Here is a 114,733-nt window from a genome sequence, read left to right as displayed (position 1 = left end):
CCGTGCCCAAAAAAAATACCAACCTGGAATTCAGACTAAGAGAAATTCTATGTGAGTGTCTCTAAAGCCAGTTGCTGTTCAAAATTCCGTTGATATCTATGCCAATGCATAGATACCATTTTCATGGTCTTAGCAGGATGGCCTTCAACATTCACCACACATACCATCATCCTTTTACCAACTGTCAAGTTCTTGATGAGGATTGATCTGCGGTCAGAGGACATTTTTTGACAGCTGTCCATGTAACTGAAAGCGTCCGGGTCCTGGTTGGTTGATGCCCTTTATTCTTGGCACACACGGTGGTGGCGCTGTGGAGGGTTCAAATGAAGTGGACTCCCCCGTGGGGAAGGACAGATGGAGATGCAAGTCCTTAGCTTCAACTGTCTGTTCAGAATAAAACGGAAGTTCATTCAGACAAGAGAGACAATCATTAGACCACAAGGCAAGGGAAACAAAGATTTTTTTTTCTTTATGCATAAATAAAGGGGTAAACCCATGGTGGATGCCCGCTCCCAAGGGGACTAAATCAAGAAGCTAGTTTTAACATCCTAGTCCTAGCTGCTATGGTTTTCATTTACGTCTCTCTTCCCATGACGGCAGGAGGGTGAATGGGCAGGGACTGGATTCACTGGCAGGAAAGGGCAGATGGAGATTTTGGTTGTTGGATACCGAGGCAGCTAAAGTGTGTGTGTGTGTGTACATTATGACTGGGGTAGTTGACGAAAAGAGGTGGGGCAGCCTCTACGTGGTGTATATCCTTCTCTGTCTTTCTCCACCTGATCTACGGCTCCGGACTTTACATCTAAGCAATAGTCAGAAAAAAAGTAGATGTATGAATGATTAGATGAATGAATGAGTAAAACAAACTCCAATTAAAATTCTATATTTTCCACATTGAAACCTAAAAAAATATATATATATTTTTTGTGATTCCTGAAATTGCCTGGGATTTAAATTAAATTCACACCAACCCTGGCTAATCTCCTTCATGGCACTGGCCTTATCTTGCCATTGACTCTCCACACCCAAACTGTCAATTTTCACCATTCACACGCTCTCTCATGAACACATAAGAAAGCGCAAAAAAGAACAGGGACAGGAAGGCAAGTGCGATAATGGTGGAAATAGCAACTCAGTGCCTTAACAATGAATAACATGATGTCATTGTTAACGCAGGTCAGCAGAGGCATAAGCTTGGCTAGTTGTCCTGGGCCTCAGTTGGAGAAACACTGATTGTGAACTCAATAAATAAATGACTTAAGTGTCATATCAGGATGATAGGGGACAGACTTTCCTGACTGCTGTCTTCTTAGCACTGCTGTAAAAGGGAGCATGAGGACAATGGTGAAGATATGTTTGTGGCGACCTCAGCCGGTAAAATGAGAACACTGAACCTCTGTGCATCATGGAAGTAATAATAAATGGGTCAACAGTGCCCCCTGCTGTATCAAACATACCTGAACAGGAATGAAGAAAGGCATGGTGCAGCAACAACAATTGCATTGTCAACTCAAAGCCTTCCTCACTGACACTGTGCATGAGCCCCAAAAACTGAAAAATGTAGTGCACTATATAGACAATAGGGCTCTACTTGGGATGGAGGCTATGTCCTGGATGTAATTACAATTTGTGGCAAATAGATTCAGTGAAAAGGAAAAAGACGAAGGAGTGGAGACAGGAAAAACTTAATTGCCACCTTCTGTTCCTCTGAAGTATCCCTGCTGCAGGCGTCTGCCCATAACCTTGTCCCAGACAGAGAGGACAGGAGAGAGAGGGCAGAGGTCATCAAAGGGTGCTCCACGCTGCAGCTGGAGGGAGTGGAGTGTCCTGCAAAGACATTGGAAGAGTTCCAGGCAGACGATAATAAAGTGAGTACAAGGTAATTCACCTGTAATGCCGCCAGGATCTTCCTGGCCAATCAAACCTCCTTGTCTGACTCAATGTGGTTCTTTAGGGAAAACAACATGACTTAGATCTGACATCACAAACATCAGGATGAGGAGCCAACTTATGATGGACGGCATCTGTACAGTAGCAAAAGAACAGCCATGCAAACAAACAGTATTGTGCAGGAACTCTTATTCCCAGTTTCCGGTTCCATGCAAATACACTTGCAAAAGTCCAAACACACAGGGGTTTAATTAAGCCGGGTGCCACCGGGTTTGTGACCCAGCACTAATGATCCAAATGAGAGCCAGGTGGAGCTCAGCCTCCACACCTAGAATGATCTAATGACAATGCACAAAATGCAAATGCACACAGACACATGCACACTTCCTACAGAAGTCCCCCCCTCCCCAACACACACACACACACACTTTTAACTTTTAAGACACCAGTATCCCTCTCTCTAATGTGGCTTCAAGCACACTGGTTGTAAAATACAGTATCTAAAATTGTGATTGGCTTACAATGGTCACATGACTCCAGATTGTGGTTCCTATACGCCTGCCAGAGTCATCAAGGTTTCCATATGGTATAGATCAAATGTACCCCACAGAATTCCTCCATGCCTACATTGCCATTGAAAATCAACTCATCAAACGCAGTGTTTGATACAGTATTAGAACCTAGAACCAATGACTTAGGAAAGACCCTCTGCCCGTCTGTCTGTCTTCGATCTGTCTGTGCTTCGGTCTGTCTACTGGTCGGTACCTCAAATGAAAATAATCAAAACACTGCGCATTGAAAGATGTTGTATGTTTTTCAAATGTCTGGCAACATTTGGCAAGATGGCAGTGTGCAAACTGTAAGTATGAATGGCAAGAGTAAAAAATAAACACAGACATATTGGTTGTTTACAATGCTGTTTCTGTTCCGCTGGTTGTCCTTTTCTCCTAGTCTCACAGATCCCCCTCTCTCTGTGTTCTCACAGATCCCCCTCTCTCTGTGTTCTCACAGATCCCCCTATCTCTCTGTTCTCACAGATCCCCCTCTCTCTGTGTTCTCACAGATCCCCCTCTCTCTGTGTTCTCACAGATCCCCCTCTCTCTGTGTTCTCACAGATCCCCCTCTCTCTGTGTTCTCACAGATCCCCCTCTCTCTGTGTTCTCACAGATCCCCCTCTCTCTGTGTTCTCACAGATCCCCCTCTCTCTGTTCTCACAGATCCCCCTCTCTCTCTGTTCTCACAGATCCCTCTCTCTCGCTCTCTCTCTGGCCATTTTTTTAATCAGTAACCATCCTTTTGGACCTAGATATAGTGCATAACAGCCAGACACCACAGGTCTCTATATAAGACATCATTTCAAACCAGACAGCCTGTGTAGAGCTATCACAGCTAACCTCAGGTAGCCACCAAATGTTGTTCTAATAAACAGAGCTGTTTCTGGTTTTGTTCCTACAACTGTGGCTAGAGTGTTTTTAAGGTTTAGGCTGCAAAATATTGTGACCTCATTTCTGAAAGAAAATACTCCTTAACAGGTTCTTGAACCCCCATCAAATTGGTTACAAACTTCAGATTGCTACAGTACCCAACTTGCTGATGAGTGTTGAAATGGGGATATGTGTTGTCCAAAACATGCCTCGCTATACATTTATGCTTCGTTCCACACTGTTGATCGACCAGGGAGTGGATTGAATCAGTTCATGGAAGGAAATATTCTCTTTGAACAATTAACCTCAATGTAACTTGTAGGTGCTTGATCCGCCTTAGGGAGTAGCTATGCTCCGCCCCATAGGACTACTCGCCATTCTAGGGCACAAACAAGGTGCAAACACTGCCTGTTAACTGTCTTAAACCGCTAAACCCCTTGGGAGCCTCCAACAATCCTTTCCTAAACTATAGCCTAAAACATTGCATCATCCATCTTCTCTCTCTTACTTTTAAACATGAAAGGACAATCAATAGACTAGGTGAACTGTAGTCTAAAACGGAACTGAACACAAATCAAATGTGATTCATTTGTAGGCTACTCGTGGAAACATTCAATTTAATCTAAAAGCAACATTTGAATATTTTATTAAATGACCCTTCGGCAGTAAGGTCAACCATAAACAGCTGTGTTAAAGGGCAGTAGTGTATGGTGCGCACTTCACCTTGCCCCCAATTGCTCGTGCACTGATAAGGGGAAATCGCTTTGTTACGGACTGTATCCAGATTTTACGCTGGTTACAGCCTCAAGAAAATCCAATACCCCAACAAAAGTACGTTTTGAAGAAATGTTAAAAAACGTGTACTGTCTCTTTAAGATCCTCCGCTAGTCTGCTTCGTATTGATCAATCCACCATTTTCCAACACACAGCGGCGGCAGTGGTAACACAGCGACGGCTACGGCGAGAGATAGCCCTACCTGGAGACGCCAGGACCTGGGGCAGTCATGGCAGCGAACATGTACCGGGTTGGAGGTAAGAGGGGGACGGACACACATTTTGGGACAATTTTGCATCCTTTATGTCGCCCTCGCTCTGTTTCGTCGTTGCTTTTGCAGCATGGTTTTGTTCTTCCTCATTTATTTCCTAAACCTAAAGTGCCTTGTGCTTCAGTCAGAGAGAGAGTGATGAAGATGATGGTGACTGAGTGAGGAGGAGGATGGTGATGAAGGGGATCTCTTAGAGCTAGGGACCACGGGTTTTTGCCGTTGTTTCTAAACGTATTGCTATTGTTGTTACACAAACCAGTATTCTTGTATTTAAAGTTAATAGTATTTCTTTTTATTAAAATAGTTAAAACAAGATTCGCTTTTAAAAGTAAAGTTTGTCTTGCCAGTCGGCTAGCTTACGTTAGCTAGCTAGCTAGCTATTTGGCTAACAGGCTATTTGGCTCGTTAGTCGAGAGTGTGAGTGACTCAGTCTGAGTGTTATAAGTGAGGTAGAGTATAGCTGCTGCCTGGTCTGTGAAGTCACTATGTCTGTGAAAAAACACGACTATTCGTTCTCTCTTGTCTAATTCAACATTTCTTTATTATTGGACAGAACTATCAGTAAATCTAATAAATCAACAGAATAAACATACATTCAACTTTACAAAACAGTTGTTAGTTTAATCAGGTTTGGGTTCAATTTGGCATTGTTTTTAACTCACCTGGATCATTGAGGTTTGGAGAATTGATTGCTTACTGTTTGTAGATTGATGCCAGTCATGTATTCAGCTTCTGCCACACCACAGAAAAGGTTGTCATCTATTTGGTGACCAAACCCTGCAGGCTTGTGAATGCACGTGCCATTAACTATGCCTAATCGATTGTAAATTGGTGCACAAATGTTTCTGTTTGACCACAACAATGCCGTGTCATCAGGAGCAGCTATGGACTGGATGGGGGGATATCACCAGGTATAGAGGAAACCATAATATATAGCCTAACAATGATAAAACTGCCTAGCAATAACTGCTTTTAAGGAAGAATCTGTCCGACAAGTGAGACAACTGACTGTCAAGTTAATGTTTATAAAATAAAATACACGGTCTGGTTGGTCTACTCCACAAGTGGTTAGAATGGTCTGACTGTCCATCTATTGAGGGACCATGAATTTAGGCCCTGTTAGCTTGGCATGCAGTCTGTACACCGAGACGTTTTTACTGTCAACAGCAGATCATTTCTTTTATTGATATTTGGGAAATTAACTTTATTGAGGGCATATTAAGTACCTCTTCACACTCCTTTTAGAAAAGCTGAACCTACCTGTTTGTGTGTTCAGAGATGAAGAGTTTGTCTCTGAATACCCTAATGAACCTGTACCAAAACAGTAGTAAATTGTCTGGCATAGATGTTAGAGAAATTGTGTTTACATTTTTGGATCCTTAATGCCCTTTTCTGGCCCCAACTCTTTGGCACTACTTTATTGGATGCTTTCACCCAAAGTGACTTAGAGTAATGTATGCATAAAATTTACATGTGGGTGGTACCAGGAATTGAACCCACCAAGGTCCTGGCACTGAAAGTGCCATGCAGTATATACCCACTTAGCTGCAGAAAACAGTGCAATGATAAATTACTGGTGGGTCATCGCAGATAACCCATGAGCACCACCAAGTAAAGTTAACAGAAATGCATCAGATTTGGTGTGAAATGAAGTCATACATAAGGATCATTGATTCAAAAGCCAGAAGTGTGGAATATTACATGAATGTGCAGGGGAGGATGTTGATTCTTATACTTTTTGCATTCAATCACAATGATTACGTATCTAGATGAATGCATACAATTAATACATACGTAGAATCTGATTTTCCGACTCAAAGTTTCATATCATAGCTAAAACCATGTTCATGTGGTAGACATCCTTAAATCGTTATTCACAAAAACTCTGTAATTTTCTGTCCTTGTAATACTGTGCTATTCTTCAAGTTAATGTTTTTAATTTTTATTGTGAGTAGACTTGTGGTTTCTTTTAACTTTTTTGTCATTGTTTTCTGTATGACATGTATTTTATAGTGAAAATCAAAGCGTGAGCTTCATCAATCATGCAAATCATTCTATTTAACAAAGCTTTCATCGCAACATTTAGGTTTACCAATTGGAGTTTGTGTCATAAAACTCAGTGTCAGGGAACCATCGGCAGAAAAAGCACCCACACACTTTGAAGCTCTTTGCAGTGATCCAGGACTAAATAGATGCCTTCCTCGGACTTGTGCCTTGTCCCCTTCAGTCTAGGGCCTTGGCTGGCTGGCGTTAAAAACAAAGCCTGGTTCCTTTTCAAAGATGGCTGACACTTAACAAGACAATCCTGGAGACTGTGGGATCATCCCAGGGAAGGAGTAAGGACTTCTGTGGTCCTGTAACACACCATTCACTTGGCCTTGTCTTTGTTTCCCACAGCAGATCACTCTTCTTGGTTAGAAAGAGGCCCCGTATGACCTTTTTGGGTCCTGAACACTTTACAACCCAATGCGTTTTTACCCCGGTAGAACACTCCACTGTTGAGAGGGCCTTTGTATGGCATTTAGAGTCCCTCACTGCTTTACCCCCACCCCTCAAAAAAAACTAAACATGGAAGTGGCTAAAATTAATAGGCTTTCTTAAATCGTTATTCTTTTTTTACATTTGAATTGCACTGGATTGTTTTGAACAACCACAATAACAACCCGAAACATATATATCGTCTCTGGCAATGATGGACAAGAAGAAGGAGTGGCTTAATTGGCAGCACCAGCCTGGCTTTTTCGTCATTGTCTTGCCTAACTGGCACTTAATGACAACCAAAGTGCCTTCATGGCCACTTGTAGGCATGTTATCTCAGACCCTGGGGTCAAAGATCAGAAGGGGATCCTGCTAGTTAGTGGCTTGGTCATGCTTTATTAAGTAGCCTATTCAGTTGAATTGTCAAACAAAAGCTGTACTGTTGAAAATGCCCCCCATTGCATCTTCACCATTGATTAAATGGAATGAATAATCAGAATAGGCTATTTGTTGAGCAGAGAGCCTGTGATTCAATCTATCACAACATGTCTCACTACAAAACAAGCTCACCACAAAATACTACAACAAACATCACCACAACATGTCTCACCACAACAAATCTCAACCCAAGAGACCCCAACATGGCTCACCACAAAATACACAGATCAGCCATAACATTGACCACCTGCCTATTATTGTGTAGGTCCCCCTTTTGCTGCCAAAACAGCCCTGGTCGGTTGAGGCATGAACTCCACTAGACCTCTGAAGGTATGCTCTGGTATCTGGCACCAAGACGTTAGCAGCAGATCCTGTGGGTCCTTCTTTGTGGCAGGGAGCATTATCCTGCTGAAAGAGGCCAATGCCATCAGGGAACACCGTTGTCATGAAAGGGTGCATATGGTCTGCAACAATGCTTAGGTAGGTGGTACGTGTCAAGGTAACATCCACATGAATGGCAGAACCCAAGGTTTCCCAGCAGAACATTACCCAAAGAATCACACTGCCTCTGCTGGCTTGCCTCCTTCCCATAGTGCATCCTGGTGTCATGTTTTCCAGGTAAGCGACACACACCTGGCCATCCACGTGATGTAAAAAAAAAAAAAAAAAAAAAAAGTGATTCATCAGACCAGGCCACCTTCTTCCATTGCTCCGTGGTCCAGTTCTGATGCGCACATGTCCATTGTAGGCGCTTTCGGCAGTGGACAGGGGTGAGCATGGGGCACCCTGACTGGTCTGTGGCTACCAGCCCCATATGCAAAAAACTGCAATGCAATGCACTATTTGAGCTGCAGTAGCTCATCTGTTGGATCTGACCACATGGGCCAGCCTTCACTCCCCGTGTGCATCAGTGATCCTTGGCTGGCCATGACCCTGTCGCCGGTTCACAGCTTTTCCTTCCTTGGACCACTTGATAGGCACTTACCACAGCAGACCGGGAACACCCCACAAGGGTGGCAGTTTTAGAGCTGCTCTGACCCAGTCGTCAAGCCATCACAATTTGGCCCTTGTCAAAGTCGCTCAGTTCCTTACACTTTTACCATTACCATTTTTCCTGCTTCTAACACATCAACTTTAAGGACAGAATGTTCACATGATTATCAGTGTTATTCGCTTCACCTGTCTGTGGTCATAATGTTATGGCTGATCTGTGTATATCACCACAACAAACCTCACCACAGCATAGCTCACCACAACAAACGTCAACCCAAGATACCCCAACATAGCTCACCACAACATAGCTCACAAAAACAATCCTCAACCCAAGATACTCCAACATAGCTCACCACAACAACCCAACACAGCCTCTCCTTGGTCTTGACTTAAATCACAGGGGTAAATACACTCCATAGGGACACAGCATTTCTGTGGTACTAGAATTGAAACACGCCAGTCTGATAGAAGGCAGTATTAGTGATGGCCAAATGAGGCTTCATTGGCGTTGTTTTAGCAGCAGGGTGTTATGCTGGTAGCACTCAGATTTTCTTTATCATAATAAAAGCCGTCATTGAAGTTTATAAGGCCATATAGTTAACAATGTAGTCTATAAAAAAAGTATAGACAAGAACAACATTGGAACAGGCATGAAAAAAATGACACTATATTGACAGACTAGAGTGTTAACTATATTGCGTTATATATTTCAATGATGGCATTTATTTAGAAAGAATGAATGAGTTAGCGCTGCTAGCATAATATCCTGCTGCTAGAAGAACGGCAATGAAGCCTCATATGGCCACCACTTGGCAATATAATATTAGGCCAGTGAAAAGTCAAAACATATGTATTTTTAGGTAACTCTGGCGTTATGGATCTGGAAGCTTCTGCGCATTTGTCTAGACACTTAAGGAGCTAGGTGCTGCTCGTCCTCCCCAGGCTTAGATACGTTGGCTCATCTGTTGCTGTCCCACTCATTACACAAGTTCTCTCCTTAAAATGGAATGGTGGTGAGGTAATGCCATATTAATGAGAAACAGAAAACCTTGGGGCAGTTTGAATTAACATTCCAAAAGTAAAATAGTTTTTTCTTCTAATATTGGGTGTCCGCTAAACATTTGGTCTGTTTTTGGTTTTATAATATATTTTCATGCATTGGGTGCTGTATTGGACAGGAAAGTGGTGAAAGCTGAGAGTTAACTTCTGAAAGAGCATTTGGCCAAATTCAAATCCATGTTAGCGGTCCATTCATGTGCACCACAGGCAATGGCTTATACCAATGGACTTCCCTAGGTCTGTTCTGACTTTGAAAATACGCTAGTCTACAAAGGTTGCATTCTGACCATTCCTCTAGCTACATTTGTGTATGTTCTAATCCTGCAAGTGATGATATGTAGAACTCTGCCAGCTGTTCAAATGAATGAAGCGGCCGTTCAAATAAATGTGTGTATAATCCAAATCAATAATAAATCACTAAAGTCACTAAAAAGGACTCGTTGCTCTCGAGTCAGTATCAAGTATTTTAAAAAGAACCAATTGTTCACGAACTGCGTGTCAGAAGAGCTGCTGAGATTGCTGGCAGCTGCTCCAGGAATCTGTCTAGGATCTCCAGCACACTATTCCACCGGGCAACCATGTCCATCAGCAGCTTGTTGACAGGCATGTCCAGAAATGTCTGCTTCTCTTTGAGCTCATGGCTGGCCCCAGTGCTTCATTGAAAAAAGGTTGCAAACGCGCCTCACCCAACCAAGCAAGCGTGCGATCGCTGGAAGCTTGGGTGCAGCCCGCATGGCTAACCTTAGTGTGTGCGCGAAACATCCAGCGTGAAGCAGCTCCATCAACGCCACAACACGTATCATGTTATCAGCGTTGTCCATCAAGGTGACTGGTTCTCTCTAACATCCCACTAATTTAACACCTCCAAAGAGATAATGCATTGATTTTTAAAACCAATCTCTGGATTTTTAAGAATCGATTTCAGATTGTCCGAACAAGAATCCCAATTAATCGTAAAATCTATTATTATTTTTTGTATTTATTTTCAGCCCTTGCATTAGCCTACAAGTTCTAACAGACGTGTTGATTGTAGCCTAAAGCTTGTAAGGAGTGTGAGGAATATGAGACAAGCAGCAGCACACTCCTTGTTTCTTTTTGGTATCTTCATTCAAATTCACTATAATTGGTCACCTGATTAGTTACACCTGGTGTCAAATTGGACCCCCTTTTGCCTCCAGAACACTGATTTATCTGCATAATGGATTCAACAAAGTGTTAGAAACATTACTTTGCGATTTTGGTCAATGCTGACTCCGTAGCATAATGCAGATTTTGTGGGCACACATTTGTGTTGCGGACCTCCTGGTGGAACGAGCTTGAGCTGAATTGTGCTGCTGTAGTTTCGTGTTCTCGCTATTAGCTGACAGGAGAGGAACCCAGCGTGGTCTTCTGCTGCTGTGGTCCATTCAATGTAAGGTTCAATTAGTTATATCTGTATGGAGAGATCCTTCTCCACACCACTGTTGTAAAGAGTGGTTATTTGAGTATCTGTGGCCTTTCTGTCTGCTTGACAGAGTCTGTCTGTTTTCCTCTGACCTCTCATTAAGTGTTTTCACTGATAACCTCTGCTCACTGGATGTTTACTGCGCCATTCTCTGTTTAACTTCTGAGACTGTAGTTTGTGAAAATCCAAGGAGATCAGCTGTTTTTAGGATTGCTGAAACCACCATGTCTGACACCATCAATCAAATCACGGTCCCATTCAAAGTTCCCCATTCTTATGTTTGGTTGTATAACAATTAAACATCTTGGCCATGTCTTCATGCTTTATATATTGGTTGGCCGCCACATAAATACTGTTTCATTATTGCAAATTTGCAATCTGTAAGAGGGTGTGGGTCGTGCAGAAGCGCGCGGTGTGGGTCGGGCAGAGGCGCGCGGTGAGGTAGTTGAGGACAACGAAAAGAGGGAGTAGATGAGAGTGAATGGGGGGAAAAGGACGAGTTTGATGGGTTCTGCAAGGGATTGAATTACCCAGCTACCATTGCCATAGTAACCCCCTGTGCCATATCCTGCAGACGGAGACTGACCCTGACATGGCCTGCAGTGTGTGCTCCTCTCCGCAGGAACCAGAGAGTGGATGTATGTGGAAGAATGTTCCCTACCTAACGTGTCATTCTCCTTCTGTCTCTGTCTAGTGCTTCAGAGCTCGAGCGATATGTTATTACAGTTATTTTGCTGAGGGACTGAACTGTGTGTCTGTTGAGATGCTTTTTTGCTGTGGGGAAACTGAGTGGTAACATTTTGTCCCCACTGACTTCAAATGTTGATTTCTTACATTGGGATAGTAGTGAGACATGAGACCAAGCACAATATCAATCTTATTTGACTGAACGTTGGTTGTCGTGGAGGTTTCAGCCCATACTGGTAACCTAGTATACTGGTCGGCTGTGTCACACCGTTCTGTTCTTTCTCCCTGCCTATCATTGTCTTCACTCCTTTCACAGTTTCTCTGGCTGTTTTTAATGCTCTCTGTTATTTGACAGTGGGTCCCTCTCTTTTATTTATTTACATCTGTCTTCTCTGTCCGCTCGTCTTTTTTACCGTCTGTTTTGTCATTCCGTCTGTCTGTCCATCTGTCTTTTTGGTTCCAGTCTGAGTGGCCTCACTATATGTTTGGGGCCCAGCTCACCGACATGCTACGTTTGGCTCAGAGGGAATTTGACTGTTCTCTGACGTACAGTACCTGGTAGTGAGGGCTTGTGATTGGTTGAGGCTGGCAGTGGTGGAGGGCTGGGCGTAGCAGACACTGGCTGTGGCCGCATGCGGCCTGTGATGGCGTGCGGGTAGGAAAGGGCAGGCAGCAGGCAGACAGACAGATAGATGACAGACAAGCAGTTAGTTTTATCTGATGAGCAGATCAACGGAAAAGAAAACAATTCCTTTTTTTCTCTTTTGGTTGTACATTTCGGTTGTTTTCAGCTTGTACCGTTTTGTGGAAGGGGACTATAAATGCACCTCCCGTCTGTATAAGCATGCGTCGGCCTGCCTGCCTGCTTACAAACGTACGTCACACCCGTTATTTAAGACACCCCTTGGCTGATATAGCCTACACCAAAATTGGGTCAGTGATGTGTCTTGTCATAGAGATGCAGGGTTTTCAAACGCGCTCCGATAGGTCAGATGGTGACGCTATAACAAGCGATTGTAAATACTAACTTTTACCCCGTTTCACTTAAATAGATCAAATTTGGTACGTAGTTACCTCTTATTGTTGTCACAATACCAAGATGTTGGTTTAGACAGGTCTATATCGGAAAACATTCGATACCTAAACAATTTTCAAACAATACAACAAATGAAAGAATTGTGTATATAAATAGGCCATGTAATTACACATACAGGAATAACTTTGAAAAAGACAAACTAGTGTTTTACAAATACCATTTGCTTTTAAAGCTTATTTTTACAAGCATTCACAAAATGAAATTTTTTTGTGACAATGACGCAGTCTTTTTTGTGTGCAGTGGACTGTTTGAAATTCCTGTTCTTAGATAATATTTCCCCTTGTTTGTAGTATAGCATTTGGCTTCCAACAACGGGTGTTTGTACAAATGTTTTCGCCCCTCCCTGACTGCATTTCTTTCTCTCTGTGCCTAATTGGATCACAGGTTCAGGTTTGCCTTGTTTTGAAAGTTAAGGTTGGCCATGGTGTGAGGGTGAGGTTTGGGTTGATCATGGTGAGGGTGAGGTTTGGGTTGATCATGGTGAGGGTGAGGTTTGGGTTGATCATGGTGAGGGTGAGGTTTGGGTTGATCATGGTGAGGGTGAGGTTTGGGTGGGCCATGGTGTGAGGGTAAGGTTTACTGTTCTTCCTGGCTGATAGATTGAAAAGTATTATTATAGCGATCACCATCTCACTTTTTCCCCTCTTGCTCTTTCTTTTGCCCTGTCTCTTCTCTTTCCCTTGCTCTTTGTTTACATGAAGCTTGGCTGAGAGAGAGAGAGAGGTAGAGAAAGTGTGTGTATGAGACATTTGCAAGAGATGGAGGGAGAATAGCGGTTGATCCGAAGGAGGGGGGTTTAGCTCCAGGCAGCATACTGGTTGTGGGGTGTCATGACAATGTCACGTTAGCCAAGACGTATATAGGGGTTAAGACCAGGCACCCGACCAAGCCCCGAGCCTCGAAGGACGCCCTGCTGAGAGCTGAGACTGCTGTGGGCCTGGAGCCCAGCCAAGAGCAATGACCGACGACAGGAGAGCGGGAACAGGGAGGGGCTAAGGAGAGGGAGGGAGGGAGGAGAAGAAAGAAGAGGAGAAGCTGGGTCAAGAGCCCTGACCGACTGAAGGAAAAATGAGAGTGAGGAGCTAGAAATGGAGAGGTGTGACCTAAATAGAATGGGAAGAAAATATTGAATTGTGAGTTCAATATGCTGTTGTCATCCATTGGTCCTGGTTAAAAAACCTGCAGCTGTCTCTGTTGGTTAAACAGAGTTGGTTCACTTTAACTTTACGGGGGTGTTTATTTTATATCCGCTGACCCGTAACCTAAAGGTTGCTGGGTCGAATCCCGGGCCCACCAACAAGGTTTGAACTCTGTCCTTCGGGCCCTGAGCAAGGCACTTAAAACTATTTCCTTACCAGGGCACTGGAATATGTCTCTTGAGGTGGCATCTCCCCCACCACTCCAGTTTAGAGGGCTGGATTTCAAAGCGTAACTTAATGAATGTAGTCCTTAATACATCCTGACCTGCTGTCTCTCTCCTCTCTCTCCTCCTTTCACCTCTTCCTTTCTCTTTTCTCTTTCTTCACAGATTACGTTTATTTTGAAAACTCCTCCAGTAACCCACTGCTGATACGGCGGATAGAAGAGCTCAACAAGGTGAGGCGTGCGTGCGTGTGTAACAGTCTCTCTAGTTCTAATAGGGGCCGGCTCGCCCCTTAGTGTGTCTGTTTGATACTTAAATAGAGACTAGTCTGTCTCTGTGATTGACAGAGCTGAGTCTAGGGCGGGCTAAACTGTCTCTGTGATTGACAGAGCTGAGTCTAGGGCGGGCTAAACTGTCTCTGTGATTGACAGAGCTGAGTCTAGGGCGGGCTAAACTGTCTCTTGTGTTATCGAACCAGTCAGCCAGTCTGCCATCCAGTCCGTCCAGCCCAGACAGCAACACTGGCTGTTCCCCATTCCCCAGACTTTGATTCCTCACACCCTCAATTTTCTCCCCACTTTTCACAATGCTTTGCCAAAGTGAGATGGGAGAGTCCTGAGACTGGAAACGAAAGGAGGCTGCTAAACTAATTCAGAATTAAAAACCTCCTCAATCATTAATAGTCACCCACTGATCAACCACTTAACACTGACATGAAAAATACCTGTTATTACACAGGCCATACAATTTGTCCTGTAATGTGTAAAGGACAGACAAGGCCAGACTTGTTTTAAAGTATAAGGCTGTAGCTAGTATTGATCTGGTTAGTACTGATATAGTCAGCAAACCACTGCTCTACTCTGACCAATGACGTATGGCTGGCAGGGCTGACGGCTTAACGTTTGTTACCATAGTAACCCTCCTTCTCCATATATTTCTCTGTCTCTTTCTTTCTCTGTCTCTATCTCTGTCTGTCTCTCATCGTGTGCTGCAGACGGCCAATGGAAATGTGGAGGCTAAAGTGGTGTGTTTCTACCGACGCAGGGACATCTCCTCAACACTCATTGCCCTGGCCGACAAACACGCACGTGAGTGACATGGCCACTTCCCTGTTCAGTCAAACTACTACTAACTGCTTGTCAATGTTGAATGACTGAGTTGAAAAACCCAATGTGACTGCACCGTCAGAAACCACTTGGAGCCCTTACATACACAGTTTGGGCTTTTCTCAGGTAAAATGTCTTTCAGTAGAGACCTGGTGAATCTAAGGCAACTGACTAATCAGCATTTAGCATCCGATGCCAGATCTTTCTGTTGGCCCCATCTCCCTCAGATTGCACCACCCAACCTGCATTGTCTATACAGTTTGCAGATGTTCCATTCAAAGCTCAGTTCACCTGATGGGCGTGTCCGAAGACTGGTTTTGTTGCGAAAGAGAATTACTCATGTTTCTCCTGGACTAGCCTAGGTTAGGGACTATGGACTAGCCAAGCCTAGGTTAGGGACTATGGACTAGCCTAGGGTAATTTATGTCCTGGACTAGTTAGTGACTATCTATCCTTGTCTGGTATAGATTATGACTTGTGTATGTATCTGTTTTCTACTTTATCTCTGCAGTAATTGAAGCTTTAGCTACATGTGGGCTGTAGCTGTGAGGGTTGGGGGGCTGTGAGGGTTGGGGGGCTGTGAGGGTTGGGGGGCTGTGAGGGTTGGGGAGCTGTGAGGGTTGGGGGGCTCTGAGGGTTGGGGGGCTCTGAGGGTTGGGGGGCTCTGAGGGTTGGGGGCTGTGAGAGTGTAAATGTCCTCAATAAAATTCTCTACACATCTGAGAATCTCTTAAAGGAACAAGTCAAGCTGAATCGTGCTGAACTGGTAAGCCGTATTGTACAGTCACTTGGCATTATCTCTGGCAGTATGATTGGACAGGTGGGCCAGAATCAAGCTGTATTTGCTGGGCCAGTTAGTGCACGTTTCGTAATAAATGATCACGCCGACTGAGGAAGATACTGCGCTTGTATATACTTTTCTCCCTAAAAGCAAAGACCAGCCAGGGCTGCAATGCAGCTGGGGTAGAGCTGGATATCTGTGCTCTGGTCATTTAAATATGTTGAAAGTTGTATCAATGCAAGATTGTACACAACAACCTAACTGTAATAGGCTGATGATGGGTAGGGACCTACTCCACATTGTCCTAATTAGGATACATATGACATGATGCTGAATGATTGTTGATGATTTGGTTTGTTAATGCATCCAGAACAAACGTGTTCAATAGTTTAACTCTTCCTGTCTTAAAATGAGAAGAAACATTCAGCTACTTGCATTATCCAAGAACAGATGCATTTTGAGATGCATTCAGAATGAGCTTCAGGTAGGAAAATTAGTAGTCATAGACCAGCAGATTAAGGAGTCATTTCTGATGATCTTTGTGAGGTTGGCCTAGGTTATGGGTGGGCAAAATGCGTCCCATTTACGGAATGTTTCTGTAAAAGAAATTTAAAAAAGAAATCTAATAAGGGGGAGATTTATTTGGATTTGAGAACAAAAGTACTCCAGGCCGCTCTTAAAAGTGTTAAACGAATAAATATTCAAATTTCTGATATTTCAGTAGCCCTCAAAACATGCTTTTGATCAAGAAAAGGTTTATAAAATAGCCTATGATGATCCCCTGTTGAATTTTGAAATTCTGATTGGCCCTCTAATCAAAATGATTGGCCGCTCCTGGCCTAGGTAAAGAGAACCTAAGTTGTTCTCTGTAGCTGATTGGCTGATGGGACATGGCGTCTAAAACAGCATGTGAAAACCACCAAGGGCACAAACCGTTTACATGCTTCCACTTTACAGGCGGAGGTGTTACATTTTCCTGTGGGTTTGCAGCGGTTCTGCCTGGAGCCCGTCGACTGGGTGATACAATCATGTATTGTCACCCGGCCTGACTGACTGGAAGGGAGCGGAAGCTTCTGGACTACTCCCCAGGCCTAACTCACTACTGCGTTCTACCACTGCATGTGTGAGGATGACTGTTATGCTGGGTGTGGTAAAGGAGGGGTAGTTATTCTTTGTACACAATGCAAAAAAGATAAGGAATTACTTTTCCAGTCCCCTTAAGGTGAGAACTCGTTCGTGCGTGTGCGCGACATCCATTGTCTTGAATCTGTGGGTCCTTAAAAATTGTTCCCCGCAAGGGTTTTTGCAAGGTCTCCACCAGAAAAATGTCTGGCTTATGGGGTTATTCTTTGGGGGGGAAATGTAATTGGGTGTAGTGTTAGCATTGGGGTAACTTTTAGGTTTTACCGGTTAGGCGTAAGGTCTAGGTTAAGATTAGGCATAAAATGTTAGGGCTAGGGAATAGGGAATATTTATTTCTGGGTTAGGGGTCGGTCTCAGCTCCCCACTAGGATAGACAAACAAACGTTTGTTAGAGAGAATCACTGTTCTCTTTTGTGGATGGGTACATTCTGTCCTTGTGTGCACTTGTCCTTGTGTCTTGGTGCAGTGTGTATGGTGCGCATGGAGTGGCCTAGTTAAATGGCTGTCCTGAGTCTGAGCGGACGCCAAAGATCACACGACACTGGCGTTAACCACGCTGTCCTGGCTAAAGGTCACGCTGTCCTGGCCCTCATCATGGTCCTATGATCATCTTCACACCGGTTCCTTCATCCACTTTCCTTCCACTGTAACTATTCTCCAGGTCATTGTTCTAAATGAGAACGTGTTCTCAGTCCACTTTTCTGGTAAAATAACAATTGACTGGCATTCCCTCCCCGGTCTTCCAGCCTGTTTCCTAAATGGCATCTTATGTCCTATGTTGTGCACTACTTTTGACCTAGGGAGCGTAGTGTCCTATGTAGTGCACTATGTTTGACTAGGGAGCGTAGTGTCCTATGTAGTGCACTACGTTTGACCTAGGGAGCGTAGTGTCCTATGTAGTGCACTACGTTTGACCTAGGGAGTGTAGTGTCCTATGTAGTGCACTATGTTTGACGTAGGGAGCGTAGTGTCCTATGTAGTGCACTACGTTTGACGTAGGGAGTGTAGTGTCCTATGTAGTGCACTACGTTTGACCTAGGGAGCGTAGTGTCCTATGTAGTGCACTACTTTTGACTAGGGAGCGTAGTGTCCTATGCAGTGCACTTCGTTTGACTTAGGGAGCGTAGTGTCCTATGTAGTGCACTACTTTTGACTAGGGAGCGTAGTGTCCTATGTAGTGCACTACTTTTGACTAGGGAGCGTAGTGTCCTATGTAGTGCACTACTTTTGACTAGGGAGCGTAGTGTCCTATGTAGTGCACTACTTTTGACTAGGGAGCGTAGTGTCCTATGTGGGGAATAGGGTTCCATTTTGGAAACAGCTCCCAACAGACATTTGCAATATGTTAAGTATGTATGTACGGGATGGCTCTTTGACGTGCGTGGGCGGGCGTGCGTGTTGTGGGGCTATATCCTGTCTGTCTCTGTGGTTATATTTTAAATGGCACAGTGTTCCCTACATAAGTGTATGATGATTCAAAATATTTAGTTTAGGATCCAGCCTCAGTGTTTGTGGAGCCGGCAGCCAGATTGAAAGCCAAGTTCAAGAAAGAAAAGAGTGGGAACTCGGGGAATGATGACTTGGCCAAACTCTGTGTCTCAGTATTCACTTTGACATGAACTAGGACTCCCGGGTGGCACAGTAGCCGGGGACGCCACATGGTAATGCTGGGTTGTCATTGCGACTTGGGTTCACCTGGTTGGGGCATATTGGTTCAGGGCTGTCCATGTAGTGGAGGTACAGTCCGGCAGGTTTGCTTTCTCAAAGAAAATGATCAAGTGAAAAAAGAGGGATGTTGGGGATTGTCAGTGATTTTTAGATTTAATCTTGGCTAGATTTGACTTTTTACCCTTTCAATAAATTGTTAGGTTTTCAGCTGAATGAAACTCTGGGCAATTTAATTGTAGTTTTAGACAGTAATTTCTGTTGAATCTTTTCCCTGTAACTCATTTCATATTTACTGCTGACTTCCATCCCATTGAGAAAAGCATGTCCATCTAGGGATGCTATCCTCACATTTAACTGGGTGGACTGTAAACAAAGCCAACCGAGGTTCCATAGAGGCTACAAAGACTTGACAAGAGGAACGGTTAAAGCATACATTAACAATTGCTTCAACAAACAACACACATTACTATTTAGTCTGTCTAATCTGATATGATCAAAGTATAATCATTTCCAATCGAAAACTCGCTGGCTGTGCATTAATTCAAAAGATCCACTCGATCGTACTGTGAACTTGAAGCAGAGGAATTCATAACGAATTCTACAGAGGCATTCTGCAGAATTGGTTGAGCTTCATGTCAAATGGAATGTCTATCAGTCTTGTGGAATTTCAGTACACATTCCGGTCTAAAATAGTTTTGCGCCATGATGCATTTTCGAAAAGTGTGTGTGTGTGTGTCTGTGTCTTATTGTACTACTAGCATAAATTCAAGCAATAATAACCAGCAGACACCTGCTGATAATGTTTCAAATAATTTTCAATCAGTTTCAATGTATCACTGACTTTCAGCCACGCTTTACCACAGCCTGTAGGTAGAGAAGCCAAAACACCTCTTCAGTATAGTGTTTGTGAATTAAGCACACTTCTACCAAAACAGAATTCACTTTTTCGTTTTTGCAGACTGTTTATTTTTCTATCCAGTCAGAAAACAGGTTTCTTGGATTGTACCATCCAATAGAAAGTTTAGCAATGAGAGCCATTGCTCTGTATGTACTGTTTTTAAAATAGAAATGTTTTAAAACCTCCATGGAGTGGTGAAGAGTTATTGCCTCATAAGACTAGGTTTTGGGTAAAACGTTAGTGGTAATGTTATAATTTGTGTCCGGTTTATGCTTTAGCGGTTGGGCGTAAAGTTTAGGTTATTGAGGTTGAAGTTAGGATTAGGGGATAGGGAAACATCAAATGTGTGTGGGTGTGTACAGGAGAGGGAACGTTCCTTTCTTTGTGGAACATTGCCCTTGTCTATTACTAGATGGCTTTCTATGTTCTGTATGTACGTACATTCACTCGCCTGTGAGTGTTGCGTGTGTGTTTGCTGTGCTGTGAGTCACAGATTAAATATTTTCCTTGCCGGGATTTGGTCGGAGCCTTCCCTCAGAGGGCCTCTGACTCCACCCATAGTCTGGATCTTGGCCCCTCCCTTGTCGGCAGTGCTACCTCCTCTGATTGGTAGTTTCCAGTGATTTAATTATTCTCTGGCCCCTCCCTCTAGGCATATGACTTATCCTGTCCTTAATTGGCCTTTCTATTCTTAGAACACTGTCCTGTTGGTTAACAATAGGCATCAATGGTGACAACGAATCCATTCACAAATAGTGAACGGTGCTGGGAAAGAACAGCTTCATTAGGACTTGGGACCTCAGGTTTTGGCTGTCATTCGCTCTCGCACTTGCTTTCTCTGTCCCCCCCTTTATTCTCTCTCGCACTTGCTTTCTTTCGTACTCTTGCTTTCTTTCGTACTCTCGCTTTCTTTCTCGCTCTCAAATTCTCTCTACCTGGCTGTAAGCCGACTCCTCCATCGTTAATAATGTATTATTTGTAGGACAGGTGAGAGGTGGGGGTCATTTGTGGAGAGTGGGGTCTGGGTGCTGCGCAGGACAATCGGCTCAGGTTGAATCCGGGTAAGGCTTAACCCCCGGGCCTGTCCTCCCCCCAGACCTGTCCTCCCCTTGACCCCCGGGCCTGTCCTCCCCTCGACCCCTGGGCCTGTCCTCCCCCCAGGCCTGTCCTCCCCTCGACCCCCGGGCCTGTCCTCCCCCCAGGCCTGTCCTCCCCTCGACCCCCAGGCCTGTCCTCCCCCCAGACCTGTCCTCCCCTCGACCCCCAGGCCTGTCCTCCCCTCGACCCCCGGGCCTGTCCTCCCCCCAGGCCTGTCCTCCCCTCGACCCCCAGGCCTGTCCTCCCCCCAGACCTGTCCTCCCCTCGACCCCCAGGCCTGTCCTCCCCCCAGGCCTGTCCTCCCCTCGACCCCCAGGCCTGTCCTCCCCCCAGGCCTGTCCTCCCCTCGACCCCCAGGCCTGTCCTCCCCTCGACCCCCGGGCCTGTCCTCCCCTCGACCCCCGGGCCTGTCCTCCCCTCGACCCCCGGGCCTGTCCTCCCCCCAGGCCTGTCCTCCCCCCAGGCCTGTCCTCCCCTTGACCCCCGGGCCTGTCCTCCCCTCGACCCCCGGGCCTGTCCTCCCCTCGACCCCCGGGCCTGTCCTCCCCTCGACCCCCGGGCCTGTCCTCCCCCCAGGCCTGTCCTCCCCTTGACCCCCGGGCCTGTTCTCCTCTCGACCCTCGGCCCATCATGGCCAGTCTGTGTCCATGCCCTCTGTGTGTGTGTGTGTGTGTGTGTGTGTGTGTGTGTGTGTGTGTGTGTGTGTGTGTGTGTAGGAGTCTGATTGAGTCAGTCTTCTGACTGAGTGTTGGAGACCGGGAATGTGAGGAAGAGGAGCTCTTATTGATTTTTGCCCTGCATGCTTTCTCCCGAAAAAAAAACTTTGATTGCCTCTGTTCTGCCCCTCGCCTCCTCCTCTGTCTCCCGTCTTCTCTAATGACACTCCAAATGAGTTGGGGCACGCTTCACCGTCACTCCTTCACCCCCTCCTCTTTCTCTCTGCTCCTCTCACTCCTTAAGCCCCCCCCGCCCCCCCCCGTATTCTTCCTCCATCTCCGTCATGGACCACACACACATCCAATGCCTGCGAGGATAACTCGTTTCTTGTCCGTCTGTCCCGCACAGGGAGGGGAGAGGAGCCTGAGGAGAGGAGGAGTTATATTCCCATCTATGGCTAAATGAGCCAGGTGTCTGTAATGTCACAGAGCTTTGATGGGATCTCATCCAGAGTCATTACCATAGCCCACCTTCATGGCACATTTACAGTTGTTTTGTTGGAGAGCATTTCACTAGTCTCTATAATAATCCTCTTGTTTGACACTTTGCCATCTGCTTATTTAGCTGCTGGTGTCTTCACTTAGCACCGTCCTTGCCAGATGTGTCCAAACGTCTGTTCGTGGGTCATCATTTTTCCAGTTTAGGTATAACTCCGCTCTTAGAAAGGAGAAGATGGAGAAATGTGAACACGCTGATTGACGTCACTGTGTTTGAACATTGACCCCGATCAGGAGAGCTGGAGGAAGAGATGGAGAACCCAGAGTTGAACCCGGTTGACCTGCCAGAAAAACAGAAACACCAGCTAAGACACAGAGAGTTGTTCCTGTCCCGGCAGCTGGAGTCACTACCAGCTACACACATCAGGTTAGACATAAACCTGAACAATACATCCGTGTTAGCCACATGCTACAGACATAACTAGAATGATATGGCCGTGTTAGCCACATGCTACGGACATAACTAGAATGATATGGCCGTGTTAGCCACATGCTACAGACATAACTGGAATGATATGGCCGTGTTAGCCACATGCTACAGACATAACTGGAATGATATGGCCGTGTTAGCCACATGCTACAGACATAACTGGAATGATATGGCCTTGTTAGCCACATGCTACAGACATAACTAGAATGATAGGGCCCTGTTAGCCACATGCTACAGACATAACTGGAATGATATGGCCGTGTTAACCACATGCTACAGACATAAGTGGAATGATAGGGCCCTGTTAGCCACATGCTACAGACATAACTAGAATGATATGGCCGTGTTAGCCACATGCTACAGACATAACTGGAATGATATGGTCGTGTTAGCCACATGCTACAGACATAAGTGGAATGATAGGGCCCTGTTAGCCACATGCTACAGAGATGGAATGTGTATACACACTGCCTCGTACACTAATGGAACTTCTCACCTTTATTACATGTATTACTATAGCAACAAAACATTGTTGCTACAGTGCTGTCTATGAACTACATCTCACAATGTTAACTGTGTGTTTGTGTGTGTCTCAGGGGGAAGTGTTGTGTTACTCTGCTAAACGAGACTGAGGCGCTAAAGTCATATCTAGACCGAGAGGTAGGTGGCTGTATGTCGTCGTCCCCCCCCCCACACACACACACACACACACACACACACACACACACACACACACACACTTCGGTCCCCCCACAGGCCCTGAAGGGAGACAGGTTTTTATCTTAGTCTCTGTGGACTGTATCTAGACTCTGATATTCCACCGTGTTGGGCAAATTCACACATGTTTGTGTGAATTTGAACGTCAGAGTGTGTGTGAGTTGTGAGTCTTGATTTCGAATGAATTATTCAGTGTTTTGACCCAGAATGTTCTTTTCACAGTCCGTAATAAGGAGGCAAGAGACTGCTCTCTGCCAGACACACACAGGCACAATCAATCAATTCCGAACCACACTCAATCTTTCTCCACTCCTCCTAACTCTCCGTCCCTCTAACCCTCTCCATGCATCCCTCTTGCCATTCCTCTCTTCTCTCCAGGATGCTTTTTTCTACTCCCTGGTCTATGACCCCCAACAGAAGACTCTTCTGGCAGATAAAGGGGAGATCAGAGTTGGGAACAAGTACCAGGCAGACATTACAGACTTCCTCAGAGAGGGTACGTACACAATACTGTGGTCTGTTAGCTTTTCCCATGGGAAAATGGTTCTCCAACGCCTATTGCAAGAACGGCTCCTATCTGCAGTGTTTTCTCTGAGTGTGTGGAGTTTGTGCAGCCAAATAGAAAACATTGTCTGCCGTGTCAGTCTGTGGTATCATCTTTCAAATGTTCCCGAAACTGATTTAAAATCAAACAAGCAAAACCGTACAAAAGTAATGTCAAGGATTTTTTGCATTTTAGGGATGCCCGATTTGTGCAAGTAAGCACATATTTACCGGCTACATTTTGTGCGTTTTTGTGTGGAGACCCAAAATGTGCAAAAATGCCCAATTTCAGATGTATACACAGAGGGAACGCTGTGTTTCGTAATTCTCCGGTAAAGGTTATAGGCAAAAAAGCGCTGTCCTTAGTAATGCCTGTGTATTGTTATAGACAACAAAGCGCTGTCCTTAGTAATACCTGTGTATTGTTATAGGCAACAAAGCGCTGTCCTTTAGTAATACCTGTGTATTGTTATAGGCAACAAAGCGCTGTCCTTAGTAATACCTGTGTATTGTTATAGGCAACAAAGCGCTGTCCTTAGTAATACCTGTGTATTGTTATAGGCAACAAAGCGCTGTCCTTTAGTAATACCTGTGTATTGTTATAGGCAACAAAGCGCTGTCCTTAGTAATACCTGTGTATTGTTATAGGCAACAAAGCGCTGTCCTTTAGTAATACCTGTGTATTGTTATAGGCAACAAAGCGCTGTCCTTTAGTAATACCTGTGTATTGTTATAGGCAACAAAGCGCTGTCCTTAGTAATACCTGTGTATTGTTATAGGCAACAAAGCAAAGGTCAGGGGTAAGGTTGGACAACAAAATGGACAACAAAAAGGATAGGTAACTTCTTGAAGAAAAAAGAAAAATCGCATCCTCTGTTTGATTCTGACTCGCAGGCATTGGGGTTGGAGTCATTTGTGTCCTTATTTAACATCCTTTTAAAGAGATGCGTGCGCATTATCACAGCTAGAGGCCTATCTGAACGTACTGGTTCCGTTACATTGTAGTGAATTAAACAAACCTGGTCTCCCTGAAACGCGCAAAAACGCACAAAGTACGCCTTGCAAATTCGTGCAGTTTTCCGCCGAGAGGGTGTCCCAAAACGCTAGAAACTCTCAGCATTAGTTTTTGTACGTTCTTGTGCAAAATCACTGGGAAACAGTGTAGCAAAAACATTTTGTCCTCTTGTAGTCTGAACAGAAAACAATATTTAGTCCAAATGGCTTTTGAATTGTTACACAAAGGCTGCATTACCTACTGTACATAGAAATGAATTCCTCCAGGAATCACACCCCACATGTCCTACAGGTAGGCTGGCTGGCGGGATGGCCCCTCTGTCCAGTCAGCAACGGTTATCTGTGATACCTCTATTTGTGACTGACAACTGCGTGTCCTATTAAATCGCTACAAGGTGCATATCAGTAATTCTAGCGGGAGAGGACTCGACTGACTTCCATGACTAGCGAATTGAAAAGCGGGCCTAGTTAATGAAGTGGAAAAAGTAGCCAGTTTAGCTGACAGCCGTCGCTTAGGGAAACCACTTATCTGATCTCAAGGCTCCGTCGGTAGTTGGCCATGTGCGTCTGTCACATTGATTGAAACCATTATGCAATGTCATGTCAGAGTGTGTATTGAGATTTAATGAGTCATGCCAACAGTCTTGGAGAAGGCCAGAAGTGTGTAATATTCAGCGTTATGATGAAGCGCCCTCACCTATCCATCTGTAACCAAGTCTGAATACAAACTGTAAACCACGGCACCCCAGGAATGTTGGCCAGCCAGAGGTTCATGTCTTTCAAACTGCACCATCAAATGTTTAGTTTATGGTTGTATAGTACCATGTGATGACTGGTTGTTAATGGATAGGTGTTGTGAATGAGACCGACCTGCTGTGATGTCTGGTTATTACCGGATAGGTGTTGTGAATGAGACCGCCTGCTGTGATGTCTGGTTATTACCGGATAGGTGTTGTGAATGAGACCGCCTGCTGTGATGTCTGGTTATTACCGGATAGGTGTTGTGAATGAGACCGCCTGCTGTGATGACTGGTTGTTAATGGATAGGTGTTGTGAATGAGACCGCCTGCTGTGATGACTGGTTATTACCGGAAAGGTGTTGTGAATGAGACCGCCTGCTGTGATGACTGGTTATTACCGGATAGGTGTTGTGAATGAGACCGCCTGCTGTGATGACTGGTTATTACCAGATAGGTGTCGTGAATGAGACCGATCTGCTGTGATGACTGCTTTCTGACTGTTTTGTGTACTAACTGGACCCCACAGGTGAGGAGGATGGCAGGGATCTGGCCAAACTGGAGGAGAAGGTGTGGGATCCCAGCAGTCCCCTCACAGAGAAACAGATCGACCAATTCCTGGTTGTGGCTCGGTAAGTGGCTCTGCTCCGGTAAATGGGTCAGTGGTTCTGTCCTGGTAGGTGGTTGTGGCTCGGTAAGTGGCTCTGGTCTGCTGGAAAGGTCTGTGGTTCTGTCCTGGTTGGAGGTGGTTTGGGGTGGTGGCTCAGTGAGGATGTGGATGAGAGAAGGTGGAGATGGCTGGTGGATGGAGTGGATCACCTGTTCTCATCTTTTCACTGTGTGTTCAAGAACACTAAATCTGGATAGTGAATACTGACCGCTCCATCTTTGGTTCCACCCCTCCCTCTCTCCCATCTCTTCCTCAGGTCAGTGGGGACCTTTGCACGGGCTCTGGACTGCAGCAGTTCTGTCCGACAGCCGAGTCTCCATATGAGTGCTGCTGCTGCTTCTAGAGATATCACCCTGGTAAGACACACACACACACACACACACACACACACACACTGGCCGCTGCCCTAGTTCTATGTCAGGACAGAGGTGATTGCTTGGCATGTGGGCTTTTAGCCTAGGGGTCAGCTTGAAGGTGTTTGTGTGTGTGTTTTGTGATGTGTGAGTAATGAGCAGAGTCCTGCCAGCCCAGGCACCCCATGTGGCCCAGTTCTGCACCTCATGTACAGAGGGGAGAACAAGTATTTGATACACTGCCGATTTTGCAGGTTTTCCCACTTACAAAGCATGTGGATGTCTGTAATTTTTATCATAGGTACTCTTCAACTGTGAGTGACGGAATCTAAAACAAAAATCCAGAAAATCACAAGTATTTGCATGACAAGTATTTGATACATCAGAAAAGCAGAACTTAATATTTGGTACAGAAACCTTTGTTTGCATTTACAGAGATCATACGTTTCCTGTAGTTCTTGACCAGGTTTGCACACACTGCAGCAGGGATTTTGGCCCACTCCTCCATACAGACCTTCTCCAGATCCTTCAGGTTTCGGGGCTGTCACTGGGCAATACAGACTTTCAACTCCCTCCAAAGATTTTCTATTGGGTTCAGGTCTGTAGACTGGCTAGGCCACTCCAGGACCTTGAGAGGCTTCTTACGGAGCCACTCCTTAGTTTCCCTGGCTGTGTGTTTCGGGTCATTGTCATTGCTGGAAAACCCAGCCATGACCCATTTTCAATGCTCTTACTGAGGGAAGGAGGTTGTTAGCCAAGATCTCACAATACATGGCCCCATCCATCCTCCCCTCAAAACGGTGCAGTCGTCCTGTCCCCTTTGCAGAAAAGCATCCCCAAAGAATGATGTTTCCACCTCCATGGTGGTTTCCAACCTCACAGTTGGGATGGTGTTCTTGGGGTTGTACTAATCCTTTTTCTTCCTCCAAAGACGGCGAGTGGAGTTTAGACCAAAAAGCTCTATTTTTGTCTCATCAGACCACATGACCTTCTCCCATTCCTCCTCTGGATCATCCAGATGGTCATTGGCAAACTTCAGACATCCCTGGACATGCGCTGGCTTGATTTTAATCCATGACAGCGTAGTGTGTTATAAATGGTTTTCTTTGAGGCTGTGGTCCCAGCTCTCTTCAGGTCATTGACCAGGTAATGAGTGGAGAACAGGAGGGCTTCTTAAAGAAAAACAGGTCTGTGAGAGCCGGAATTCTTACTGGTTGGTAGGTGATCAAATACTTATGTCATGCAATAAAATCCTATTTAATTAATTAAAAATCATACAATGGGATTTTCTGGATGTTTTAGATTCCATCTCTCACAGTTGAAGTGTACCTATGATAGAAATTACAGACCTCTACATGCTTTCTAAGTAGAAAAACCTGCAAAATCGGCAGTGTATCAAATACTTGTTCTCCCCACTGTATAAAACATGAAACACAGGCCTTAGAGCTACAGCCCTTAGAGTTCACACACACAGATCACATCCACAGAAATGAGCATACACACAAATCCCCTCTGAGGCTCTCCAATCGGCCTTCTGAACATCCTCTCCTTTTCAGTTCCATGCAATGGATACCCTTGATAAGACTGGTTACGACATGACCCGGGCCATCGCTGCGCTGGTTCCCCAGGGAGGCCCTGTCCTCTGCCGGGACGAGATGGAGGAGTGGAGCGCCTCCGAGGCCAACCTGTTTGAAGAGGCTTTGGAGAAATACGGCAAAGACTTCACAGACATACAGCAGGACTTTGTGAGTGACAACAGACAGGCCGGCACGTTTCTTTAGAGCAGGCTTAACCCTGACGCCTCTGATTTAAGGGGGAAGAGATCTGTAGGGGTACTGTGTTACAGCTGGCCAGTGTGATTAACCACTAGGGACAATTTAGTCTGATGTGAAAGAACCAATGGTTTGTCAGGGAGGCACAGGCTATGTTCAAGGGCCACCATAATGTATGTAATAGGGGACCCTCGGTTGAGAGCAGACAATGACTGTGCATGTCGGCTTTAGATGGTGTGGCTGTATCTCCTTCAGCCAGGTGCATCTTTGCTGCTGGGGGATGAGTGAATATTGGGAGGTTATAACAGTGTTCTCTTCTTTGTGACTCACTCTGCCACCTGGTGGTGGGTCACTGTCAGTGCAATCTGCTCTGCCCAACCTCACGGCCCCCCCCCCACTGCCCAGCACTCTCTGCCGCTAGGGGCGGGGCCTACTATCTGGCAGCCCGGACAATTCCGTTGCCTCTTTCAAACTTTGAAAGAGAGCGGCCTTACTCTTTCCCACTGAAGATCACTCTATTTGCTAGAAGAGTTGCTAATACATTTAGAATAATAGCAAAGTTACAGATTCCCTAATTACGTTAAGGTATGACGGTGAAGCTGATGTGCCGGAAGGGTCATGCATGTTATGTTGATTGGTTGGGTCTGCCTCCCCTACAGCTCCCCTGGAAGACCCTGACCAGTATTATAGAGTACTACTACATGTGGAAGACTACCGACAGATATGTCCAGCAAAAACGCTTAAAAGCTGCCGAGGCAGAGAGCAAGTTGAAGCAGGTCTACATCCCTAACTAGTGAGTTGTCTGTCTCTCTGCCTGTCTGTCTCTCTGCCTGTCTGTCTCTCTGCCTGTCTGTCTCTCTGCCTGTCTGTCTCTCTGCCTGTCTGTCTGCATGTCTCTGTCTGTCTGCATGTCTCTGTCTGTCTGCATGTCTCTGTCTGTCTGCATGTCTCTGTCTGTCTGCATGTCTCTGTCTGTCTGTGTCTTGGGGCCTGTCTGTCTCTCTGTCTGGGTGACTGGCAAGAGGACACAGTTTTTTGTCAGACGACTTCCTAACTCAGTGATGTTTGCTAATCGGAATGCTCTGGGTCAGTATAAGTCAGGTTTATCCAAACCTCTCCTCTGGCCTCAACAGATGTTTCTCATTTTAGTTTTAACCCTAAACTGGCACACCTGATTTAATTAGTCAACTAGCTAGTTAAGCCTTTGTCTGACTGAAACAGGTGTCAGTTTATGGTTACGGTAGAAATACACAAGGTGATGTCTGCCAATGGTGAAGTATGTAGAGTTCTGAGACTCCCATCTGCTTGCTTCCTCATAGCAACAAGCCCAACCCCAACCAGCTGAGTGGTAACAGTGTGAAGCCAGCAGGTGTGGGGGGCCTGGTGAATGGCTCCACTACTGCACCTGGAGCCGCAGTCGGAGCCGGGGTTGTGGCTGGCGCCCCGGGGGTGGTCCCAATTCCCCCAGGGCAGACCCCAGGACTGGGCCGTGCCTGCGAGAGCTGCTACAGTGAGTACACACACACAGACAGACAATGACGGTACAAAGTACACCAGGGGGTAAAGAGTTTTACATTATTTCTTCAAGTACAAATAAACTGTTCCTCCTGGTATACCTAAAGAATACACCCCCCCCCCCCCAGTAAGGCTCCAAGCCCTGGCCCTCTGTTTACAGCTGTCATTTAACAATGGATTGGTTTTTATTCAGAGTTATTTGAGTAGTGTTAACTGATTGAGTCTTACATTTGTAGCCACCAGCTCCTACCAGTGGTACTCGTGGGGTCCCCCCAACATGCAGTGTCGTTTGTGTGCTTCCTGCTGGACCTACTGGAAGAAGTATGGAGGACTGAAGATGCCCACCAGACTAGATGGAGCAAGGCCTGGACCTAACCGCAACAACATGGTAAACCCCACAATAAATAACAGCAAGATGGTAAACAACATGATAAATAGCCAAAACGTGGTATACAACAACATGATGAATAGGAACATCATGATAAATAATAACAATATGGTAAACAACAACATGATAGTCAACAGCATGGTAAACAACAACAGCATGGTAAAGATCGACAACAACAATATGATAAATAATACTTGTAGTCTTAAGACAGCCCCAAATGATCCTGGAGTCTGATTCCTGTCTTGTCTCCTTGCTCTGAAACTGCAGCTCTAACTTTTGGCCTCATGGTTATTTGACTTGGTCCCGTTTGTTCTGCTGACCTGGAAAAGAAGGCAAGATGGAGGTCAGCTTAATGGTTTTAATTAGGCATGTCTTTCCCCCCTATGAACTCCCTTTTCTCTGCACCGCCCCCTGCCTCTCCAGTCACCACACAGTGTTCCAATGCGACACGGCGGGAGCCCCAAGTTTGCTGTGAAGACGAGACAGGCCTTCTACCTGCAAACCACCCAGGTGTCACGCTCGGCCCGGCGGGTCTGTCAGGACATTATCAGACCACGATTCCTTGCCCGGCACCCCTACCTCCCCCTCAACACAGCTCAAATCAAACAGGAGTGTGAGTACTGTTCCCTTCCAGACCTGGCTCACCCCTTACATTACCTGTGTTAGATTCTGTCCCAGTTGGATCCATGAACAAAATGCATGCAACCGGAAGTCAGGGGAGAGCCATCTTTATTCAGCACGAGGCTATGATGTTGACCTTCCATTTCTCATTTCTATCTCTCCAATCATTACAAAGTGAACACAGTATTTTATGCCCCAGCACATCCCCTCCAATATCCGGCAGTCTTCCAATCACGTACGTGTATTCTATATCCTAACCTTACATGGCCTAATAGTGTCCCCTCTTAAGTTTCGTGGCTCCACAGCTTATCAGGTTGTGTGGGGCCCCTCAGTAGTAGATACCAACTGCTTGTGATACGGTCCCTCATATAGCACAAGATAACGAACCACTCCTCTAACAAGAGAATAGAACTAAAATACATGCATATCATCAGGTAAAGACAGGGTTCCTCACAATGCTATGTGCCAACCTACGGTCCATGGATCTATTCATAGAGTCTATGACAGTCAGATGGAAAAACTCCTATCAGGAGGTATGGACAGGATGTGTGGAAACCATCAGAAATGGGGCATCACATTTCCTACCTAGTGTCCTTCGTACTGAGATCATTAATACTCTCATACATTGTGTAATTCAGCTACTTTTCATGCCCAATATCCATCACCTACTTCCACCCCTCCAACACCTAAGTCCACCACCTACATACAACCCTATATGACCTAGCTCCGCCCCTCCACCACCTACATACAACCCTATATGACCTAGCTCCGCCCCTCCACCACCTACATACAACCCTATATGACCTAGCTCCGCCCCTCCACCACCTACATACAACCCTATATGACCTAGCTCCGCCCCTTCACCACCTACATACTGCCCCCTACCACCTGGCTCCACCCTCCACCGATACTACCCTAACTGTGTTTTTCATCTTTTTCGAAAGCTTCTTTTATACAATAAATGGTCCGGTGGATTGTTCAATTACAAGGCATGTCGAACTATCAGTGATAATGTCCTGTATTCAGACCGTGGGAAATTAAACTTTAATCAGTTGGGGCCTTCCAAAACTGATTATTACATTTTACTTTCCATTTAGTTCCCAGATAAATGGCTTTATAATTGAGCCCACTTGCTTATAAAATGTGCACAGAGGAGTCAATGAGTCTAGACTGAAAGGCAACATCCGGACATAGCCCAATAAGCGCTTATTAAATATATATATTTAAAAAAAGAAATCATGATTCTGCTGGTGCTTTCATGTGGGACATTGGAAAGATCTAGATATATCCAGCGCTGAATGTAGTACATTGTCACTGACCCTGTGCTGTTCTATATTCCAGGTGCACTGCGGTTGCCAGACGAGCCCAAAAAGCCCTCACCACTAAAGCCTGTTGAGAGGAAGTCTCTGGAGTCCGTGGTCCGTTATCTAGGTAGGAACATCACTTTGGTACCTGGCACATCAGATACATTTAACACCCAGAGATCAACCCAGAGCTCATTACAGTAGTGTGAATACATTTCCATACTTCATTATACACTAAACACTTTGTCTTTGTATTTTGCTGGCTTCAGATGTTTTCTAAAAAGAGAGAACATTTTATTTAGTTTTTTTTAATGATCTACACAACCTACTGTACCTTTTGATGTGAAAGAATGTTATAGAATATGTTTAAAACAGCAGGCTGTTGGAAAAAAACAAGGTTGGAAAATTGCCACTGATCAATTATTCCAAAACAAATTGACTGTGCTTGAGCAACAACAAACACTTGACCTCTGTTGACCTAAGAGGTCTGCAAAGGCGAGAGAGAATGATTTTAAATGATTTAAAGCTGCAATGGCTGCCAAAGGGAAATCCACCGCGGAGGTTCATTTCAATCTGGTAGGGGGCCCCTGGGCTACAGGCTTTTATGAGCCTTTATTGTGAAGTACCAGCTTTATTTTGTATTTCCCAATTTTAAGCTATTGGTACAGCAATATAGGATATGAAGTCTCCAAATATATTGCCTTTCTTCAAGATTTCATAGCTCTTTCACTTTTAAAAGTACAGTAAGTTTGTGTAGATCACATAGGAAATATATAAAATGTAATCCCTTTTTAGAAAACATTTGAAGCTAGCAAAATACTTTGCCAAGTTGCCTAGTGTTTTCTTGAGTATTTAGTTTTTTAACAAAGTAACACTTATGAAACAATATGGGAAAAATATTCTGCCCATAGAGTGACAGTATACAGTGATATAATGTAGTTAAGATGGAACGCTGATTTGGACAGGCGCTGTCATCATGTCTTTAACCTTTTGTAGTTTTATTTAAATTGTAGAATCCATTTAAATGACTGCATGCTGACCGCATGCGACGCTTTGTTTTCATCAACGGTTGATGTTGATGTATAACTGGTTTCCTTTGTCTCTTTGTCAAAACTCTTCCTATGCATCATTGACGTGACTGTTAGGGAGGTGTCATGAATGATCACTGACTCACTAGTCTGCATAACGCAGTCGTGATAATGCAGTCGTGATAATGCAGTCGTGATAGAATTTTCATGCCCTCTCCACTGCCACCAGCGTTTGTTTTTTGAATCCTCATTAATGGACAATATTCTCTTCCTGAGTCATTTTGAAACATTTTCAAAAATGGCTCATTTACTTGACATATTTTGGGTAGGTTTAGAGCTTCGGGTTTAAATACTGGTATGTGTTTATAGATTTGGTTTTACTTGATTGTGCATGGGATGTGTAGTCTTTGTTCAGTGTGTTTTAGCCAGGGTGCATTTAAAGTTCCTGTTTTGCTGATTAAACTCAAACATCTTGTTTTATCTTTCTCTTCATCCTTCTTTCCCCATTCTTCACTCGTCCATCACTCCCATTTCTCGTTCCTTCCTCATCCACTCTCCGCCCTTCTCTGCACCGTCCTTCTTTCCGTGCCCCAGAAGCCCACCCATGCCCACCCAAACCCGACCCTCCTCGGGGCCAGATGGTCACCACGGGCAGCCTAACACCCATTAAGTCCACGGGCAACATCCTCAACAACGGATCGCCCACCATCCTGGGGAAACGCACCTACGAGCAGCACAACGGCATTGATGGTGAGACTGTAGAAGTGCTCCTGCGGGTCATGTGAACACTGGGCCTGTGCCTAGGCAGTGACAGGCTGACGGGAGTCTTTTGTTCGGTACACCTCTTCCCTTGGCAGCAGCACTGTAGACTTCTGTATTACTGACCTCAACAAGGTCTCGCCGATCCTTTTAGAGTTAGTCCATTAAAACCTGAGACCACAACCAAATCAGTGCATCTGAGGAGAGTGGAACACAAGAATAATGTGTCACGACTGATGCGTGCAGTGCTATCAACCTGCCTATTGACTGAACAGTGACTTGTTCAATGTTAAGAGAAAGAAATAGAGATCGTAGTTGAGTTATCGGTTGTGTCCGCTACTTAGCAAGGTATGTTGCTTGACAACGGTCTAGCACTGACTAAGATATAGAAGTATATTATATTAAACAGGAATCCCAATTAGGGATGCACCGATAAATCCGCACGACTCAATGGTTGTGCGGTGACAGAATCCAGCGTCGCCAGTCAAGTTAGAATCAAATAAAACATAGGTTTCTACATAGAAGTCTTTCCCATCATTTCATATAGCTGCAGATGAACATAGGGAGAAGAACTCGTCTAAATGTGTGTGTTTTGTCGCTTTGGGAAAATGAATTACGCTCAATTACACTCCGTGTAATTACAAGTGTAGGGAGGTGGAGAGTACAAAAAAAAGAACCGTTACACTTAATGGGGAGGGAAAAGGCAAACCAGATGAACTGCTAAACAACAGATCCACAAGGCCCAACACCCAGAGGAGTTTTCGCCTAGTGAATGGGCTATGAAAAAGGCATGTCTTTGCGGATCTTTCACAGGGGTTCTAGTGGGGATAATTACATTTTCAATATATAGGTCCGGACTTGTAGTTTAAGCACATTCGTTTGTCCATAGGTGACATGAAAAAGCTATAGAAAAATCAAGAGTTTTTGGAAAAATGAAATTTTGGCTAGTGAAGCTATCGTGTGTATTATTAACATGAAATCAATATTACATTTTTTAAATATCACGTTTATTGTCAATACTGGTGCATTGCGACAACCCTAATCCATAGTCCATGGTATGTTTCCAAACAGTTGGTTTGAGGTGAAATATTTAGATGTTGTTTCTTTTTTTTCTTTACCAACTTGAGTATTGGAGTCAAGACTATTTGGACATGAACTGGCAGAATATTAACATTTAGATGTTTCACTACGCTGTTACTTTAAGTCCAGGCTGGTCACTACTTTTATTTCTTTGGGTTTTGTCTCCCTTTCAACAACCCCAAATCTTCCCTTGAGTGTTAATATACCAATGTAACAGTGGTTTTAAGTGGCCCAGTTTCTCTCCCCAGTCCCTCTGTCGACTTTGGTTGCCAGTCTCTCCTGCTCTCTTTTTGCTGTTTCTTGTTGTGAAGTAGGTTGTAGGGAAGGCTGGTTTCTCTGCTGAACAGTATTTCGCTCTAGCCTACAGCGGGTGTTGTCATGGTAACAGAGTTAGCCAAGAACTGGATCTGAAATGGGGGCGTGATACCAAAGGGGTAGTTTGGTCCCTAATAATCCTCCTCATTTCCTCTCCTGGACCACAGCAGGGCTTGTCTCCACTCACTAGGGACTACATCTGTATTCATCAGCAGTTTCCATATCTTTTCCCCTGGCCTCATTGCACTACAGCAGTGATTCCCAGCCTGATGTACTAGGACCCCTGTGGGTACTTGGCCTCTCCACAGGGGGTACTTGGAAACAATGATACCATAGGCTTATGAGTGAAATTAACATAAGGGGGTACTCCAGGGGTACTCCAAGCAGAGGAAAATTCTGTTGGTGGTGCAGTAACTGAAAAAGGTTGGGAACCACTGTGGCACAGGGTTGCATAGTGCATCCATTTTAGTTACTCGTAAGAGCATAAGAGCCCCCAGAGAAGTTTAGGATTTCAACTTTAATACCTCGAAATATTTACAATTTTGCTGCTAAATTTCCTTGTTTTTTTCCAAATGCTTTTGGGAGAAATATTTGTGTAAAGCCCAGTCTGAGGGCTTGTTCTGACACAGATTTAGTCTAGTCCTGGACCAAGGAGCTAACACAATGGAGGATCTTTATTGAAATGGTCCTGAATTAAGCTTCATCTGGGTCCAGGAAAATGCACCTGTATTGTGTTTCTGCAGTACAGAGAGCAACAATTTCTCTGGGTTTAGACCAAGACTCCATGGATACAGAGTGTCTGTGACTGGTCCCAAAGGCATTCCCAGGTTTCCTCTAGTTCATTTTAGAAAAGGTTACACACACCTAGGAGTGCACTCTCATGACCATTAATAGGCTACAGCGAGTTTCAGTCAATTTCAGATTGATGTGCTGTACAAATGGATGAGTGTAGTCCTGTTTAAGCATCGATGTCATTGTCAAATCTAATTAAACACTCTTCTGTGTAGTCCGCTTCAGGACAGGAGAGGTGACTGGGTGCTGGGGTCACACTCATTCAAACAGCCACAGTCACAATTGTGGCTAAAATCTTCAAATCTAATTTGAGCCCTGTATTAACCACACTAACCTTATTTCTAATCGCAACCTTGAATTATGACTAAAAACACAAATGTGACACAGCAAATGTCAGTAGTATAGTATTTGTGAATTCAGACTTGACAGAGTGTTTAACTGTGTGGGTATTAATACCCCTTCTTTCTGTAGGTATAAAGCCCAAAGCCCCTCAGTGGGACATCATGGCCAAGAGGACAGCTGAGCCCGGCCGGACTGCCTCTGGCCAAATGCAGCAGCAGGACGAGGTACACGAACTGGACTGATGGATTATCGCAGGGACCCGCACCTTGGTAGGACACCTGTGTTCAAGGATGGGTTGATTGTGTTGACACACACCCACACACACACACAGTAAGGTCTGGAAATATTTGGACACTGACCCAATTTTCATAAGTTTGGCTTTATATGCCGCCACAATGGATTTGAAATGAAACAACCGAGATGCAATTGAAGTGCAGACTTTCAGCTATAATTCAAGGGGTTGAACAAAAATATCGTATGAGACGTTTAGGAATTGCAACCATTTCCATTCACAGTCCCCTTATTTCAGGGGCTCAAATGTAATTGGACAAATTAACACAATCATGAATACAATTTTCATTTTTAATAATTTGTCAAGAATCCTTTGCAGGCAATGACTGCTTGAAGTCTGGAATGCATGGACATCACCAAACGCTTGGTTTCCTCCTTTGTGATGTTTTGCCAGGTCTTCAGTTGTTTGTTTGTGGGTCTTTCTGCCTAAAGTTCTGTCTTCAGCAAGTGAAATGCATACTCGATCGGGTTGAGATCAGGAGATTGACTCTGCCACTGCCTGTTTTTTTACCATAAACTCCTGGGTTGCTTTCACAGTGTGTTTTGGGTCATCTGTAAAGTGTAGTGCCGTCCAATCAATTTAGCTGAATTTGGCTCAATCTGAGGCGACAATATATCCTTATACACTTCAGAATTCATCCAGCTTCTTTTGTCTTCTGGCACCTCATCAATAAATACTGACCCAGTGCCAATGGAAGCCATGCATGCCCATGCCATCACCCTGCCTCCATCACATTTTACAGATGATGTGGTATGCTTCGGATCATGAGCTGAGCCAAGCCTTCTCCGTAGTTTTTTCTTCCCATCATTCTGGTACAGGTTTATCTGTCCTGGGCTGTCTTTTGTTAGGTATGTTTGGGAAAAATCTGGCCTTTCTATTCTTGAGGATCATGAATGGTTTGCACCTTGTTGTGAACCCTCTGTATTTGCTCTTGTGAAGTCTTGTCTTTATGGTAGACTTTTTCTCAGAATGTACCAAACTTTAGATTTGACCACTCCTAATGTTCCTGCTATCTCTCTAGTGGAATTTTGGCGTTTAACACGCCAAAGGATGGCGTGTTTAACTTGCATTGAGAGCTCCTTTGACCGCATGTTGTGGGTTCACAGCAACAGCTTCCAAATGTGAAGGCCACACCTGGAATCAAATCCAGAACTTTTACCTGTTTAATTGATGAAGAAATAATGAAGGAATAGCCCACACCTGTCCATGAAACAGCTTTTGAGTCAAATGTCTGATTACTTTTGTTCCCTTGTAAAAGAGGGGGCTACATGTTAAAGAGCTGTAATTCCTAAACCCTTCCTCCAATTTAGATGTGATTAAAGCTGAGAGACTGCACTTTAAGCCCATATTCATTATTTAACTGTAACTTGAATATATTTTGGTAAACAGACAATAACTAAACTTGTCAGTGTCCGGACCTAACTGTATATACCGATCAGCCATAGAATTATGACCACTGACAGGTGAAGTGAATTACACTGATAATCCTGTTATCATGGCACCTATCAGTGGGTGGGATATATTAGGGAGCCAGTGAACATTCTGTCTTCAAAGTTGATGTGTTAGAAGCAGTGAAAATTGGCAAGCATAAGGATCTGATCAAATTTGACAAGGGCCAAATTATGATGGCTAGACAACTTGGTCAGATCATCTCCAAAACTGCAGCCCTTGTGGGGTGTTCCTAGTCTGCAGTGGTCAGTACCTATCAAAAGTGGTCCAAGGAAGGAAAAGTGGTGAACCGGCGACAGGGTCATGGGCAGACAAGGCTCACTGTTGCACGTGAGGAGCAAAGGCTGGCCTGTGTGGTCCGATCCAACAGATGAGCTACTGTAGCTCAAATTGCTGAAAAAGTTAACATGTGCATGGGGCCGCGTAGCCATAGACCAGTCAGGGTGCCCATACTGACCCCTGTCCACTGCCGAAAGCGCCTACAATGAGCATGTGAGCATCAGAACTGGACCACGGAGCATTGGGAGAAGTTGGCCTGGTCTGATGAATCACATTTCCTTTTACATCACGTAGATGGCCGGGTGCATGTTCATCACTTACCTGGAGAACACATGGCACCTGGATGCACTATGGGAAGGAGGCAAGCCAGCGGAGGCAGTGTGATGCTTTGGGGAATGTTCTGCTGGGAAACCGTGGGTCCTGCCAGTCATGTGGATGTTACCTTGACACGTACCACTTACCTAAGCATTGTTGCAGACCATATGCACCCTTTCATGGCAACGGTGTTCCCTGATGGCATTGGCCTCTTTCAGCAGGATAATGCACCCTGCCACAAAACAAAAATGGCTGTTGACTTTGCCTCTAAATTCCCCAGATTTCAATCTAGTCGAGCATCTGTGGGACAAGCTGGACAAATAGGTCCGATCCATGGAGGCCCCACCTTGCATCTTACAGGACTTGAAGGATACCACAGCACACCGTGTGTGTGTGTGTGTGTGTGTGTGTGTGTGTGTGTGTGTGTACTTCAGATATCAGTAAGTTCCTGCAATCTGTCCAGGACTACAGCGACACACCGCCTATCTATATATATGCCGTTAGAAATGACTTGAGGGCTATAATACCTGACAAATGCCTGGGGAACATGATGTCAATGTGTCGGTTGGATGTTCAGCAGTGCAGGTTGGACCACACAGACTGGTCTGTTACACCGTGGATTCCATCTGGCTGATATGGTTTCTGAATGAAGCGGCTGGGGTTTGACTGGTCACTCGGTCAGTGTCAGGAGGGCTCTGCTTCTGCAGATACGCTGCCCGTGACGATCACCAACGGCAGCTAGCTCTGTAATAGTTAAGCTAATGTTTACGCCAATACGGAATAATTTGCAATGCGTATTTCGCTTCGCCTGCAAGGAGATACAAACTCTCGACCTACAGTTCACAAGTCTGCTTCTCTAACCACGACACTATTTAACAAGGGGTAGTCAGTCAGTCACTCAGTAAGAGACATTCGCTCTTAGCGGTCTCTGCTTACTCAGTCCGGCAAAAATACAGTCCCTGACAAAAGTCTTGTCGCTTATCTATTTTGTAGAAGCACCTGCTATTAACCTGACTTTTAATTAATCAATTGGTGTTAGAAATGGCTCATATGAAAAGCTAAAACCCTCCCAAATGATTTTTAATGCACTGAAATAAATGAGTTTCACTGAAAAAATATTTATCATTTAATCAAGACAGAAAGGTCAAATTTTGGCGAGACAAAAGTTTTGTCGCCTATACAGAAATTGAACAAATTTACTGCAAATACAAAAATATGTCAGCAAATTAAGTAGTGGTGCTGTGAGATCCAAATTTAATATCTTGTATGACTTCCATGAGCTTGAAGGACTGCATCCATGCGGTTTGGCAAGGATTCATACAATTTATTGATGAAGTCATCAGGAATAGCAAAGAAAGCAGTCTTGCATGCCTCCCAGAGTTCATCAATATTCTTTGGTTTCGTCTTCCATGCTTCCTCTTTCATCCTACCCCACATATGCTCAATGATGTTCATGTCTGGTGACTGGGCTGGCCAATCCTGGAGCATCTTGATCTTCTTCGCCTTGAGGAACTTTGATGTGGAGATGGAAGTATGCGATGGAGCACCATCCTGCTGCAGAATTTGGCCTCTTTTATGGTTGGGAATATAAGAAGTAGCTAAGATTTCTTGGTATTTTAGACTATTGATGTTGCCTTCCACCCTGCAGATCTCTCGCACTCCCCCATACTGGATGTAACCCCAGACCATGATTTTTCCGCCACCGAACTTCACTGTTTTCTGGGTGAATCTCAGATCCATGCGGGCTCCAGTAGGTCTCCTGCAATATTTGCGGCGACTGTGGTGTAATTCAACAGTGGATTCATCTGAAAAATCCACCTTCTTCCACTTTTCCAGCATCCATCCTTTTAGCAGGCTGTGGGCCTTGGCAAATGCCACACGGTTTTTCAATTGTCTTTTGTTTATTGTTGGCTTCTGGGCACTGATTCGACCATGGAGGCCATTTTGAGACAGAATCCGACAAACTGTTCTGGTTGACACAGAGACTTCAGGTGACCAGGTCTTGTGGAGCTCTACTGCAGTGGAAAAGGGGCTGGCCTTGGATTTTCGAGCCAACAAACGGTCCTCTCGAGCAGTTGTCTTCCGGGGTCTGCCTGACCTGGGCTTGTCAAAAACGTCTCCAGTGTCTTCAAATGTTTTTTTTATCCTCTGTACTTGACGCTGAGACACATTGAAGGTGTCTGCCACATCAGCAGTGGATCTGATCTTCAGCCTCTTGATAATCAAAACTTTGGTCTCAGGGTGAATCTTAGGCATGTTTGCAGAGGTCTAGTTGGAGTTGATGTGAAGGTCTAGTGCACAGGTGTCAAACCGGTTCCACGGAGGGCCGAGTGTCTGCAGGTTTTCGCTCTCACCTTGTACCTGATTGATTAATTAGTTCACTAATTGGTTAATTTCTACCCCCACCTGGTTGTTCAGGTCTGACCTGGGAACCAATTTAAAGGAAACCCCAAAGACCTGCAGACACTCGGCCCTCCGTGGAACCGGTTTGACACCCCTGGTCTAGTGTACTGGGGTTGTTTTTATACACACCTGAGACCTAATTGATCCATTATTAGTCACAGGTGAAGCTCATATGACAAGGCGACAACACTTAAGTCTTTGCAAAAATTGACTCAATGGGCTTAACCAAGCTGTGAATATTAGAATACTTTTTGACAGTTTCGTTTTGCACTGAAACATTATTACAAAACCTGTTGGGATTAGAATGATCCATTTCTTGTAAAGACATCTTGATTAGAAATATATTTCAGCGGTACTTCAGGTCAATTGGTACACAAGCGACAAGACTTTTGTCAGGGACTGTAAGTATTCATTTTGGTGTCATTTTTTTGTAGGATTCCTGCCTCGACTTATAAAGTGTAAGTTGTAGAACTCTGATCCAGAGTCTGTTGCCTGATGAGTGAAGTAGAGCTCATTAGTACGTCTGGCCTGGGTTTGTTTATGAATTAATAAAAATGGCACACTGATAATTCAGTTTGAGGTACTACACAAATGACATAACAGATGGCCTTAGTCTGGCTTGATGGGACTTGTCCATATGGTCTTATTCAACACTATTCATTCACACAATTGTCAATTTCCAGGGTTACAGACTTTTTATGGTCGCTTTGGTACTATTTACACACGTTTGTGGTAATATTGTACAACAGATCATCAAAGAAATATACTTTTTTTTCATAAATCTAAGCACATCTGACATTGACTGAGAACAACAAACAAAATCAAAAATCAGTTTGTCATCTAGAAAGAAGTTTTCCATTGAAACACATTATTTGCATACAAAGTACTTGCATAACGTTTGATAGAATTTCTTCTGTTTAAATACTTTTTATTATCACTAATTGGTCATCACTCAACCATTTGGTAAATATGCTGTATATTTTATGTTGTCTTGCCTTCTATGTGCAGAATGAAAAATACAGAATCACCACCCTAAGGCCATAGATTTGTATGGGACCTCAGTGGGATTCAGACTCACAACCTTGGTGTTGGCCGCTGCATGTTCAATATAATACTGTCAAAAATAAGGAATGTTTGCCATTATTTAAACTGGCAATATTTACTAGGTGATACTATTCATATCTTGTTTCTCAAGTCATGTTAATATTTAGAGGCAAGATTCTACACAGGGACCCTTTTATGGATAAAGTGTCATCCGTTTGGAGTTTTGTAATAAGAGTTTTGAAAAGCCACAACATATTAATAATGATGATGATGATGATATCAATGCGACAAAATTATAATTATAATACAGTATTGTGCCAATGAATGATAAAGTGGCGTATATAAGAGAGTCCACTCTAAACCCTTGTCTGTTTTTTCTTTCTTTTTTTTTAATTTTTACCAAGGTTGATTAAATGGGAGGAGTTTCTCCAAATCCAGAGATGGAGTTGGGAGTGAATTGAGTGGAGGATGTCTGAAAGCTGCAGCAGCAGAATCATTGACTGGCCATCTTCCCACCCAATCAGCATGAGACAGCAAAATTGTCAAAGACCAACCAACCAATCATCTTTGAGTATGGAAGGAATGGAACTAAGGCAAAAGTCTGCCTGCCTGTACAGGACTGTTTATTACTTAACCTTTCTTGTTATGACTGTCTTTAATGTAATTATTATTATTATTATTATTGTTATTTTTAATTTTTTCCTTTTTTTTTACCAGCTATAACCTGAAGCTTATCAGTTTGCTAATTAAAAAGAAACGATGAAACCTAGTTTCATGAGAACTGCTTGCGTTGTTGCGTGGAAAACCCCATTTTGCGAAGGGTGACAGAAGGACTGTCTCTATTGTAATATAAGCCACTTGCATCTTCAGTTTTTTTTTACATGTTTATTGAATATGCTACAAGGAGATGAACATTTAGTTTCAATTATATAAGTCTCTATAACTCGTTTGTTCTTTCCGTTTCATTTATTTTGAAAGCTTCTAGAGGATTTTGATTCTGTTTTGTGAGCCGGCCAGAACCCATTTGGCCAGAGAGGTTTAACTTATTGAGAAAGACTGAAACATGCTGTTTTTTCTACCTTTTTCACAAGTAATGCATCTCAATTATGTAATTAAAAAGATAATTGTTTTTTTTTGCCATGTGTGGGATTACTTTATTTATCTAAATCTCCCCTGTCTATTGTTTCTTTTTAAACAGTGAGCTTTTCACCACTTACACTCACAAAGGTTTCAGTTTGTTTTATCGTGGCTTTCTCTTGTCACGCTGCAGCAGCAGGGTGGCTGGAACATCCAGTCAGGTGTTATTCTATGCTAGGGATAGTGGTGGCATGAAATAAGCATGTTATCTGTTTGCTGCTTCAGACTACATCACTGTGAATGTGTCAATTCAACATCAACAGATTGTTGACAGGAAGACAATCGGATAGGAAGAACATCTGATTTGGGTTGTTAGGATGGCTATATAAACACAGCCTTGGTGTGGGTTCGGGGGGGGTTTGACCCTGACCCCTCCCTGCAAAGGTCGTTTGAGGTCTCCCAGGTTCAGCCACTGAAACGGTTTCAGAGACAGAGCTGGATCTCATGTTCAGGAAATGGGTTTCTATTTCTAATGGAAATGGCTACTCTAATTCCACAGAAGCTTTTTCTACCTGGCATTGTCAGCGTGTGCGTTGCCTGCAGTTCTGTGTGGATTCGCTAACAGTATGGCCCTAGATATTCCACAGTCATTACATACCGCTACATCAATCCTACAGCTGTCAAAATCCTGCCATATAGAGGATTTTGACAGCTGCTGTAAAGATAAAAATGTGTAGTTGCTTTAAGAAATGTCTGAAATTAAATGACCTGCTAAACTCTTAATTCTCCGGTAAAGTGATTATTATCAGGGTGTGCTACCTCTGCTTTTTAAAATCAGATACCTTCATAAATTCACCCAGCTGGATGATGCCCTGAACTTTTCACATACCTACTGGGACCTCATCTCTCAGACACCTTAATACTGCCACCTACTGGGACCTCATTTATCAGACAACTCTATACTGCTACTTACTGGGACCTCATTTCTCAGACAACTCTATACTGCTACCTACTGGGACCTCATTCCTCTTGACAACTCTACACTGCTACCTACTGGGACCTCATTTCTCAGTCCTCATTTCTCAGTTTTGATTAACTGTTTATGTGAAGGGTCTGAAGGTAGGTGTTACAGCATTGTAGCCATGTTTATTAGGGTAAATTGGGATCATTATGGAAGCAGGACAGGAGAACCACTATAGATTCCTAGAGAATTAACACAGCAGTTTAGATCTATCTTAGCTGGTTAGGAGAATGAGGGTAAGGACAAGGGTTCGTTTTAGGTTAAATGCTACAATGACGCATATGGTCTGATTGTCAAGGCAGATAATGCAAAGTATTACAATTTAGATTGTAGGGATGGTCCCAGTAGATGGCAGTAAAGGGGTGCTTTCATAATGAGATCTACGGTTGGACCCATCTTCTCACTAATGAAAACACCTTCTTGTTGACGAAAGGGTTAATGAAAGATGCAAGAACTGTGTGATTGGAACCTGTGCTGTCTCTGAGCATGTGCTGCAGCTACTGCTAGTCCAGGCTTCTACGAACTGCAGCGAAGGAGAATGTCAATTGTCATCCGACAACGGAGAGACCGGGAACCGTGTATGACATGAGCCGGACGGAAACGGGACTGTAATACTTCGCCTTGACGGTGTCCGTATCCAATTCATTGTTGATTTCGCTGCATCCAGTACGACAAGCGCAGGCGACAATAGCACGGTAAGATGTGTAGGTTGTACGACGTGTGTTCCATTTAATTAGTGCTACTTAAAACTGGACACGACAGTGTGCCAGACTACCGGCCTACTTTCATAAAGACGACGCTTCTTTGTAATCTCTTCCGAAAAGACGAAGGATAGGCTAATATGGTTAGTAGGCCTATGCAGTAATATTTGAATTAAATATATCGTAATAAAATATGGACCATCGTTGATATTCTGCAGCCGAGTGTATTATTATAATTTTTTTATTCCCACTTATTTTACAACACTGCAATCAAGCATCAAGGACAAGACAGTGATTTATCTATAGGGTCATAACCATCTTTCTAACCTAAATCGTTGCAACTTACTTAAAACCCGTTATTTCCAATGTCAGTTGATAATATCTTGACATTTTACTTGAGTTCCACTGAAATATATTAACGTGTCCTGTATTAGTAGACTGTAGGATAGCCTAGAAATAAATGCATCCAAAGCCTGACATGAGCGATCAATATTGTATTCGTCTGAGTGCTCATGGGTATGCAGTGGGCTGTGTGTCATGTGACCGAGACTATGTTAGGTTGCCAACGCCGCGGTTTTATAAATGGGACATAGAGCTGGGCTGCCGGTGTACCCCGTTTATAAGCCATGCGCAAATCTGGGCCAACACTGCGCCCCTCTTTTAATTTGATCATCCAAGATTTTTAATCCCGCTGTCATGACCTACATCATCAGGATGAAGGGTTTTAACTTCACATCTAGGATCTTTAAAGGATCTATTAAACTCTGTGACAGATAGACCCAAGGCCATTTCAAGCCCTCAATAAATAGGTCATTGACCAGAACACCCCACATGACCTGGATGATCTCAATGATAGATACTGATGACAGAGAGAAATAATCCAGCATTAGACTGCTTTAAATTCACCACAGTGGCTTACCTAAGTTACCAAGACACTTATTTTTTGCATAGCTGTAAACTCTGTTTACAAACACACTGGACAATGTATGTGATTTTAGTTGTAAATTCACTTTGAGAATATGCCTACTGGAGCATTGTGTGCATTTTAATCCAGGACCTTGCAGAATATTTATTTTACTTTATTAATCAGCAACACTATGTTCTTTGGGATCTAATCCCCACAGTTATTATCTCTCCCTTTCAACATATTTAACTCTTACAGTCATACTGACCCTCAGTGCCCTTGTCACTGTTGCATTTCCATTATTTCTTCAAGGTATCAGAGCACGGGACCACAATGTTTTGAAGTTAAATGGTCCCTGCTTAATAATAAATTAGCAATATCCCCCTCCCCCAATACAGTCACACTTTCCATTGTTACAGCAGCGTGTGGGTGTGCATGTGTGTGTCTGAGTTGGTTAGGTTAAAAGGTACCATATTCAGGGCAACCATAACCAAAACCTGTCATGATATTGTCTTAACACTGTCATAATACATATTTATGCCTGTTGTGACATATGTTACATTATTTCACGGATAAGGTTCTTTGAAAGGTAAACAACATCACAGATATCCACCATCATGCTTTACAGTATATTTAGTATAAGATCAAGCTGACAAAGAAAAATTATAATTTTTCACAAAGTTCTTTATTCATACTTACCTGAGGAACCAATAATTGTGGATGGCACTTTATTGATTGGGGAGCATGTCCCAGGATACCCCTAGTAAAATTAGCCACCCTGCTAAGAAACGTTACTATTGATTTGATCCAGCAATATGCTGCTGTGTGTGTGTGTGACTGTGTATTTGTGTGACTGTGTGTGTGTGTGTGTGTGTGTGTGAGCCACCGCAAATGCTGTACAAGCCCAGTACCCGCAATGACAAAATATCATCATGATTTGTCAAGTGTGAAATAGGAAGCAATAAATATATCCTTTGCTGGATCAATACCTGGAATGAACAAAGAGTTAAGAACCAACAATGAACTCCCTCTATTTGAAAATTGACAACAGTTATAAATGGAAGAGGAGTGAGAACAACAACAGCACCACCTAACCGCTCCAATCACTGATTGGCTTGCACACTATTCATGTCACGCTTTATGTCCCGGTTAAGCCATGGTGTTTAGTCAGATGCCAGACCGTTAAACAGGCCGCAGGTCATTTTACTCCGTAGTCGTACCCGTTGATGAGGTGAGAGAAAAGGGAGAGGCGGAGGGTCTCATCCTGCCCCCAGAGGAAAGCAGGGCGCAGCAGAGCTTGGTGGGGAGAGAGAGAGCTGAGAAGGAGAGCTAAGTAGTGGGGAATAGAGGCTGCAGTGGAAACAGAGGCAGGAGTAGAGGAATATGTGTGTAGTGGGGAATAGAGGCTGCAGTGGAAACAGAGGCAGGAGTAGAGGAATATGTGTGTAGTGGGGAATAGAGGCTGCAATGGAAACAGAGGCAGGAGTAGAGGAATATGTGTGTAGTGGGGAATAGAGGCTGCAGTGGAAACAGAGGCAGGAGTAGAGGAATATGTGTGTAGTGGGGAATAGAGGCTGCAATGGAAACAGAGGCAGGAGTAGAGGAAGATGTGTGTAGTGGGGAATAGAGGCTGCAGTGGAAACAGAGGCAGGAGTAGAGGAAGATGTGTGTAGTGGGGAATAGAGGCTGCAGTGGAAACAGAGGCAGGAGTAGAGGAAGATGTGTGTAGTGGGGAATAGAGGCTGCAGTGGAAACAGAGGCAGGAGTAGAGGAAGATGTGTGTAGTGGCGAGGGAAGTGGAGTGTGATGGAGAGGTTATGGGGCCAGTCAGTCTGTCCATCTAGGCTCCTGGCCCAGTTTTTCAAACAAATCTCTTGTTCCTTGTTAGGTAATCCTCATCAGATTGTCTCTCTGCCCACTTCACCAAACCACTTTCTCTTCTATAAACCTGCTCTCACTGTATATGGTCACAATCTCACAACAATATTCAAAGTTAGTTGTTGTTTTAAGAATGATATTTCAACCACAGACTTATTCTGTTAGATTTGTAGCTTTAAAATAACATCCAAACTTTAACCTTCATAAATAAAAAGGGCAGAACCTCCTAGTGGAGACCTAGTATAAGACACAGTCTCGTGAAGAAGTATGTACATGGATATTTGAGCTAAATTCCAACCACTATTGTTAACCCAATTTAACAAATCACACAAAAAATCTCCTTTTAAACCATTTATTCTTTAAAGAGTAAACAGAAATGCAATTTCCTTTTGTGAACAAAAGTTAGTATATCCTACCATCACATAAAATGGTTAAAATAGCAAGTGCACCAAAACAGGTGTGAATGAAGGTGTGTGGTAACATCATGTAAAGTTCAAAAGACCGATCTAAGACCACAGAAGAAAGATTATTGATGCCCATGAGTCTGGGAGGGGTTGCAAAGCGACGTCCAAGCATCATTCCACTGTCTGACAGATCATCTATAAACTGCGAAAGATCCAGATCTACATCAGATAGGTCGCTCCCCAAAAATTCAGCTCAAGAGTCAACTGAAAGATGCTCACAGAAATGTCTAAGAACCCCAGGGAGAAATCAAGGGATCTGATGGCCTATTTTGCCACAATGAATGTCAAAGTGCATGAGTGAACTGTTGCATAGACACTGCACAAATTGACCTAAATGGGAGGAAGGAGGAAGCCTCCACTCTCAAAAAAAAAATATCAAGACACAACCCCTGGGTCATGAATGAATCCTATTGAAATGCTGTGGGGGGGACTTGAAGTGGGACGTACATGCTTGAAAGACCTCTGAAACAAGACACGGTTGAAACAGTAATGTAAAGAAGAGTGGGCAAAAGGTCTCCCTAGTTTATGTAAGAGACTGACAGACCGTTACATGAAACGGCTAAATTAAGTTATTTTAGCCACCTATTGAAGCTAGGGGTGTACTAACTTTTTCTCCACAATGAAAATGCATTTCTGTTGAATTTGATGACTAAATATAATCTTTCGGTTTCATTTGTTAACTTATCTTACCTTAATCTGTCAACAGTGTTAAAGTTAAGATTACATAACCATAAGATTACATACCATAAATTATAACTTTGTAAAGAGTGTACTTTTGCACATGACTGTATCTCTCAATATCTGGTACCACAGTTTTGTAAATCATTTTAAGTATAAGTCTGATAAGAACCAGACTATAGGTCTGATGAGAACTAGACAATAGGTCTGATAAGAACCAGACAATAGGTCTGATAAGAACCAGACAATAGGTCTGATGAGAACTAGACTATAGGTCTGATAAGAACCAGACAATAGGTCTGATGAGAACTAGACAATAGGTCTGATGAGAACTAGACTATAGGTCTGATGAGAACTAGACTATAGGTCTGATGAGAACTAGACTATAGGTCTGATGAGAACAAGGCTATAGGTCTGATGAGAACTAGACAATATGTCTGATGAGAACTAGACTATAGGTCTGATGAGAACAAGGCTATAGGTCTCAGGAGAACTAGACTATAGGTCTGATGAGACTATAATCGATGTCCAGCCCTTCGTGTTAGGAGGAATCATTAAAAGCGACTTTTTCACAATCTTAAAGAGACAAATTAGCTAACAAGATCCTGAGAATCTGTAAAAACTAGAAATATCAGATTGCTAAATTGTACATGTTCAATAATCCCAGGATGATTCAGTGTGAATAGTCAAAACATGAAGTCTGTTGTTTTTTGTAGGTATGCTTTAAGTGTTGTCTGAACATATCTTTTTTTCACAGTCCAAATTATTAGGATATTTATTTCGATCTACAACTAAATTCAACAACCTTGTTGCTTTATGCAAGTAGATTATTCAAGTGAAATGCTACCATTGTGATTGCATTGTTCATAGTCTATAATATTTTAAAAGTTAACAGTTGATTAACAACAGTATTTAATTTTGCCTGTGTAGTTAATTTATCGAAATACCCCTCTTACAGTTTTTAAACTGTAGCATGCCAGTCACTTGAAACAGTCTAAATCAGCTTATGTCACAACCTTGTCACACTCTGTACCACTGGCGTTGCGTGTTGATGCTGGGCCAGGGTGCAAGCTGTCCTTACACGCTAACTGTAAGTCAGTCTTGAACAGAGTGTCTGCCAAATTACTAAAATGTCACATAAATGCAAAGAAGTGGAAATACATCTACTTTAAATGTTGATATGGCACTATTCAGTATTTTATAACACAGTAAGTGTTCCAAAGATATGGCTTTATCCCAAACAAGTGTAATATTCAACCTTATAATTGACTAACGTATGGCCGTATCTGTATTATGTTATCATAGTGTTTATGTCCATGAAAGCATAAACAGGTTCTTGCAGGTCTGTGGGTCTTTAGATTGTATGTCAAGGCAGCACAATGTGAAGCCTGTGAAAGGGATGGATAGAATTTCACTAATGCCTCTGTACTGTCCCTAAACGTCTGTCTCTATCCCACCAGTTGAGCTTGGGGAAGAGGTAATGTACTATGACAGTGTTTGAAAGATACTGTCAATCTGTGTCCTCCTGACACCAGATACCAGTGGTACCTACTGCCTATGTGTGGTTGGTCCGCTATCTCTTATTCATACAGTCACTGTCTAATCTGGGCATGTGCACAGATAATGTGGGGGTTTTGTAAGTCCTTGATGAAGTGGCACTGGGTTAGCCAGACCATGTAAACTGCAGGCATTTATTTCTGAATTTCCTCATCCCTAAGGATTTAAGAATTTTCTTAAAGGAATCCCAAAAGCAACAGCTTCTCTTCATAGGGTCCAAATAAAACATCAGACATGACATAATACTGGATAAAAAAGACTAATATACATATATTTAAAAACAGCATTGTAATCCACTGCTTGAAACTGTTTTGTTTGAAGAGGATCTGAGATCATGTTCACTTGTAAGGTAATGGCATTGCGTGCTTGATACAACTTTATAATTCATAAGATACTTAACCTTAATTGCTTCTGTTAGTCGCTCTGGATAAAAGCTTCTGCTGAATAATAATAATAGTAAAGAAATAAAAAAGATTTGTCAGGGGTGAAGTTTCCTCTAAGTGCGGATCTAGGATCAACTTCCCCTCGTAGGAACGTTACATTTCCACTAGTGAGGTAAGTTTAAAACAAATCCAACACCAGGCTCTCGAGAAATTTCAACCCACTCCTTCTTGAAGAGGCGTCGATTCTCACGGTTCTAATATTACAAACTGACATTAAGAGAAATGCAAGTTGACGTCAATCGTAATATCAAGTGGTCTGTTTATGACCTTGTACCTGCAGCCAACAGTGTTTGAAGGGGTATCCAAGAGGCTTCCAGTCAGCTGAAGAATAATCTTCGGTAGTCTATGGTTTCCATGGTCTTGCCTTTTACAAAAAGTCTTGTATGCTGACTACTCACCCCCCTTTCTCCCTACAGACTTGGATCCATCAACAAACGGACACCCAGGGATGGTCAATGTCCACCGCTGTCTAACGCTTGTGGGTGAACAGGAGACGGCTGCTACGCTAAACCAACGATCAGACGGAGAGGAACTCTTTGAGAACTGAGAGCGTACCTCACCGTGTGGTTTCCGTTCCACGTCTCGTCCGCCAAAGTGCCGACAATGGCGCCGCCGCCGGTGCCTCTAACGGTCCTGTCTCGTTGGTACCTGTATGCCATCCACGGCTACTTCTGCGAGGTCATGTTCACCGCTGCCTGGGAGTTCGTGGTCAACCGCAACTGGAAGTTCCCCGGCGTGACGAGCGTCTGGGCTCTGCTGATCTACGGGACGTGCATCCTCATCGTGGAGCACATGTACCTGGCCCTGCGAGCCCGCCGCTGCCCCATGCTGCTGCGCTGCCTGATCTACACGCTTTGGACGTTCGTCTGGGAGTTCGGCACGGGCCTGCTGTTAACCCAGTTTGACGCGTGCCCGTGGGACTATTCCCATTTCCAGTACAACTTCATGGGGCTGATCACTGCGGAGTACGCCCTGCCCTGGTTCTGCGCCTCTTTAATGACGGAGCGGCTGGTTATACGCAACACACTGCGGTTGCGGATGGACCGGGACAGAGTGGAGGGGGACCCGGCGGACGCTGGCGGGGGAGGAGGGAGGAGAGAGTGGGGTGAACAAGGAGGAGCCAATGGGTACCTAAAAGTGGACTGAGCAACACTGAATCCCTAAAGTCACACTCGCACACTGAAACCTTTCCTTTGGGACGAAAACCGTTTTTCTTTGTTTTATGATTTACTGTATTGTATTTATGTGTAGCTTCAAAATGCATTCTGAAGTAAGGTGCAATATGCAATAGGTTTTAATTCATTGTCATGGAGTAGGCTTTTATAGAGCACCTGTTTCTAGAGGTGCAATGCCATAAACTCCTTAAAGTTTCAGAATGGGGTAATAAATGGCAGCCATTGCGGTGAGGGATGAATTTAACCTAGTCTTAGGGGCATTAAGTGATGCACTTTCTTATTGTACAGGACATTAACTGAGGCATGTGATATAAGTAAAGTAATATATAGTTATTGAACACCTAAAATATTGCTGTATAATTTTGTGTCATACATATTTTTTAATTGGGAAAAAGTGCTATTATGTGATAAAATATCAGTATGTGTTGCATTAACACCTAGTGTAGCGCTGTGGAATGACTGCAATGAATTGAAAGTTGGCATTATTTCCTGAAACATTTATGGAATCATGCCTCTATGAACTGTTTGAATAGCTAGCTTACAAACAAACAGTGCAGATTCTTAAAATTAATTATTTCACACAACATTTTATCACTGCAATGGCAAACCATAACTGACAAAATCCCTGAAGAAAATGGCTCATCTTTTATAACCCCACAATAAGGTGTATGTCCATTCTGATGTTCAAATTCCTGTTGTTATGGTGATAAACCATAATGCTTGAAAATGCATGCAGGAGGTGTCTTCCAAAAACATTCTGTATGCAACATAGTTTGTTTCAGAAAACAATATTTTCAGAGAACCTCAGTTATGTGTAATCTTCTAATGTATTATATTGCATAAGAAGTGTATTTGAAGCAGCTATACATACAGTCATACTCCTAAGTTATTTGCCTATTAAGAAATTACTATGGTCTCAGGTAACAACTTGTGAATTGTGTGTTATACTGCTATTCCTGCTGTTTATCTGTTCTTCCAAATGAAAGACAAATCCCATATCAGGATTTCTGACATTCATGCGATGTCATTATTACACTGTGAGCTAGGTTCAACAACAGACTTTGGGCCGAGGATGTTGTCAATACACTGAAAGAGCTGCTACCACCTAGTGGACTTGATAGGGTACCACATCTGACTGCTTGATCTGAAGTCGCAAAAATTAGAATAGATCTGTTTTCCTCCCTGAAAAATCTTTGGGATTTTCTTATGATGGCCGTTGCTTTATGGCATTTGTTCTGTTTTGATGATACAAAATAATGTGTATCTCAAACAACAGCGTAAATTCAAAAGCAATTGAGAGGTGCTACTATGAATCCTTGACTCAACTTGGAAGTCTGCAGTTTAACAACTGTCTATACTGGTATTAAGTAGGACTTTGTGTACAGCTATCTCTTTGTTCAACAAATGCACTGCTTCGATAATACAATTATAAATGATGAAACTCACCAGTCGTGTGTTTGCATGTTTAGTGGTTGTGTGTGAGAGGCTGTTTCGGATTTCTCGAAACATAAACTTAAGGTATGCATGTCAAAATGTTATCAGGTAAAAATCTTCCCAAAATTATTTTTCTATTTTCTTGGTTTGATCAACCACTGGTTTGTTTTCTAAACGAATGTAGACGTGTTTAGTGAGCACCGTACTGAGTTATACCAAACATTTGAAATATGTATTTATCCTGTTTAATTTGTAATAAATCTTAGGGAATAAATGTATTTATTTGATGAAAATGATGGCTATGGGGCATGGAGTTGGCCAGACTGTACACTAACAAAGGCAGAGAGAAATAATTCCTGATAGTGGTACCTTGGAACAGATTGGTGGAAGCTATGTGAAACCTTCAGCTAACCTCTGTCTTCTCTGTCTGTGCCAGCAAGGTAATTGCATTTAAACACACAGAGGGTAACAAAGACATTTGGAGAAGTCCTATTTTATATCCGATTACAGCGCAGAGCGTTACAGAGGGCAGTTATGGTGATGATGCACTTTACTCATGAGCTACATTTTTGTCTTTTTCAACCACCTCCAGCCCATCTTGCAGACAGAAATTGTATTATTTTCCATCTAGCTGCAACTCTTTGTTAATGTCCTGCTTAATGACTAACCATTCTGAGCTGAGTAGTCCACACCCAAAATAAGGATTGATTTATTAGTCAGGCTCCTAAACAATCAGAAATAATTATAGATTTTGATATTATTATGATGAGTTTTGTTGTTGAGTGAATAAGACTTTATCATCAAACGTAATAATTAAGTCTGGTTTTAATGTCCTTTATCCTGCTTTGAAATATACCTGTTCCTGTTTCACCTGTTAGACACGCTAAAGGCTGCCAAATCCTGATCCAGTACGGTCAAAACACGTCTACCTGGTAGTTGATTGCTTTCAACTGCTTTTATGATCCCTGATAAAGAGAGCATGAAGTGTTTCAGCTTTCCTTGTTGATCTGCCCAGACAGAGCTGCAAAACGGCTGCCATTTCAATGTGGTGAAGTGGGTGGGACTATAACGTTATCCTTCCTGATGGTTTGACCTGACTCCAACCAGGTCATCAAGAAGGAACAGCAAAATAAGTTGAAATTCCCACTTATTAGAATGGGTCATTAAGAATGATGAAGCTAAAGAGTCTCAACCATTTGACAACATTAAAATACTTGATGCCTTCAATGGCAACATTATTGCAGATTTTTACCTTCAAGAAACTGGATGCTTACTACATTTATGGAGCGCACAAAGTGAAAAGAAAACATTGGTATTTAAATAGTAAATCGATATTTTGTTGTTCACTGGTTAGGGAGGAAAAGAGACTTTCCAATCAAGGCCATCTGCCACTAATTAAGCTTACGACATGTTTCTTAAAAGCCTGCTACATCACGTTAAAGATGCTTTCTGGGATTCTTGGCCACTGGTTGTAAAAATAAATTACAATCTTTGTCACACCATCGAAACCACTCTCTTTAAAAATTGGAATTTCATGGTAAACTGATAGTATGATTGTGGCTCTACTTATACATTATGCACAAATGAAAGACATTGTACACATCTTATCCAAAATGGGAGGAGTTCACCTGCCAGGCTTCACCTTTAGGGTTGCGACGTGATATACATAATGCTAACAAGTACAGTCATTTAACTGTAAATTATCCTGAACCCAGTTCTGATGGGGTCCGAGGTGACCTCATCTTATCAGTTAGAGGTCTAGCAGTCTTATTACAGTTTTTTTACAGTCGCTAGGACACATTTCCCAATACTTAGGTCACTTTTTCAAAATTCTTCACACAGTGAGCACAACAGAAGTATAAGTGGGCTAAACTGAGGATCAATTATCATTGCTTTGGAACAAAGTGCATTCAATGACAAAATGTTTCAAATTACATTAATAATTTTCTCACTTCGACACAACAACCGCCAAAACTCTGTGTACTTACAGGCAAATTTGCACATGCTTACATACTGTTTTCAAAACTGTTGAACTTAAGTTCAAAACAATAACATAATACAAAACTGAATAAGACAGCAATTTGCTACAATTCTACAGTAACATTTTAATAAAATATATTTTAAATCTAAAGATTAGATGCTATAAAAACAATTGGACCAACCACAGCTGATTCTCATTGTAGATGAACATCTACACAGTTGTTACTCTTTCAATTTCATTACAAAAGGAGACAACTGCTGAGTAGTTTTGCATTGTGATGTGGACCCAGCCAGAAAATGGACCCAGCCAGAAATAGACAAGTGGCTGAAAGAGGAAGAAGAGTGGCTGGGTGGGGGCGAGGAATACGTATGCGTGGTGGAAGAAGAATAAGAGGAAGATCAAGAGCTGTAGTCTCAGATGAGAACAGAGCTACTGTAATGGATCATGTAGTAAATCATGGTCTCTCAATGAGAGAGGCTGGTCAGAGAGTGCAGCCAAATCTGCAACACTCAACAGTGGCATCTATTGTTAGTTTTCAGAGTTTTCAGGCAAACCAACAGGTAACTTGTATTCTGCAAGGGCATTTGACTGAGTTGCACATTACAGAAGTAAATAGACTTGTGTGTAATTGCTTTCGCATATCTGCTTAGGACTCAATGGTTACCTCACACAGGTGGGAGAGGAAGGATGTTCCCTGATGTGCAGGAAACTGCCATTGTTGATATGGTCATCAGAAACAATGGCATAAAACTCACTGAGATTCGAGACAGAGTCTTGGCAGACAACATTGCTTTTGCAAATATTCACAGTGTAAGCATAACAACTATTTGTAGAGTCCTGAAAAAACATCAGGTAAGGATGAAACAGTTGTACACTGTGCCTTTTGAGAGGAACTCTGAACATGATTGGGAAGAGAGCCACAGTGGATGTCCCGGGCCAGAGGGGTGCCAACATTACAATGTGCGCAGCAATATCCACTGATGGACTGCTGTTACACAAACCACTAATTGGGCCATACAACACTGAACGTCTCCTTGCGTTCCTGTATGACCTCTATGGAAGGGTTGTGCTAGGTGAGGAAAGGGATGGAGAGAACAAATCAGCCAACATTTATAATTGTATGGGACAATGTGGCATTTCACCACTCCCGTGCAGTCACTGAATGTTTTGCAGCCCATCCCAGAATGGTGTCACTTTTCCTCCCACCTTACTCTCCATTCCTCAAACCCATAGAGGAATTATTTTCCCTGAATGCTGGATGCCTGGACATATCAGCAGAAGATTGCCAGGGATGGATCAGGCATGCCAGAAGATTCTTTCCTAGGTGTATTGCCCTAGATGACATAAGATGTGATGTGGATGAGAACCTGTGGCCAAATGGAGAAGACCGAGTAGATTAGCATTACTATTGTATCTGTATCAGTGGATGGTGTGTATACAAATTATTGTATTTTGGATAAAAGACATATTGTGGCTTTCTGCATCATGTCTGATTCATTCCAGTAACATATATTGCAGTGAATTATAAACAGAGATGTGTCCTTGTTTTACACAAGAAAACATTGTAAAGTGTTTTTTAGGTCATTGTTTTGTGGGTGACAAAGTGTGTTTGTTGTCTGTCAACCTTTGCTAGTGTTCTGGAAGAATGAGTTGATTTGAGTATGAAGTGATTTGGTAGTATTAGTGCATTTTGAAAGTGAAATGAACTACTGTGCCGAGCTGAAAGTTGGTTTGGAGAACTGTGTGAAGAGTTTTGAAAAAGTGACCTAAGTATTGGGAAATGTGTCCTAGCGACTGTAAAAAACTGTAACCCAACCTAGATTTGCAGTGGTATTGTCCTGCCACTTGGTGTCGCTCTTTCACTACATATGACATCAGTCAGTTTAGTTTTGGAGCACACAATTGGAAACAAAAGACATTTTCATTTAGGTCAGTGGTTGTCAAAGCTCTCTTTGGGACACACAGACTTTCCATGTATAAAATTGTATCAGTATTCCAAAAGCTATGAATTTGGCAATAATGATCAAAAATCTATATATTGATTGCTTGATTTAGTTGAGATAATTCAAGGCTACAATGGAAGTAGCCTAGAAATGTTTGAGAACCACTGATTTGGGGACACTGGTCAATATCTATGACTGCTTTTACATACGTACATTCTAGAATGTCATGCGAAACAATTGCTGTAGTGCAAATAAGTTTTAAATGGACTAAATATATCGAAGAAGGCCTGAACTGTAATGTGAAGTTAAATAAAGTTACCTAACCTTATGGAATCCTAGTCAGCTGGTAGGACAACAAATCTGGTAAGTAGCAACATTCTTATGGATGTTGTGGGTGTGAACGTGAATGTAAAGAAGCAATATTGGTTACACACACTGTACAAAAATGATCACTTCTGTCGGTTTTCATCCAATCCATCATAAACTTTAGCTGAGCCTAATTTAGTTTCTTTCACATTATATTAATTGCCATTTGTGTGTGTTCATAGAAACCCCAATGACAATCCTGGCTAGAATGCATTTCTTCCTCTATTTCCCCTGACATTTTGTAGCAGCTGTCAGAAGCCCATACCAGTGTTGGTGTATTATCCTCACAGATCATTTTTTTTCTTTCTGGCCCCAGTGCCCTGGGCTTGTCCTTGTGCTTAGTAAAAGCCTTACATGTGGACCTGTGAGCTCAATTGACACACACACACCTCTTTTACTGGGTTACTTTACCAGCTCCCTTCCAATCACAGTTCAACACTCCAAATATGGTAAAGTGGTGTTATCCACCTGTTACAATGGAAATACAATTTCCCTTTCAAGTGGTGGGTGTGTTTTGTGGTTCCTTTCTTCTTGGCTCACTTCCAGTTCAGTCAAGGAGCAAAGAGGAACTACTCAGTACAACTTCAGAGCACCTACCCAGATCACCTGTGGTTTATAAAGGAATGAACGGATATACAAAGTTACGTGATCTCATGGCCTGGAGTAGTCCTCTGCCTACAGTTAAACCAGAAGGCGGGGGGTAGTTTTATGTGTCTGTGGTGAAGGTGCATAGTGTCAGGGTTGGGGGTGTATGGTGAAGGTACCAATGCTAAATCGTTTATCTGTTCAGTTGCCAAGATCATTTAAAGTGGGCCACCATATTACTATGCTCTCATATAGTCAAGGCCAACACATTAGTTTACTCTTAATTAGTCAACACCTCTACAAACATTTTAGGGTGTCAGCTCTTTCTTTTGACTGAGCGTTTATCTCATGATTCACTTTATGATTCCTGTTTTGTACTTTTTCTCATCGTTTCCTTGACTTTGACCGCTGGACCATAGGTCTGTGGTGCAGTGTGGGATTTCATACCACTCCCCCTTAAAGGCAAATACAACATATTTCTTTTAGCTGAGAGATCTGAAGCCTGTTTTCTTTGCAGTCCTGAGGGAAGTAGACCTACATCGGGGGTGCGTTCAGTAGAAACCAAACGAACAAAATGGGAAAAGACATATGCTAATTTGTCTAACAGAAACTCCTGCTGTTTTGGCAACAAGCTTTATGTTACAAAACCTTTGGCTACAATTTGCTACAGAGTACACAAATGAATACATCCCTAATAAATGAATGCCTGTTCTGTCCTCCATCTGAGCATCTGCCATTGAGCTCAACCTCAACCTCGACCACACTGTATATTTACTTGGCAACCCTCATTTGTGAAAGCCAAAACAAACAGTACTAACTGTAGGATATGTTTCATGTTTGCTGTTGACAGTTTGGAACGGTGGACATGGACATCTGGTTAATCCATGCTGCCTTGCTTGCCACACACACGCACTTAAAAACACACACACAGAGACACACACTCACAGCAGGTTGTTTTTCTTATCTCCCGGCAAACTTTGCATAACGAGATGCAGCACCACTTCAGATAGCAGAGGTTTCCCTGGCTGCTTTGCATCATGGTACACAGATGTGTTTAACCCTAAACATTGGGCTGTCCTGAGAAGCTCAACATAAGAACTGGAACAACTTCCTTCTCCCTAAAAAGTCTTATAATTAGGGTATTCACTTGTGCCTTATGAGTAGATGGTAACAAGCTTACACCCTGCAATGTGAACTCGCTGTTTTTCCTTGATATTTCAGAAAAGGCAAAAGAAACATCTGATTTTGCTGTAAAGATGACATCCTTCTAAATATTGCTCAATATACCTAGATTTATCTCCTTCAGAATCAACCTACATGTGCCCCAAAGGCAGCAACCGAATCCAGATCACAGCATGTGAGGGTTTATATATAGTTACTGGTTGGTTATGTCTCAACCTCACAGGACGCCTCGTTCTCGAGCACAGCCTGCTGTTGCACTGTGATGGGAGTGTCTCAGTAAGCTGAAATCAATCAAACTTGCCAGCTAGCTTGCCAAATGTTTTTATTGTTGCAATCAATTCCCATGTCTTTTTGTCTTCTTCTTTGAGGGATAGTTCAACCTAAAATCATGCTAGGTTGAAATTCCCCTTAACTGGGGTTGAGTTTGAAGCCATATAATGGTGATATTTCATAATAAGCTTTACTTTTTTCCCAGCCTGGAGTTAGCATCATTAGCTTCATCCAAATTCATTAATTGAAATTGTGCAACCAGATCTAGCAAAAGATGCATTCGCAAGTATAACCCCCCTTGAGAGTGCTTCAAACTACAGCTTGTGGTGTCGTGTTCATGTTGTCTTTCCCAAGATATTTTAATTTTTACAAAACAATTATTTTCAACTATGCTGCTACTTCGGTGTGATTTAGTGGCAGTTGGCATCCAACAATATTGGTGCTTCACCTCCACACTGATACTTCATATGTTCACTGGTCAGTTCACAAATGGTGTCAGTCCAAATGTATTTCCTGCCCTAATGGCAAAACAATGTTTGTTTTCTTGTATTCTTGTATTGGCGAGGCCAAATTTCCTGTGGATGTCATTCTTGCTGCTCAAAATGAGAAACTTGGAAATAAGTTAGATGAGATGCTGAAGTTAGAAGGGTTTGATGTTGCTTAGGGATAAAATAATTCTGCAATTCCAGCAATACAAAAGCATCGTATGATAAGAAATATATGGTGTAGTGCTGGAATATAATGGGGTTGATTATTTTGTATTTATTTTGTTCTGTTGACAGGCTATTTTAACAAATTGGCTCAATATACCAACATGTTTTTAGAAATAATATTTCTAAAAAGAAAATCAGTTTTTAAAATGATTTTTGTTATTAGGGGAAGAAATAATGCACACACACACACACACCCCTGCTCTAACCCTCAGGCGGCAGAAGAAGCAGGAACCATTAATTTTAATAAATGCTCTTATTTTCTTTCCTGACAGAAACCACTATCATAATTCATGCTCCGTCAACTGACTGGAGAGCTGCGTGCCCATTTGCACGTGCGCATGTGTGTGTGTGTGCAGAGGTGTTTGTGGTCTGGGCTGAACTTGTGCGGCCCTTTCAACAGGCTTGCCCTAATTCATTGGCCAGCACCTCTCCTCTCTTCTACCCTGACTGAATGGGCATGCATGTGTTCCTCCCGTGCCACAGAAGTCTGTCTTCACTCTTTCCTCTGGCTGTTCCGATATACCCAGGTTTCGGGCAAAACATCTAATGATTCCCCCACCACCGGGCTGTCATGGCAGCCAGCTACCTGTCAGTCACCCTGGCCTGTGTCCCCATCCTGCTGATTCTCTCGACATGCTCCACTGGGCTCCCAACCCACCAGACTCAGTGCTGCCGCCTAGTCCCAAGTGGCACCATTTTCCCTATGGAGCCTGGTTAAAAGTAGTGCGCTACATAGGGAGTAGGATGCCATGCAGAACGCGGCCTTGGAGCCTAGCTAGGCCATTACTTTGATGTGGGGATCTTTGCACTAAGCCCATTTTGACATCAGAGGCAGTTCTGATAGGATCCAAAGTTACATTCTAAACACCCTGGTTCTGAGCCCAAGGCCAAGCCAGACATGCTGGAATATATTTTAATAACTTCAGTCTACGAAGACGATGGACCCAGTCTGGTTTCACGGCTGACTGACTGAGTAAGATGACATGAAGTTGTAGAGGATGGCAGAAGTGATAGTGGCGTTGTGTGGTGCATGGGGGCGTGGGGGGGTTTGGGGGGGGGGGCGGGGTTCACCACTGGAGGATCCTGGTAAACAGTTAGAGCTGGTTTTGTCGGTTCTCCAAAACCTTCAGTAAACCTTGCAGCTTGCCGTTTAACGGTTATTCTGTCTTCTATTCAAAACAAGTCACCCCCTCGCACTCCGTTTCACATCACAACTGATTCTAGCGAATTGCAGTCCTCCCAAGGGTGTTCCGTCGAGCTGTCCTGATTCTTGTCACACATTTCGCTTAACCAGGAATTACGCTGGAACCAATGTGAACTCTGGCTGACAACCACATTGAAATCGCCGTCGTCTGCCGAATGCAGAGTGGCAAGGCTACAGTCCAACCACGCATTCCTCCAACCAGAACAATGCTGAAGAAATTTGACCTGTACTTTTGCTGGAACTCCCGGGCGCGGTCCGTAATGCCTGACGCAGGAAATGAACCCGGGTTGCAATGCCCCAGCTGCACTGGGGTGCAGTGTCTTACACGTCCTAGTCAGCATTCACATGTGGAGGTTGGAATCAGGTTTTCCTACAGCTGACGAGGTGACTGCTGAGTTTTCCATAGCCACCATCCAAACTGGAAACAGTCCCGTGTGTGTGTGTGTGTGTGTTCAGACACGTGACATCAGTGTATCTTTGTATACACTGCTAGCAGACCGACACACCTGTTGATCATGCTAAACTGTGTTGGTGAGACAGTTTGGGAGTCAACGAATTCAGGCAGGAGAACCGTCCCGCTGGCCCAAGCCACTGATGACAGATTCCCTGGACCGAAGAACAAAGGCCAATGGAAAACAAGAAACTTGTGCAACAGGCTTTGGAGTCTGGTCAGACTGGTCAGACCTCACTGACCTGTGTGACCAAACGTAAGTGGATCTCAGATGAACGAGGACTGACACAGTTGTGGTCTTGGAAGCACCCAGTACGCTTAAGGGACTGTCTTGGCCTACACTAAGGAAAACAACTCTCAATATCCGGCCATAGGTTGAAGGCCACTGAATCAGGAACGCAGATTCATTCCGGACTGCTCCGCCCCACATTCCATGTATCCAGGACATTCTCACCTTCACTGCCCAACTCCCAAAATTCCGTGCATCTCCCTCATACAATGGAAACCATGACCCACGTTGTGTTGTACATGAGTCAATGGTGGTCTGGTCTGTTGCTGGTGTTGTGCATCGCTGCTGTTCTAAGAAAGACCTATACATTTCAGGGACTGCATGTGCAAAGTGTCTCCCGGTAGGCTGATACGGAATCACTTTGGACTTTTACATAACAAGGAATGAAATGGTTTGGGTCTGGATCAGCCCTGGGCCAGCGCTCCGCTCCACAGGACCTTTTCAGGCGGAGGCTGTTTGTGCAGGTGTGTGCTGCACGCGTGACGTCTCATTATAAAATATGTGAGACATTCATCGCCTTATTGGCCGAGTGAAAATGCGGCCTTTTGAGAGTCAAGAAAAACAGCTTGGTTTCCTTTGAGGGTCCCTGAGAGTGGCCCTAGTATCCAAGTACATAGACTGTGTGCCAGGTATGTGTGTCTGTGTGTGTCTGTGTGTGTGTGTCTGTGTGTGTGTGTCTGTGTGTGTGTGTGTGTCTGTGTGTGTCTGTGTGTGTCTGTGTGTGTGTCTGTGTGTGTGTGTCTGTGTGTGTCTGTGTGTGTGTGTCTGTGTGTGTCTGTGTGTGTCTGTGTGTGTGTCTGTGTGTGTGTGTCTGTGTGTGTCTGTGTGTGTCTGTGTGTGTGTGTCTGTGTGTGTGTCTGTGTCTGTGTGTGTCTGTGTGTGTGTGTGTGTCTCTGTGTGTGTCTGTGTGTGTGTGTGTGTGTGTGTGTGTGTGTCTGTGTGTGTGTGTGTGTGTGTCTGTGTGTGTGTGTGTGTGTGTGTGTGTGTGTGTGTGTTTGTGTGTTGTGTCTGTGTGTGTGTGTGTACTATCCCAGAAGGGATGGACTGCCAGGGGTTACAGACTGGGTTTATTTACACTACCGTCTGACGTGTGATAGAAGCAGGATGGACATAGACCCTTATTAGCTAGGCCGTGCACTACCTCTGAGTGTATTCCTTTGGGTTCAAGTCAAAAGCAGTGCACTTTAAGGACTAAGGTGTCGTTAAGGACGCAGGCCAATCCCAATTCCATTGGAACAGGTCCAGGGAAGCAGGCCAATGTGGAGCTGTCATTCTCTCAGTTCATCAGTTATGTCCTAGGGGTGTAAGGCCTCTTTACAGTGCTCTCTTTCTCCCTGGGAAGTCAAATCCCATCATAATCCTTCTGATCCAACTCTGCACGTATATACAGCTTCCTTCAGATGTCTCGTAAATGCTTTCTGTCCTCCCTTCCATCAAGTAATCTCTAGAGATCTGTTCAGACAGAATGCCCGATACTAGGGAGCAAGGTAGAATGTGGTCTTTTGCTGTCTATAAGCCCACTTTTGGTCTTCGACCAGGTTTGAACGGGCTTCACTGAAACACGGCCATGTTTCCGCTCCGTCATAATTAGCCGAAGGTTCTGGATCCCTCGTTGTTCAGAAGGTCCAGTGATCTCTCGCTGTCGAGCTGTGAGTTGGACGGAGTCAGGAAACCATACGAATGTAGGCCCATTACAATTTCGACACCCTTTAAAGTCGCTTGCGGTCATTTTTATGTATTTTGTGTTCGTACGCGGAGTGCATGTTTGAGTCCCCCGATTTAAAGGGAGAAACAACGTCTTCTTGGTGTAAATGATGTTGATCTTGGCCGCAGGGCTCAGCATGGTTTGGAGGTAAATTGTGACTCCTAAATCTACTTCCCACTCTTTCTTTCACTCTCTTCCCCCTCCCTCCTCCACTCTGTGCTTTATGAAGCTGTTAAGTTGTTTTACATCATGTCTACTCTCAACAACATTACAGCTCACCTCCCAGCCCCCCTCCCCTTCACAAATCTCCCTTGTCATTAGGAAAATAGAGCTTTCCGCAGCTTTGCTCTCCAGCGTTGAACTATAGAAACGTCTCTGTGTGTGTGATTCAGGGTGTTAGTTCTTCTGCTTGTGTGTATGATTCAGTGTGTTAGTTCTTCTGCTTGTGTGTCTGCTCGCGCGTGGGTCAGGAGGAGATGAGCAGGGAATGATTGGTCACAGATGACTGAAGCGAACCAGCTTTAATGTGACTAGTTCAGAGCTTTAGTATGAAACTTTGGAGATGTGGAAATTGTGGAAGGTGTAATAATTATAAACTGCTGAGCGGTTTCTCTACATGTTCAGGCTGTGGATTGGAAGAGCAGATCCTCCCACAGACATGCTCTATTTAACTTATAGATATAAAAACATGATATGACCTGTGAGATTTAAACCAGTAGGTTAGTATTCTTTGTATTGGTGCCAGACCAACACATAGAAAGAGAATCAGCCTAATACTCTAAATCCACATCCATCAACTAATCACGACGGGCCCTTACTGCTGTGCTATTTGCCTTACCCGGCGACACCTCACGCTGTGTGTTGATTGGCCAACAGCCAGTCACCAGACTGAGAGAAGATGAGAGCCATTGTGATGTAAGGCAGGGGAACCACCTGAGGACTCTGTCTTTGTCTGCCTTTAACATCTTGGCTGATTTATTGGTTTGGTCTGTAAACACATTGGAGCACATGGTCGTACACATACATACAGCACAAGCCAGCGTGCACACACACTCACACACACACACACACACGCACACAACCTTGTATGTGCAATAGCTGAAATACTTTGGTGAACAATAGAGGCACGTGTGTTTTGGGTTTGTACATTAGCATTTATGAATAAGGGTGGGTAGGAGAGTGTGGGTTCTGTGTATGTGCGTGTGGGCTTAGACATTAGCGTGTGTGCGGGTATTAGCATAATGGCTGTAAGTGCTAACACTACAAAGAGAGTGTGTGTGGGTATACAGTGAATGTATCGGTGTTAGCATGTGGGTGTGGGAATGAGCCGAGTGAGTGTTTCTCTGTGTGTGTGTGTGCGTGGTTCCCTGCTGGGTTTCCAATGACCACAGTGGGGTATTTTCCCCACAGCACTGTCTGAGCTGTAGTGAAGTAGTCCACAGGTTATGGGCTTTCGGTTCTGGGGCCTGGATGTCCACAGCTCTGTAGGGGAACATAATGCTCCCATTGACTCAGTCTCAAGCTCCAACCTGCCAGTCGGCTTTGTGAGCCAACCGGGGAGACGGCCTTATTGTAAAAGGTTTTAAAGCACCAATTAAGGTACATTAGGTGCGAGAGGAAAACTCTTAAAGGAGGCTAGTTGTTTTTACACCTTTTCTGACAGGAAATATATGGAAACGAGTTGGATATATTGGGGCCTAATTTATTTCACTTGCTTTTAACACAGAGAAACAGTGAGAGAATAAAATCGGTTGGACGTCTTGGTGGAAAAAGCAGGAATCAGGAATCAGGAATTACCACCAGAAACCACACTTGTGATTCCTCTTGTCCCTCTGCTGAGACCTGGGTATGTGGTGCAGAGGCACTGACTAGCTCTGTAAAAGGTACAGACCAACACACTGTACTATAAACGCTGATTCAATCATCAATCATCACAGTGTCTCTGTGTGGGTCTGTGTGTGTGTGTGTGCCGACGTGCCTGCTGGAATATGTGAAGGCTGATGTAAAGTTGAGGTGAGTCATGAGAGGACAGAGTGAGTCGACTCGGTTCCATAAAACTCGTTGCCTCAGCCACAACAAACCTGAAGTGACAGACGTGATGAGCAACAACAGCCTGACACTGTTGTGGACCTTACCCCACAACCACCCTGGACAACAATAGAAATGCTCTCGCTATTACCGGGATGAATCTGATTTTGTCCTGGTTTGAGAAACGTCATCAAATGTGTCTCATGCCAGTAAAGCCCCTCTAATTCCTATTGAATTCAGAGAGTTGTAATGTTGGTGTATACCAGGCCTTTCCTTCTTTGACATTCAGACGGGCCAATGGGCAGACAGACAGACAAACAAAGATAAGACAGGTGCACCTAGGTGGTGGTGGAGCTGCTCTCTCTCTCCTCATTCAGACAATAGATACTACTGGTCTTATCTGGTCAAACATGGGCGTTGGTTCACAATCTCCAGTTTTACTGCGTCCACCGCTCTTCATCTGTGCCAGACGCTCATAAACTCAACCAGCCTAGTGGGGCAACAATATAAGTGTGTGTGTGTGTGTGTTTGTGTACGTGTATGTATGTCTGCCAGTGGAAATAAAGGTTAAAGTATTACAAACCAACGATTACGAAAGCAAGCATTTAAATTGCTTTCCTGTTAACCTTTATCTACCTTGCTCCATTGTGTTTTAGTGTGTGTGTGTGTGTGGTTGTGTGACAGAAAGAGCTGCTCTTTAAATATGTCTTTAGAAATCAAGTTATGGATGAGCTCTTCAGTGTGTATGCTATGCATTACTGTCACACTTTTACAATAAGTTAACAGCGCAACTACCAGAAGACAGCAGGGACCCTGGGGGAATTCACAGAAAATCCTGCCACTGTGTTGAGAGCCACACACACACACACACACACACACACAGACAGTTTGTGGTACAGATATGAATGACACACACAGAAACGCTACGAGAGCCAACTAATTACCCCAGGAGATAGACGGCAACTTGGACGGCAACTTGGCCATATTCCCCGTGTGATGATATGACACTGAGAAGCCCAGCCGCACACACTGTGCACGCTATACGCAGATTGTTGAACACACATGGGCGTGCATGCACACACACACACACGCGCGCGCACAATCGCTGTGAACTGGTTGTTGCACGTGTCACACGCGGCGACACAGATCGTTGATGGGGTGACCCATGCGGAGGGGGACACAGATGGACCGGGTCTGGGAAGAACGAGGCTGGCAGAGGGACACCACATTCCTAGGAAAGCTTATACCTGGCCGGACATTCTCGGAGGTCTGGGTGGTCCGATAGAGACCAGAGAAGGCCATGGCCCAGAGGAGACATCAAAGGAGAACCAGCAGCCTGCTGGAAAACGACCCCAATGCCCAGAATGGTCCCAGTCTGTTACCCTCAGCATACGCTGACCTCAACGTAAACACACAGACGCGCACGCCCAGGGAGGCCGGCGCACCCAGATCACAGCAGCCATGTGACAGGTTTGTTTCATTAACTCCTTAGAGTGTGTTTAGGCTGGAATAGCATTTACATTATATGTACATATTCACACTAGATAAAGAGAAACACTCGCTGTGTTAGAGGTGCGTGGTTCAACACTCCAATGTACTCTGAGTGAGACAGTTTTTAGAGCTCAGTGTCTGTGGGGAGTATTTGTCAGGAAAGTTTACCACATTACCCCTGGAAGGTGATGTGCCACAGTTACGATTTGATCCTGTTTACGCGGTGAAAGAATGCACCTCCTATGCATATTTGGACACCGTTTTTCTTTGTCTGGAACAAACTGTTCTAGTGTAAAAAGGTCACACGATGACACCCACATGCCGAGCACTATGCATTTTTTACCGCGTCAAATATGGGTCTTGCTTTCAAACAAAATATAGGCTGGACCACATGTGTCAAAAAAACGACCAATTCTGATGCATCCCAGTCACACTCCATAGGCCGATATCCTTCACATTTCAATTTGGTTGACCTGATTTGACCTGCCGCGCGTTTGGGCTATTTAGGTGTGTTAATTAGGGATTACGGCTGTAGCCTGAAGGCCAAGGTATCATCACGAGGTTGTTTCTGACACCGTCACCCACCAAAGAACTCGATCGTCAGGGCCTTCATAGAACAGTTTAGTATGATAGGGTGGTGGGGATCATAGAAGGAAACCTTTGAGAAACATGTCGTGCACGCCCCCGGTTACCCGTCACTCCCTAACAGGGAAGTAGACCCGGTCGGTGCACCGGCAGCATGGAACTCTGCAGCGCAGAAATCCAATGTTATTTCAGATGTGGTTAAGTAATAGTAACACGCTAAATAGTGTATAATTAGATGTCAGTCTTTCGGGAATGAGGTCAGCGGTGAAGGTGCAGACAATGAGTCGATGACAGGCAGACTGACATGCTGACATGCTGACTCATGTTGGACTGGAACTGTTCCATTCACGCACATTCTATTCACATGCTTCAGCTCACAAAACCTGCACTTCCAGTCTACGCAACACTGTGTCCTTTGTTTTGCTAGTGTGTGTGTGTGTGTGTGTGTGTGTGTGTGCGTGTTTTTCTGTCTCTCTTTCTGTCCGTCTGTCCATGGTTCTGCCTCTGAAGGCGCCAGTCGAAAGGTCAAATCAAACGACCTCTGCATCTATGTGGCCAAAACTAATATTTCCTTAACCACCTCTACAGCCTTTCAAAGAGCTTCTTCCTCCGGAGGGGTTGGATTTAAGGCAACAGCCAAGCCATGATGCACTGGGTGAGCAGTTCCTTTCCTTTTCCAGTCCCACCAGGGGGCAGTAGAAGCGTTCCCAGGGGAAAGGAGAGCTGTAGGGGCTTTGGTCTGGTGTTAACAGGCCAGTCACGCCACTCCACCCCACACTCTCTCTCAAATCTCCCAGCACTGATCCAATTCACGTCTTCACACAGTTTATAGAAATGTCTTTAAAAAGAGACAAAGGAAAAAAAACCTGCATAATAGGCCTAGAGTAAACATAAACAGGATACAACAAAGTGCAACTCAGCTGAAACAGCTCAGCTAATACAACACAGTTAATACAAATCAGCTAATACAACACAGTTAATACAACTCAGTTAATACAAATCAGCTAATACAACACAGTTAATACAACTCAGTTAATACAAATCAGTTAATACAAATCAGCTAATACAACACAGTTAATACAACTCAGTTAATACAAATCAGTTAATACAAATCAGCTAATACAACACAGTTAATACAACTCAGTTAATACAAATCAGTTAATACAAATCAGCTAATACAACACAGTTAATACAACTCAGTTAATACAAATCAGTTAATACAAATCAGCTAATACAACACAGTTAATACAACTCAGTTAATACAAATCAGTTAATACAAATCAGCTAATACAACACAGTTAATACAACACGGTTAATACAACTCAGCTAATACAACTCAGTTAATACAAATCAGCTAATACAACACAGTTAATACAACACAGTTAATACAACTCAGTTAATACAAATCAGCTAATACAACACAGTTAATACAACACAGTTAATACAAATCAGCTAATACAACACAGTTATTACAACACAGTTAATACAACTCAGCTAATACAACACAGTTAATACAACACAGTAAATACAACTCTGTTTATACAGCTCAGCTAATACAACACAGTTTATACAACTCAGTTAATACAACTCAGCTAACACAACGTAGTTAGTACAACTCAGTTAATATACCTCTGGTTATTCAATTCATTAAGTATGACTCCGTTCATATGACTCAGCTAAGATAACTGAGTTAATACATTTCTGCTAATCCAACTCAGTTGATTAACTTGACCAAATATAACTCAGTTAATACTGTATGTACCAGCTGTCTTTATTGAATACATCCTTGTGGCTGTTTCACTTCTTCTGCTATTCCTACACCATACAGAACTGGTATGTATCTGTGGGCTTGGTACAGTGAACTTCACATTGGGTTTCTTCAAGTACAAGACCTTTTAGATAGGTTAAACCAGACTAGCCACAAATGTCAATCAACTGACAACTGTAAAACACAGATACCACAAGCAAAAGTGCTTAAAATCCACTGTGGTTAAGATGTGTGAGGGAAATGGAGAGGGGTCTGTCTCCATTAGTGTGTGTGTGTGTGTTTGTGTAACAGAATCTAAGAGCATAGGTGTGAGTCTGTGATACTTCAGGTAAGTATATGTGTCTAAATGAACCAGGTGATCACTCTGGTGGGGAACAGCAATCATTCCCTGTATAGGGTGGAAAAAGCAGTCTGTATGTGTTGTGTGTGTGTATTATATGGTGAAAAGAGCACTGTGTGTGTGTGTGTGTGTGTGTGCCATTTGTGTCATGTGTTGTGTATTTTACATGGTGAAAAGTGCAGAGCAGCAGAAAATCATTCCAGGGAGGAGAGGAGAAGGCGGGCTGCGTGGGTTCCACGACTATCAGGTTCTCCAGCTGGGCCCGAGGTTTGGCTGTCTAGAACACTAATGGCAGAGACACACAGAACGAATATGTGTTATGAGGAATGAAGGGGCCAAACCAATGAGAGGTGTTTGAGACCAAGAAAAGTGTTTATAGATATGGACCAAAGCCAAACCGTTAGAAAGAGAGTGAAAGAGGAAGAGAAAATTCTCAAAACCCCACACCCTTTAAATATTTAGGTAAAAAAGGAACATCTAAGCCGACTAAAATAAGAACTTGTCTGTTGAGTGTGCTTATGTGTGCGGGTGTGTGTGTGTTTGTGTGTGAGAGAGAGACAGATGCACTGCAGCAGACCTCGTAGCCAGACTGACTGCTAATGATCGTGATTAGCATCCATGAATGGTTGGTTTTGAATGGGCTCGTCTCCTCTCTTCCTCGCTTTCTCTTCCTCTCTTTCCAGCATTCTTTCTCTCTTTCAGTGTCTCAGCTGTGTCACTGCAAGCAAATACAGGGCTTCAGACGCACGACAACCCGATCAATCTCTGATCACCCCGTCTTGGAAGAGGTCATTCCAGACGTCTGTGGTGTATTTAAGTATCGTGGATGCCTCGACTGAACTTCTACTGTTTTCATGCACTTGGTTGCTGACGCATACAGTTGAACGCTCTTTGAATAGGACCCCGGAATCCATTGAGCTCAGGTTGCTACGGGCAACAGACCATGGGGAGTAGGGGGCTGGGCCTAGTGCACCCCCCCCATGTCGGCTTTGCCTTTGGCTGAGCGCTGGATTCTTTCACTGAGACTTCTGGTTGCCAAGAGAGACAGAGCCCCTGGAAGGCTGAGGGAAATGTATGTGGATTGGTTACCAGGAGTCCAGAGGGGGCTTTTTCTGTCTCTCCATCTCTCCCTGCTTTTCTCCCTCGTTTTGTTCCTTTCTCTTTGGTTCTTTTCTTCTCTCCAGTGAGTGAAAAGATAACATTAATTCGTGTCACTCTGGTTCTGTATTCTCTGGGCCTCAGTGGCTAAATGACGAAGCCAAATCCCCAAACTGTATGGAGCGTCGCCTATTGTCTGATTAACTTTTCCTTCTGTGCGGGTCTGGGTGTGTATACCAACTTCTGAGCGCCTCTTTGTGAGTGTGTTTTTGTATTTGTCCTGTGTGGAAACCTGGAGACAAACAAACTGACTCACAGGGGTGTGTGTGAGTGAGGGGAGCGGACTGAAGTTAAACCAAAGGTTATACAGCAGATGCTGCTCTGACCCAGTCTCACTTCCTTTCAGCGTGTTGCCATGTCGGCTGTCTGTCGACTTCTTGTTTCCCCTTCCTCTTTTCTCTGAAGAACACAAAATGATAAAGGCTGCCGTTGTGAACAGAAGAACAGACGGTCGACGTGGCATCAAGCGGTCAGGGATGTTTGGACACAGTAGCCTGTCTGTCTGTCAGTTTCCTCTCTTTTACTCTCTCCGTACCATGTCAAGCCATACAGACCATTACCATAACTAATTCGACACCCGGATTCTGTTCCTGCATATTTCTCCGTCTCTCGTTCTCTTAACCCTCTCTTTTTGATTCCCAGGCTTACAGTAGAAGACTTAGACAATGGTGTGGACCTACCAGATTTGACCCCAACACAGCTACAGTACTTTTCTCCTACTATCCTACTATCTCTCTCCAATACTCTTCTGCAGTTTCTCATTTCATTAAAGACAATGGCATGTGTTTGGGTGTCAGACAGTGTTGTGTGTTTAGGTGCCAGGCGGTGTCTTGCCTCCACCTCACCTTTTACTCAGTATCATGCTGTAGGGGTGACACGGGAGAGGCCGACTGGGTCTCAGTAACCATCCTCTAAAGCCTGTATGAAAGGGATAGGTGTCTCCTCGTTCGTATAAAAGTAGACGAAGGAGAACTTTGATTTACCCATGCTCTGACACGTTACGCCAGAGTGCTGTGAGCACAGGTCAGCTGAACTGAGAGGATGAGTTTCTAGTAAATATCAGGTTCTCTGTCTGATACAGTGTGTTACTTTATATCCTTGAGATAATCATTCCTCTGATATATGACACCCCTGGCAGTCTTCAAAACCTTTTTGTTTCCCTCATCACCAGTCGCTGTAAACATCTGGAAGATATACGAAGGGATCAGGCTTTCTGGGGAAACACTGGATATTTGGGGGAACACTTTAGGCCGAAATATGTACAACTAAACCAAGATGGCCCATAACATTTTGTTTCCAATGAAGCTGACGCCGAGTGGGCAGAACCTAATGCAGGAGGTACGTGATATCAGCACATTCTTGAATTTTACTCATAGGAATTCCTGCTCTGTGAATTGCACATATAGAATAACTAACTTCATGCAGCACTACTTTGAAATATCCTTCTTTACTTTTACTTTGGTCTGATTAACAGAGTCCATTCATATAACATATAGTATTTTTGAGGACAGAAAAACTGTTTTGAGATCATGTGTTCCATCAAACTTGTCGGCCCAGTTCCATCTCACTACATCGGCCTCCACTGGCCAGCAACTATACCCAAAAGATCTGAACTGACTGGCTGCCTGTCTGTCTGTGCTATAACATATAGAAAACTGCTCTATTATATCCATTGACTTGGGTAGTGTTGTTGTGATTTAAATAGCCTATTTGAAAACCAGGCTGCCCTAATAGCAAAAGCTAAGCAAAGTTGTTGGCAGAAACTAAAAAGGAGTGAAAACCTGTTGTAAATCAGTGACGCCTTGCAACACATCAAATCCATCAAATTGCTTGGGCGCAGAGTTTTTAAAGCAGAGGAGTTGCAAGCCCTTGCTTAACTAGATTCTGGGCATAGTGTGCCCTTTTAGCATAACAAAATATAGATGATCCTCAATTTTCTGCAATGTCGCAAACTAGCATATTGTCAAACTTTGACTAATGGTGACTAACACAACACACAGCACTCTCTTCCGCGGGCATAGGGGACAAGAATTCTTGAAAGCTAGCATCAATGTTAGCATTTTACCCTTTTTGGCTAATCCAATTTTTTGTATTTAAAACCCCAAAGGAGATTTAACAACAATGTGATTTTGAGTTTCAGGACCTCATCACAGCAACTACCAACAGACATGGGAGTGGTGAAGTTCAGGATATGTGTTCTCAGAAACATTCACCATGTGAGACTTCTTTGTCACACAGCTTGCTCAACCAGAAAGTCTGACACACTGATGTGTTGGTCAACTTGCGACCTCAGACTGTTTACAGGCTCACGACCAGCCACAAGGAGTCACTAGAGCATTATGATTCAACAGATGCCTTTTATTAATGTGATTGAGACTTGGGCTGCATCACATTTAATGTAGTGTGAAACATTTATACTGTCTCCAATCTCAGTTCATTTTGGAATGGTGACTATAATGACAGAAACTCTCCTTTTGGCCCCATCTGACTTCCTGCCTATTCTCACTTCCTGTGACCAGTCCTACCACACATAATTCTGGAACATCTGTATCCACGGTGATGACAGCAGCATCTGGCCACCAGTGACCCAAATGCAATATGTCCAACTATTGTAATGAGAAGGATTTCAGGGTTCAAAGTGTTCAGCAAACAATAAATATCAATCTGTCTCCTCATTTATAGACTCATCAGTGTGCTTGTGTGTGTGTGTGTGTGTGTGTTTTTTTACATGTCTTTGAGAGTGTTCCACATCTCTTTAAAGCGTTATTCTGGGATGTCTGGTCTCCTTCTGTCCATCTCAGTGTCCCAGGCAGCAAGCCAGGAAGATGCTTTTATCTCCACTCCAGTCCTCCTGGAGCTACAAAGCTTCCCATCCAGCAATCCATTCACCCGTCCACCCAGCCAGACAGCCAGCCAGCCAGCCAGCCATCCTGAACTGACACAGCTTACCAGCCACCAATACAGTCAAGCAGTGAATGACACAGTAAACCAGCGAATGACACAGTCAACCAGCGAATGACACAGCCAACCCACTAACCAGGACAGTCCAATTTTATGCCAGTCCATAGTCTACAGAAACAGGAGCTTATTGTTTTACTTGAAACTGTAGTGTGCTGAGGTGTGCCCTGGAAATGTTTAACACAACCGACGGTTCCATCCAATGGAGGCAGTGTTGCTGCTTTGCTCCTTGGTTCTACGTGAGGCTATGCACCAAAGTGGATTTTGCATTGATAACTGCATTGGATCTCCACCTGAGATAGGCGGCTATAGTAAAATGCTTGGAACCAATCATGTGAACTTAACATGACATTCTATTTTTAGGATGGGATTGAATACTTTAATGCAGCATATCAAACTGTCCCATTGTTGTACTGTAGGTTAAACCAGCTCAAGTATTTTTCATGATAGGACTACTTCACAGGCACCAGGGGGAAGGAAAAAAATTGCTAGTTAGCTTGCTTTGCTTTACTGGGGAATTGGTTTCCCATCAAATGAAAAGACAAACAGCTGAACTCTGGCATCATTTTCGTTCTGAGTCGGTGTGGGACAATGGTTTCGCATTGCTCCAGCAAGTCTGTAAATCTGCATGCACGCACCACCCCTGTAGATGATCTTAGACGCAGGCAGAGTTTCTGGTGGTTGGATGGGGCACAGGTGAAGTTGCCCGGTTCAAAAATAATGAATGTTCAGTGTATTGAGTACCTTGCAAGAACTGGTTAAAAGTAGAGTTGTGAAAAGAAAGATATCAATACCCATTCACATGTATTGTCCTATTCAACAGTACATGTATCTATTTGTATAATGGGTCAACACTTCTCCCCCATCCTCTTTTCTTCACTTCTCCCACAATTTCTTTTTCATTACTCCTCTCCTCTCTTCTTTACATTGTTTCTCCTCTTTTCTCGATTAATGGTGTCTTTCCATCGGTACGCTGCAAGCTCCAGTAATATTCTGTCTCCGTCAGGAGTGTGACACACTGACAGGTGGAAGCATGGAGCAATAAACAACCAACCACAGGTAAAGTGCAGAATCAACAACCTCATCCAAATACTTGCCAATTCATGTTCCCAGTTAGCCGTTATTTTGGGAAGGCCCACTGATCAGTAACAGTGAACAAGCCTCTGCCCTGGGTTAGAGGAGGTCCAATGAGACACAGCCAGTCTCTGGAGATGGAATCAGAAACCTTTTATCCTTTTGAGTAAAATACCGAGTCCAATCTCAGGTGGAAACTTGGCATAAAACAGCACCTAGGAATGTTAATATGCCTTAAACTAGGGTGGGAAAACCAGACATGTTCTGAGCTCGCCAAACCACGCACCCCCCCACCCCAAACCTAACCCTGCAACTATCCCATCAGTCCCTCATCCAGTTGGCAGGCTGGGCCTTCCAGCTCCCTGGGTCTTGGGTACAGAGCTACATCATGGAAAACCTGCATCATTACCGGTTACCACACTCTGAGAATGTTAAGCCCTCTCTGTCTCACACACACACCCACACACACATACACACACATGACTATGCACACGCGTACATGAATTCACATGTACATGCATTCACATGAAAATGCATTTTATATACATACTGCATATTTTATATAATATATATGTACACACACACCATGTCCAGGGAGAGGAAACATAAAGAAACCAATACCCTAATGTTCTGTCTGTCTTTCTCTCAGGCCTTGCAGTTTAATGAGCAGCCCTCTCATGGACCCAGGTTCAGGCAAACAGCATTAGTCACTGGGACTCACACACACGCCTGCACGCAGAAACACAAGCAACACGCACAAGCACCGAGTTTCCAACGTCAGCCATTAAGACATGCTCATAATTGCCCTTTCAAGCCAAAAAAAACCCAAGCTGAAACATCTGCCGGAGCCTCTTCTCTTTTGCCCTGTCGCCATGCACTGAAGAGTGGCTTCCGCCCCACCAAACACCCGCACCTCAATGCCCGTCACCACAGACCACCCACTAACGTGTTACAGTGACTCAGATTTCTCGTTCAGTAATGTCTTATCTCTGGGATAATGTCTCACCAGATTCTATCTACAGGACTAGAAGGGGGGGGGGGGTGTGCAAGACGTAAACAAAGCTAAGCTAAAGTAATTCTGCTATTAACCATAAGCCAACACTCTGTAGCCACTGAAACAAACACACAAAGACATCTGTCGGTACAATGGCTGTTGACCGATTGGTTTTGCGGTCTGTGTGTCTCAACACTCTACTCAGGAAAGGATAGCATAGCCATCAAATTTCTCTGGCCAAACAGACAGTTACCATGGCGATGTCTGATGAGTGACCATCTACTGAGGAAGGGAAGCGTGGAGGGAAGGTAGGATGGGAAGTGAAAGTGTGAAGATTATCTGACAGGGCATTCCAGAAGGAGTATGACAGAAAGAGAAGGATGAAAGAAAGAGGGAATGAGGTCTGAGAACTTTGTTGGATGAGAGCTGCTTTAGCTCAAGGATGGCAGGCTGTAGACAGCTGGTCTAGCGGGTCTCGTTTCACCTCCCAGAGTGACTGAAATTTCAGCCCTTAAAGTCCCGGCAAAAAAAAATAAAAATGGCTTTCAAAACAACCCCTCTGGGTGGTTTTCCCGCTCTTTTCTTTTCCGTGTTTTTTCATTGGTTACACTTGAACAGAAACCCATGAGACTGCAGCCTTGGGCTGCCCATGATATTACCGACAGGAAATGGGATTATGTTTAGTAAAAAAGTTTAAATGACGGCCTAATGGTTCGAAAATGAAGTTCACTTTAGTCCACAGGATTGATATGATCAACTTCCCTCCACAGGTCTGGTGCAGCATGTTTAATCAGCAACGGGGTTCCACAGCTGCTCTGAGTGCAGCAGGCCATTCATGTGGTCGGGGTTATTTTCTGACTGCACCCTTGTTTATTCTGATCTAGGGTCAGTCATTCAGCCGTGTTGTTGGAGGGAAGTGCTTGGGGGAAGTGAGAGGTGCTGACCGGAGAGTATTCTAACCCCCTGGCTGGCTGAGGAAAGAGCAACAGGATGGAGAGAGAAAGACAGATTTTGAGAAGCAGAAAGAAACAGAAAGATGGGGGGAAGGCAGAAGAGAAAATGGTTTTGGTTCCTTGTGGCCTTGTAGATGTGTCGGTGCTGTAAGTGGTCTTCTTGGCCTGTGCCTGAGCATGTCACAGAGCTGGCAGTCTTACGTATAAACCCCAACATATGCGTCATGTTGCATTGCCATCAGCGTTGTGTCAACATTACCTTTTACCTGCTACACAGAGCTTATTTTTTCATAAGGGAAGAAGAGTGGCCGAATAAATTTTATTTTTTAATAATGGGTAAGTAAAATATCTTTGTTTAAGTTTTTATTATGTTAATTATTATGTTGCTGCTAGTGGATTATAAAACCGTCTTCTAATACCCAAGTTGCTTCTGTTTACATTGTGGACATCGTTATCTAGCAGCAAACCTACTAGCTAGCTACATTTGTCCTGGCCACGTTCATATACATCCAGTTTACCTAGCGTTCCAATGATGGAGCCAATATCGTCCCATGCTCGTTCATTCATGGTAAGTTCTTTATACAATGGGTGAATTGGGTCACGCAAAAACTTCTACATCTGTCACGTCCTGGCTGTGCCCCTAGCCATCTCTGCCCTGGGCTCGGGCATAGCCAGGACAGGACAGGAGGTGGCATCTAGCCACCTCTAATCCTTTTTGGTTTCCCCAATTGGAGGCAGGTGTTAGTCATTGCCTCCAATTGGGGACCCTATTTAAGTTCAGTGTGTTGTCCATGCTGGCGTGGTTCATTTTGGTTTTGTCCTGTTGAAGTTAACCCACGTCACTGGTTGCTGCCTTTTGTTTTGTTTGAGGTTTGTTTTCATTAAAAGATGGATTATCTCCATTACCTCTACTCATTCCTTTGATGGCTGTAGTGCAGCTCCTACGTTAGACAGGTTACTCATCGCACAAGCATGGTCTCCAAACAATCTACTATGACATAAGACAGAATCATGAAGACAACTGCTTCAGTCTTTCACCAGGAACCTATATGGGCAAAGTCCATGTCAGTCAGACACTGTTTCAGCCCCAAAGCAATAAACGCTATCACAGCCTGTCTATGAATCAGACTGGAGCTGTCCTCTGATTCAGCCTCACAACAGCTATAGATACTGTAGATAACCTATCTGTCCTCCTGCAACAATAATGCTGTCTAGCCCAGTCAGCATTCAGGCTGAAAGTAAACAGACCGGGGGGGTGGGGGGGGGTGGAGAACCATTGCACTGTCATCGCTTGGTTTCCCTCTCTCTTTCTCCCCTGTCTTCTGTGGTGAATGGAAGGTATGCGTTCTCTGTGACCTCCTCGGCTCTCTCCTCGAGCCCTCCGGCAGCTGAACAAACAGTTCAGCTTGCCTTCAGACGCATGCAGCTCTAAATCCCAGCCGGCCACACCAGACCCTAGCATCTCTTACCCCAGGCCCGGCCAGGTGTCCCCAGACTGGTGATAGTTGTGGTAGTTGGGAGGATGGGATAGGGAGGGTGGCGGGAGTGTGGTCAGGGCTGGAGGGGTAGTCCCGTGGTCGGGCCAGGAAATGTACGGCAAGGAAGAGCTGTGGAGTCCTTTTCATCCACGCCACACTCTCAGTTGGTCTCTGGGTTTTTGTGGTGGTAGGAAATAAGCAGCTCTGAGGCAGTGTGGAGGGTAGGAGAGGAAACTGGCTGCTTGGATCTGTGGAGGGGTGGACAGACAGAGAGAGGGAGAGAGAGGGAGAGGGAGGGAGAGGGGAGAGTGGATGAAGGGAGGACAGGGAGGAAGGCAGATGGACCCACCTCACCAGAGACACAGGCTGTGGACACTGATGCATTCTAGCTGATGGTTGAGGAGCTTCCCATCCAGGACCATCAGACAGGGGATAAAGCTTCTACCCGCTCAGGCCGTTTAAAATAACTGCCTCTCTTCCTTTCAAACGCTTTCGCAAACACACAAATCAAAGGCTCACGCGCACAGGCTCACCATGCACGCTCTCCACGGGACACACACGTCCCTGTTTACTCACAGTCAAACAGGCAAACTCGACACACACATTCAGCAGACAGAGTGTATTGTTAAATTTCTAACTATACTTGTGAGGACTTTCTCTTCTCCGGTTTTATATTAAAGTGTGCATCGTCTAGGAGCCGAGACCATTTCGCTAACCCCCCGACGACGTCTGCTATAACGCCACCATATGCCACCAATAAAACGCTGGAACTAGAAGCAGATGGAGGGTGCGGTTTAGAAGACCCTCGGCCTGTGACGCAGGTTCTGCTTTCCAGGTGCATGGTGGTTCTGCTCTGTCTGTGAGAACGTTCCCAGAATATGCTGTGGTGAGGAGGTGGCGTTGGTTTAGAGGGTCCACAGTCATGTGACAAGAGTACAGACATGTGTGGTGTGTGTGTGTTCAGATCCTAAATGAACACACAGTAGAGCGCTGGAAGCTTGACAGCTCCCTAACGATCTGCAGGCGGTGGTCTGCGCACATACGCACACATGCACGCGCACACACGCATACACACACACACACACAAAAACACACACACAAAAACACACACACACACACACATACACCCACACACATGCATATACACACACACACAAAAACATACACACACCCACACACACACACACATACACACACACATGCATACACGCACACATACACACACACACACATGCATACACGTAAACACAAAAACACACACACGCATACACACACGCACACACACACATACACACACGCATACACACACGCACACACACACATACACACACACGCGCACACACACACACATACACACACACATGCATACACGCACACACAAAAACACACACACGCATACACATACGCACACACACACATGCATTCACACACACACACACACACACACACACATAGCAGCAGCCAGAACATTCCTCACACATCTGGAGTCTCTACCTCTCTTTTTCTCCCTCTCTTTCGCTCCCTCTCTCTCTTTCTATCCTCCATGCTCTTTCTCCCTCGCTCTCCCTCTCTTTCTCTCTCTTTCTCACCCTCTCTCTTTCTATTTCTTGGTCTCCCTCTGTCTCCCGCTCTCTATCTTCTCCTCTCTATCCCAACCGAGATATATCTATCTGCTGTCCATCTTCTCTTCATCATCCTCATCCTCAGCTAGAATCATCAGTGTGCAGCTCTGAAGACATCCTTTTACAGTGCTAATGGAGAGGGGAAACAGGCTTATAACATATATACCAAGGTGCCATCCAGAAACATGACATTTAATTAAAGCTAACCCGGGAATGTGTTCCAAAAGCATTTATTAACATTGTGCCAGGACAACACAGGGTGGCTGGGTTTGAGACAACTTTACGGTAAATATGGAACAAATCTTACATCTGAAAGCAATTCCAGAGAGAGCTGGATTCTTTATTCAACACTGATGCATCTATATTTGTTCTGTTCTGTGAATTATCCAGTGTTGTCTCATGACTCATCAGGAACTCATGTGGAACTGTTACAGAGGAACACAGGGCCGTCTGATGACGGTTGGGGGTGAAGCAGAGGTCTTGGGGGAGTGTGCGTTGTGTGATGGCGGTGGTGCTGGTGTGATTGCGTGTGTGTATGTGTGTGTGCGTGTGTGTGTGTGTGTGAGGGACAGAGGTCAGAGTGAAACGGCTGATTAGTAGATGGCACATGTTGGAGCACCAGCCCGGGCCTAAAACAGGAAATTAGGGCGCTTAAGCAGGAAATAAGGGCGCATGTGGGCTTCATCCAGGAAGCAAGCACGCATGCGAGAGGGCAGGCATAGAGGAAGTGTCTTTGTTACTGGTTCCTGACAGGAAATGGCCATTGTTAAAAAGAGGCTACTGTTTCTGAAAGAAGTGTTTACTCCTGCTTTGTCTGTAATCTTAGACCCCCCCCCCCCCGGCTGTCCACTGTGAGTTTGTCTAAATGACATGCAGGATAACGTTGCCCGGAGGTGGGACTGCTTTTTATTTTCCAAAGCCTGTAAAAGCTTTTTGGATGGATGTCTGTGAGCTCTTCAGGATTCATGCAGACTATAAACTTTTGTTGTTTGTTACCGTTATTCCTCTTGTATTTGTTTGTTGTTGTTTGTTTATCATTCACATGTCCATGCCGGTCTGTAAGGTGGCAAACAAGGGATTGTAAGGCTCAACTCAACATCTCTCTCTCTCTCTTTCCATTTGTATTCAATAGAAATGGAAATCTGACCCCCCCCCCCCGCCCCCTGTCCTCCCACTTCCTGGCTCCACTCCCCCTAGAAGGAGTCAGGATGTTTTGAGAAGTGGGATATTGCTCCTAATGGATTCCAAACACCACAAAGGTTTATTAGGAAGCTGGGCATCGTAAAAAAAAAAATGGAGGAAGGGGTGGGGGGAGGTGAAGGAGGAAGGTGGTGGGGGGTAGAGAGCGAGGAGGGGGTGAGGAAGAGGAGGTCGGAGGGTGGAGGAAGAGGATGGGGACGGTTTCAGTGTGGATAAGGACAGGAGCGTTGGAGAGAGCCAGGGGTGATGGGAGAGTGAGATGGGCAGAGGAGGCAGGGAAGGTTAGGTTTCTGTTTTACTTGTTTGTTAGAATATTTAATCACTGTTGGCCCTGGGAAAATGACCATGGGGTTGGGTTTTATTTAAAGTCTTGCTTTCCATGTTTTAAGATGTTTCTAATCAAATTAAGTGTTTCTTCATTTCTTTTATAGGGACCAAGCCCTGTTCAATGGGAGAACAACACTTTTGAGAAGTGTGTTGTTTTTCTTCAGATATTCATGTCTTTGTTTTCAGGGACAGAGTTACTGTTCAGTAGAGCCTTTACATTCCATCTCAAAGCCTGAAGATCGTAGGCCATAATTCAATAGAATTTACGCTAAGATTCTATCAAGGTCAGAATAAATCACAATTAAGAAGTGAAGTGTTTATGACTTGACATTCATTTGGATTTGAATTCAGCTGTTTTTCTCTTTGACTGAATCAACATAAAGACGTCAGCAGGGGTTCTACAAAGTGTTTGTGTGTGTTCAGTGATATCCAATGTGGATATCAATCACATGACCAAGATGCAGTCATCATCATCATCATCGAATCCTCTTTAGAGAGACTGATATTCAGCTCGGCTGTCTGGTGCCTGGCATTTCACACACACACACACACACACACACACACACACACACACACACACACACACACACACAGACTAATGTCAACAGTACCCTTCTGAAGAATGGTTGTTCAGGGCAAGATGGGATGTGACAGGGTGTGTATGGGAGTGTGTGCGTGTTTGTATGTGTGTGTGTGTACGCGCACGTACATGCAGTTGTCCTGGGTGACGCGATCTCAGTGTGTCAGGATTCAAAGACCTCCCTCGCTTTCCCTCCCCACCAATCATTGGCTTTTGCGTTCCCATCCCTGTGTGTGTGTGTGTGTGTGTGTGTGTCCCATCGCCGTGTCAGAGCTTCTAATCAGGCTTTCTCTTCACAAAGAGTCCCTTTGATGTGCGGGAGCTTCCTGCCCTGCTCCATCAGGCTTCACAGAGCCTCCACTGAAGGCATCAGTCTTTAACAGTGTTATTGATCGCGCTAGTAATCCTACTGGTCCCTTATTCTGTTCCCGTTCTGCTCCACAGCTAACCGAACGAGTCGGAGGGGAGGTACAGCCTAGCATGAGCTGCAACAATACAGAATAAAGAACGTTTCTTCACTTGATATAGGCTCATGATTCACTGTGTGTGATAACATTTTCACTGTATGTTTCTTGCATGTTGAATGTCTTGGTGTTTCTCATCTCAGCTCACTGCCAGAACAGAAAGTACCAGTGGGAAGGAAGGGAGTTGGGGGCCAGCTAAAGTGGGAAATTCTTAGAAGACACGATGTGTGTGTGTGTGTGTCGCCTCCATTCATGGTCCTTCCCATCTCCAGGGCCATGGCTATCCGTTAAATCTTCCTTTCTTCATGGTGATGACCCATGAGTGATGCGTGTGTGTGTGGGGTGGGGGGGGGGTGGGGGATCTGGGGGTCACTGCAGAGTGCTGGGGTGGGGAGAGGATGGAGGAAATAGGAGAGAATGAGGATATATATATAAGAGCTGAGTGGGATGGGGAGAGATGAAATGGAATAAGAGGGAGAGACAGAGGGAGAGACAGAGGGAGGACAGAGGGAGAGACAGAAGGAGGACAGAGGGAGAGACAGAGGGAGAGACAGAGGGAGGACAGTGGGAGAGACGGAGGGAGAGACGGAGGGAGAGACGGAGGGAGAGACGGAGGGAGAGATGGAGGGAGAGACAGAGGGAGGACAGAGGGAGAGACAGAGGGATGACAGAGGGAGGACAGAGGGAGGACAGAGGGAGAGACAGAGGGAGGACAGAGGGAGAGACAGAGGGAGAGACGGAGGGAGAGACAGAGGGAGAGACAGAGGGAGAGACAGAGGGAGAGACAGAGCGAGGACAGAGGGAGAGACAGAGGGAGAGACGGAGGGAGAGACAGAGGGAGAGACGGAGGGAGAGACAGAGGGAGAGACAGAGGGAGGACAGAGGGAGAGACAGAGGGAGGACAGAGGGAGAGACAGAGGGAGGACAGAGGGAGAGACAGAGGGAGAGACAGAGGGAGGACAGAGGGAGAGACAGAGGGAGAGACAGAGGGAGAGACAGAGGGAGGACAGAGGGAGAGACAGAGGGAGGACAGAGGGAGAGACAGAGGGAGGACAGAGGGAGAGACAGAGGGAGAGACAGAGGGAGGACAGAGGGAGAGACAACAGGGGGTGGAGGGAAGCAACAGAAGAAGAGGAAAAGGCATGAAACCAAGACGAGAATCAAGAGGAGGCAAGGAGCACTTGTCTCTCCACTGGTGTGTCCCTTTAATTTGGGATATTAAACTCCAATCCCCTTTTCCGGGATCAGCATAATCACAAGCAACATTTCAGCGCTCCCCAATCACTCCCAGGTGTGCTGAACACACAAGCCGACAAACACAGAAAATTCAATTCTTCCCCATGCACATACGCAAGCAGGCACACACACTGACATCCACACACACTGACAACCACACACACTGACATCCACACACCGACATCCACACACACTGACATCCACACACACTGACAACCACACACACTGACATCCACACACCGACATCCACACACACTGACAACCACACACACTGACAACCACACACACCGACATCCACACACACCGACATCCACACACACTGACAACCACACACACTGACAACCACACACACCGACATCCACACACCGACATCCACACACACTGACATCCACACACCGACATCCACACACACTGACATCCACACACACTGACAACCACACACACTGACATCCACACACCGACATCCACACACACTGACAACCACACACACTGACAACCACACACACCGACATCCACACACACCGACATCCACACACACTGACAACCACACACACTGACATCCATACACACCGACATCCACACACACTGACATCCACACACACCGACATCCACACACACTGACAACCACACACACTGACAACCACACACACCGACATCCACACACACCGACATCCACACACACTGACAACCACACACACTGACATCCATACACACCGACATCCACACACACTGACAACCACACACACTGACAACCACACACACCGACATCCACAAACATGACATCCATACACACTGACAACCACACACACTGACATCCACACACACTGACATCCACACACACTGACAACCACACACACTGACATCCATACACACCGACATCCACACACACTGACAACCACACACACTGACATCCATACACACCGACATCCACACACACGGACAACCACACACACTGACAACCACACACACCGACATCCACAAACATGACATCCATACACACTGACAACCACACACACTGACATGCACACACACTGACATCCACACACACTGACAACCACACACACTGACATCCATACACACCGACATCCACACACACTGACAACCACACACACTGACAACCACACACACTGACATCCATACACACCGACATCCACACACACTGACAACCACACACACTGACAACCACACACACCGACATCCACACACACTGACAACCACACACACTGACAACCACACACACCGACATCCACACACACTGACAACCACACACACTGACATCCACACACACTGACAACCACACACACCGACATCCACAAACATGACATCCACACACACACTGACATCCACACACACCTACATCCACACACACTGACATCCACACATCGACATCCACACACACAGACATCCACACATCAACATCCACACACACTGACATCCACGCACACTGAAATCCACACACACAGAAATCTACACACACTGACATCCACACATACTGACACCCACAAACACGACATCCACACACACTGACATCCTCACACCGACATCCACACACACTGACATCCACACACACTGACATCCACACACCGACATCCACACACAATGACATCCACACACACAGACTTCCACACACACAGACATCCACACACACAGACTTCCACACACACAGACTTCCACACACACTGAAATCCACACACACAGTTCCTACCATTAGTTCCTTTTAGTCGTTTCTAAAAGGAAAATTATTTTTGTTTCTATATTAACATTCATATTGTTAATATACTGTAGTTAAAAAGTAAATACAAAAATGTATGCCAGGACAAAGAGGAGCACAGTACTATGGCAGCTGTTACCTGATCTCCTCCCTGAGAGGACATGAGAGCACCTTTGCAAGCTGCCTCCAGATGACACATTTCAGAGGCAGACATGAACCTTTAGGCAAAAAATATGATCTCGATTTACCATGTAAAGACAAGTATGTACCAGTTTTGCTAAGAACTGTCATAATTGAGACTAGAATTTATGCTTAATTCTCTTAGAAAAAAAACAACAACTGAAGTAATAGTTAGTTTTTAATAGTGTGTTACCTTACAGGTGTATGGTTAGAATAGACTGCTACATGCCTGGAGGCTTTATCAGAGTCAAAACCTAAATAAGAAAACATACCAAAGAACACATTCCATAGAGTCATGACGGATCTACAGGGAAGATTGATAACATTTGGATAACACTCTAACTCATTGCAACTGAAACTACTGAGTACATACATTCCTGTAATAGTTTTTACCAACAAGCTGACCTTGCAAGCGTCCTGCGCTACCATTTTAGCCATTTTGGTTCTAAGTAATGTTTACATTAATATATATATATATATATATATATACACATATTGTCTCTTCCTCATTACTGAATGGGTAGCAGTACGGTTCTCACTGAGAGGATTTAGGATGACTCTCACTAAATCTGAGTCAGCCCCAGTCCAGGGGGATTGGCTCCTGGCCTAATGGCTAAGACATTGGTTTCTCATGTGAGACATTCGGGTTCTGAACCTACCTGTGACGAAGCAGGATAGGCAATAAAGGATGAATGATGGGTTAGAGCAGAGGGGGCCGGCTGGGGTCACCAAACACGCCTCCCGAACCGGTGAGCCGTGTCATCCCAAGTGAGGTACCCCCCAAGGTCCTTGTTGTAGTCAAAACAGACATACAGAAAGCTACTGTGAGTGTGCTTGTATTTGCAAACAAACAAACAAAAAAAAAAGACTTTGCGTGTACGTTCGTGCTACATAAATCACTGTCAACCATAATCTTCATACCATGAAAAGGTAAAAACAGCAGTTGTAATTCTCCTTCCAGTGGTGTGTTCCTCAGGGGCTCTGCTATTGGGAACCACTTCAAAGCACCCAAACATTAAGTCGAGATCCAGACTGAATCTTCTGGTTTGACATTTGGGTTGGTCTGGGTCCTGGTGTCAACTCTGTGCATGCTGCTTGTGTTGTTTTTAATAAAGAGGGGGAGAGATTTCGCTTTGAACCATGTATGGTTCTCCAACTCTTTCCTTGACTCTCGCCCAGTTCCTCTGTCTTCTTCTTCCACCACCTCAGCAGATTGTGGTACGATTGCTAACTACTTTAAGCATCATGGGTTGGCTATCCTGTTGGCTCAGGGGAGGCAGCTCTTTGAAGGCCTGTAGTGTTAATGTTTTCAGAGATGGGGATTATTAAGGTTGGTCTTAACCATCAGCTACGGTTTTGAGATATGCCTCCGAGATCTGGGGTTTGTCCTACAGAAAACGAATCAAAGAAGCCCAGGTACACACCTCCAAACACAGCCGTTGCATGGGGAGTTCTGGACGCTTGGACATTGAGTGTGGGATGTGTGAGTGGTCTAGCAGGGGCTGGGGGGAGGGGTTCGAGCCAGAGAGAGGTTCATAATGGTCCTGCTGTGTGAGACAAGGAGAGCGGTTGGGGAGTTGAGGACAGCGGAGGGAATGGCGTGGGGGGGGGGGGGGGGGGGGTTAGTGGAAGGAGCCTATGGAAATGCAGATGGACTCTTTGAATTCTACTGCCGGACTCCTTTGATGTAAGCAAAGGAAAAGGGGGATTTTGTGCAGAGCAAACTTTCACCTCACCCCTCTCTCCCTTCTCTCCCGGAGTCCCCCACCGTTTCTCTCCCTCTTCAACAGACAAAACAGACTCCCTGCCCATCTCTCCTAACCAGTTCCTCAATCCATCCTGATTAATGTAACTGGACTGGACTGGACTAGACTGGACTAGCCGGTATTAGCCTGGATGGACCACCTGTGTATGTGGTAGTAGACTCATATGACATTCATCATACTACAAAACTTTCATACATCATGCCTACAGCTTTCGCACTACATGCATACAGTATTCCCACACATAATACTCCCACAACCTTGCCACAACTTTCGACCTGAGCTCTGGCATGTATTAAGGCAAGTGTGTGTTTATGACTGGTGTATTTTGGGGGGGGTGAATTTGTGCAGGAACTGACAAATCGCTCATTTGACTATGTTCATCAAATTGTGTTAATAAGGCTTGCCTGAAAAAGGAACTGGAACGCTGTTTGCCTGAAATTAGAAGTACCGGAATGCCGTTCCGGACTGTTCCGGCCCAAGTTGAGCACTGTATACGCGTGTAGTAACATCATAATATTTTTCTTCTTTTGTTGTTCATTTCGGCTGGATTTGAGAAGTAACTCAATCATTATCACGTTACATTCATTTTACGTACATTGAATTACAAAACCATAATTTACTGCAGGCAAGTCAGTCACAAGGCCAGCTGTACATAATTACTCTTTTATGTGAATCCTTGAAGATGCACATTATTCCCCTGAATGTAATGTTTCACTTACATTCAGCCACTGCTTCCCTCTGTTTTCTCTCTCCTTCTCCCTCCATTCCCAATTTCTTCACTAACAGAGAGGAAAACACATTAGAAAAAAGGAGAACTAAAGAAATGAGGTGGTTTGCGAAGGTGCATAGTCTACTTATTAAAAAGATAGAAAAAGCTACATAAAATTCAACTCTGTATTCTATGGAAGATAACCATTTGTTCAAGACTTTCTCTGCATACCTTTTCTCTCCTTACCAGGGCCGTCCAATTTCCTTGCATCCTAGGTTAAGAATTGATTTAAACATTTTACCTCAGTATCTCGGCTTGCGAGAGTCAGAATCAAACCCACACCTTTTTCTACTGCATATTGAACATATTATTACCCTTTTTTAGCTCCAAGTAAATTCTTTAAATGCACTATAATGAAGGCAATTTCCCTCTTTACCAACTGGTGCTGTGTTTACCATTTGGTCAATAGAATGGCTTGTGGAGGTCAAACATTGTGCAATTGGGTTGAACTCTGCTGGCAATACTCTGCCCTCATTTCAGGGTGATTGTGGTTAGTGGGTGTCCCTTTGGTTGATGCTTGGCAATGTGGGTGGATAGATTTCCTGCCTGTTGGGCCCTGTCTGGGGTCTCCCCCGAATAGGGCCACAGTGTCACTGGACCCCCCTGTCTCAGCCCCAAGGTCTTACACTGTTATATTATGGTTCAGTTATTGGTCAGTTCTCCTTCTCCACTGTAAATGCTTGTAGATCTATAAAGAATCTCCTCCCCTGTTTAAGCTTAGGAGGACATGAGGTCTTGTCCCAAACCTCCGGAGTACCGGGCTTGAAAGACTTGTTGCTGTCCCTGTCCAAAGTCCTCCTGGTTGTGTTGCACATCAAGACAGTACCTGACGATTTCAGCTGCCACTCTGCTGACCCCCGCCACCCCCACCCCCCCACCCACGATTTTCCCTGTCCTTGTCCCTTGTTTCCTCTCTAGGTTTCTTCCAAATTTCGGCCTTCTTAGGGACTTTTTCCTATCTACTGAAATTCAACACTGTCATTGCTTGCTCCTTGGGGTTTCAGGCTGGGTGTTTTGTAAACTGCTGTTGTAAAAAGGACTTTATAAATACATTTGATTGATTGATTGATACACCATAACCAAACATATTCATGTGTTGAGTCAAACTATGACGTTGTTGCTATGGTCATGTTGATCATTTATGTGACAAGACAACTGCCGCAAATTTGACTGTATCTCCGGCTGTGAAAGTCAGAGTAAAAGAAGACTCCCGCCACTGCATTCCCCTGGTTCTTTCCTTTCCATTGGTGTTTACTTGAATAAACGGTTTGATATTTGCAAACAACTCTGCGATTTCTGTCTATTTCCGGTAATTTACCTTGGCATTAAGTGTATAAAATGCTGTGATCATCATGGACCCCAGTTTAAATAACAGCTTGACCGAGTATTGGAGGGCCTAAAACACGGTCACTAACACACTTTTTTGGCACTTTTTTGGTACTTTCACATGCTTTTAGAAATATCATATCATATAAGTTTAATCATTTTTTAGTTAAGCACTTTAGAATACATCTCATTGTATGGGTAACTGTTTGTTACACATTGATTGTTATTGATTTCTTTCTTTCCATAACACTTTTAGCAGCAGGTCCAAAGGTTGACACTTTATTTTTACTTGTTTCTCTTCCTCTCCAGGTGTCTGGAGACTTAAGGGGTTCTAAATGCATTTGCCAAATTATATTGTGAAGACTGCCCATGATATTTTGTTGCAGTGCATTGTGGGATCATAGGACAGAGAGGTCACTCCTCAACAGCCACACTGAGGAGTCAATAGTAACCCAGGATTGAAAAAGTTACTCACCAGAAGCTGATCATAGGAAGATCCATTAGTTGCATCCAAACTTGGGTAGGAGATTATACTGAGCTGTGGAAACTCCAGAGAGAAAGAGAAATGAAGTAACGCAGAATGAGAGATAATTGATAACAGTTGGGAGAGAGAGCAATAGATAATAGATAGAGGGAGGTAGACAGCAAGAGACCAATATACAGAGAGGGAGGGAGATAACTGAGAAAGGGAGAGTAAAATAATTAAAGAAGAACGAGAAAGACAGAGAGGAAAAGAGCGAGAGCATGAGAGAGCGAGATAATTATTGAATGCAGACAGAGATGGATGGAAGAGTTAATTTTGTTTCCTGGAAGAGGACTATCCATTAAAAGCATAGTGTTGTAATCCTGTAGCTGGAATGCAGTCAGTCAGTGTTCACTGTGAAACATTCCCTAAGCCCCGACTCCACCTCAGTCTCTCAGCACAGCACTGCTCTCTGCACAAACAGACCTTTGTTCTTACTTTCCCTGCTCTTGAAAAGCAATGATCAGTCACTCCATGCTCTCTCTCTCTTTCTCTCTCTCTCTGTCTTTCTTTCATTCAAACCCATAAAACATTCACCTAATTAAATATCCAATGTATTTTCAGTCCACTAACATGAATACTTAAACTGAATAATACCAATATTTATGTAGGCCCTGTGTGAAGAAGAGATCAGTCAAACCACATTCTCAACCTTGGATTTCTCTGGCGCTACTCCGCTCCACGAGTGTACAGCCCCCACCCCACCCACCCCGCCACCAAAACAGCTTTTTGTGGTTAACCGCACATTTACGCTAACGAGCTGGAATGGGGGGATGGAGCGGCTGGTGAATGGGACAGGGTCCAGGACTCTCTAATAGACCTGTCTACACACTATATTGAGAAGGGCATGCACACACAGACACACAGACACACAGACACACAGACAAACACACACACACACACACTGACCGGCGCACTGACAATAACAAAGCAGTTCAAGAGGTATGCTCAGATAACCAATACAGAAATATTCAAAATACTGACATGATCAGATTGCGAGAAAAGTTGTTTCAGGTTTTTGAAGAGCACAATCTTCTTGGACCACCCCCCGATCAAAATTGACAGGGGCGTGACTAGTCGCTGGTGTGAGGAAGACTGGAAGACCAACTAATGTGTGAAATTACAAAACAATAAAGAAATCAGTGTCTGAATGATCTACCACACACACACCACACACACCCACAGACACACACACACATACACCCGCACCGTGCTGGTACATGCCTACTGTACACTAACCGACATTCGCCCAATGTTCACACAACCTCATAGTAACCTTTCCTATGCTAGTGATGATTCAGATCCAGGCCTGTAGAAGCATGTCTGAAACTGATCGGGCTGCTTTGACCAAAAACATCTCCTGTCTTCTGTGTCAACATTAATGACAGATTACCTAACCAACTGCTTCTGACAATAGTGGACAGATTTTTTTCTGAGCTCCATTCAGTTAAATCTGCATGGCAGTATGTACACAGGAGCTTCTTTTGCAATCGTCAAAAAAACCCACTCAATTTCACTTTTAAAATTTAGTTTTGCATGGACGCAAGATGATCATTTGTGAATAAAGACTTAGTGTGACATTTGCTGTGGCAGGTTTAAATGAATCCCAGCAAACATTTGCATTAACAGGTGCAGGTATCCTTTTTGTGATAACGTTTGTATTTTTTTAGCTGACAGAATAACATCAGCCTACAGACATTACAAATACACATGTATCCCCCACACACACGTCACACCCACACCCGTCACACACACAGCAGGACCTGCTTATCAAAGAACATTTATAGAACTGCTGGTTTCAATCTGACAAGAGCTGTATTCCATTGACACATTGTATCATAGTGCACCATGCAATCGAGAAATGTGCTGCTGAAAATAGGCTGCCTATGAATAAACTATTTCATTTTCGGTATGACTGTATGTTAGATGGCATGATATTATGATGGGACTATTATTGTGAGTCAACCTTAATCTTGTTGTTTGTAGGCCTGCAAGCCAGTTCCCCCTTCGCCTGTACGTTAGGTTCCATGAAGAGTCATTACTGTGCAGTGCCACTTTGGGAAGGCATGGAATAGATTTCAACAAAATACTAAACCAACGACGAAACTTCGGATTGCAGGGCCGACCCTAGGCATAAGCAACATAGGCGGTCGCTTAGCGCCCCTTACCACTAGGGCCCTGGACCTATAGGGAGGAGGGGGCCCCCAAATCAATTTTGCTTAGGGCCCCCAAAAAGGCTAGGGTTGGCCCTACCGAAATGACAAACACTCTGTGCACTCCCAGACCATAATGAATGAATAGGAATACCCAAGGGCCTAGGCGAAGAGCCTGCACACTGGTTGACTTTATGTTCATCTGGAAAAGGTTTTTGCGTATTTCATGTGAACCAAATTAGAGTGAGTCATAACTCTTGAACAAGATCATAGTGAGTCATTTGTTGATGAAGGTTCCTTAATGATATCGTAATGTTGGGCCAGACGGTATTCCAATGAATATCTGCTGTTGATACGTTCCATTGTGAATACACTCCTGGTTGTTGATTCGTTAGTTTGCATGAAAGATCATGTCATTCTGAGATTCCCCCTGCTCACCCTCATTGTCGTTATCCTGCGGACTGGTTGTGATACAGAATCTGATCCCCAGAGTAACCCCTTGAGTGCAGGTTCACTGGGCTGGGAGGTGCACAGAGCACTAACAACCTGCACCTTGAAGATGAATTAACCAGGGAGATACAGTAGTATTGGTTTCTTATAAGTATTACCAATCACAATGTAATGGAGATGTTAGAAATCAATCGTTTCATATAGTGGTGAAATAACAATCGTGTCCCTGGTCGTCAAGGGAGAGAGTGATTCAATTATTTATTGCAGCATTTGATAGTCTATTTTTCATGATGTTACAGACTTGATGTCATCTCACTCAGTTTCAAAGAAACCTACGGTTGTCCTCTACTTTATAGACATCCCAACCTGGAATACACATCCCAGTACTGTAAGCCCATTGGCTGATAACTGTTATGGTTTGAATGAACGTGACTTTCTGTGTACGGATAAACAGATGTTCTGTTGTAAACTAAACGTACAATTCAACAGAGACCATGAATCCTCCATTAACTCCAGACTGGACAGGATACTTTCATCCTGTTTCACGCTGGTAATGTTACCACAGTTATCTCAATGTAGATAAATGACACCAATCCGTTCCGCATGCGTTTATTGGCAGATCTGCTTGATCAACTACCCCAAGTCCTAGCATTTCCACAGGTCCAAGTGGCCGTCAGTGGAGATGAACTCTACATACTGTATCATGTACAATGAACTAGCTGCATGTGTGTCTGTTTCGAGTATATTTGCCCAGATAATAGGCTTAGGGGTGTGATCTGCTCGTTGTCTGGCCATTGAGCTCATCTATGTATGTGTCAGAAAACTGTTGTATATGACTGTCATTACTTTAACATAGCAACACATGCAGTGTTTGATCAACAGTCAATTCTGCATCCATTTCATAATGTTAAGACTAAAGCTTTGTTTGAAGTGACCATCAGCTGTAATAATGAAGCCTGCTCTCTGTTCCTGTGTCTGTGGGCAGCTGAGGAATGGGTCTGGAAATCTCTGACATTCATAAACAGAGCTATGAATGCAATTACTGACCGTCCATCATATCAAAATGAAAGTTGGAACTATATTTTGATGCAATAAAGTGTTTGTGTACCTTACAAACATCAGAGGACACATTTATTTGGGGTTCTGATGAGATTTTATGGTTGAATTAAATCCATGAGATTTCCAATGGCCAAGTTATATTCTTCAACAGCCATTTGGTACATTATCAATTCATTATTATTATTTTTTGTTATGCAGCCTTAGCGGATATCACCTTGAACCGAACACAGGTAAAGTTTGAATTGGTTTAATTTGGTGTTTGAACCCAGCTCTGATTGGAAACAAGAGCAGAGTCGACAGCTGGCCTGTACAGTTCAGAAGTTACACAAGGATCCTCATTTATGATGCAATGCTCCATAGAGGCCAGTGTAAAGCCAACGGGACACTGTCATCGGTTCTACATGGAGGAACACAATGTCTTCTGGACAATATCCTTACATGAGCTGAAACAATTAATCACTGGTGCAGTGTGTGTGTGTGTGTGTGTGTGTGTGTGTGTGTGAGTTTGTTTGTTTGTGTGCATATGCTTGTTTGTATATGTGTGTGTGTGCATGTGTGTGTGTGTATATCTGAGTGCACGTCTGGGTGTTCTTTTGTGAATGTAGGTATTAGGGAAAAGAAAAGGGGATGTTAGTTTAAGCACATGGTCCAACCTAGATTTGGCTCCAACGTTTAACCCAACCCTCAACTGTGAGTATGTGTGTGTGTGTGTGTGTGTGAATATCAATACTCACAAAAGACCTTGACCCCAGACCTCTAACCCTATCTCATGGTTGTTTAGACACTGATCTTTTCAGTCCTACCCCGAAGGGACAAGCAATTCCTGACAAAATTCCTTTCAGTGAATAATACCGTACATTCAAATACGCTGTGGTTGAAGTATGTCTGTTTGTTTTTGCCAAGTGTTTGTGTGTATATGTGTGAGTGTTTGAGGGAAAGAGATTTGAGCTATTTTTTTATTTCCCTAGTTGAAGAGGACATAAGAATGTAGAGAGAGCCTGGATGCTACTTTTGGAGCTGGCCTTCATAGACACTAATCCTGAGATTGGGTCTTACACAGATTGAAACTAATGCTGGGACTAGGATTAATGTGAGCGACTGGAACGATGGTTGGGAATATAGCTGGCATTATACCTGGGACTACAGCTGGGACTATGGCTGGAACTATAGCAGGGACTATAGCTGGGACTATAGCTGGCACTATATCTGGGACTGTAGCTGGGACTATAGTTGTGAGTATAGCTGGGACTATAGCAGGAACTATAACTGGGACTATAACTGGGACTAAAGCTGGGACTATAGCCGGGACTATAGCTGCATAGGTTGGATGGGTAGCTGAGTGTAACTTCGGAGCCATGGAGGAATATATCAGTGACAGACAGGGAGTCAGATAGACCACTGGATACATACATCTAATAGACCACTGGATACATACATCTGATAGACCACTGGATACATACATCTGATAGACCACTGGATACATACATCTGATAGACAACTGGATACATACATCTAAAAGACCACTGGATACATACATCTGATAGACCACTGAATACATACATTTGATAGACCACTGGATACATACATCAGATAGACCACTGGATACATACATCTGATAGACTACTTGATACATACACCTGATAGACCACTGAATACATACATCAGATAGACCACTGGATACATACATCAGATGGACCACTGGATACATACATCTGATAGACCACTGGATACATACATCTGATAGCCCACTGGATACATACACCTGATAGACCACTGAATACATACATTTGATAGACCACTGGATACATACATCAGATAGACCACTGGATACATACATCTGATAGACCACTGGATACATACACCTGATAGACCACTGGATACATACATCAGATTGAACACTGGATTCATACATCAGATTGACCACTGGATACATACATTTGATAGATCACTGGATACATACACCTGATAGACCACTGAATACATACATTTGATAGACCACTGGATACATACATCTGATAGACCACTGGATGCATACACCTGATAGACCACTGGATACATACATCTGATAGACTACTGGATACATACACCTGATAGACCACTGAATATATGCATTTGATAGACCACTGGATACATACACCTGATAGACCACTGGATACATACATCAGATTGAACATTGGATTCATACATCAGATAAACCACTGGATACATACATTTGATAGACCACTGGATACATACATCTGATAGACCACTGGATACATACATCTGATAGACCACTGGATACATCTGATAGACCACTGGATACATACATTTGATGGACCACTGGATAAATACATCTGATAGACCACTGGATACATACATTTGATGGACCACTGGACACATACACCTGATAGACCACTGGATACATACATCAGATTGAACACAGGATTCATACATCAGATGGACCACTGGATACATACATCTGATAGACCACTGGATACATACATCTGATAGCCCACTGGATACATACACCTGATAGACCACTGAATACATACATTTGATAGACCACTGGATACATACATTTGATAGACCACTGGATACATACATCTGATAGACCACTGGATACATACACCTGATAGACCACTGGAAATCCAACACTACTGTTGTTTGCTCCTTGAGGTTTAAGGCCGGGTGTCTCTGTAAAGCACTTTGTGACAACTGCTGTTGTAAAAAGGGCTTTATAAATAAATTTGATTGATTGATTGATTGATTGATACATACATACATCAGATTGAACACTGGATTCATACATCAGATAGACCACTGGATACATACATTTGATAGATCACTGGATACATACACCTGATAGACCACTGAATACATACATTTGATAGACCACTGGATACATATATCTGATAGACCACTGGATGCATACACCTGATAGACCACTGGATACATACATCTGATAGACCACTGGATACATACACCTGATAGACCACTGAATATATGCATTTGATAGACCACTGGATACATACATCAGATTGAACACTGGATTCATACATCAGATAGACCACTGGATACATACATACAGCTTGTCAACACTCTCGACTTGTAAATACTTCAGTCCTCTCAGTTACTATTCCTGCATTACATCAAGTGAAACAGGAAGCAGAAGTGTCAAGTGAATTCAACTGGAAAAGGCTACTCATCAGCAAGTTGTACTAGCTTCTGCTTTGTCTAGAACTGCCCTGTGGCTTCCAGAGCTCACACCCTGCCCCCCTCATTCTCTGCTGGATAAGTGTCTATGCAAGAGGCCAATGTGCTTCCATCTACCATATTTATTAATTATGGTTTATTGTGTTATGTTTGATAACTGATACTAACAGCCCCAAGTGATGTCAGTCAGTCAGTCAGTCAGATGACTATTAAACTGCCTGATGACTCAGTGTTTCCACACAGTTTAGACCTGGACCAGGAGCTGGCACACTGTAACCTGGGGGGGGGGGGGTTGACTTCTAATAGTTTAACCACAGTGTCTGAAATTGATTTGATTCTGTGCAGTGTTTATGTTGGCTGGGGTCTGCTCTCTGTGGTTGAGGTCTGAGTGGTGGAGTGAGAGTGTCTGGGAACGTGTGCTCGCGCGCGCGTGTGTATTAGATTGGGTTGTGTTGCGTGCATGTCTGTGGGAGACGGTGGAGGTAACCAATATAAAATTGAATCAGTTCTCCAGTATCACAATCCAACTTAGATTTACCTTCCGTGGCAGATGAGAGAAGCAAGAAGATCAGAGAGAAAAGACGCTGCTGAAATGAACACCTTGGAGAGACCTGCTGCTGCTGTATAACATGTCAGAGACGGGCCTCTCACTGGAGCCACGCCAGGGCCTCATTACTGTACGCCCCATCCCAAACAGAGCCCTATCCCCTACATAGTGCCCTACCTCCCACCGGGGCCATAGAAGGACTAGGGCATGACATTTGGAGGGCAGCCTACAGCCACCGCAGGGCTAGGCCCTAATAAAGAAGTAATTCCAGGGCAGGACGATGCATTACCTGACAGTTACACAGGGAGGGGGTGAGGGGGTGAGGGGGTGAGGGGGGCACACACCATATGGGAGGCTTTGTGAGAGGTCACCTGACCCAAGGGGCCTACAACTCTCACATCAACGCTGAGTTGGACCGGGCCTGTTTTCTGGACCTATATAACACACACACCTTCCTCAGACGCCCGGCTCCCCCTCTTTCTTTCCAGCCCCGCTCATCCACTCAGTCCCCGTCCGCAGAGGGCAGGCCCCAGCCAAGAAAAACACTGTACAGAATCAAATCCGTTTGAGATGTTGTGGTTCAACTATTAAAATTCAACATGGCCCTGACTGCTCTCTGGAGACAGAGTTCACTGTTAGAATGGAGAGGGAACGTATAGACCCCTGCCCCAGAAACCAGGATATATAAACGCTCATCAGAAATGCATATGCACACACAGTACAACTGCCCACCAGCTAATCTCCGTCTGACTCCTCCAGCCTCTTCGTAACCATGTTTAGCTGATGGATATTTGTATGTAACAGTATGGACATATGTTTATGATCAAGCTGTTCTCAGATCAAATTACAAACTGTTTATACATTGAACAATGTTCAAAACCAGCTGTTTCCTAGAATGAAGCATGTACACCAAATGCAGTCATAGCGCCAAACTTGCTTAAGCCCCATTAGGCAAGGCAAGGCAATTTTATTTATATAGCACATTTCATACACAATGGTCATTCAAAGTGCTTTACATAAAAACAATTTAAATATCCATTTGACAGAGGTACTGTTACAGAAATAAGAAAAAATAAAAACCATTAAGAATATAAAATCAAATACAGAACAGTGAAGAAATAAGAAAAATTAGGACCCACACAAAAAAACAACGGTTCCTTAAGGGTTCTTTAGTAAGGGTTCTATGTGGAACCCTTTGCGCTCATCAATTGTTTTTTGCAATACACAAAGGGTTAGTTTGATTGAAATGTATACACACATTTTGGGGCGTGGTTAGCTCACAGTTTATTTTTTTGAGCAATAGTGAGTTAGCAATAGTTCCAGTTTACATGATGTGTTGTGTAAGTCTGTTACGTAACATACCGTTTATGACAATGGTTAGTCACTGAGTCTTGTGAAAGACTCAAGTAGGGACTTCTGTAAATACAGAACAAATATAAATCAGTCTGAATACATCAGCTGTTCTAAAGATGGCACAACTAAGACAATGATAGCACATAAAGCCTTTTTAACAATATCATTCGAAATATGATTTATTAATATGTACTGCTTATGAACACTTAGAATGAACTGTAATACCGGTTTGGTCTCTTTGAAACCCAGTTGCGATGTTGTGATGTTTGAGAAGCCACTATCTTTGTTTGAGACGGCATGGCCTAACACTATACTGTACTGCAAATCAGACCGACCACAGCATCAGCCACAGGGGCAACAGGCCAGGATATATGTCCAGTCATTGTCTAGTGTGGTCTTCTTCTTGTGAGGAGGGCTATGGTCCTTCTGTCCCCGAGACAGAGCTGCAGACTGGGAAGGCTTCGTTATCCTGGCTGGGTCTGGCGGTACTGTATCACGTGGAGGAGCTCCATAACACAACGTAGACTTTCATTAGGCTGATATCAAGTTCACTTGGCCAGGAGTCTTTAACATGTGACTGCTCCGTTTGAGACTGATTCTGCTATCCTCGCATTGTGACCTCTTCACGCTCTCTTCTTCTCCCTCCCTGTCGTTCTTTCTCTCCGGCCTCCTGACAGCTGTAAATACTCAAAGATAGGTGGGGTAGAGAGAGAGAGAGAGAGAGAGAGAAGAAACGGAAGGAGAGAAAAAGAAAAAGTCTTATTAATAAAGTCCATTAACATCCATACCCCAAGCCCCCAGCCAAATCCCAGCTCCACCGTCCTCAGATCCAGCACCACACCCCCAGTCCTGTCCCTTCCCATAGGGTGTAGAAGCAGGCCAATAAGTATTTTACCATGTGGGCTTCCTGTGAGGCTGGGAATGGGCTAGGCTGGGCTGACACACGTACGTGTGTGCATGTGTGTGTGTGTGTGTGTGTGTGAGTGAGTGAGAGAGAGATGGGGATGGGTCAGGAAGTGGAGCGGGCCAAGAGAGGAGATGCTTTCTAAGAGCCTGTCCAAGTAAACAACCCTTACACACACACACACACCCGCCTACATGCACACAGACACACACGCAAGTACACATACAGGCACACACACGTACACACACACACCTCCTACGCTGTTTCAACTCTGTAATCCCATAGCCCTACCTCTTATGGGCAACACTACAGACGTTTGTGTGTGTGTGTGTGTGTGACTGTGCGTCTCTGTGTGTGGTTTGCTATAAGTCTTCATAACACTCTATCACCACTAACTCTATGATGGATTATAGAATATGTTTAGACATTCTGAGCCTGCGACATACGTCACCGCAAACTGCCGAGACCACAATGTCCTCTTAAAATCAACAAGTGGAAATGAACCTGTTATCTATTAAAGAAGCCTTCTGCGATTTTTGGCCACTGGTTGTAAAAGTGGTGCTATAGAGCTAAAATGGGTCCCACAGTTGTGAAACATGTCACATGCAGTCATGTGAAACAGTAAGTAAACCCCCTGGATTTTTTTTTTACATATTTAAACACATTAATATTTTAGCAAAATTTCAACAACATTCATTGATAAAGGTAACCCCATTTGACAAATCACAATAAAAAGTAAAATTCGAAACCATTTATGCAACTAAAGTAAACAGAAAAAGCTAATGTCTGTACATTCATAGCTATACCATCATGTATGGGTAACAATCTTATGGCCTGGACAACATGCCATTGAGTCAACCATGAATTTTATATTGTAGAAGAGAATTCTTGAGGAGAATGTGAGGCCATTTGTCACAAAACTGAAGCTGAACTGAACACGAATCTTGCAACATGACAATAACCCAAAACACACAAGCAAAGCTATAACAGAATGGCTCAAAAAGAAAAGATTGAGAGTTATGGAATGTCTAAGTCAGTCCCATTGAAATGGGGAGACCTAAAGTGGGCCCTACATGAATGAAAGTGCATAAACATGACACCGTTGATGCTGTAATGTAAAGATACATGGGCAGAAATTCCTTCCAGTCTTTGTAAGAGACTGACACACAGTAACAAGAAACAACTACAAGATTTTTTTTCAGCCAAATGGGGCAGAACCAGTCATTGAACCTAAGGGTGTGTTTATTTTTTCAGCACTACGACAATGCATTTCTGTAGATTTTTGGTGAATGATTCCAAAGTATAATATTTCACTTTCATTTGTTGAATTAGGTTACATTTATCTGTCAACGGGGTTGAGGTGAAGATTAAACATCCATGTGTCCAAATATTTAAAGAAAAGAACAGCTTTCCAGGGGGTGTACTTAATTCTTCACATGACTGTATGTGCCGATACATTTACCCCATGTCATCAAAACCACATCAAATTGGTAATTTAATGGCTAGGTTTAAAGAAAATATTTTCTTTATTCGCAACAAGTCAGAGATTTTATCATTAAGAGAGCAAGAGAAAGGGTGTGTGTTTGTGTGGCGCGTTAACTCATAAGTGTTTGAGTCATGTGGATTTGTGCATCTGAGTTTCTGCCAACGTGTGTGCGCTGGTGTGTGCTCATTCATCCGTGTGGTTGTCTGAAGTTAGAGGCAGGGAGATCAGTGCTAGTCTCAGCCATTTTCAAGGTATGTGTGTCCTAGTTTCTCTGGGAAGCCAGGGGAGCAGTGATCTGACACAGGTGGAGAATCAGTTAGCCTCCACAGTCTGCATGACACATACCTGGCTATCTGCAGTATCTGCAGTTCGCTGTGCTGGCTTTCTCCATGACCTGTCCTCTCTCAAACACACACACAAATATGCACACATATGCACACATACGCACACACACAAGGCAGTGACTAAATATTTCTTCATGATGTTATTCTTTCTGCATGATGATGGATATTAATAAATAATTACCCAATATTTTACTGAGTTGAAACAAAGAATAGCCATCCATTTCTGTGCATTTGACTCATATGCGGATAGCGGCAACATCATCAAAACTTCTTTGTGATTGTGTGGTCATTGCTTTGAAATGTGTTGTATTGAATTATAATAATGGCAATATGACAGCAAAAAAATAAACATTCATACTCTTTACAAAGAGATGACTCATTGGGCCTGACCCCAGGTGCTATGGCAAATAATAAAAGAGTTAATATACTAATCGCTCCCTACAGGGCCATAGAGGCAATCATTCAAGTTGAACATCTAATAACCCCTTAAAAGCACAACTGTGATTGCTTGTAAATGTGCACTCAGTTTTCTCACGGCAGCCTTCTGTCTAGATAAAGGCCTCACTGAAAACCTGTCTGTCAGGCTCCTGCTTTACCACTTCTCTAGCCCTCTGGGTTAACATGGTAACCTGCTGAGACATGAACACACACACTTTCAACATTTTACTAACCTTGTGGGGACACCAAACATTACAGCAAGGGTTTTGGCTGAAAGAGCACTAGGTCAGATTCAAAGCCCTTTTCTGAACTACATGCCCTCCAAAGGCAGCAGCTCAGCCCACTGGACCTCCCCAGTACACCCAAAACCAACTTTAAACCCTAAGAATAACCCAAAAAATAACCCTAATTCCTGACCCTAAACAGAAGCCTAACTACTGACCATTTGAATTCATGTATTCTACCTATATTCTCTGTAGGTGCCAGAAACATTTCACAGAGTTGAGAGTTGTGATGGCATGGCACTTGCTGCAGATTTAACGGTGATTTGTTGTGGCAGACATACTGTACAAGGCATTAGTGTCTCATCAGTGTTTTCTCTGGTTCAGCTCTTGTCCTTTCTTTTCAGAGGTCATTTTGAATGCTTTTTACCTGCTACTTCATCCCAAAGACCTTGTCTGAGATGGTGTTATGCTCAAACACATCAATGATGCACACACATTTATAATTGTCAGACACAGAGAACAGAGAGAAAAAGGTGTGTGTGTGTGTTCAGTTGACTGTATAATTAATTAACACGTTGAAGTAACAGTTTAAAATGTAAACATAGTGTCGTCCAATCACATTCACTCTTTCTCTTTCACTATGTATCTTTTGGTTTATTGTTTTCCCTTAATCTGTAATCTTGTGCTATTTGAAAGTACATACAGTGGGGAGAACAAGTATTTGACACACTGCCGATTTTGCAGGTTTCCCGACTTACAAAGCATGTAGAGGTCTGTAATTTTTATCATAGGTACTCTTCAACTGTGAGAGACGGAATCTAAAACAAAAATCCAGAAAATCACATTGTATGATTTTTTAATAATTAATTTGCCTTTTATTGCATGACATAAGTATTTAATCACCTACCAACCAGTAAGAATTCCGGCTCTCACAGACCTGTTTTTCTTTAAGAAGCCTCCTGTTCTCCACTCATTACCTGTATAGAAGACACCTGTCCACACACTCAATCAAACAGACTCCAACCTCTCCACAATGGTCAAGACCAGAGAGCTGTGTAAGGACATCAGGGATAAAATTGTAGACCTGCACAAGGCTGGGATGGGCTAAAGGACAATAGGCAAGCAGCTTGGTGAGAAGGCAACCACTGTTGGCGCAATTATTAGAAAATTGAATTATTAGAAAATGGAAGAAGTTCAAGATGACGGTCAATCTCCCTCGGTCTGGGGCTCCATGCAAGATCTCACCTCGTGGGGCATCAATGATCATGAGGAAGGTGAGGGATCATGCAAGGTTCCCCTGCTCAAGCCAGCGCATGTCCAGGCCCGTCTGAAGTTTGCCAATGACCATCTGGATGATCCAGAGGAGGAATGGGAGAAGGTCATGTGGTCTGATGAGACAAAAATGTAGCTTTTTGGTCTAAACTCCACTCGCCGTGTTTGGAGGAAGAAAAAGGATTAGTACAACCCCAAGAACACCATCCCAACCGTGAAGCATGGAGGTGGAAACATCATTCTTTGGGGATGCTTTTCTGCAAAGGGGACAGGACGACAATGACCTGAAACACACAGCCAGGAGCGGGTCCGTAAGAAGCATCTCAAGATCCTGGAGTGGCCTAGCCAGTCTCCAGACCTGAACCCAATAGAAAATCTTTGGAGGGAGCTGAACGTCTGTATTGCCCAGCGACAGCCCCGAAACCTGAAGGATCTGGAGAAGGTCTGTATGGAGGAGTGGGCCAAAATCCCTGCTGCAGTGTGTGCAAACCTGATCAAGAACTACAGGAAATGTATAATCTCTGTAATTGCAAACAAAGTTTTCTGTACCAAATATTAAGTTCTGCTTTTCTGATGAATCAAATACTTATGTCATGCAATAAAATGCAAATTAATTACTTAAAAATCATACAATGGGATTTTCTGGATTTTTGTTTTAGATTCTGTCACTCACAGTTGAAGTGTACCTATGATAAAAAAAATTGCAGACCTCTACATGCTTTGTAAGAGGGAAAACCTGCAAAATCGGCAGTGTATCAAATACTTGTTCTCCCCACTGTATGTATACATACCGTATATCAGACCTTTTTTGTTTTGACAAGTTACTTATATAACATGCAATATTTGTGTGCATATTTCATCATTAGCGTCCTTATCTCTTGACAGTTAACCTAATCTGGAAACCCCTTCAAAACAACAGTCATGTGTATATCATCTCTGTAAATACAGACAAGGTCTGAATACTACTTATCAGATATTCTGCTCCAGTTGTAAGACAGAAGCACAGACAAGGAATCCTAAATGGCGTCCTGTTCCCTACCGAGTGCACTGCGCTTGACCAGACCCTTTGTAACGGATAGGAAGCCGTTTGTTACTCGGTCAGAGTTACGTCTTCTATGCGCTTCCTCTTTCAAGTTTCAAGTTTCAACTCTGTGATGTCATCTCCTACATTGTGTGTTGTTCAAATGGAAAGTAGACATCCACTTGGGCCCTGTCGAGGCGCCAACAGGTGGAGAGGTGCAATGTGCTTGTGGTTATGGATGTGGATGTACCCAGTTACCTCCTCATGCCTTCAGGAAACAGATGGTGCAGAAAAACAACAGAGAAACCAGAAAGAGAGCAAGGCAGTACTATCTCAGGAAGGACTGTGATGCAATGAAACCAGTATAATTTGCTGTTACTTCATCTCTGCTAGCTGACCTGTGATTGGCTCTTTGTGTCCACAACGGCTAGGGAATAATTCAGATCTCAGAGCTCCATGACAATCAAGTGTTTTGTTTTTGTGTCACCTGGTTTCGGCTGGGTGTGTTTCCACAAGCTGTCAAACAGATATCTATCTCTAGCTCAGGGTGCCTCCCCACAATTCCCTGTCTCTTCCAGACCTGGGTTCAAATATTGTTTGAAATCCTTGGTGTTTCTTTGAGTTTTTTATTTATTTCACCCTATTGCAGGATAACACACAGACTCAAAAATACAAAACCATGCCTACCTAAACGTGGCTTAAGACTCTAGGCATGCTAAAATGTCCCATTCAAAAGCATTTAAAACATTTTGAATAGTACCAGAATCCACTTTTTTCTCCCTCAGTCTCTTTCTTAGGTCAAGGGTGGCCACTTAGCTTGAAAAAAATACATGACACTGGATACTGCTGGCTAATGTGCAAGACTAACTAAGGTAAGCAATGTGTCCTGGGCCTGGGCCTGCTGCTACATAATAGGTGTGAGCGCATGCATTCGCTTGTGAGAGAGCAGAGCAGTGTCTAGGTTAAGTCTACAAGGTCAATTAGTGGTCTTTGTTGACCTGCTATCAATTTTCCTTTGACACTTTAGCACAACAGATCTTTGGTTCCCATGGTCCTATTCTCCAGCACAGACATTTGCCCTAAATCTAGCTTGATAATACACAGGTGTAGCTTCAGCTTGGGGAATATTGTATCCACCTGAAGCATCCAAGGGAGCGGGAAAATGCTGTAACGTAGCCAGCCCTTGTATTCAGAGATTGTGGAAGTTACCGGACTTGATTGAGAGACTATGGGAATGAGAATGATTTCATACACTTATTTTAAATACAGGGGATAATAGAATAGCGGGTTCTTCTTTGCCCCATATCCCCAAAACAACAAAAATGCAAACATAGAGAAAAGAACATACATCCATAACCAAAATATGATTTTGAAATCCTTAGTTGTTTTTATAATCCCTGATGAATGGGTTGATGATTAAGTCCAGGGTCTTATAAAAAGGTTTAGGTGTGAATATAGGGATTTTGTGAGAAAGGTAAAATTGTTGCAGAAGGAAAACCATTTTAATGGCATTGATTTCCCAGCAGGGATATCAGTTAAGGTTATTAAAAATGATACATTGTCTTTTGAGTGTGTCCATTGGAGGAAGTTTGCTTTGATTGAAGGAGAGTATTGTAACGGGTGGAATTCCCTCAGGGCTTTGTCCTTTGGCTAGCCCCTAACTCTTCCCTTCAAATAAATGCAATACACACAATCTCCCTCTCCGGTTGCCCTGACAGCAGGCACGTGCGCAGATAGACCCTGGGGGGGCTTGAGCCACTGCCCTTTTCCCCTCAGACTCGACATTTTTGTGGTTCTGCTGCCCGCGTTGTCCATCTTTTTGACATGGTTGTTGAAGCCGGCAAGCACGCAGTGCCTGACGTCATTTTTCTGCCAGTTTCGGCCCATGCCTCGTGAAATGTCAGTGCACGGGATCTGCATGGTCGTTACCAGATATGAGTGGAACTACCCCTCTGTTTGCCTGGTCTCCTTAAACAGAGGGACCACCAGCCACATGAATTACTATCAAGTCCACAGCTGGCTGCTGCAGAACTTAAAGTTCTATGTGGGCTACTCAATGACTGATTCTGCTTGGTAAGAATCATTTCCAATGAAGATTCATTCATTGAAAGTGTATCACAGCTCCTCAGTGAGTAATGCGGGTCAGGGAACCCGGCCACACAGTTGGTTTTGACTCGATCGAATGTAGTGGTTATTAACTCCAGTTCTGAATTCCAGGACTGATTTTTTTGCCGCTAACAAGGAACTGATTTAACACCTGGACAACAGGGTGAGTACCATTAGCAGGTACATTTTAGTCATTTTGCAGACGATCCTATCTAGAGCAATTTACTGGTAATTAGGGTTATCTTGCTCATCTCCAGATGCCTCACCTTGCTGGCTCTGTGATTCCACCGGTTAGTTGCTCGGACCGCTAGCCTTTCTGCTACCCTGTAGAATAGAAACCACATGTGAACAACACACAATCTGTCTACTTTTCTTAGCACATTATTGTGCACTGGGTTAGGAGAATTAGGTTTCAGTGAGCTTTATGTTCACGCTACCATTCTGTCTCCACATGTGACGCTAACAATTCTTTAAAAATATTTTTTATGAAGTATATGCCAAAGCAGCTGCCATTCTTTCTGGGGTCAACAGAAATCAGAACAGATGACAAACGCAGAAAAGTAAAAATGTTTTCAGTCACTGTATTCTGTCCATCTCTAAACCGACATGAAATGAAGGTGTTCTGTGAATTTTTAGATTCAGGTCAGTACAATATAAAGTTGTTCGCAGAAATGTCACCATTAATGAAGGTCACTATGTCTCAAAGAGTTTTGAAGTGCTCCCCAACCATTATCTTTTGAAGTGTTGAACGTGTGTGTTTGTATGTGTGTGTTTTGGTATGCGTACATTTCGTTGTGTTTGTATGAACAACCACTTCCTGATCTGCACGTTTGTGATGCCTCTACAATCTATGTATGCCGCTATCAGCTCACAAACAGGATGCAGCCTGCTCTCGAATCACACATACAGTATGCAAATGTAGTCACCCAGAAAGGCTGCATCCGGAAACAGAGGATGCTCGGTGAGTACAAGATGTTCTCACCTGGGTCTGCTCGACTAGGGAGATGAGGGAGAGATAAAGAAATAAAATGATCAGTCACAAAAAGCTGCAGGTGAGATGAGTTTTCTAACGCATGTATTGGGCAAAGTCAAGCGTTTTTCTACCCCTCTCAAACTGCTGTTCTTGAGGATTCTCAGACGGCGCATTTCATTGGGGCTAACCGCTTTAAAATACTAAAGTCTGCTAGTAATCCAAAGATGTTGAGCAACTATTCGTCTGCACAGGTAGTCTACCTCATCTGTCTGCCTTTCATGATTTGTGGGAAGGGGAGCTAGGCCAGATAGAGGCCTGGGCCAAAGAGCCTATTTAGACTGCTACAACTGTTGTGACAGCAATTTAATTTCAATAACATTTACATAATATGAAAATAAAACATTCTCTTTACACTAGCAACAAGCAAATCTCCATGCGACAGAGGTTCACCTTAAGCCACAACACATGCCCTTGCATTGCTTCGTCCAGACCCCTGACCCCTGACCCCTGACCCCTGACCCACAAGACCCACCTGGTATCTAACATGCAGTGCTGTTGCTGGAGAAATTTTTAGGTGCCAATGTGAGAGGTTTTTAGTTGCCTCACAACAATATTTCATTTTCTGATTCAGTTTATATACATAGATAGTCACAGCTTGATGTTTCACAATGACCACACATCTATACTGAAGTATGGAAGCGCCCAGGCAGTTTGGCACAAAATGACCTTGTTAAATCTTTTTAATCTCTTAAATGAAATGCCATGACTGCTATATAAAATGAATTTGTACATATACAATACATAGCAGAGATAATCAAAACATTTACAAGTCTTCATAGTACACCAGGAAATCCATCTCTGTCTCTACAAGTAACTACTTGTGGCCAAATGGTTGATATAGATCCAGAACGTGCCATGGCACTTTCCTTCTCAGTTTACCTTCTATAGTTTTCCTTCTTTTTAACAATCTGTCTGTTACAATCTGTCTGTTTCTATCACTCAGTGTGATTTATCACTATAATACTTGCAATTAACTATGCACATGATCAGTCAGTACAATTATTTTACTTATAAAACCCCAGTCAGTAATTAAAGTTTCATATTTAGTTCTTTGTATATTCATTTGTGATATGGTATCACCAATCTACTTCCTTTATTTATTTATTTTCCAATAATGTGGCAGTCCCACCATTTGAGCTCCTTTCTGGATACCACAATTTCTATTTTTTATAAAAGCTATTTTCAGCAGGCATTCCCAATCCTCTGGCCTACTCAGGGTGACACATGTGAATGACAATCCATCAGAAACACATTCAAACTTAAGGAAACAAGAAAGGCATTATGGGTGAACTAACTGGGGTCAGCACAACCCTATGAACAGAGGAAAGTGTCTGGTGCAATCGGCTCAACTACTTGACTGAATCCTTTTCTTGGAAGTAATACAACATGGTCAAACCCTTTGCGTGCCCACATATGTATGTGCTGAGGTTGTAAGAAGTTGACTCACAGTTTAAGAGCTCCCCTTTTCACATAAAGCAACGAAACTAAAATGAGTAAAAGTAGCCAAAATGTATAAATTACTCGCAGACAAGTTTCTGTTGGGTTATGAAAACCAAACTGTTCCTCAAACTCAGCTTTCAATGATGCTATTGAATTATGCTTTTGACATCAGTAGGATCTTGAAATGGATCCAAGGTATGGATCTACAAATGTATTTCTACAAGCCTGTCCACTTCAGAATAGTTGGTTTGCTTGACTGCCTTCAGAAAAAATGCAATCTATTAAATAGTTAAGTTGATTTTGACCATGAAATAAATGCTGTTTCTACAAACCCTGAAACATCGCCTTGAAATTGAAATCACGCTATCCTGCTAATCGTCTGAGATATGAACTGAATCCAGTCACAAAGGTCTTTAAGTCAGGTGAATCGAAGAGGTAGGTCATAATGTCTGAAGTCCAATAATTAACTGGTCCTCCATATTTGCATCTCATAACCTTATTGACCAGGTCATCAATTCCAAGAAAACAGAGGACAGTATCAGTTTGTGTAATCAAACCAGCTTAATCAGAGTTCAATCACCCCAGGTCAATACCCCCAAAAGATCTGCCTAGCACATCAGTAACCAAACTGGTCTCTCCAGTCCCCCAATCATCATCCAGCTCAATAAAACACCCTCCACATGTTGCCTATGGATCCGTTCAAATGCCACGTAATGTTTAATTCAACTAACATCGTCACTGGACAAGTTTTATTTAACTCAGCCACAGTCAATGACCACTGAACTGACCAAGTGCATTTTGCAAACCTGACCGTGAACTGCACAGCTCTGTCCTATGGTCAATGAGACAGATGAGTGCCCATGAACTTCCAAAATGTTTATTAGAAAGCAAGAACTCTTGCAGGTGGATACAAAACCTTACTCATTACTTGACATGCTTATGGTACCTTTGTTTTGAGCAGTCGATAGGGCTATAAACTGGGTCTGTCTCGATAGATTCCCCCGGGGCCAACTCTGCACAGCAGTGATACTCAGCGGTTATAAAAAATAAATCAGTAGGCATTTTAAATGGAATAAACACAACATGCAGTTTGTCACTAAGGCTGGGTTAAACAATGGGCGGTCGCCAAAAGTTGCATTGTCTGACATTTTGTTGGGGAGGGTGCCGCTACTGGGCTCTTATCGGGTAGCAGTTTTCCTATTCAGGCACAAGTACTCTGGCATTGCCTCGGTCTTTTGGTGCGGCAAGGTAAACAAGGGGAGACCTTTGTTAAATACATAATGCTCGGCAGAAGACAACCACGCCTTGAGACATTTCAGTCAGGTTTCCTAGTGAGTGGATCAAGAAATACACAATCATTCTTTCAAAAATACAGGGTTTATTGGTTTTAACTGCAATCAAGTTACAAAAAATATGAGTTTTTAATATAAACTCCCTTAGAAAGGATTGTAGTGAAAAACCATGGCCAGAGAAATACATTCAACAGGTTTACTTTCAGTTTACTTTCTTTAAGTCAATAATTCTCTTTAACCTCATTCAAAACTGTGAGGAGAAAGAGGAAATAGGAATTTTAAAAAAAGAATTTGTTCACCATTTTCCATCATTTAATATAAAAAGGCCTTAGTTAACTACATGGAATGTATTCAAAAGTAGGCACTTTAACAGTTAGGGGCCATGCAAGTGCATCAAACAACTTAAATATACAGACGTCCTCGCCTCAACCCATTTGGTCACAGCTATTGCTTGTAAAAACAGTATTTTTGCTTCCAATTTGGTGAATATAGGGAACTACAGATACAACTTTTCTTTAAACCCTGCACTTCCTGCACCCAATCAGGATGTGAGAGCGCACATGATGGAGATCATCACGTGTTGTTTCAGCTCAGTTTTAGATACAAGTTGTAATTCTGGAACTTAGCCAAATGTGAAAGAATACAACAGCCATGACATCACGGTAACAAACAAAGTACTGTTACCTTCAGAGAAAACATTTAAAAAGTGAGGATAGGACAGTTTCAGAAGGAGAATGTGGCAGTTTTTTTGTTGCAAGAATTGCAGTGCAGCCTGGGTACAGGTCTTTTTAGCTTGCATTCCACTGGTATGCCATGTCACATGATTTTGGTAATGTAGGCTTCAAGTGGTTGAATGAAAGCTGGAGACCAGTAGTCCGACTAGCCCAATATTGGGGAGAACATAAAAAAAGTCTACAAATAAATAATCAAAACACAAAACTTTTTCTGCTTTTTTTGTTGTTGCTTTAAATTAAGTTTCATTTTGACAAATTGCAAACAAAAGTCATTGTAGTACAATATATTAAACTGTGAAAAAAAAGGAAATTGACAAAAACGTCTTCACAATCTTTAGATTAATACCGAAGATCATAATTTAACATAAAGAAAATATATTCTATTGTTCATTATCCAGATAAATACAAAACAAAATTAACAAAAAAAAAATGTATATGATCACCAATAAATATGTTTCGATAAGTTAAGTAAGCAGTGCCAAGCGTGTGCTTGGAAAGTTTTCAAACAAAAACCATAATAATAACAACATGAATACAAATAATAAAAAGTACAAAGCTGGGAGTTGTAATGACAGACCGCTCCACAGAGACAGACAGTGATTTGGAGGAGGAAGAGGGGGAAAAGGACAGCTTTAGAGATCCCATCTCAACTTGCAGGAACAACTGCACCATGCTGGAATTCCCCAGGGCCCGCAGCGCAGAGGCAGCCAGGGCGGAGAGGGTGGGTCAGAAACAAAAACAAAGGTTTAATAACCAGTTAGACATTAAAGATAAAGACATCCTTCCTCCCCAGATACACAAAACGACCAGCGACGGGAGAAAACAGTCAACAACAAAAAGAACTTCCCGTGTCTGTCAAAGTCACTCTCTGGATGTAGATTCTCAAGTCTGCTCAGAAGTTACATAAGACACTAAACAAAGAAGAAAGCTGAAAAGAACTATGACATGTGACACTAAGGAGACTGAGTCAATGAGAAAGAACCAAAACAAAAAAAACAGACAGTAGTCCGTCAATCCGCTCAACCCTCACACATCACATGCCATGTTGAAACTATTCAAAGGGTTTCAGGTGTACTTTTTTTCCAGCTCAGTCTGTATTGCAAAAATGGCTGTGGTTGATCTGAGGATAGGGTAACTGTGTGAGCACCCTGCAGCTAGCTCAGCACAGAATAGACGGGAAGCATGCTTCAGAAGTTCGAAACGTCAGAGGGTGGTTGTTCAGGGTTGTGGTGAAGATATGCTCATTCCCCATGCCGGAGAGCTACTTGCAATGCTACACATTCAAGAACACAAAGAAAAGGCAGGTACCTGGCTAAACAAAAACAGTCTCTTTAACAAACGCCTGTCTTTTCCCGCATCGTTGTTCTCATTGTTCATTAATGTCTTCTCCCACATTGGAGGGATGCCATGACAGAAGACATGCTAGGCTCTGCGGATGGTGGTGAAACAGCAGAGGAGATTCCTGGGGTGATTTGAAAACAAGCCCCATGGGTCCTCATTTTTGGGGGGAACTAAACTGATTGTTTTGTGTTGGAGAGGGGGCAGGGATATGTGGTAGAAGGAACATGGGAGTGCCATTTTTCAACAATGTTCTCGTTTTGTCCTCTTCTCAAGCGAGGCGGGGGGGTAAGACGCATTACACGGACGCAGTCTAGTCGTCGGACACGGAGAGGCGGCTGAAGATGGGGAGGCGTCGGTTCGCGTCCAGGCTCGGGGACTCGGACCCGCTGAGACTTCCCCCCGAGCTGCTCTGGTAGCCCTCCTGGTCTGACAGAGAGTCCTGGGGGGGGCTGGACGGAGATTCAAACATCTGGGTGGGGGACTCCGACATGGGCCTGAAGAAGTACGGGGTACAGGTGGGAGACGGGGGTGCGGGGGTGTTGGGCTCGGTCACTGCGGCGGTGCCCGACCCAAGGCTGGCGCCGAACAGATTGGCCAGCTCCTGGCTGGAGTACGTGAAGGGATTGGAGCTCGGCCAGTCTGGCACCTCGTCCGGGGAGAACATGGGTGGGGGGGTGACGGAGGTAGGGCTGTCCCTCCCCCTCAGGCCTCCAGAGCTGGGGAACCCCGCAAAGCTGTAGCTGTGCTGCAGGCGGGGGCGCTCCAGCTTACCGGAGAGAGGGGAATAGGAGGAGGGGGAGGAGGGCCCAGGAGGAGGGCCACGCCGCTCCTCTGCATTGTGGATGAAGTGACAGCGGGGGCCGTAGGGGCAGAACCCGATGGTGTGGAAGGTGCGGCACAGCTCGGTTTTGTACTTAGGGTGGCGGCTGAGGGAGCGAAGTTCGTGGATGCCGTGGGCGAACTGACACTTGTCGCCGTACTTGCAGGTCCCGTTCTCCTCGAACGGCCGGCACAGCTCCGTCTTGTAGCGGCTGGAGTTGACCTGGCTTTGGTTCTGAGGCTGGCTCTGGACCCCCAGGCCTGCAAGGCTAGCCGGACCCAGGCACTTGTGCAGGAGCCTCTCGCCTGTCTCGGAGAAGGAGCGGTCCCTCATGCGGTTTTCCTTGTTGCAACTGCCGATTAACCCAGAGGCGACGGAGCAGGAAGTGGGGTCAGATGTTTTCAGGCTATTAAGAAACTGGTTCTGGTTGAACTTGGAGCTGGAGTTGTGGTTGGGTAGGGTGACGGAGTGCCTTCTTTGGTACATTGACACCCCTCCGCCCAGAGACGGGGTCCCCACAGCCTTCCTGTCCCTGTCCAGCAGGGCTCCGGGAGGACTGGTGATGGACATTGCATGATGGGGGGCACTCAATAGGTTGTTGTTGTAGTTCAGCATCTTGTTGTTCTGGAAGAGATGCATTAAATATTAGGTCTAGTTTTAATGCAAATAGTTACAAAGGTCATAGAAAGATCACCAACGTCGTGAACGCTGCCTGCGTCAGTGGCTGGGATTTCAGAGCGAAAACGTATCAGATATCCGTGAATGACCATTGATGTTCGTTTTGCTTTAAATCCTCTGGCGGATAAAGGCCTAAAGAACTGAACAACAGCTGGTTTGGCTAGTTGCCCTACAGAGGAATGTGTGTCTGCTAAGTAAGTGAAGCAGAGGAAGGAGAGAAGGAGCCAGTTAGAGAGCAGATAGGCTGGTCATGGTTACAGCAGATAAGCTGCATCTCTTAATTTGAAACAAAGATGCAAAAACAAA

General features: G+C 43.9%; 3 protein-coding genes and 3 long non-coding RNA genes across 9 annotated transcripts in view; 3 read left to right on the top strand and 3 right to left on the bottom strand.

The window, feature by feature from the left end:
- The first annotated feature begins 4,044 nt into the window (after positions 1 to 4,044).
- On the top strand, positions 4,045 to 43,124 carry mta1 (metastasis associated 1). The gene is made up of 18 exons (XM_029125609.2): positions 4,045 to 4,145; positions 4,244 to 4,346; positions 14,084 to 14,151; positions 14,913 to 15,006; positions 22,061 to 22,193; positions 22,853 to 22,916; positions 23,352 to 23,469; positions 25,797 to 25,899; positions 26,194 to 26,293; positions 27,847 to 28,035; positions 28,722 to 28,855; positions 29,382 to 29,572; positions 29,814 to 29,965; positions 30,389 to 30,578; positions 31,928 to 32,017; positions 33,513 to 33,668; positions 36,336 to 36,475; positions 42,393 to 43,124. Exons 2-17 carry the CDS (start codon positions 4,319 to 4,321, stop codon positions 36,446 to 36,448), a joined length of 1,923 nt encoding a protein of 640 aa, XP_028981442.1. The 5' UTR covers positions 4,045 to 4,145; positions 4,244 to 4,318; the 3' UTR covers positions 36,449 to 36,475; positions 42,393 to 43,124.
- A 980-nt stretch (positions 43,125 to 44,104) lies between these two features.
- Positions 44,105 to 53,331, top strand: tmem229b (transmembrane protein 229B). Its single transcript, XM_010897297.3, has 2 exons — positions 44,105 to 44,781; positions 51,128 to 53,331. Exon 2 carries the CDS (start codon positions 51,315 to 51,317, stop codon positions 51,855 to 51,857), a length of 543 nt encoding a protein of 180 aa, XP_010895599.1. The 5' UTR covers positions 44,105 to 44,781; positions 51,128 to 51,314; the 3' UTR covers positions 51,858 to 53,331.
- A 15,443-nt stretch (positions 53,332 to 68,774) lies between these two features.
- LOC105026853 lies at positions 68,775 to 90,896 on the bottom strand. Of its 3 annotated transcripts, XR_003782913.2 has the most exons (5): positions 90,493 to 90,896; positions 88,642 to 88,701; positions 86,816 to 86,944; positions 86,350 to 86,410; positions 86,115 to 86,194 (listed from the first exon to the last, which is right to left on the bottom strand). It is a non-coding gene; the product is annotated as an uncharacterized LOC105026853 (long non-coding RNA). The 3 variants fall into 3 exon arrangements; XR_004576842.1 differs by lacking the exons at positions 86,115 to 86,194; positions 86,350 to 86,410 and adding an exon at positions 68,775 to 70,506; XR_003782914.2 differs by lacking the exon at positions 86,115 to 86,194 and having other exon boundaries at positions 86,322 to 86,410.
- On the top strand, positions 70,502 to 74,390 carry LOC105026852. Its single transcript, XR_829229.3, has 3 exons — positions 70,502 to 72,084; positions 72,551 to 72,717; positions 73,520 to 74,390. It is a non-coding gene; the product is annotated as an uncharacterized LOC105026852 (long non-coding RNA).
- An 8,152-nt stretch (positions 90,897 to 99,048) lies between the features above and the next one.
- LOC109616665 lies at positions 99,049 to 108,087 on the bottom strand. Its single transcript, XR_002197900.3, has 3 exons — positions 108,016 to 108,087; positions 107,356 to 107,413; positions 99,049 to 99,971 (listed from the first exon to the last, which is right to left on the bottom strand). It is a non-coding gene; the product is annotated as an uncharacterized LOC109616665 (long non-coding RNA).
- Positions 108,088 to 110,920: 2,833 nt separating this feature from the next.
- zfp36l1a (zinc finger protein 36, C3H type-like 1a) overlaps positions 110,921 to 114,733 on the bottom strand; it is a 5,078-nt gene continuing 1,265 nt past the window's right edge. For both annotated transcript variants that reach the window (XM_010898606.4, XM_010898607.5), the window contains exon 2: positions 110,921 to 114,373. In XM_010898606.4, the coding sequence (XP_010896908.1) occupies positions 113,240 to 114,373 (1,134 nt within the window). In that variant the 3' untranslated portion in view covers positions 110,921 to 113,239. The remainder of the gene's footprint in view (positions 114,374 to 114,733) is intronic.

Source organism: Esox lucius, chromosome 15 (assembly GCF_011004845.1).
Source record: "Esox lucius isolate fEsoLuc1 chromosome 15, fEsoLuc1.pri, whole genome shotgun sequence".
In the NCBI taxonomy this organism is placed as follows: domain Eukaryota; kingdom Metazoa; phylum Chordata; class Actinopteri; order Esociformes; family Esocidae; genus Esox; species Esox lucius.
This window is presented reverse-complemented; position numbering and strand designations above follow the sequence as displayed.

Excerpts from the sequence above, each read along its gene's own strand:
- mta1 (XM_029125609.2), top strand. The coding sequence starts at position 4,319 with ATGGCAGCGAACATGTACCGGGTTGGAG. Across the intron at positions 30,579-31,927 it reads AGCTCAAATCAAACAGGAGT|GTGCACTGCGGTTGCCAGAC; the intron begins GTGAGTACTGTT and ends TCTATATTCCAG. Across the intron at positions 33,669-36,335 it reads GCAGCACAACGGCATTGATG|GTATAAAGCCCAAAGCCCCT; the intron begins GTGAGACTGTAG and ends TTCTTTCTGTAG.
- tmem229b (XM_010897297.3), top strand. The coding sequence starts at position 51,315 with ATGGCGCCGCCGCCGGTGCCTCTAACGGTCCTGTCTCGTTGGTACCTG.